Source organism: Phascolarctos cinereus, unplaced genomic scaffold (assembly GCF_003287225.1).
Source record: "Phascolarctos cinereus isolate Bilbo 61053 unplaced genomic scaffold, phaCin_HiC Scaffold_9;HRSCAF=440, whole genome shotgun sequence".
In the NCBI taxonomy this organism is placed as follows: domain Eukaryota; kingdom Metazoa; phylum Chordata; class Mammalia; order Diprotodontia; family Phascolarctidae; genus Phascolarctos; species Phascolarctos cinereus.
This window is the reverse complement of record NW_027556402.1, coordinates 159,725,894-159,870,072: the sequence shown is the minus strand read 5'-3', so window position 1 is coordinate 159,870,072 and position 144,179 is coordinate 159,725,894.

Sequence of the window (144,179 nt, the reverse complement as noted above, 5' to 3'; positions counted from 1 at the left end):
CCTCAGATACCTGGGGTTGGGGGTGCCAAATTCCACTGCTGCTTCAGTTTAATAAGATGACCTTATGGCCTGGGCCACCACTGTTCAGGATTGTGACTACAGTCCCCAGGGTATTCACACCTCCTGCTTCAATAACTTGCCTGTCACCACAGGACTTTAAGGTAGGTAAAAATGGTGAAATGGTATGGGTGATGTCTTTTGACTTGCACATAAATTGGATTTAAGTGAGGGTAGAGTTGTGTGAAGTCATCAATCTCACTCTGTCTTCCAGAGTCATCATAGTCATCTAAGGGTTTTGGGGAAATGCTTCATTTGGAGTGTTCTAAGCATTATTCGGGTGTTGGGAAAGGTTGCATGCATGTGGGATGTAAGCTAAAGATTAAAGCTTAGGCCAGGGTGGAGAGAAAGGGACTTGAGGGAGGCATTCCAAATTAAAAGAAAGACATCAGCAATGGTATAGAAATAGAAAATTGTAAGGAATGACTTGAGTGTGTGAAGAGAGTTTAGAGAACAGAGTTTATATAGGAGAGCAGTGATAAATGCCTTTGAAGAACAGACTGGTGTCAGAATGTAAATATGTAAATACCAAGTTTAAGAATTTGAGCCTTATCTTACATGTAATGTTTTGTTAAAAATCAAAGTATCCAACACATATACCATTTAACTTGTCTTATTACAAGATGAAAAATATGTGGTTAGTCTGGCAAGACCTATTCATGATTAAATTATAAGGACTTTTAGTAGTCATGGCTTCTCCTATATAAATGCTCACTATCTCTCTAATAGTGTTCCAGAATTTTGATGTGATTGGAAGTCATGCTCACTGTCCTTAAAGTTTGTAGATAAAACTTTTCCCTGTTTTGGGAACTGGGACATATTTGACTTCCTTCCATCTTGGGACACCTCCCCTAGACTGATATGATCAAAGCATTGCATTAGAAATGTTCATTTGACCATCTTGTGCAGTGTACACTGCAGCAGCATCTTGGACTACTAGCAGAACCTGAATTAGGGTGGCAGTGGTTAGAAGGAAAGGCATGAATGTGAGAGATATTTAAGATGAAGAATCACAGAACTTGGTAACTTACCAAATAACTAGGAAAATGCTTTACTCCTCTCCTAACCCTCCTTTCTCAACCTCTCAGCATACCTATTCTGGAGTATCACACAGCATGTGCACTCCAAAGATTCTTATTAACTAGCTAACCTCACCCAGCAGATGTCATGAATCTTCATTTTTTAGTTAGCTCTAAAAGTTCAACAGCTTATGTCCCTGATGTGGTCTTAAGGGTGAGGTGTTTTTTTTGGTTTGTTTTTGTTTGTTTGTTTTAAGTAATGGTACAAATTGCAAGTATAAACAGAAACTACTTTCAAATTTTGACAGACTTGGAAATTCAAATGCAGTCCAACATCTTCCAGAGACATGGACAACATTTGCATGGCAAGGACTGTATCTTAGTAAGCAAATAATGCTGACCTGATATGCAGTGCTAACCAAAACAAAAACAAAAGAGGAGAGAGAAAGGAGAGGAAAGGAGAATAAAGGAAAGGAAGGGAGGAGAAAAGGGAGAGGATGTAGTGGGGAGGGGAAGGAAAGTGAAGGGAAGGGAAAGGAGAGGAACAGTGGCCTTCTGGGGATTCATGATTTTAATTCATTAGCAGTTCTAGGCCAGAAATTTGAGATGTTGTAACTTTGGGGCATGAAGGTGATATGAACAGGTCCTCTAGCCATTCCATATCACATGATCCTTTAAAAAAAAAAACCCATCTGTAATATGAGTGTGGAGAGCTCCCAGTGAAGAACTAACTTCCTCAACCAAAAGATCTGCTGACTGCAGTCACTGAGAAGCTAAGTGACTTGCCCAAATTTACTATGTGTCAGAAGCAAGACTTGAACACACCCAAGTCTTGAAATTAGAGGCGAAGTCTCTGTCCTCTGGAACGGGGGTGTCAAACTCATATAAAAATGGATCCTTGAAGGCTAAATGTTGATTCATAAAACCATAAATTAACATTATCTATTTTGTATTGTATTGTTATTTATTTGTATTATATTATACTCATATTTATTATATTGTGTTCTTATTTATTTGTATTCTATTCTATTCTATTGTATTATATGCTTATTTATTTTATTAAGTATTTTCCAATTACATTTTAATCTGATTCACAGGCAGAAATTTGACCCCTCTGCTCCAGAACACACTGCCTCTGGTGTTGAAAACTATATTGCCATTAAAAAAAAACTTAGAAATTTATTGATTGTTTGAGAATTTTCTTTTAGCATGAAAAGTGCTTGATATCTACCACAAATGAACTCTCTAGAAATGCTCATTCCTATAATGAGCTCCCTTAGAAATTAGTTGCTTATTTTTGATTCATGTCAACATTTTCTATTATATTGTATCTGACTACCAAAATAAGGAATATAAACCAATCACAGAATTTCCAAGTTGTATGACACTTAAGTGGCCATTACAGTCGAATCAAAACTGAAAAAGAAGCCCTACTACAACCCACCTGAATAAGTACTTTCCTAGCAATGACTTTAAAGGACTAAGTAATTTTGACTATCATAAATACACAAATTAAAAATAAAGGACACACAAAGAAAGACACTATCTACAGCCAGAGAAAGAATGGATAAATAGAAGTATGTATATAATAATTTTACGTGTGTGTGTGTGTGTGTGTGTGTGTGTAAATAGAAAGACAGATGGATAGATAGACAGACAGACAGACAGATAGATAGATAGATAGATAGATAGATAGATAGATAGATAGATAGATACACCTATCTTTGTCTAATAGTAGCCATCTTTAGGATATGGGGGAGAGAGTGGAAGAAAAAAAAGGGGAAAAAATGCCATCATAACTTTGTTGTATATTTGGAAGGAATAAAAAATTATACATGGTAGATTTGCAGTTTCATATGCAATCATCATTTTTATTGTACTGTGTTACGGAAATGCTTGTTTTGTTCCATAAATTGAAAATAAAATAATTTTTTTAAGAGTACCAGAGAGGGGAAACCTATAACTTCTAATGAATTAACACAGTGGACTCAAATAGCACTTCTAAAAAGTTCTAACTCTCAGGAAGTTTTTGCTCGTGTAAAATATTAGGAAAATAATAATATGCTAATATGATCAGCCAGTGCCAAAAAGTGATCTTTCTGACTCTAAAACTGAGCACAATTATTACAGATATTCAGTGCCTATTCATTCTCTACTTTATTCCTTCCAGTTTTGGATGATTACATCTTGATTCATCTTCCTGCTCTTCTCTAAGCAGTTTTTTTTAAGACCTCAAGAAAGATGATTTCAGAAGTATCTGTAGAATTCATAAACACATTTTCTCAAAGCAATACGTACCAAAGGGAAACCATTTCATCAGATGTTTTGCATATTGCTTTATTCTTAGTCCTAGCTCTTATGCCTAAGGGAGCCAGCAAAGCAAAGGTTAGTTTTCCTCCTGCTCTATGGAAATGATAACTGTGTTCCCTGTTAAGGATGCTTTATCACTGATAATTTTAAAAGGGCCAAATTACCCTCTTAAACTCTGAACTCACTAAACACCCATAGGAAATGAACTGGGATGTAAAGGTGGGTGACTAGCCTTGGGAGTTTTTAATTGAAGTAAAACTCTTCATGCAAATATTTGAGAACGGTTTTTATATTAAGCCTGAAACATCACTATTATTCAAGAGAAATCTCTAAGTCTAATTCCAATTACTGGCATATCTTGTTTTATGCAACACATACATGCCTAAAGATTTAGGTATCTTAAAGCACCTGAAAAAAATGATCTTTCTGGCTATGTCATGTTCAGGAGTCTGCTGGCAAATGTTTAACAACCCAGTCTACAGAGGAAATGTATGCATAGCATACTCTTAAGTAGCTAGGTGGTGCAGTGGCTAGAATGCTGGCCCTGGAGTCAGAAAGACTTGACTTCCCTGCCACAGATAACTGGCTGTGTGACTCTGAGCAAGTCAGTTAACTCTGTTTGTCTCATTTTTACTCATTTGTAAAATGAACTGGAGAAGGAAAGTGCAAACTACTATAGCATATTTGCCAAAAAAAAATCCCAAATAGGGTCACGAAGATTGAAACACAACTTAATAACAATAGCAAACTTCATTATTCACATTTTTCTATCACTTTCTTAAGTTCAGATAAACAACAAAACAGAGTCAGAGTGAGTAAGCATCAATAAACATTTATTAAACACATGCTATATGCCAGACGTGCTAAGCATTTGGGATTACAAAGAAAACCATTAAGACAGGCCCTCCTTGCTCTCAAAGAGCTGACAATCTAATGAAGGAAACAGAGGCAGAGGTGGGGGTTACTGGCTGGGGGCATAATGAAGTACTGCATTCCAAGAAGGAAATGATCTGAGGATATATGTTTTATAGAGTTCATTTTATCTTGAAAAAAAAAATGATGAGTTCCTAGAGATTATGAAATCCAAATCAGCCCAGTGGGGAATAATGAAGTAAGTTTTGTGGGTACCCTCCTCAAACAAAGGGTCCTAGATGTCCACTTTGCTTCCTTTCCAACAAAAAAGAGGGAGAGACCCCAAAGGGCAGAGGGTATAATAAATCAAGCCCTGTTTTGTGGTGTTTGTGTATTTCTGAGATGAGTAAATGCTCACACTGAACATTTAACAATTAATTCCTGAGCCAGTACAAGCTGGCTCCAACATGCCTCTACATGTGAGATCATAAATACTATGAATTACACTATTTGTTATTGTGGTCAAGCCATCATAGGTGCTTCTAACATGCAGATTTGAAAGAAATGGATATAGAAGGAAGCAGCAAATGCAGAGGCTATGAGTTGGACAATCCTAGAGCATGGAGAAATAAATTACAATTAAAGACTAAAGTAAGGAGCAAAGAAGTAAAAAATACTTGCCAGATATGGAAAAGTGCTTCAGAAAGACTCTGTGAATTAGATGGTTCCAGCTTCATTCTTGAAGAGGTGGGAATTCTCTTGATGAAGTCAAGTTTTTCTTTGTCTTGTCCCCTTAGATCACTGATGAGACCTTTATTCTGCCATCAACTCAAGTTTACAATTTAGTCCACATACATAATTAGCTGTATCCAGCATTGGGGCTGGAGTCAGGCCTTAGGAGAGTCCTGGTTTCAAATCCAGCCTCAGACACATACTAGCTGTATGACCATGGGCAGGTCACTTAACCTCTTTTTGCCTCACTTTCTTCAACTGTAAAATGCAGATAGTAATAGTACCTATCTCAATATTTGTAAAAAAACAAAACAAAAAAGAACATGTTTATCCCTTCTTTCTCTTTCCCCTTAAGATTTACTCTGTAGATATATCATACTGCCTATATACTGAGAGCATTTTATCACTACTCAAATCATTCTCCCTCTTTCTTAAAGAGTTTAGTACCTGGCTCACAGTCTTCCCCTCTACTCCAGTCCATGTTCCATCCTTAGTCAAGAGATACCTTCCTGTCCCACTAACTCAGTGCACTTTTCCTGCTGTTCCTAAACCTGAAACAACCGAGATGTGCTCTATGCTATATTCTCCGAGTCAGAGAGTATTATTTTCCTATCCACCTGACATGATTAATTTGGTTGAGGTAGCCATTGTTAGTGAGGTGCCACTAATTCTTCATTTAAAATCAAAGGACCTGAGTTTGAAGTCCCCCAGACCTTGAGCAATTCACTTAACCTCTATAGGCCTCAGTTTTCTAATCTTCAAAATGGGTGGGTAAATCTAGGTCACCTCTAGGGTTTCTCCCAGCTCCATGAGGTTTCATATGCCCCTGATTTTACTATGTTCTAGAAAATAGAGGTCAAGTATGCATGTAGTCAAAAGGATTTCTTTTTCTTTCTTAATACCAGAAATCAATATATTCGGTCTTTTATCTTTTTGTTGATAATTTGTTAAAATTCATGTTTATTCTCCTGCAAATGTTTCCCTTTTCATGGTATTGTGGTTATTTCTTTTCATCTTATAATGTTTTAATCTCTGCTTCTCCATAGGTTTCTATTGTCTACCAGTCACCTCATAAGACACAGCTCACCTTGTACACAGAAATGTTAAAGGAAAGTTGTGTAATATTTATTTCCCCACACTTAAACAGCCATGATATGACATGAATATGTCCCCATGTTTAACTACACTATTCCAGAGGAAACTAAGCTCTCCGGGCACTGTGCTGTTGTGTCTGCCTGGGTTGTATTTCCAGGTGACTCCTTTTCCAGATGAGCAAACATGACAATGGAAAGAAAAGACTACTGAATTTTAATCCCCATTGATTTTTGTCCTATTTTCCTTCTGTTGCTCTTGTTACCTTCTGTCTCTGTTAATAAGTTCCTTTCTCCTTGGCTGAAGACTTCATGATTTCACATTCCTGTTTATCTTTCTGGAGAATTTTCTTTCCTCTTAATTGAGAAGATGTTTTCAAGCTTGCCTTTGGAAGGATGGCAGTCTCTTCTCTTTTGTCTCTGCCTCAGTATGTGAAGGAAAAATGAGATCTTCACATTCTCTGATGTCACATTCAGATTCCAGGGATAGGTTATTACATGTGGTAGGGGATGGGAAGAATTTTAGACTGAAAGTCAGAGCACCTAAGGCAAGTCATGTTTCAACTCTGGGCTTCAGTCTCCTCAACAATAAAATGGAGTGGAAGGGATAAACTAGATGATCTCTAAGGTCTATATTCTGTGGTCCAATTTTATTACACAAATAAGAAAGATATCTATAGTTTTCATGTACCTCAATTATATTTAAGTTTATGGTATAATTTAAACATCTACAAATAAAATACCATTCAACGGGACATTTTCTTTAGACAATTTAAAGAAGGATAATTGTATTTTACTAGAAAGATATTTATATTTATGACTATTTTAATATAATTTTTCATTTTGGCCTCAATTCCATGAAATTATTTAAACTGGAAAGAGGGATGAAAACATTTTCAAAGGTAGCCTTTTGACTTTTGGGAGTTCTTTTTATACAAAATCAAATCCCTGTCCAATTTTTTGCATATAAATGGAAAAATACATTACATTTATTAGTAGAATGGAATTAAAGGGTCTTATAGAAGGAAATATTTTCTCTGTACTGTTCATAATTTCTCTGAAAATGCACCAGGCTGTGACAACATGCCTTATACACTAATATCTGGCATATCTCCTACCCTTTAAAGCTAATCAACCTAAAACTTCACAGTGAAGCCTTTGGGCACACCAAGTACCAACCTATGTTCCAAAGTTAAGTATTTGAAAGAGTATTAGTCCGTTGAATGAAATCAGAACCATAGCTAGAGTGGGGTTAGAAGTGCTATGCCTAAGGGTGCCAAAAGTTTAGAAGATTCAGACAGCACCATGTATTTTACTTGCATATAGAAACAGCTGAGATTAGCACCCAGTTAGCAAGAATATATATATATTTTTAAATAGGAATCTTCCAGATGTCAAAACTTTATCCCCCACTGAGGTCCTCCCTAGTTCACTTCTTCCTTGTTCCCTCCCTTAATGGATACCTTCCATGACTGACCATGCAGTGCCCGGGAGATACTTCAACATGGGGGCTTGTATTCTTGCTACTTCTGAAGTCTCTTCCTCTCTTCCCACAACTAAATTTGACTTAAAAGTACATTAAAGTACTTCTACTGTGACTTGCCCTTTTTCCTTGAGGACTAGAATTGCACATTAAAGCATGAAATCAAGCCTTCTTATTGTACAAATGAAGAAAGTGAAGTACAGAAAGGTTGACTTGTCCAAGGTCACACAGGTAGCAAACAACAGAGCTGGGATTCAAACTCAGGTCCTCGGAATTCCAAATCTTTGGCTCTTTGTGTATATTATATATAGGGAAAAAAGCCTTCAGTTGCCCTAAGGACATCAACTTGAAGGTGTCTTGTGCAAGTCTTGATGACCTTGATTTAATTAGTGTAATAGAACCAATGTGGTATGATGGGAAAAGGGAATCTGGAATCAGAGGAGCTTAATTTAACTCTTAGTTCTATAATTGACTACCTGTGTGAACTTAGACAAGTCATTTAACCTTTATGAACCTTACTTTGCCATATATAAAATAAAGATATTAGAAAAGATGATCTTAAAGGCCCTATGTATTCCTATGAGCCCCAGCATCTCCAGAATAAAATATCCAGTGGAAGCCAATGAGGAGGTAGAGAAGTTATTTCCAACCATAGGTTAGAACAAGTGCTTTAGTCCTGCCCTCCTCCAAACCACAAGCCATTTCCTAATCCAGTCTTCCAGGGTGCTAGATTCCAACTGGGAGGAGCACCAAACAAAGTTTTATATTATTAAGACAGTCTTATTAACCCCTGCTGTTTACTAGTTATTACTTCCATCCTAGAAGTATACTTCAATCAATTAGTCAATAAGCATTTGTTTTTTATGTACCTACTATGTGCCAGGTACTGGGCTAGGCAGTAGACATATAAAGACAGAAGCAAAAGAGTCCCTGTACTCAAGGAGCTTACATTCTAACATATTCTTATGTATCTACTAACTTAGGTGAGTTTTAAGGCAAAAATGGTTAATTCTGAGAGTTATGGAGATAGGTAGGTAATAAGTGCTAAGTTTTTTTGCATTGCAGACTTTTACCCTGAGTCTGGATTCATTTGGGCTTACTTCTTGAACCATCTACTACATAGTAACATGCCTTTCCTGTGAATAAAAAAAAAATTATTTGGGCTCAGTCACAACACAGCTCTTAGAAAGTTAAGCTTTCATTATTTTGCAACATGAGAATAAGAAATCCACAATAAAAAAAAAGGATCATCTTTACTAGCAAGTGAGCCACTTGATAGAATAAGTGGGATAGTAGAACAGGGAAGGCAAAAATAAATCTAGCGTTCTCTAAGCCTGGGTAATCAGGCCAAACTAAAACCACAGCCACTGCCACTTGACAGATGACAGTAGAAATGAAAATGCTTTCAGAAAGGCAAGGTGTCAAGGTTATTACTACAATAATGGACTTACTTAACATGTGCTGAGTGCCCCTACTTTCAAGATCTATTGTTTTCATGTTACTAGAATACCAGTCTCCAGCTGTGTGTATAGCAGCTGTAATTACCTGATTAACGACAGATACTATGGATGTTGATACTATTTATTTCATTCCTTCTGGCATGAAAGTTCACTTTTTTTATGACAAAAAGGATATTTGGAAGAAATGATATACTCTTGTATTGTTTACCTGTTTATTTCTGTAAGCTAAGGTTCTCAATAGATTTTCAACTGGACTAGATACTTTATGGAACTATATAATACCCAGGGCCATTTCTCAGATCTCATTTGCAAGTATACCACTATGACCTATTGTAGGGGATGGGGGTGGGGGATGGGAGACAAAGGACAAAGAATAAGAGGTGGTTTCTAAGTTTCCTAAATAACTGGCCTAGAATACCTTGAGGTATGAATGATGGATTCTATCTTGCAATACTGGGGGAAAGGGATATTAGATATCAAGGGAACAAGGGAGCATAGCCTACATCAGTGAAGAGGGAATCATCTTGTGGACTATCTCAAGTTCCATCAGGAAGATATGCACTGGTGAAGAGTGTGGGGCTATGTGGTGATACACAGGCTTCCTTTCCTAATACAGCTATAGATGGTCTTACACAAAGCTACTAAAACAGTTACACAGGCAGCCCTTTGGTCAGTAAGCTTGGCACACAAAGGGTTGTGGGAAATTGGGAGTAGGGGAGACTTTGCTTCTCTTTCCGACACCCTTGTTCTCTCCTCTCTCCCAATGATCTACTTTGATTCCACAAACATTTATTAAGTATCTCTTATGTACAAAACACTCATTCCCTGGCAGTGAGACAAGTGAAAAATAGACCCTGGCCTAAAGAAGCTTGCATTGTCCTGGAAGATATATACAAGTCAACCAATATGTAAACAGGGGAAAATATTTCCAGTGGATATTCCACTAAGCTGGTATTGACCCACAAGCCTGCTAGCCAGGACACATCAAAATATAGATTTATTAAAGAAAAAGAAAATGTCAACAAACATTCTGGAAATAACTGCAAAGCCTTACAATGAGTATTTTCCATCATCCCCATAGCATAAGTCTTTTTTTTTTTCTGATGAGGCAGTTGGGGTTAAGTGACTTTCCCCAAGTCACACAGCTATTAAGTGTTGAGTTGTCTGAGACCGAATTTGAACTCTGGTCCTCCTGACTTCAGGGTCAGTGCTCTATACACTGTGCCACCTAGCTGCCCCCCCATACTATAACTCTTAAGTGCCAGAATGAAATTGTTTGTTTGTTTGTTTGTTTGTTTGTTTGTTTCCAGAATCATCCATAAGACATTCTCATAGTACTTCATAGCAGTGTGCATGGTCTTTGCTGGCATTAGCTGATTGGTGTATTCTTCTAGCTCCTATCCTCCATTGAGTGTTGATATTCACTGTTCCTCTTGAGTACTCTAGCCATTAATGAGGGAAATGTGATAGGCCCTACATAATAGCCTCTCTCTTAGTCTAGTATGGTTAACAGTTTTTCCCTGTAAGACTCACAGATCAAATAATGTGTTGTAAGATACCAAATTACTCCATACTGCGATTTATCCTCTCATTGTAGTTTCTTGTGCAGTCACAAAGAGATTGATTTAGGAGCAGGGTCTTTGAATAATTCCCTACATAAACTCCAGTGTTTCTCTGTTGCTTTCAGGATCAAAAGTAAGCTCCTCTGGTGTTTAAGACTTTTCATGAACTGGCCCCTTCCTATTTTGGGTCTTCTAATGCTTTGTTTCCTTCTCAGCACCCTTTAATCAAGCCATATTGGCCTATTTGCTGTTCCTTGCAGATGACACTCAATCTCCCATCTCCATGCCTTCTTACTGTCTGTCCGACATGCATAGGATGCTGGTCTTCCTTACTTCTGCCTCTCTGTTTCTCTGGATTCCTTCAAGACTTAGCTTAGATACCACCTTCTACAGGAGGTCATTCCTGGTGGCCTAATACTAGCATCTTTCTCTTTGAGGTTACCTACCATCTATTCTGTACATAGCTTGCATTTACCAAGGCATTTACATATCTTATTAAAATGTGAGCTTCTTCAGGTCAGAGGACTATAACCTTCATGTCTAATGGATGATTCTGGAAGGAAAAAAAAACTTTTTTCATTCTGGCACTTAAGAGTTATTGCTAGAGGGATGATAGAAAATATTCATTGTAAGGCTTTGCAAAACTGTGGCTTTGATAGTGTACTTATTTCCAGAATGTTTGTTGACATTTTCTTTTTCTCTAATAAATGTTGTTGTTTTTCTTTCTATCCATAGAACTTATTACAGAGCATGGGAGATAACAAGTGCTTAATAAACATTTTCTTCTTTAGATCTCATATCACCTATTGGAATTCCTGGCCCTAACCTCTATGAAAGTCAACATCCCTGACCCCATTTATAGACAGAGGTGACTAAACATATCCTAATATCTTTACTGTATCTTAACACTAGTATTAGTGTTAAGATAATCCCCGTTGGATTATCACCATTAGGTGCAATGTATGACAAAGAACCTCAGTTGTCTCCAGCTTTACTCTTCTTAGGCACTTTGATAGGAATAAGAGAATTCTCATATTAGATAAAGCTCTATTCTTAACGGTACCTATTGATGACTTACATTTAATCTTCCCTTGGTTAATCTAATGTTATCCTCCTTAAGATCGGACAATACATCCAGTTAATAGTGGTGGTGGTGGTGGTGGTGGTGGTGGTGCTCATTTATAGAACTCTCAGGTTCTCAAAGCACTTTACAATTAGCATTTCATTGGGTTCTCACAACAATCCTGGGAGGTAGATGAGGAAACTGAGACAAATAAAAAATAGCCCCTGTCCTAAAAGAGCTTATGTTCTGCTAGGGGACAGAAACAAGTAAATCAGTAAGTTCACTTTAACCAAAGTTAAGTTATTTGCCCAGGGTTACACAGATAATAAGTGTCAGAGGTCATATTTGAATTCATGTCTTCCTGAATTCATGTCTAGAACTCAATCCACTGCACCATCTAATTTCTTCTTAATACAACAAAATGCAACACAGTAACTTTTTTTTAATAATTTCTGATTGAGTCATTACAACAAATCAAATGTAGTGAATAATAAATAACGGCTGTACAGTATGTTAATTGGATATGATCTTCCACAAGCAATCAGCGCATCACCTCACTCACGTGGAGGTGACACTGGGTCCTTGAAGGGTTTTTGCCAATGGATCACAAGGTCTTGCAGTCTACCATGAAAACATAGGATCATAGATTTAGTTCTGGAAGAGACCTTATATATCATCAAATAAAACCCTCTCATTTTACAGGCAAGGAAACTGAGGCCCAGGCAAATCAATGACTGGCTCAACATCCTATGCATAGTGATAGAGCTGGGATTCCAAATCAGGATCAGTGAGGTCAAGTTCAATACTCTTTTCACTGTCTCACTCTCAATTCATGCTCAAAGATTTAGATACTCTCCTGGAAACAGACTATTTCTGCGAATCTGTCTAGTTAAGTACAGAGAGGTCAATAGCCTGACAAATAGGTGATGATGATGATTTCTCTGTCCACAGCAATCCATGAAACAAAGGAAAGGAAATGGTTCTAAGCCCAGCATGCTCCTCTTTCACAGAGACAGAGATGGAATAGTAGAAAGGGTACCAAGGTTTACGGGAGGACATGAACAAGATTCATTCAAGTTGAGTTGGTGTGGATGGATTTTGATATTCATCATGGGAGACAGGAACCACATGTATTAAATCCCAATACTACTAAAGTACTGGTGAGATAGCTCCTCCGTGAGGTGCTTCATAACAATTTTCATTTACCCCATTTCTTACACATACCAGAATTTGGCGGAGCTTGGTTCATGCCATTTTTGCAGAAGAAATCCAAGAATGTTGTTTGTAAATGCACTGTTCTGTTTACTAATACTCTTGCCATTTTGTCAGAATGAAAAGTTAATTCTTAACATTTCCTAATATGGCACATACTGTGCGCATGTAGATCACTAGAGATAAACTTAAGCTAGAGATATATACAGTACTGTCATATTTGCATTTCTTCAGTGTTTGGGATTTGATCATCAAACTAAGTTCCTGGATATTTAGTTCACTGTAATAGTGGAAGCTATTAACACTTTTGCTGTTTCGTTTCTTGTTATTTCCTTTTTTTTAATCCAATTAGCCGTAATGAGTTTTACTACAAAAATGTTTAAAAGCCTAAGAATTTAAATAGATACCAATGACTCTACACACACTGTGTTGAGATAAACAGCCAGGTGAGGACACAGCAGCCATTACTGGGCATATTCAATGATGGATTCTAAATCAATAAGAAGTCAACATTTTGGTCATGTGATTAAGATTTTTCACCAATGAATTTCCCTTCATTGGCTGGATATGCATGTTGTGAACAACAGATATGGGCAGTAAAAGTTTTGAATCTGCCTTATACTCAGTAAGTATTTTTGTCTGTGAAATGTCTTGAGCCCCTTCCTACGATATCATAGTCTTGTGAACACAGTCTGAGAAATGCTGCTCTGACCTTTTATATTGCTTCCTTCTGTTCTCATCTGAATGCAATTATCCTGTGTCCCATACCTCATGGTCATGTTCTCTTTTGAATAGCTAAATAATCTGTAATAATAGATTAAGATATTGTAAATGTGCAATTGGCCTGTCAGCCAATTATATACAAAAGAACATTAGACAGTTCTCAAACTTTTTGGTCTCAACACTTCTTAACAGTCTAAAAAATTGTTGAGGATCTTTCAAAGAGCTTTTATTTATGTGATCTATATATATTGATATTTATTGTATTAGAAACTAAAACATTATACTATAATAATGAAAGTAATACTGACTTCACAGACCCCTTAAACAGATTTCAGGGATGCCAAGGATCCTTGACTACACTTTGAAAATGACAACACTAAAGTATGGTTCAGGTGACCTAGATACTATTCCAGACTGACCACTAATGGTTGAGTGCCATTAAGTAAATTACTTCCCTGTTTGGGATTACATTTCCTTATCTAAAAAATCAATGTGTTGGACCACACAATTATTCCCAGCTTTGTGCCATGATTTTAACAAGGGTTTTCTAGAGACAATTATTTAATGCAAAGGAATGTTTCTAATGATGGAGACTGCAGGAATTATATCCAGCAGATGAGGCTGATAAATTTGTTTAGCAAGTTGTTTTATACTACTAAAATTAAACCATCAGGGGCAGCTAGGTGGCGAAGTGGACAGAGCTCCAGCCATGGAGTCAGGAGGACCTGAGTTCAAATCCAAGGCCAGACACATGACACTTACTAGCTGTGCGACCCTGATTGCCTCACTATAAAGCAAAAAAAAAAATTTACACCATCTAAGTAGTCTTCTCCTTTGGAGGGGTAGAAGGGAGGGAGAACTGGGGAAAGGCAAGTGATAGCAGATCTATTCAATAGTCAATAGGACTAACTCTATGCATTTTTTCATGACATGATATGCCTAGAGGACACTCATTTTTCTCATTCCTCTTTTTAGCTTTCTCCCCAAATACACTTTCATTTATAATTATAAATATCTTGGTGTAGTCCATGCAGGTCATGCTCTTTCATGAGCCCTTATTCAACAATTGATCTTAAAGAATGGGAATTCTACCCCTCCGAAGGAGAAGACTGGAGCCTGAGACACAGGACTACAGGCTGAAATTACTCACATAATAGCATACTCTTGAAACCTGATTGTCTCTAGCAGGCTTTTTTCTTTAGGATTCTTGAACCTATTGAAGGATCTTGTGATGACATTAAAGATAGTATTATTAAATAGTTGACATTAATATCATACCTTGATATACATACCATAGCCATGTGAGGGAGGTAACCCAAGTCCCAATTATCATTCCTTTTGCACTGCTCTCATCCCAGGCAGTTGTATTTATATATATAGTTATGTTATAACCTGCTCTGACTGGTAAGGAGGAGAGATCTCTAAACTTAGGGTTCTTTACCTCTGAAGCTTTTTCTGAGCCCAGCCCTCAGAATAGTTAACAGGAGATTAGACCTGGCTCTTTGCCTGGGCCCTGAAAGAACATGGAATAGACAGTTAAAAGCTGAGCAAAGTATTTTCTACTCAGTGATTTTCTTGAAGTAGCCCTTACTCACTGGCTACAATCGCATCCATGCTGCTGGATTTTGCATTGCTTAGTTTCCAGATGTATGTGCAAGGGTTTGTTCCAAGATAGCAGATGAAAGTATTGAAATAGGAAACTTGAAGAATAAGGTCAAAGTAAATGGACAGTCTTTTACTTCCAAAGAATGTATTTAAACCCAGCCTAGGTCAAGAATGTGTGATTTTGGACAGCTGAAACATTCTGTATATAGAGAGATTAATTCTATTTCCTGGTCCCTTCTGTCATATAAATATATATATATATATATGTGTGTGTGTGTGTATACATATATATGTATATATTTATATACACACACACACACACACACACACACACATATATATCTTCCATTAATCAGAAACCAAGGCTAAAAAGTAATGGTTTTGCTTTTATTGGTCATTCCATGCCCAAATTATGTATGCTCTGTTTTAACAAAAACCCAAAAGATGGATCCTGCAGCACTTTAGCGATAAAATCAATCAGAGAGGAGGGTCATTGTTCCTCTAACCTGGTAAGACTTTCACCTTATGAAAGTGGTGGCTGTTTTCTGGATTTAGGACCAGATTCACTACAGAAGATGGAGAGCACACACCCACTTGCAACTTTGTCCAATTTTACATTTTGTCTCCTTAATGCTGGTATCCTTTGATGATCCTTACTACAGGAATTGCTAGAACTGTTGTAGTCTGAGAGCCATCATTTTAACATAAATTTGGTGACTAAAGTCCTTCAGTGATAATTCAAATGATAACCTGGAGGACTCCTTCCTAGAATTTGTGATCTAGGCGTGAAAAGCCAGGTATAGTCTGATAAGTGACCTTTTTTGGGGGAAGGAAACCAGATTTTTAATTTTTTTTTGAGAAAGGACATATAGAACCAATAAAAACTATTCAGGGGAATTCTACCTAATAGCTAATAGTGGAAGCTCTCAGAAATGAAATTCTAAAGACAGAAGCAGTTCCAATTAGTATGAAATGGGTGAGATGTCAACAGACCAATGCAAATGCCCAGGAAACTCATCAAACATCTTAGGTTTTAAAAAGACATATACAAAACATAAAAGTAAGGGCAGGTAATGACAGATAAATGCAAAAGCTTGGACTCTAAACCTCAAAAAATATTTTAAAAGCCAAGAATAGCAATTGATAAATGTTTAAAAATGTTAAAAAGACCTTTTTAGCTTCATTGAAGAAAAGATAAGGATAAAAGAAGAGATAGAACCATTGTGACATATAAGGCAATAATAATGATAAATAGAATGCAGAGCTACTCCAGTCTAATTTTACTTCAGTTTTTAGTGTCAAGGAGAATTAACTAGTACTTGAAAGGACAGAAGTGACTAATGGGAAGTTACAACCCAAAGGAAATAGAAGATATTTAGCTACCACTAATTTGGACTAACAAGGTAGTAAAGAGAATTGACTGATGTGATTGATGAGTCATTATCAGATGCCTTTTAAAAAATAGTCTTGGACAGTAGCAAAAGGACTGATGGATTGAAGAAGAAATGTCCCAATTTTCAAAAAAAATGTAGTAACAACTCCAAAGTAGAATCTAGGGACCTTGACTTCAACTCTTTTCAAAATTTTTGACAGAATTGTTCAAGATAATATCTTTTGAACATCTAAAAAGAGAAGCAGTGGTCACTAAGATTCAGCATAATTTCAACAAAAATAGGTCATAATAGGGGCAACTAGGTGGCGCAGTGAAAGAGCACCGGCCCTGGAGTCAGGAGGACCTGAGTTCAAATCCGGCCTCAGACCAAACATTTGACACTTACTAGCTGTGTGACCCTGGGAAGTCACTTAACCCCAATTGCCCAAAAAATAAATGAATGAATGAATGAATGAATACACAAATAAATAAATAAATAAGTCATGATAGACTGATCTAATACCCTTTGTTAATAGAGTTAATAGACCAAAAGATCAGAGGAATTCTATAGAGATAAATTTCAGGAAAGAATAATCTTTAAAGTTTTCATACTATCATTATGGACAAAACCAAGATAGCCAATGGTGGAGTGGATAGCGTACTGGGCCTGGAATCAGCAAGACCTGAGTTTAAACCTGGCCTCAGATATTTACTAGCTTTGTGATCCTGGGCAAGTCACTTAAACCTCTCTTTGCCTCACTTTCTCCAACTGCAATAGGGGGATAATAATAGCATCTCCCTCCCAGGGATGTTCTGAGGAACAAATGAGATATTTGTAAAAGCACTTAGCACAGTGTCTGCCACACAGTAGGCACCATATAACTGCTTAATCCCCCACCACCCTACTAGATGCTAATCTAATAAGGTAGATTCAGTGCTACTTGATTAACCTGAACAAAATTATAGTTAATAATGTCAGCCCAGAGGTCTCCTTGGAATGCATGAGTAAATTTGTCTTTGGTCCTGTGCTATTCAGCATCTTGATCAGTGAAACCACAAAAGCCTGCTTCTCAGACTTGAAAGATGACAATAAGTGGAAGTGATAGCTAATACATTAAATGATACTCAAGATCCAAAAAGGTTTTGTCAGACTAGAATATTTCAAATCTAATAAAATGAAATTTTATAAATAAATTTAATTTTTGAACTTGGGTTCAAAGACCCCAGGCGGGATGAGAGATATATGTGTGTGTATAGTTAGGGGAATAGGAATGGATGGGTAAATGACAGTTCCTGTGAAAAAGAAACATAAACCTAGAAAGTGAATGTTATCCTAGGCATTTAGAGGCCTAGTATCCTGAACAAGGAGAAGAGTTTTGCTTTACTCCACTCTAGTCTGACCACAGCTGAAGCATTGTATTCACTCTGGATGCCATATTTTTAAAAGGACATTGACAAAGGAGGGCAATCATATTAATGGGCTTCAAGTCTATTCCATGTGAGAAATGGTTGGATGAAGAGTGGATATTTAATCCAAAAAGAGAATACTGAAAAAAATACCCATTTTTCAAGTAGTTGAAAGCCTGTCATTTCAAGGAGGGAGCATCCTGGTTATATTTGACCTCAGAGGGCCGAACTGAGAGTAATGAGTAAAAATTGGAGAGATGTATTTAACCCAAGGTAAAGTCAGTTAAGGGCAGCAAAGTGGCACAGGGGATAGAGTGCTGGGCCTGGAGTCAGGAAGACTCCTCTTCATGAGTTCATTCCGATCTCAGGCACTTAACTTGCTGTGAAACACTAGGCAAGTCACTTAACTGTGTTTGCCTCAGTTCTTCATCTATAAAATGAGTTGGAGAAGGAAATGGCAAACCACTACAGAATCTTTGCCAAGAAAACCCCAAAAGGGATCATGAAGAATCAGACATGATTCAAATGACCAAACATCAACAACAAAGTCAGTCAGTCAACATTTATTGTGTCCACTATGTGCCAGGTACTTACTGGGAAACAAAGAAAAGTGAAAGATAGACCCTCATTTCAAGAAGCTCACAGTCTAATCAGGGATATAACATGCAAACAACTAATGCGCAGACAAGCTATATACAGGATAAATTAGAAATAATCAACAAAGGGAATACATTAGAATTAAGGAGGACTGGGCAAGGTTTCCTGTAGGAAGTGGGTTTTAGCTGGGATTTGAAGAAAGCTAAGGAAGCCAGATGGTAGATATAAGGAAGGAGAGCATTACAGACGTGGTGGACAGCCAGTGAAAATGCCAGGAGTTAGAAGATAAAATGTCTTGTGTAAGAAACAGTAAGGAGTCTGATGTCACTGGGTGGTGGGGGCAGGAGTGTAAGGTGTAAGGAGACTGGAATGGTTAAGAAGTGATAGGTTAAAAAGGACTTTGAATGTCAAACAGAATTTTATATTTGATCCTAATGGAGATAGGGAACCACTGAAGTTTATTGAGTCAGTGGGACAAAGGGGAGTGTGGCACGATCAGACCTAAACTTTAGGAGATCACTTTGATAGCTGACTGGAGGATGGACAGGAGTAGGGAGAGACTTGGGAGAAGGTAAACAACCAACAGCTTATTGAAATAGTCTAGGTGTGGGGTAATGAGGGCCTCCATCAAGGCAGTAGCAGTGTCAAAAGAGAGAAGGGGGTCTATGCAAGAGATGTTATGGAGGTAAAACAGGCAGTCCCTGTCAACAGATTATTGGAAAAGCTTCCTAACATATAGAGTTATCCAAAAATGAAATGAGGTACTAATGAATTCCTTTCAAAAGAAGGAAGGCTGTGTGATCACTTCTTATGGATGCTGCAAAGAAGAGTCTTGGTCAAGTATATTTAGAACTGATGGTCTCTGAGAGATCCTTTTCACTCAGATTCTATGATTGTGAGCTGAGGGTGAAGTCTGGAGCCTTTGACTTGAAGTCCAACATTCTTGCCACTCTTCCAGACCTTCCTCCAACAGATGTAAAAGCAACTGATGATGGGACCCACCATTGGAAACAGTAGCTAGAATGACAATCTGGGAGACTTTATTGCTTGGATGCTTCTAACTCCTCTCTTTATTCCCTTCATGATACACCACCTTTCTATAGGGTGTAACAGTTAGTTGCCGCTGTCTACTAAACATCAATGCAAAGGTGAAGATTTTGAATTTTACTATATTCCTTTGTGAAGGAAAAGAAATAAAAATGCCTTGGTTAGATTGTGTGAGGGCTAGAGACATCTACAGAGACTGAGACTTAAAGACCTGTCCTCCATTCCCAAGAGAGTCAGTTTCAGGAGAGTGGGCAAGGGGGAAGAAGAATTACTTTTATTCATATTCTGTCACCCTAACTAGATTGCAAACTTAATGAGAACAAGTGACAGTGTCTTATATTCATCTTCTCTGGAACTGACAATAATGCCATATACATACGAGGAATCCGAAAATAATGAGTAATTTTTATGGAAAGTCAGTATAAACCTGTAAAATAAACAAAACCTATGTATTGACAAGAAGATTTTTTTCTTTTCATTTTATTTTTTTCTGTTCTCTCAATAACACTGACAGTTATCTGTGATGACACATTTGGATGCATTGCAGAATTTTATATTATTTACAAATCTAAAACATAGAGGATCAGGAAAGTGTACATTTATCTAAGCATTTTATTGATAATGATCAATGTCTCTTTTGAAATAACAAGGCTCAACAGTTTGTGTTCTTAAATTTTGTATGAGAAATGAGCCAGAGCACATTCATTATTAAGAGAGTTTTTCCGATTTATCTCCTTGCTATGTCTTTACTGAAATTCAAAGTGCCTTTCTCCTCTAGAGTTGCATCAATTTTAAGCGCCTAACTTATACTTGTATATGGACTGGCAGGAAGAATATAATAAATAAATAGTTGAAATTGGAAGGTAAAGTAGAATTGGCTGCAGAAATGGAAGAAGATAGTTGAGAAAGGCATACGTCTAATGTGGGAGCTTACAATGGGATGATAACAGTGATAAAGTGATGATAAATCATCACTTTAAAACTTCATGTTTTATAAAGCTTAGATACAAATAACATTCAGAGAGGCTAAATTCCTTACCCAAAATCAGGCACAATCATGTTCTTCAGCTCTAATAGGTTCATAGGTTCAGAAAACTGAAACACAGAAAGATTGTGGTTCCCCAACTTTACAGAAGCAGTTTGTAGCAGAGTATGAATCAAATGCAGGTCAACTAACTCCTAGGCATGTGCTTTTCCTGCTATGCCATGTAACAAATGGTAATATATAATTGAAGTATAAGTATTAGCCTCAGAACAAAGAAAAGTCATGCCTTGTCAGAGACTGAAACAAAGCAAGACAGAATGCGTGGAGGGGTGATGTTTGTGGGTGGCAAATAAGGAAGAAGAGGAAAGCCATAGTTAATGGTCCTTATTTTTCACTCAGGTATGAAGAGAGGCTCCTCCTCTAGCAAGGAAAGGGTAAGATGGCAGGGTACTAAGTTTGATAAGAAAATACAAGATTTCGAATAACCTGGGAATTGATTTGGCCTGCTTTACTCACCCTTAATCCCATCTTTTCCTGTACATCTCCTCTGGTAGTTAATTGCCATAATCAATACCAACCACTCTCTGTTCTTTGATGTCTCTCCATTTCTGATGCCTTTTCTGATGCCTAAAAATATGCCAAAGTTTTCCAATCTTAAAAAAAAAAACTTGAGTCTTTCATCTCCTCAACTTACATCTTTTTCCCCCTTTCACAACTAAACTCCTCTCTACATTTGTTACCTCTGTTTCCTCCATTCCCATTAACCTCTTAACCCAATTTTGGCTTCTACAGAAGATACTGTCTACAAAGTTAACAATAATCTTTTAATTGCTAAATCCAATCACTTTTTCTCTATTCTTATTCTTCAGTGTTGATCATCTCCACCCTGTAGATACACAATCCTCCTTGGGTTTTTATGACACTATTGTCCCCTGGTTCTTGTCCTAACAACCTATGGCTCCTTTTTCATTTTCCTTCCTAGATCCTTATCATGTCTTGCCCCCTGAACCAGTACTATACCATTATGCTCTATCTTGGGCTTTCTTTTTTTCTTCCTCTCTATGATACCTATCCAAATAATCTCATGACCTCTCATGGGTCATTTGTATGCAAAGACTCCCAGGTCTATATTTCCATTTTTCTTCTGAGATCCAGTTCCAAATTTCCAACTGCCTGCTGAATATCTTAAACTAGATAGGCATACCCAAAACAAAACATATAATCTTTCTCCCTTAATCCATCCTTCTCTGAACTGATTTCTTTCAAGGGCACCACCATCCTTCCAGTCACACATATTCATAATTTTGGAAACCATCCTCAACATTTTTGTCTCACTCACTTCCCTTATTCAGTCAGTTACCAAATTTTGTTGATTCTACTTCCATAACATTTTTTGTATTAATTCATCTTCTTTCTACTCAGATCACCACCATCATAGTTCACTACCTTTCACCTACCAATAGCCTCCTAATTGGCTTTCTTGCCTATAATCTTGCCTTTTGCCCCAGACCTGCCAAATCTTCGCAAAGTACAAGTCTGATTATGCCATTCCCCTTCTCTTGGAACTTCACTGATTCCCAGTGGGGCCCCCAAGTGGTACGGTAGATGCTGTGCCCAACTTGGAATCAAGAAGGCTTGAGCTCGAATACTGCCTCTGACGCTGACTTGCTGTGTGACCCTGAGCAAATCCCTTAGGCATGGTTTCCCCACCTGTGTTTCCCAGGATGAAACGAGCAAGAACAAGATTTTTGAAGGCTTATGACCAGTGAATCTGGGGCTAGGGAGGCAAGTGTAAGCTTTTGCAGACTTAAAAGTCAGGAGGTTGACTTATTATGGCCTCAGGGGAGCAAGAACAGAATGATAGATACCTATCATCAGTCTGAGACTCTGACAGAGCTGGAGAGGCAAATTCTGGAGAAGCTGAGCCGGCTAACAGCTTACCACCTACTTCACAGTGTTGTGAGGATCAAATGAATATCTTATGTAAATACTTTGCAACCTTTAAAGTGCTATATCAGTGCTAGCTATTATTATTCCCTATTGCTTCAAGGATAAAATATAAACTCTTATGTTTAGCATTTAAAACTTTTCACAATTTTCATTCAGCCTGTGAGTAGCCAAGGGGTACAAGCCAATCAACATCTCTAAAGAAGGTGTTCCACAGGTAACCTAGCAATTTACACAAGAATAAACTCCTTGATGGAAACCCTGTTCTATTTCTATTTGTATCTCTCCCAACACCTAAAGCAGTAGAGTGGAGGTTCAGTACCTGTTTTCTACAACTTCTATGGTTCAGGTAGAAAGGCTGAAGTCTGGGGTGGGGTTTGGGGGGTTAGGGAGGAGGAAACATTGGAGGCCAAATACAAAAGGTAGTTCTGCTTCCAGGAGCGAGAACAGGATTTTTGAAGGCTTATGACCAATGAATATGGGGCTAGGGAAGTAACTACAAACTTTCTGCAAACTTGAAAGTCAAGTCAAGTCCTACCCATTGTGGGTGGAAGCAAGAACAGAATGATAGATATCTACCTTCAGTCTGGGACTGTTGCAGAGTTGAAGAAGCAGATTCTAGAGAAGCTGAAAAGCTATCATTTTAACCCATATAAAAGTAAATAAGCAGGCTTCAGAGACAAAAACAAGATGGAGAGGCAATATTAGCTACCCAGGGAACTGGAGTCCTTTATGTGTTTGCAAATGGGCGATATACTAACTGTTGTCTTCTGTAAAGCTTCTCCCTTTGATTTTTATGGTAATCACAGTTGTTTCCCTTTAGTGCATAAGCTCATAGGCTTAATATTTTACAGATGAAGCATTGAGGCCCAGAGAAGTTCAGGGGCTTTGTCAAAGTATACAAATAGCTAGTGGCAAATTTGAATCCAGATCCTCTGATTTCAAACCCAGTAGTCTTTTCACTGTACTCCTACCTAAGAGTGCATTTTATGTATCTTTCAGAGAGAGTAGGAAAATTAGAAACAGTCTTGGGCGTCTCCCACAAGCAGACCTGTAATGGCAGGGAAACCAATCTTAGGTGGCAGCAGTGAGACAGCAGAAGGAGGTGCTAGAGTGCTAAGTCCTGAGGTTCACCAAAAAAGAAGAGGGATTTCAAAGCAAAGTGCACAAATGCAATGGAACTTGGGGGGAAAAGTTGAGACCCAGTGTTAACAGAACAAAGAAAGCCCTTTCTTTGTATTCCTTCAAGCAAAGCATGAGGAGGTATCAAAGCACAGGAGGTATCCTGGCAAGCAACTCTCTGTTAAAGCAAAAATAGCCCTAGAATTTATATATCACTGCAAACTCCCAATATGTTTACAATCATTGTGTGATAGTACATCTGTACTTAAATAGCAAGAAAGCCAGAACACACCTCAGTCAAAATGACAGAATTCTAGTCAATAAAAGTTGTTTTGAATACCTCTAAATATATACCTCTCCTTTTTTACTATTCATAGAATTTAACATCATTAGCATTTAGCTCCAAGCTACATATATCTACAGCTGCATTCTTCTTCTGTAAGAACCTACAAAAATAGCCCAGACTATAAAGTAAACATATTGTATTGATCCAAGTATATGCATCGTTTTCCTTGGTCTTTGTCTCTGACTTGTTATCTAACATGGATGTTTTGGAGAGTTTCCTAATCGTTGGGCAATACTAATTTGGATGAGAGGTAGAAGTGGATAAAGGATTGGCTGTCAAAGTCCTAAGTACCTGGGTTCAAGTTTTGCCTCAAAAACATATTAGCTGTGGCAAGTTATGTAACTTCTTGATGGCCTAGGAAAAGTTTTTAAGACTTTATATTACAGAGAAGTTGTCTAGTTGCATTGTTGGAGGGAGTTCCTCTGCACATCATTGAAATGACATATTTCAGTCTCTTATTCTCTGCCTGCTCCAAAAAAAAAAAACTCATTTGGATTAGAAATAAATACCTTTCAAGGTAGCAGGAGGTATGCGCTCATTTCAGCCAAATACCATTGAAAAACTGGTTTTCATCATACAGTTCTGATAATTCCTCAGTCTCCTTTGCTCATTCATCATCCATGTGGTGCCTGCTAGCTATGGGCATAACTCAAAGCCCTGTCTTGGGCCCTCTTATCTTTCCTCTTTGCTTTATTTCACTTAGTGACCTCATCAATATTCACTTCTATACAGATGACTCCCCCAGCTAGATAGCTAGCCTCAGTCATTCTCCTGAGCATCACCATCCCTCCCAGTCATCCAGGTTTGCAATTTTGATTTTATCCTTGACTTCTCACTTTAATTTGCCCTGTCTTCATTGTTGTTGATGATGATGTTCATGTCAATATGGTTGCTTTTATCTCCCCAACGATTCTCACATGTATATCCTTTTCTCTATTTGCATAGTCTCCCCTCACCTCCCAGTTCAAACCCTTCACTTCTTACCTAGACAATACAATAGCCTACTACTTGGTCTCCCAATCACAAGACTCTTACCTCTCCAATCCATTCATCACATAGCCACTAAAGTAATTTTCCTAAAGAAAAAGTCTAATCATGTTATGCCCTACTCCTACTCAAATTCCAGTGGCTCCCTATTATGTCTGGGACCAAATATAAAGCCTCTTTTTTTTTTTTTGCATTTAAATCTCTTCAGAATCTGGACTTCTCATTTCCTTTACAATCTACTTAACTATGCTTCCTAAATTCAATTAGCCAGCCACATTGGCCAGTTTGCTCTTTCTCACACAGATGTTCCATCTCCTGTCTCAGTGATTTTACACTGAATGTACCTCATGCATGGAGTGTACTCCATCCTTACGTCTGCCTCTTGCAATTGCTGGTTTCCTTAAAAGATTCATCTCAAGTACAGCTTTATACACGAAGTATTTCCGAATCACCCTCTCTACTAGTGTACCACCTCTGAAAAGCTACTTTCTATTTATTTACATATATTATGTATAAACTTAAAATGTTTTTGCTGTTCAGCCTTTTTTTCCATTGTGTCCAACTCGTTTTGACCCCATGTGGAGTTTTCTTGGCAAAGATACTGGTGTGGTTTGCCATTTCCTTCTCTAGCTCCTTTTACAGATGAGGAGACTGAGGCAAATATGGTTAAGTGACTTGCCCAGGGTTACACAGCTAGGAAGCGTCTGAGGCCAGATTTGAACTCAAGAAGATGAATCTTCCTGACTCCAGGCCTGGTACTCTATCCTAAATTTTATACTGTTAAATATGTTAAAATGTACATTCCTTGAGGGCAGGGGATGTTTTTACTTTTGTCTTTATATCATTAGTGCTTAGTATAGTATCTGACACATATTAATAAATACTTGTTGATTGTTGATTGATTGATTCCTGTGAGATCATCTTTTTTCATTATTTTTTTCAAAAACAAAATCAACTTTCCATCTCACCAATCCCTTCAAACAAAACCCTTCTCACAAATATGCATAGTAAAACAAAACAATGTTGGCCTTATCTAAAAAATGTCTCATTCTATACCAAGTCCATCACTTCTCTGACAGAAAGTGGGTAGCATACTTCTTCACTGGTTCTTTGGAATCATGGTTGATTACTGTGTTCAGCAGAATTCTAAAATCTTTCAAAAATGTGTGTTTTTACAATTTTGGTTGTTATTGTATAAATTGTTCATCAAATTCTTCTAACTTTACTCTGTATCAATTCGTACTAGCCTTCCCAAGTTTCTCTGAAACCATCTCATCATTTCTTTCATCAAAATAATATTTTATTACATCTATGTACCATAATTTGTTCAATCATTCCAAATTTGATGCTTCTCCTTTTAGTTTCCAGTTCCTTGCTACCACAAAAAGAACTGTTATAAATGTTTTTAGTACATATGGGGTCTTATCCTCTTTCTTTGACAGTAAGATCATCTTTTGAAGGAAATAGATTCTGCTTCTAGTCTGATACCAAAGTGTCCCCAGATACCATCCAGTCTGGCTAGTTGACTGTCACCCCTGCTTGAAATTCTGGCAGGGAGATAATGATGCAAGAGAGTTGTTTTAAAATTCTTTTTACTGATTTTTTCAAAATCCATATATTTATGCCACTTTTTAAAAAGCACAATGCTTTTGTATCACTGGGTAACTTTTATATCCGCAAATGGCCATTTTTAACTGATCATAAAGAGTTGGAAGGGTATCATTTTCATTCTTGAAAGCCTTCTTTGGACTATTTCCTTTGTTTTTATCCCTACCTTTCTTTCCATTTCAGTGGCCACGGGTGAAAGAATCCAGCTTCTCTTTCTTCTGTAGCCTGGTGTCTGAGTAGAGAGAAGCACTCAAAAACACAGGGCATGGTGGAGTTAGCCATTGTTGATCCCTGCTTTATGGGCAGAATTTAGCTGCCTCAGTTTTTTAGTTCTCACAGAATAACAAAATTTAATCATGAGAAGGGACTTATTGATCATCTAGTCCTACCACTCATTGTAGAGTTAAGGACCAGGTAGATTAAGTTATTTAACCAAGGTCACATAGACTTTAGGTGTGACAGTACAGCTAAGATTTGAACCAAGATTTGAATCCAAGTTTAATGCTCTGTCCACTAAAATACATTGCATCTCTTTTTAATATAGTCATTCAGTTGGAAAAATCTAAATCTTCTTTCTTTGCTCATATGACCTAGAGATTTAGATCAGATATTGTGAAATGCCAAATATATATATATATATATATATACACACACACATAAAATTGAGGAATATTCTGGAATCATTTATACTAAAGACATTTTTAAAAGACAAATATGTTCCTGGAATACTTGGAGTAGGGGAGATGGAATAGATATAGCTGTTTGAAATTGTTTCCAGTGCTATGGCTGTGAAGAGGTGTAGGTTTTGGGGTGCTGCTAGGAACCCCCAAGATTGCGATGCCAGGCCCTGCCTGAATGAATTCAACTCAAATCTTCTTCCAGCCAAAGAAAAAGTTTATTAGAGATAAAACATATAGGCCAGGTGATGCCGGTAAGGATGAGCTGGCATGAGAAAAGCTCAGCCTTTGGGGCATGAGAGATTCTTAGCTTATTAGAGATAAATCACACATGCCAGACTCTTAAGGAATCTGAACATTAGTAATGCCTGTGGGGATGAGCAGACATGGGAAAGTCTCAGCCTTTTGGGCATGAGAGATTCTCAGCATCTGAATGGGGGTCAAGGTGGATCTTAAATACACTAAAGTAACTTTGGGGGGCCAGAGGAGGGGGCTGGGAAAAGGGTCCAGGTAAGAATTCCAATTGGAAGGTCTAAGAGATTGAATAAACAATGGCAACAGATAATGAAGGGAACTGGAAGGAAGATGTTTGAAAGGCTTAAGATCAAAAGGTAGGGCTAGGGCTTTCAAAGGGAGATAAGAGAGTCAATAAGGAACCTAAAAGTTTAAGGGTTTTCTGGGTCCTGTAGACAAAGGGGAGCCAGATTCTCTTTGGGGCAAGGAGCGAAGATCTTAGCTTGGGCCCACACCCCATCAGCTCGATGGATAAAGGAAACTTTCATTGGCTTTGAGAAATGATGAAAGATTACATGGATAAGGACTGAAAAAACATTCTCCTGTTGTCTTTGCTTGATCTTGAATTGGTATTAAGTATTTAAGTAGAAGAGGCTTAACTTCTGGCACTGAAACTTACTAAAAAGTGACTGCTCTAAGCACCCTCTTCCTAGGACATAGAATAAGGATATTTAATACATACCCATTTTAATTTTATAAATTAATTTCTACTTATCTCTCTTTATGTTTTGCTTAATAGGTCCTCCATTGATTCTAGCCTACAAAAGGGTATATTTATAGCTTTGAAAGACAAAGATATATAACTTCTTAGGGTAGTTAGGTTAGTGTTATGCTGTTTCTGTACATGTGGAGATCACCCAGATGGCCCTGGAGGAAAAAATGAAGCTGGTGACTTTACACAGTCCCCTCCTCACTAAAATCCAATTCACTTGCATGTTATGGCATCACCTTCCTGACGTCATGATCCTCTTCAAGAAGGAAGGACAAATAACCTCTGTGAGTAGAAAGAGGAGCTGCCCCACTGTGGACCCAACTGGAACTGGCCAGTTGGGCAACACAGCTTTCTTTTCTTCTCTTTTTTCTTTTCTTTCTTTTTTTCTGTCCACATTGGGTATCATGCCCTTACCTGTGGGTGTCCTGCCCAAAGGAATGTAAATTTTGATCTCTGAAACTTTTTTTTTCTAGGCAGTTGGGGTTAAGTGACTTGCCCAAGGTCACACAGCTAGTGAGTATCACATGTCTCCGGCCGAATTTGAACTCGGGTCCTCCTGATTCCAGGACTGGTACTCTACCCAGTGTGCTATCTAGCTGCCCCCAAAACTTTTTTTTTCTTAAGGATCATGCCTTAAACCCAAATCACTCTGCTGTCACTGATTGGCCAAAAAAGGTCTCAGGCCAAACCCCAGTTGGTCATTGTTTGGGCCCAGATTGACTCAGAGTGAATGTAAATAACAATTGTTTCTCTTTGGGCCAGAAACCCTTGAGGGTCTTCCCCTACCAGACTGATTTTTTCTTCTTTTCTTTTTTTTGACCAAAGAGGTCATTCTCTGCTTCTTTTCTTACCTAGCCTTAATCACTGAATGACTCTGAATGACTGGGTGTTGCCTCAGTCAAACTGAGACCTGTTAAAGACCTTAGCTTCAAAAGGCTATGGTTTCCCACTGCATCTAACTCCATCTGCAGTCATACTGATCTATATCTTGCCACTGGACCCAGAAGGCTCCGGAGGAGAAAGTGAGGCTGGTGACTTTGTGCAGCCCTCTCTCACTTAAATCCAGTTCATTTTCATGTCATGGCATCACCTTCTTAATGTCATGGTCCTCTTTGAGAACAAAGGAAAAACATCAACAAACAGCTGCAGACACCAAATGGGAGACACCAGGAATCTGCTTCTGGGGGGTATGGACATTCTGCATTCTGCATTGGCCTACCCCATGGGTGATAGGAGCCTCTTTCCTTTGGCTGTGTAGATGGAATTGCCTGAGTCTTTAAAGCTACTTGACCGAGGCACAGTCCCTCTCTGTTTCCAGTATCTCACAGTATTGTCAGTGCAATGTGTTCTCTTTCAGAGAGCTATCCAGGGGCAAAGATCTCATACACCCACAGCAGGGCTGTCATGCAGTGATCTGGGGTAAAGGAAGCACCCAAGAACCTACTTCCCCTCCCTCTAGGCCAGATAGCCTCAAGAAACAGGCTTTAGGCTTCTTTTATTTGTTTTCAGCTGTAGGTTCAATAAATGAAGTCTCAGACAAGGGGCTTGATCCACACTGGGGGGACCTAGAAATCTTGGATTCCAGACCTGATGTTAGAACTAGCTCAGCAGGGGAACCTTGAGATTGTCCCCACCCACTGGCTAAAGATCCCCCATTTTAGAGGTCCAAGTACCCCAGTTCCATTTAAACAGTTAATACCAGATTAACTTTTACAAAGGAATATTCATTTCAAAGATATATCAAGAACAAACATACAAACATTATCCTCTACATACCTCAGGGTTTAACCTCCCTTCCATCATCTCAGTATCTGGGGAGGGAAGGAGCACCAGATTCACAATTTAGCTCAAAACTGTATAGCATCAGTCCCACCTAGTTCCAAGTAGAAATGCCCTCTGGGCTTGCCTTAAGCATCCTGGCTTCTGAGGGCTTCCCTCTAGGCTTGCTGACTATAATATCCAGGCTGGAATTCTGAGCTCTTAGGTCCCCATGGTTTGAGCTTCCCGGGCCTGGACTCCACTCCCTACACCTAGAACTAAAAAGTACATACTAAGTAAGATCGCAACCCCAAGCTCAACTTCAAGTTCATTTCTCAGGGCCATCTGGTCTAGAAGAAAGGAAAGGAATCCTTCAAATCTGTCTTTCACCCCTTTTTCTTACTGCAGGATACTTCTGTTATAGGTGAGATGCCACATGAAATTGAGAGGTCTATGATTTAAAGATCCAGGAAGTTCCAGTGACACAGATAAAGGAAAGAAGCTGCTCCCTTTCACATCGAAGGTTATCCACCAGTGCCAGCCCTCCATCCTGAAAGCTGGTCCTTGGCATCTCCCACATGGGGGCCCACATCTTAGGTCATGTAGGTAGGTTCCAAAGCCCTATTACATAATTTTATTATGAAGTGAATGAAAAATAATCTCAAGAGAATGAGATTAGGAAAGGACAAAATATGTTCTCAGATTGAAAATAACTCAGCAGATGTTCTGCTAACTCTTATTTGGGAAAGAAAACATTGTTAGAGAAGAAGATGGAAAGGCAAGGATACTTAATTTGAGTCTTGTTTACAATCTTTAATAAAGCATACTTCCTTTGTCTATAAAATGACTGGTTATAAAACAGCATGGCATATCTGACCACATGACAGTGACACTAAATAGGATCATGGACTAGGGATGGTATGGACTGGGGAAGGTACAATGGAATTAGGGAAGATTCCAAAGAGATCAGAACTTTCCAGCCCAGACAACTGAAAGCCAAGAGTGAATCTGATCTGAATACAGTCGTGAAGGATGTGAATAAATTAAGCATGTATTCATTCACCAGATTCCTGAATACAAAAACTAGTACACGCCCCTTAAAGCTTGAGAGTAGTCAATTTAGATCAAATAAAACTTGGCACAGTTTTCATTGTGTGGGGATATTAAATTTCTGAAATTCAGAACAAAAACTTTGGCCCAGAATATAAATAAAAATAGATTCAAAACTGTGCAAACAAATTCATGAATGACATCTATAATAGGTCACTAAACGAAAAAGGGGATATTTGGTTGTTTATGCCTAACCTTTGAGATTGACGTCAGTTTACTCTTTCCCTGCCCCACCCCCCCTCCACCAAAAAAATTGTACCTATTCACTTTTCTCAGAATTATTATGGGTCTGGATTGAATAAACTATTTGACAATGCAATTTTTGTGAACCCCGTTTTTGCCGCATCTAGTCTTATTTTAAATATCAAATACGTCAATTTCTCTCCTCCTCCTCTTCTTCCTCCCTCTCACTTCTTCCCTTCTCTCTCATTTTTCCTCCTTTCAGTCATCCTGTTCTCCCTCTTCCCCCTCCTCCTAAAATGACTGATTTTTTTTAAAGTACACCAAATACTAAAGTTAAAAGATACATTAGGGCATGTGATCAAAGAAAGTAAATCTCATTTTACCGAAGGGAATCTCACTCAGATAGACTTATCTCTAAAAGACATCTCATCTAAGGAATAAAAGGAATTTGACAGCAGTGGTTTAGATTTTCACAGAGACTTGTTTGAATGGATGTATTTTGCAAATTAATAATACATATTTGAAAAGCATATTGAGGTCTATTATAACTATCATAGATAGCAGTTATATTGTTGGTCTGTGAATCAGCTTAAAGAGTGGAACATGTACTAACCCAATTTACTTTCTAAGTAATAGTCATGTATTCATGTCTTAAATTTTGCTTTTTCACATGTTTGTTTCCCAGCAACTAGCTTGTTTGTTTCCCAGCAACAACCTTCTGCATTTCCCACTACAGAAAAGAAAATCATGTATAGATTCTCCTAGTTTACCGTCTCCCCATTTTTGAAGATGTTCTGTGCAAGGCAAGCTACAAAAGGATTCCATTTTGAAATGGCAATTGAAGCCCCAAGCCCAAAGCTATAGACTGAGAGGTATATACCATTGCGTTGTAGGAACTAATCTCAATTCCCTGGTGAGATGAATGAAAATCCCCAAAAGAAAGAGTTTCTGGGTAATTAATAATCAGTTTTTTTAATTATGCTAATCAGACATCAATAAATTAATAGGAAGTGGTTTCTCTGGTAATCAAAGACCCCTAGGGAGACCCTGAACTGCTTTAAATCCCTTCTGAAAGGGAACTCCCCTGACAAGTGAAAATCAAACCTGATGGGTGGACGTTTAATGAGGAAGTGGGCTAAAAGTCTTCAGCTCCTCCTGCTGAGAACTGGGGTTTAATCATGAGGCTCAGAAGCCTCAAGGCATCTGGGAAGGTGATGCCATTTTTATATGGACCTCACTGGCAAGTTTTCTCCTTCATAAACTGGGTTGTCCTATTCTCTAAAGGACAGGATCAGGGACTGAGGGTTCTTCCCTCAGGCAAAGGCTTATCCAGACTAGATTCTGTTTATATTCTAAACAGAAATTAGGTCTCTCAGTTGAGTAGAAGTTAATCTAGTTCACAAGCATGTGCTTTGAAGGTTAGGAGAACCTTTTTTAGTCAGCCATGCCCTTCAGAGGTTATTCACCCTTTCTGGAGTTGGACCTTAACAGAAATAGGAAGAAAAGGATGGATCACAACTTAATAATTAGTTATTATTATAACAGTATAATACTAATTTTTCTCAGTTGGAAATACCTTTTTTTGTCAGTATTTTCCAACTATCACTAAAGGGGCATAAAAACTGCATCCGTAAAAGGAGGACACAGTGAAATTGCTCATCATTTAGGGCAGTGATCCCAATCATCATCATCATCATCATCATATTTCCAGTTATTTGCCAATGAGGCTCACCTAACCCCCAGTATTCAGGGAATCTACAGTGATATGCAGCAGTTTTAAGGCTGATAGTCCAGGGCCTACCTAGAACAGTGTTCACTGCACTTGAAGCTACTGGCTAATATCCATCTTGTGTATTCCTGCCATTAACTGGCATATCATTCCATAACTGGAAGTCTTTCAGTTATTTCCTGTACATTTTAATTAGAACCTGAGCTCTGACTGATTTGTCAAATAGGCTAAAACAACAGCATTGTGTAAATCAAATCTTTATCTTTTTTTGTAGTAGATTATAGATAACACTGGAGAGAATTCTAAAATATAAATTGGGTCTTCTGATGGGTTACCTTTCAGTCTGTCTCAAGAAGTTTAGTTAAATTGAAATCATTCATGCAAGATTAACAAAGAGTTCAACAGATATAATATGTAGTTGGCACAAAAATAGTTCAGGAAATTGTGTAGCATAAATAAGCAAAATACAAAGAGAGTCCCTGAAATAATAACCAGTGGCTGAAATGAAACATGTTTCAAATAAAGATTAAAAATTGAATTAAAAAATCTTATTTTCTTTACATCACTATTCAGTAAATTCTCAGTATCCAGAGATGTATAGCTAAAATGGAGTTAGGCAAATCATATAACCCATCTTCCTAATGTTAACAAGGCTCTGCCGCTTTACTCCAAGCAGATTAAAAATCTACTGTACTTCTAAAGACCTTCAGAGAAAGAAATTACATAATAGGTCATTTTAATTAAAAAAACATTTCATGTTAAACAAAACCTGCCTCCACTCCTGGCTTCTTTTTTTCTGTTAATGGCTCCACCCTCCCAAGATTCTAACCTCAATATCATCTCTGACTCTTCTTTCTCCTTCAGCCAACATATGCAATCAGTTGCCAAGTCTTCTTGATTCAAATTCTTCAATATTTTTCACATCTCTCTCCTGCTACCATTCTAGTTCAAATCCTCATATATAAGTAAATCTAAGTCCTCATATCATAAGTAAAACTTAGACTAATTTTATGCCCTTTTAACTGGTCTTCTTGACTTCTTTCTGTTCCCTCTTTAATCCATCTTTTATATAGCTGCTCCAGTAACCTTCCTAATGAACCATTCTAATTGCATCACTCCTTCACTCAAAAAATTTCTGTAGCTTTCCATTGTCTACCAAATGAAACAGGAACATCTGAATCTGGCATTCAAGACCCTTTCTGATATCCATTTTCCTTTACTTCTCTGTACCATTTAACACAAGTGATCACCCTGTCCTTCTTGATATCTTAATGTGCCCCTGTTTCTAGGATACTCATAGGATTTTAGATTCAGGGTTGATTCTTCATTTTTCTACCTGTCTGACATGCTTTCCCGAACTCCTTTTCTGACTCCTCAAACATCAGTCCTTCAACCCCTCCCCTGCTTTGTTGTTATCTTCTTTTCTTCTCTCTTTACATTGTTTCTGGTGGTCTTTTGAAGCCACCTTTCTAAATATTATCTCCTACAATATTCTACTTTCTAGCAAACTGCATTTCCCTATTCATCCATTTCCTTCCCTCTCCTAACTTTCCACGTCTGCTCACACAGTAACCTTGCCTGGGACTCTCTTCTGCCCCCATCTCCATCTCTAGATGTTGAAGTCACCCCCTCCAATGCCAATAGTCTAAAAAGCCTTCTCTGACTCCCCAAGATGAAAATGATCCTTTTTAAAATTCTCTATGGTACTTTGCCTGGACTTCTTTGCACTTATTTTACCTTCCCTTGTATCATATTCATTTGCATACTTGTCTGCCCAATTTCATTACAAGTTCTTTCAGAGAAGTATCTATCTTTGTATTTTCCTTTAAATGACTTCCCCAGAGACTTTTTTATACTTTGTTTCCCTATCTTCAAATTACTTTTGAAATAAGGAGTATTGTCTTAATTACCAAACAAGTTTTTTTTTGTCATTAATGAGACACAGAATGTTAAAGATTATTGTCTCAATCACTTTGATTTGACAAAAATCAACATTAAGAAATTCTTCCTCTGAGATTAAAACACGTTCTAAAGGATAACAATTACTCCCAATGTTATAACATCTGGTAATGTTTGCCTTGGAGATGCTCTCTGGGGATAGCTTACATTGTGCAAAACAACTGTGATGAAATATTTGAGGATGCCAAAACATTTGGTTAAAATAAAGCTTGTTATTTTACGTAGTCATTGTTTATCAGAAGCCTTCGGACATACAGAACCAATCCAGCACATCTTTGCTAAGCACCTATTATGTGCTTTTGGGGCAGAGGTGAGGAGGAAGTACATTACAGTTATGAGGAAAAGCCTGCTGCAAAAGCGTGGAGTGCTCAGTTGGTAGAATAGCATGGCGTTGAGAGATGGAGTAAATTTTAGGAATAGCAAGGAGACTAGCTTGGCTAAGAATTAGCAGTATGCTTCTTTCTCTTTTATGATGAATCAACTCTTTAAGAGAAACATTTTCATACAGAAAATGTTCTCTTAGAGAGATTACGTTTTTCTAATGAGACAAATTAACCTTAAACTGATATCATGGTTTTCAGCTGCCTGAGAGCTATTCACTTTACCATGCCCTCAAGCAACTGCAAAGATATGTGTGATTCCTGATACATTTATTCACTGTAGTGATCTTAACCACTAGCCTGCAGGACTTAATAAAGCAAAATACTCAAATCAAAGTTTCTGGTGAACCTGATCCTTAAAAAAAAAAAAGATAGGGGGCAGGGTTGGCATTATATCTCAGAGCTTCAGAGCTTTGGAATTGAACTTTAATTTTAATAACAATGCAGTCTTTGGGGCAGATTTCATTACCAATTCTCTGTGTATTGCATAATTAATACTAATTAAATTATTTTTTTCCTTTTTAATCCTAGTTAAAATAATTACACTGTCAATTAATTCACTCCTCCAACTGGCTTTTAGGAGCAAGGAAGCCTCCCTCATGAGCCTCCCTCAGCTGGGTTGCATGTGGCAGACAGTACAGGGGCTGCAATCCAGAAAAGGAGTTCAAAGCAAAGTATTTAATGACATTTTCATCACGGACTTTACTTCTAAAGATCAGTTTGTGCTAAACTTTTCCTTTCATAGTAATTGAAATGAATGCCAATAGCTCAGTGCCTCTCAATTTAGGGGTATGCTAAACTCTTATTTCAAACCCTGGCAGGGCATGCTCCATTGGCCATGCTGTTAGATATCCCAAGCAATTCTGAGGGCTAAAGAGGAAGAAGAATATGGTCAATTCAATTACAGTGCCTGCCACCTTATCTCTCAGAAATGGCAGCTGAATCTGTCCCTTGGAATTCAGCTTAAAACAATAACTTGACATCTTGTCAAAAACAAATGTAGCTAGGTTATTTATGAATATCCTATCCTGGGATGCCATGCTCATGTCAATTTGGCAAATGACTTTGAATCTTGTCAGTAGGGGTATGCACGACTTTAGGGAATAGAATCATTCTCCAAAAAGGCATCTTTACCATGACTTCTCTAAATAACATTTTGTTTTGTTGTTTTGTTTTGTTTTCCATTGACTTCCTTTACAGAATTGCATTGCTATCCCACATTTCAGGATTGGGTTTTGTTTTGTTTTTTGTTGCTTATTTGTTTTTTGCTCCAAGACATAATACAAGTGACATTTTCAAATGTAACCATTGACATCACATAACCCTTCATAATAATAATAATAAAATTACAGTCTTCAACAGAGAACTAAAATAGAAAATATTGTAGGATAAACTTATCTTGGGGCTATATCCTGTAAAAAAGAAATATAGCTTGACTATTGAATGTCCCTTTAATACAATTTTTAGCTATGCAGTGAAACCACATAAGCATTCTCTCTTATACCGCAAGCTTTAGCTATTGGTTCTAAAAGTTTGGCCTGTGATTAGTAAGGTTTGTTCCCTAAAGGCGGAGATGGCATATCCCTTGCTCCCCACTGAAACTTCCACAATATTGCTCTTTTTACATCACTCAAAAGTCTCTTATACCAAATTCACACCCTATGTTATTCCCATTTTACAGATAAGGAAAGTGAGGCAGACTTAAGTGACTTGTTCGGGGACACAGAGCCAGTTAAGTACTGAGGCCAGATTTGAACTCAGTTCTTCCTGACTCCAAGTCTAGAACCTTATCCACTGTACCACCTAGCTGCCTCTGCTGATAAGAATAATGGAGTCAATTATACTTGTAAAGGGCAACCTCACTGAGTTGTTGTAAGGCTTAAATTTGGTTCTAGCATATTTCTTACCCTTGTTCTCTTGAATAGACTACTTGTAGCCTCCTAAATGGTCTTCAAGGCTCTAATCAACCACTTTCCAATCCATTCTCCATATTGCTACAGTCTAACTAACCCTCCTAAAGCACATCTCTGATCAAACCTTTAATAGTCCACTTCTTTCCCCGCCCCCCCCCCCCCCGCCCGTGCTAACTGAATAAAGGATAAACTCCTGATCCTGGAATTTAAGGTGATGTGTCATTTGGTTTCAGTCTAACAGATTTATCCTGCTCTTTTGCTCTAAACGTTCTACAATCCAACCAAACTGGACTACTCACAATGCCCCATTCTAGTTCTGCCCTTATGTCTCTGTGCCTTGGACCACAAGGCAGATGTGTGAGACCTGTGATTACACTGCCCTTATGTCTGGCATAGGGAAGCTAGATGGCTCAGTGGATAGAGCACTAAGCCTGGAGTCAGGAAGACCTGAGTTTAAATTCGGCCTCAGATACTTACTAGCTGGGTGATCCTGGGCAAATCACTTAACCTGTGTTTACCAGAAGCCCCTGGAGAAGGAAATGGCAGGCCACTCCGGTGTCTTTACCAAGAAAACCCCATGAACAATGTAGTCCACAGGATCGCGAAGAGTTGGACACAACTGAATGACTGAAAAACAAATGTCTGGCATGGCTGCTATCCCTATCTCTTTCTGTCAAAATCCTTCAGTTCACTCAATACTCAGTTCAGAGGCCATTTCCTCTATCTCTTCCATGAAACCTTCCCTCACCCACCACCTGATCACCCACAATTCAAAATGATCTCTTGCTCCTCACACTTCCTATATCACTTTACTTGGATTTCTCTTTTACACTCATCAGGCTCTTTTATATCTTTCATGTTTTTTTGTCTGTGGACATGTCCATCCCCCTCATTAAACTCATTGGGAGCAGGGCCTGAATCGTAGCTGTATTTGTGTCCCCAGTGCTTTGCACAGAAGTTGTTTAATAAGTGTTGGTAGAACTGGATTTGTGAAAGTATTTGATATTTAAAGGGGTATGTGTTCAGGGGTTCATTTGATTGCTATCCTTCACAGGTTTTTATTGTCATGATTTGGCAAGGTCTTCTACACAAGGATACTTCAGATTTCTGAAATATATTATTTCCATTAGTGTAGATTTTCACATATTAGTTCTTCTTTAAATGGAGATCTAAAAATATATATTTAATTCATTTCATATACATATCTGCATATGAAAAAATAAAATTTAATTTCTCTAAAAGTATTGTTTCTCATTAAACTTTTCAAAATCACTATAAGTATGATGCTTGCTATATTTACTTCCTTTCTTCTTCTTCTTCTTCTTCTTCTTCTTCCTTATTTTCTTATTTCTTATTCTCCTTCTTCTCTTTCTTCTCTCCTTTTTTCTCTCTGTCTCTCTCTGTCTCTGTCTCTATCTCTATCTCCATCTCCATCTCCATCTCTCCTTCTCTCTCTCTCTCTCTCTCTCTCTCTCTCTCTCTCTCTCTCTCTCTCGACTCCTTTTCTTGCCCAAGCTGGCATTGTAAGCTGCTACTCACAGGCCCATCCCAAAGTAGGTTGGTACTGAAGGTTTTCCAAACAGTTCGCCTTTCTTAGGCAGCCTCATACATAGCTTTTTGCTCCTAAGAATTTACCCTGTTAATGCCAGATGATGTGTGGACACCCAATCAGCTTTAGCCTTACTACAGCTAGGAACTCCTAAACTCAAGGGATCTACTAGCCTCAGCCTCTCCTAGGAGTAGAAATTATAGGCCTGCACCATCATGTCTAGTACTGTTTTATTTCCAGTTAGTTTATATACAAGACTTTTGTTTTATTCTTTCTGCTACCCAGTTAGCTGATCATGAACTTATCCCCTAAATCATTCAACATAGCAGTTTTCGTGGTGATGGAATATTGGTCCATAGTTACTTCTTTACAAGTAAATCTGATTTGTCACTTTTCCTCTAAAGTTTCAAACCCAGAACTATTATGCTATACTATAAAGGTTTTTAGCATCAACTCTATTATTTACAGCCCATTAATCATTCGGTTTATTAAGCTGATTCAGGATTAGCACACTCACTGGAAACCTACCTTATAAGTTTCAAGGCAAGAGGGTGGTGCTATGTTAAGCCAACAAACATTCATTGGAAGGCAACCTATTTTTGGAGGAGAAGTTAAAGAAGTTGATGCTTCACCAAACAAATGGAACAGACACAGATTGTTATCAGTCTGTTCTCAACAAATGGTTAAGTAAAGAGAAAAGCCTGGAAAAGGGAATCTGAAAAGGCTAGTGAGTAATGTCTAAGGTTTTTCTCTAAAGAGAGAGGCTGTGAAAATGAAAGTTATTCATAAAGCACCGGAATTTATTTAAATCCAGTTTCAGAGTTCAAATCTGTCCTCAAACACTTGACACTTACTAGCTGTGTGACCCTGGACAAGTCACTTAATCCTGATTGCCTCACAAATGAATAAATACAATTTTAAAAATCCAGTTTTGAGAAGAAAGGCCAATAGTTCCTTTACTGGTACACTAATAGAAAGTGGCCTTGAGAAAAGAATTACTCAGTCAATGAGGATTTATAAGCACCAATTATATGCTTAGGTCTGTACTATGCTAGGAGCGTTACAGAAGCATAAGACATGGTAAAAGTCTTGAAGGAGTTTACAAGCCAGTTAAGACACAAAATTAACTGACACACATGAAGCAACTAAAGGATGCTAAGAGTTACTTGAAACTTGTATGACCATGGTCAAGACACCTCACTTAGGGAAGCAACCTGGCAGTGAAAAGAACATGGTTTGAGAGTCAGAAGATGTGGGTTCAAATCTTGAATGCCACTTACTCCCTGTGGAGCCTTGAGAAAGTCACCTAATCACTCTAGGCCTCAGTTTTCTCATTCCAGCATTCCTGTAAGCACCAACACTAAATGCTATCCAAATGCCATAAATGGAGCAGGGAAGCTAGGCTGGCTTGAGCAACAAGTTTTCTTGAAGGAGAGATAGAGACTGGCATATGCCAGGCAGGTCAAGACCCTGCCACCAACTAAACCACCACCTCCCTTCAGACCAAGAGGGATACAAACCAAGATCCTGAGAAATAGAATAGTACTCCTCCTCCAATGGCCCTATTGCTAATCTAACTCTCTTTCCATAGCCACCATTGCGGGGGGGCGGGGGGGCAGAGCAGTCCTTAAGAAACATGAGCCCCAAATCCCTGCTACCGCAACCACCAATCACTGACTAACTACCACTCCCTATCAGATAAGTCCAAAAGCCCTAAGAATTGTTGCATATGCCCAGCCACTCAGCCATCCATCAATCCATTAGTCTAGCTTCTATTCCATCTCTTAAAACCATTCAAGAGAGCAAACCTTGTAGGAAAAGGACCTGGTGATTACCCTTCAGTTTGACCCGGAACTACCAAATGGCTCAACATCAGAAAAAGATATATCTTGGTCAATCCAAATGACACTAAAGAAGATTCCCTACCATCTACTTTTCTGCTGTGCCCTGTGAGCCACTAGATCTTTCCATCTGACTTGCAACTGAAACCTCCTATATGTGTTGTCTCCTCCATTACAATGTGAGCTCTTTGAGAGAAGGGTCTGTATTGCTTTCCTGTTTGAATCCCTAATGCTTAGAAAAAGTACTTTGCACACAGTAAGTGCTTAATAAATGCTTTTTATTATTTTTGAATACATGGACAGTGAAGGAGATCAGTCTGATCAAATCAAAGAATTCACATGAAGTTGTAGGTAATAAGTTTGGATAAGTATAGATGGACTATAATTTTTTAGTAACTTAAGTGACACGTTTAAAGATGGGCCAAGCAGTAATAGATTAGAGGAAGAAGGGCTTTAAATCATAGGATCATTGATTTAGAGCTAGAAAAGGCCTAAGATAGCTGGTTCAAAAATCTTTTTATTTTAGTTGAAGAGAATGGAATGTTAAATGACTGATGGAGCCACCATCATTGGGGTTAATACTTACGTTATCCATACATGCACTCTGACCCCATTCCATGAAGAATGCTGAAGACTCTCTTCTAGTTTTTTGTCTTTACATGGGTACCAAGATAACAGTCAAATTATCCATTTGTTGTTACTCTCACCAAATACCTAAGATGTCTTTTCTGATCATAAACTTCTTTCATGGAAACCCTTATACCACTTATTTCTCATAGGTCATCATTAGCAATATGCTGCTGCCTAATTATACTCACCATGTAACTCTCCATTACCCTTCGGATCATTTTCAACTTTGATGCTATATTGTTCTCAAATTCACCACCATATGTCACCAGAAAATCATGGAATCCATGTTCTTAAAAAAATACGGGTTTATATGTGACAAATCTCATCATCTAATGGAATCATCTTCAATTTGTATCCCTTCTTAGAGACTGTCTGTGATAAAAGCAAACACTTTTGGTGAGTATACATCTTTCTCATTTATGCCTCTGCTAGACAATAATCAGAGGCTCATTAAGCAGAATAAAATCTTTGGTTGCTTTTATCAAGCAATTTTTAGTTTCATTAATGTATATATGAGAAACTTCTCATTGGAGGGGAGTCTATAAGTCTTTTTTTTTTTTGCCCTACAGTCAAATGTTTTGGGGGTAGGGAGAGGAAGGTAATGGACAAGCAGAAAACACAGAAGAATGTTGTAATTTTTGTACCTTTCAGTCAACTTTTCATATGACTGTAAAGATGTAGACTATTCAAAATCTTTTGCAGAAGCCCATCCATTCCCTTTCCATTATTCAGCAAGAACATCCTTGATACAGATGTAGAGCATTCTCATAAAATTTTTTAAAGATGAGAAAGCAGGCACCTGGGCTGGTAGCTGTTTCTATTCTCTGGAATATTAAGTTAATAACACAATGACACTGTATGAACTCTCCACTCATAAAACAACAGCCAGAATGAGAGGAGGAGGAGGAAGAAAAGGAAAAGAAAAAAGAAAAGAATAAGAAGGAAGAAGTAAAAGAGGAGAAGGAGATTTAAATATTCAGAGTCATGTTCAGTGAAGTTGCCAATCACATCAAAAGACTGACGGTAAAATGAGCCTCCTTATTAAAGAAGTTGTAGATTGTTAGCATGGAATGTGGGGTATGTTGCCAGACATGGTCAATGTGTTGATTTGTGTTACTGACTGTACTTCTTTGTCATAAGGGAAGGTTCTACTGGGGACAAGGGAAGTTATTGAGAGATCACTACAAAAACATTATTTAAAAAAAACCTTCAATAAAATATCTTATTTTAAATGTCAGGGCAAAAGATAAAAATCACCTGTGTGTTAACCTTTCATTTCAGAAATTATTTTCCATCTTCAATATTCTCATATGATTCCAGTTACATAATACCAAAAGTAAATTCATGCATTTGAATAGGGACTACATATTGTTATGTCAACCAGTGCAGACAAAAGTGCAGTCAGGAATTTCTTTTTTTTTGGTACAGCATACCCTTAGTAAAGAAGCATCCTCCAACAGCTACAGTGAGCTGTTTGGTCCAGCTGCTTCCAGTCTTAAAACAAACAACTGTTGGGACCTGAAACTTCAAGATTCTTCAAGACACTTCGAGACACAACAAGCCTAAAATAAAATGAGTTGAAGGATCACAGGAAACATAGTTCCTAGTGTTTTACCCCGGACAATAAAATAGTTTACACAGGTCAGTTTATCTTTATACTATAAATAATGCTGCAAACTGATACGTAGATCATTTTATGATATTGAGCATGGCCAATATCTCCATGTTAAAGGAAGGTGGAGTGTAAGACCCAGAAAGAATTAATCATAGATGGAGTTTATTGCCATTCCTCCTCTCTATTCACCCCTTTATCTCCTTCCACTACTATTCAGCTCTGGGAAGAGAGGAACAGCCCAACTTTTACAAAGATGTAAGAGAGTAGTCATCAGAGAACTCCGAGAATCAGCCTGCCCCAGAAATGAAGAAAATGCCATGGGACCCCTGTGGCTTGAGGTATTTATGACATAATCTCTCTTAGACATCAGCAGTATTGAAGGCTGCTTCCTCAGTGTGGTTTGAGGGAGTGGAAGAAATCCGATACTTGGTGAAATCAAATGATTTGTCTAAGATCACAAAGCTAATAAATGGCAAAGCCAAAACTCAGATCTGAGTCTTCTGTGTCCTGCAGCTACACATTCAGTATTCTGATGAACTTCAACCTCCTTTAATTCATGACTGAAATTTCTCTAATAATTCATTGTTTAGAAAATGCTGATACCTTTTGACCTTTTGACCCAGAAAATGCTGATACCTTTGCAGAAGTAGGAGAGCTCTGCATATATTTTCAAACATTTTTGATGTTTTGACCAGTTTGTTCAGTTTTCTTCCTCATCCTTTATAGTATTTGTTAGTTGAGGGCTCTCCAGAAGGGTATGGGAATAAATATTTGGAGAAATTTACTTTTTGTAAAAATAAAAGATACTAGTAGAATTATTTTTTAATTCATTGTTTAAGTTAAACATTAATTTCCCTAGGGTCCTCTTACAAAATACTGCAAATAGAAGCAAAACAACAGTAATAATGCAATAGTTTTATGATATAGTCATATGGCTCTTCTCTAACATTGTGGCTATCATTTGCTGAGCAGTATGAGAAAGGGGAAAAGTTGTTGGAGAAAACCAATGAAAACCTAGCAACCACAAAGATTTTGCAAAGGACCTTCCTGAATGCTACAATAATGTAAGCCTCCCCATTAAAGATAATTAAAGGCTAAACAATTCAGACATATCACAGAACCTCAAAATGGGATAATATTGAACTGCCACATAATTGTTTCTATTTTTTAAAGCTAAATACAGAACATTTTAAAAGATACTATTGACAAATAAAATTCAATTCTCCTCAACCTTAGACTTAAAATTATTTTTCTTCTGTCCCTTGAAAAATTAGAAGCTAGTTTGACTGTTTCCAAATGTGCCAAAGGAGAACAAGATCAAGCATAAATAAAGAATAAATGATATCAAGCATAAAGATAGAATTTCCCAAACTGAATACAGCCACATGCATGAGACTTAAACCAAAGCTGCCACCAATAGGTACTTAGTATGATGAAATTAGTATAATGAAGAATAATGTAACACAATCATATAAAGTATGGAAGAAATTAGATTTTTGACCCGTATCTCACACTGGCTACCAAAATGCTTCAAATGGTGTGGGGGGAGGGGAGGGGACACATTTACAGCAAATTTTTCTGATGAAGATCTCATTTTCAAGACACATAAGGAGCTAATTCAAATCTATAAAGGGGAAAAAAACCCAACCATTCCTCAATTAATAAATGGTCTATGGGTATGAATAGAGTTCTCAAAAGAAGAAACCTAAGATGTCTACAGCTGTGTAAAAAAAAAATTACAACTAATTAGAGAAATACAAACTGAAGCAATTCTGAGATGCTACCTTCTATTCATCAGAGTGGCAAAGATGGCAAAAAAGTAAAATAATAAACATTGGAGGGACTAGGGGGAGACAAGCATATTGATGTACTTATGAAACGGGACAACAATTCTGGAAAGCAATTTGGAATCATACACAAAAAGTTAGTAAACGGTGCAAGCCCTTTGATCCATCTGCACCACTGCTAGATCTATACCCAAAAGAGATCAAAGAAAGAGGAAAAGTTCCTTTATATGAAAATATTCATAATAGATCATTTTATGAGAGCAAAAAACTGGAAACTAAAAGTACAGCCAACAATTGAAGAATGGATGAATAAGTAGTGGTATACAAATGTGATGGAGTACTATTGTGCTATAAGAAATGAGGAAATGGATGATTCCAAAAAGACATGGAAAAACATATGAACTGACTCAAAATAAAGTAAGCAAAACCAGAACAATTTATATTATAACATCAAATGAACAATTTGGGGGTTTATTTATAAAGTGATATAGGATGAAATGAACAGAACCTGAACAGTTGATGCAATAGCAACAACACTGTGAAAACAAACTTAGAAATCTGTAAGAACTATGATTGGAACAATGATTATTCATTATTCCAGAGGACCAATGACAAAGTATACTCTCCATTACAAAGATGTCACAGATTAAAAGTGCGAAATATACACACACACAAATTTGTATACAACCATTGAGGGGATTTGTTTTACTTCACTCTGAACATTTGTTTCAAGAAACTGTTTTTCAGAGGAGCGCTGATACAGTGGAGCTTGTAGTGGCTGTGGACAGGAAACCTTCCTCACAGTTCCAGGACAGAAAGGAGTGCTTGTGGTCACAAATAGACCACAGCACAGACCAGGAAAGGAGTAAACACCTCGCCCCTTATCATACCACCTTGAAGAACTGAAAATTTGCGGGTCCCTACAAGTATCTCTGAAAACAGCTATATAAACCACCGAAGCTTGGGACAGTACATTCTCCATGTTGGAAGCAGACTCTTACCTTAACAAAGAGTTTAAAAACTCAAGTAATTGGCCAGGATCATGAGCAAGCAGCACAAAAAGAGTCAGACTGTATTATCTTACTTTGGTGACAAGGAAGATCAAAATATACAACCAGAAGAAGACAACAAAGTCAAAGCTCCTACATCCAAAGCCTCCAAGAAAAATATGAATCAGTCCCAGGCCTTCGAAGAGCTCAAAAGGGATTTTGAGAAGCAAGTAAGGGAAGTAGAGGAAAAACTGGGAAGAGAAATGAGAGTGATGCAAGAAAATCATGAAAAACAAGTCAACAGCTTGCTAAAGGAGACCCAAAAAAATACTGAAGAAAATAACACCTTAAAAAATAGCCTAACCCAAATGGCAAGAGAGAGGTCCAAAAAGCCAATGAAGAGAAGAATGCCCTAAAAAGAAAAATTGGCCAAATGGAAAAGGAAGTCCAAAAGATTACTGAAGAAAATGCTTCCTTAAAAATTAGGATAGAGCAATTGGAGGCTAGTGACTTTATGAGAAATCAAGACACTGTAAAACGAATCCAAAAGAGTGAAAAAATAGAAGAAAATGTGAAATATCTCATTGGAAAAACAACTGACCTGGAAAATAGATCCAGGAGAGAGAATTTAAAAATTATTGGACTATCTGAAAGCCATGATCAAAAAAGAGCCTAGACATCATCTTTCAAGAAATTATCAAGGAAAACTGCCCTGATATAGTAGAACCAGAGGGCAAAATAGAAATTGAAAGAATCCACTGATCTCCTCCTGAAAGAGATCCCCAAAGGAAAACTCCTAGGAATATTGTAGCCAAATTCCAGAGTTCCCAGGTCAAGGAGAAAATATTACAAGCTGCCAGAAAGAAACAATTCAAGTACTGTGGAAACACAATCAGGATAACACAAGATTTAGCAGCTTCTACATTAAAGGACTGCAGGGCATGGAATATAATATTCCAGAGGGCAAAGGAGATAGGATTACAAACCAAGAATCACCTACCCAGCAAAACTGAGTATAATCCTTCAGGGGAAAAATGGTCATTCAGTGAAATAGAGGACTTTCAAGCATTCTTGATGAAAAGACCAGAGCTGAATAAAAAATGTGACTTTCAAATACAAGACTCAAGTGGAACATGAAGAGGTAAACAGGAAAGAGAAATCATAAGAGACTTATTAAGGTTGAACTGTTTACATTCCTCCATTGGAAAGATGATATTTATAACTCATGAGACCTTTGTCAGTGTTAGGGTAGTTGGAGGAAAAAAATTATATGTATGTATGTATAGGTAGAGGTAGGTAGATAGATAGATAGATAGATAGATAGATAGATAGATAGATAGATAGAGGGCACAGGGTGAGTTGAAGATTAAGGGGTCATATCTGGAAAATGAAATTAAGGGATGAGGGAGGATTACATTTGGAGAAGAAGAAAGGGAGAGGTAGAATAGGGTAAATTATCTCACAAAAAAGAAAACAGAAAAGAAAATGCTCTTACAGTGGAAGGGAAATGGGGGAAGGGGAGAGGGAATGAGTGAATCTTATTCTCACAGGATTTGGCTTAAGGAAGGAATAACATACACATTCAATTGGGTAAGGAAATCTGTCTTACCCTACAGGAAAATAGGGGGAGAAGGGCACAAGACAGCAGGGGGATGATAGAGAGGAGGGCAGATCAGGAAACGGGGTAATCAGAAGCAAATACTTCTGAGGAGGGACAAGGTGAAATGAAAAAAATAGAATAAATGGGAGGGCAGGATAGGATTAAGGGAAATAGAGTTAGTTTTTCATAACATGTCTACCATGGAAGTGTTTTGCGTAACTGCACATGTATAACCTATATTGAGTTGCTTGCCTTTTCAATGAGGGTGGGTAGGGAGCAAGGAAGGGAGAAGATTGGAAACCAAAAGTTTTAAAAACATGTGTTTTAAAAAAATGTTTTCACATGCAACTGGGAAATAAGAAATACAGGAAATGGGGTACAGAAGTCTATCCTGCCCTACAGGAAAATAGAAAAGGAAGGGGATAAGAGAACGGGGGCGGGGGGAGAGATAGAAGAGAGGGCTGACTAGCGGAAGGGATATTCAGAGTGCATGCCATCTTGGAATGGGGGAAAGGGCGAGATGGGGTGAAAATTTGGAACTCAAAGTCTTATGAAAACTGAAAATAAATTTAAAAAAAGAAAAAAAGAAAAAAATAAAGTGAGAAAAATAAGATAAAAATTTGTTTTTCTTTTCTTTTTTTTTCAATAGGTTGGGGACATAGGAGGCAGAGAAAATAGATTTCTGTCCATTTAAAAAGAAATAGAGTGGTGGGAAAGGTTACAAATGTGAAATGTTGCATATACTTTCAGATAAGGTAACTGTGCTATTATTAATTGTACTTAACTGTTTTAGTGGGTTAGAAGAGACCTCTCAAGTAGGAGTAATTTGTAAATATGTGTAATATAATAACAAAAAAACTTTGAAAATAAAATAAATCACATAATGTTCGAGCTGATCCTCCCATTTTACAGAAGAAGAAACTAAGGAGAGTAAATTGGCCAAGAATGTAATAGTGTGGAAGCAGGGAAAAAAGTGAAAGATCAGGTTTATCCAACCTGGATTTTTGGATTCTGAACTACCAGAAGTGGTATTATTATTCCTCAGCATGTATGAGCCTCTACATTTTTGTTGGAATTAATTAAGTTAAACATCAACTATGTCAATGCAACTATAAGTGATTCAGACCAAAAAAGTTTTTAAAAGTATGTGCAATGTAAATGTGAGTTTTTAAATCTACATACTACAATGGAAGGAGCACTGGGGTTAGTGTCAATGGACTAGCTCCTACCATTGCTAACTGTATGACCTTGGGCAACTCATTTAACTTCCCTGGCCCTCAGTTTATTCATCTCTAGAAAACAGGATGAGGAGTAGATTTCTAAGGTCCCTTCTAACTACTACAATCCCTTCAACAAGGTTTATCTTTTTGTTATTATTGTCATTCAGTTGTTTCAGCCATGTCTGACCCTTTGTGACTCCATCTGGGGTTTTCTTGGCAAAGATACTGGAGTGGTTTGTCATTTCCTTCTCCAGCTCATTTTACAGATGAGGAAACTGAGGTAAATTTGCCCAGGATCAAACAGTCTGAGGCCAGATTTGAACTCAGGAAGATGAGTCTTCCTGACTCCAGACCTCAGCACTCTATCCACTGCACTACCTAGCTTCCCTCAAGATTTATGTTAAAGACACGTAAATAACATAAAAGTTTCCCATTAACAGGAATGCAAAAGCACTACATTCTATGTTCTACCTCTTCAAGTAACTTTGAAGTAACCATACTACTGATTATTTCTGTTCCTTTCCTCCCAACAAAAGAAACCTGGCTCTTTAATAAATAAACAAATAGCTTTGTATTAAATGCAAGAAAGGGTGATTGATTCCTTAACAGTTAGAGAAAGCAGCCAAGGAAATCCTATGAATTGTACACTACTCTATCCAATCTACTTTTAATTCAAACCCACATCAGAACTGTTACCCACTCCCTCTCCAAAAGTACACAATTATGATCAATTTAGCATATAATTAAATATTTTTTTCTCTAAGTCATTAGATTCAAAACGACCAATAATTACCTCACACTACATAGTCAGCAAATATGTGCAACGATTGAGTCTATTACCAAAATAACATTGAGATCATATCATTAACCCAACTATGCGTCCATGAAAACAACTCAAACTTAACCCAACTATAGGAATAAACAAGTACAGAATTTTTTTTTTTCTGTAGAGCTGAAAGACATCAACATTTTCTTTCTGGTTGAATGTATTTTCATTTTTCAAAAAAGCAAGCTGCTCAAAAAACCTCCAACACAGTAGGAGTGGCTTTTCAAATTCTAAAGCCCCATATTCTCCCTCTTTCTGGTCATTGGCATAAGGTCAACTTTGTGCCCTTGATTTCCTGCTTTTCTCTGCTCTTCTTCAGTAGTGACAGAGGCATCTCAATCTGCAGGCCTTTTAACTGACTTCTGGGATTTTTCTTTTTTTCAAAAGGGAAGGGATGGTAGTTTCGTTTCTCAGATGTTTTCTTACTCTTTTGATGGAAAAGATAGAAGATAGATTTAAGGTGTACAGAAGTAATCAAAACATTTAATACTGTCTTCATTGTGTCCTACCTATATCAACAGATTTATCTAGAGTAGATTAGAAAATACTTATATATGCTTTGTGCAGAGTAACATCTGGGTTGAGTGGCAGAGCTCTAACAAATGGTGTTTTGTCCCAGGGACACATGCTTCCTTCTTAGGAAGATACATACTTTCTTCCTATGATCCTTTTCACCCCTGTGTTCAATATCTTCCACTAGGCCCAAGCCACCAGTGCCCTGAAAATTCCAATGCCCAAGTACCATCAAAATGATGCTCCTCTCTCCCTCCACATACACCCCACCCTCACAGCCTACCAGAGTAAGTAAGACCTAAGCAGTTCCCTCTCCTGGAAATAGTGAATACAGGTCACACACACTCTGCTCCTACCCCTCATGCAGTTTTAAATTGATTTTGACTCCTAGGAAAATATTATTTGTTGATTCAGATCTGCCCAGTGAATTCCTACTCTCACTGATTAAGTGTTTTTAAACCAAAAGGTTTTAACCAAATTTACACAAAATGGAACAGGCATGCATAAAATGATAAGAAAGTTTTCTTTACCACTATTTGCACAGTATATGAGACCTCCATCCACAGACAACTCCAATAAATTTTATCTTCTCATTAATGACAGAGAGGAAATTTTTCAGCTTGATGCTTTAGCACCATTGTAAATATATGTTAATTTTTATGACAACCTGGAGTAGCATTTGATCCTTTAGCTCTTCAATTTAGAGCCTGCTCAGGTAATATTTTTATTAAAGTAGTCATGGAAACACCAAATCACCGAGTTCACTCTAAGCACTTAAAATTACAGTCTAGGTGACTTTCCGTGGGGGCTGTACTAAGGGGTTTGTACCCAGCCAGAATGTCCCCACAGAGAAGAGATCAGGGAATCCAGGAAGCTGACTAACAATTTCAGAAAGGGCCATTATTGTTTGCCACCAGCTGGGCAGCATTTCAAACATAAAGACTAAAAGCTACCTTCCCATATCACATGATGAAACAGATGAGTGTCTTAAAGTTCCTTTAAGAAACTGCTTTTCAAAAACCACTCAACCCTGCTGAGAAACTACTTAGAGAAGGAAGATTGTATAAGAGGTCCTACGTTTGAGATATGCAATGTTTGGTTTGTTGTGTTTGGGGTTTTTTTCCCACTAATTCAATTGTCTGATAAAAATATATTAAGTACTGACCTACTATACAAACACATGCTGGGGAACATGGATGGGTGGAAGGGAATAAGCATTTATGTAGTGCCTACTAAGTGCCAGGCACTGTGCTGAACACATTTTACAAATGTCATCTCATTTGATCTCCACCACACCCCTGAGAAGCAGGTATTCTTACTATCTTCATTTTATAATTGAAGAAACTGAGGACACTTATGTAACTTGCTCAGGATCACACAGCTAGTGTCTGAGGCTGGATTTGAACTCAGATCTTCCTGACTCACTGCACCATGTAGCTGTCTCAGGGTAATAAAATATAGTATAGGCGTGGCTCAAGGCCTTGTTGTTTTTAGTGTTGTTGTAGTTGTCGTTCAGGAATTTTTGGTTGTCTAACACTTTGTGACCCCAGTTGGGGTTTATTTGGCAGAGATACTGAAGTGGTTTGCCATTTCTTCTCTAGCTTATTTTATGGATGAGGAAACTAAGGCAAATAGGGTTAAGTGACTTGCTCAGGGACACACAGCTGGTAAGTATCTGAGGCCAGATTTGAACTCAGGAAGATGAGTCTTCTTGACTCCAGGCCTAGCACTCTGTCCACCTAGCTGCCACTCAAGGCCTTATGGATAGTAACGATGCAAAGGATTCAATATCCATACTTCCCCAAAATGCACAGATTTTGGACCAGCTCTGACACTTAATCAGTATAAGAAACCATAGGGATGTATGGGATGTTCAAAAAGGACTAGCACCTTTGGTTAGAAGGCTTTCTGAGACTTTTTCAGGGTAGTGCACCCACCTTTGGTGTCCACCTCTCACCTAACTCTCACATGTAGCCCCAGAAGCATGAGCAGTGGCCAAACCCTGAAACCATCTTAGCACTATCATTTCAAGTTGCAAAGAAGCAGTGACCACATCTCTCCCCAGATCATATCACCTTGGAAGCACCACGAACTTCCAAACCCTCCAGAACTGGCTCAAAAATAGCAGTGCTAAAAAGCCTGAAACTTGGGACTGTGTCCCTCTGAACCTCCATCCCAGGAACAGGGTTTGACCTTAACATAAAGTTCAAAGTCAAGAAATATACTGGGGAAATGAGCAAACAACAAAAAGGAACTTGACCATAAAAAGCTGCTATGATGACAAGGAAGATCAAGACAAAAACTCAGAAGACTACAGTGTCAAAATAGCTACAAGCAAAGCCTTAAAGGGAAAAAAAAAGTGAATTGTACACAAGTCCAACAAGAATTCTTAGAAAAGCTAAATAAAAACAAATGAACAAAAAAAAGATTTACAAAATCAAATAAGAGTGATAGAAGGGAAAAAAGGGGGAAAGAAAGTAGAGCAATGCAAGAAAATCATGAAAAGATAATTAACAACTTGGTAAAAAGAGGCCCAAAAATGCTGAAGAAAATAATATCTTAAAAAACAGAATTGGCCAAATGGAAAAACAAGTACAAAGCTTCACTGATGAAAATAACTCCTTAAAGAGAGGAACTGGCCATCTGGAAAAAATGGTACAAAAGTTCACTGAAGAAAATCACGACTTAAAAATTAGAATTGGGCAAGTGGAAGCTAATGACTGTATGAGACATTAAGAAGTAATAAAACAAAGTCTAAAGAATGAAAAAACTTAAATAAAATGTGAAATATCTCAAAGGAAAAAGAACTGACCTGGAAAATTGATTGAGGAGAGAGAATTTAAAAATTATTTTAAAAAAAAATTTTTTAATTATTGAACTACCTAAAAGCCATGATTAAAAAAAAGAGCCTAGATGTTATATTTTAAGAAATTATCAAGGAAAACTACTCTGATATCCTAAAACCAGAGGGTAAAATAGAAATTGAAAGACTCCACCAATAACCTTCTGAAAGATATTCCAAAATGAAAACTCCCAGAAATATTATAGCCAAATTCCTGAACTCTCAGGTCAAAGAGAAAACACTACAAGCATCCAGACAGAAACAATTCAAATACCATGAGCCACACTCAGGATAACACAAGATTTAACAGCTACAACATTAAATGATCTGAGGATTTGAAATATGATATTCCAGAAAGCAAAGGAGCCAGGATTATAACAAGAATAACCTACATAGCAAAACTGAGTATAATCATTCAAAGAAAAAGTAGATATCTAATGAAATAGAGGACTTTTAAGCATTCCTGATAAAAGACCAGAGATGAATAGAAAATCTGACTATCAGAAACAAGACTTTTTAGTTCATTCTTTTTAGAATAAAAAGGTGAACATGAAAGAAAAATCATAAGACACTCAATAAGATGAAACTGTTTACATTCCTATATAGGATGATGACTTATAACTCATAAAAACTATTATTATTAGGACAATTAAATGGACTCTACATAGAGGGCATAGGTATGAGTTGATTATTTTGAGATGATCTCAAAAAGATGGATAGGTAAGAAAGAGGGTAAAGAACTGGTAGAAAGTGGAAGAGAGAGGGAAATCGGGAAAATTATCTCACATAAAAGAAGTATTCAAGAAAGAACTTTTACAGTGGACAGGGAAATGGGTGGGGGAAGAATGGGCAATGCTTGAACCTCACTCTCATTTTACTTGGCTCAAATAGGGAAAATATATCTATCTGTCTATGTATATATACATATATACTATCCGTGCGTGCGCACACATACACACACACACACACCACACACACACACACACATACACACACTCAGTTGGGTATAGAAATCTATCTTCCCAAAACGGAAGTAGGAGGGGAAGGGTATAACAGAAAGGAGAGGTGATTAAAAAGCAGGGCAAATTAAAGGAGCCACTGGTCAGAAGCAAAACAGCTTTTTGAGGAAGAACTGGGTAAAAAGAGAATCATAAAACAGAAGAAATTAGCAATCATATACATGAATAGAATGAGCTCACCCATAAAACAGAAGCAGATAGCAGAACGGATCAGAAACCAGAATCTGACAATATGTTGTTTACAAGAAACACATCTGAAACAGAGACACACAGAATTAAAATAAGGGGCTGGAGCGAAATTTATTTGCTTCAGCTGAAGTAAAAAAAATGACAGGGGTAGCAATCATGATCTCAAACAAAGCAAAAGCAAAAATTGACCTAATTAAAATCACCTCTTGCTAAAAGACACCATAGACAATGAAGTAGTATCAGTACTAAACATATATGTCCCAAATGGCTAAGCATCCAAATTCTTAAAGGAAAAGTTAAATGAGTTAACAAGAGGAAATAGTAAACTATACTAATGGGAGACTTCAACTTTTCCCTCTCACAGCTAAATAAATCTAACCATAAAATAAGTAAGAAAGAAATTAAGGAGATAAATAGATTTTTAGAAAAGTTATCTATACTAGACCTCTAGAAAAAATTGAATAGGAATAGAAAGAAGTATGCCTTTTTCCCAGCTGTACAAAAATTGCCCACATATTAGGGCACAAAAACCTCACAAACAAATATAAAAAAATTAATATACTCTTTTCAGATCACAATGCAATACAAATTACATTCAGTAAAGGGTAATGGAAACAGATCAAAAATTAATTAGAAACTAAATAATCAACTCCTAAAGGATGAGTGTCAAAGAATAAATCATAGAAACAATCAATAATCTCATTAAAGATAATGAATGACAGGAGACAACATATCAAAAATTGCAAGATTCAGCAGGGGACATTTTATATATCTAAACATGCATGTCAACAAAAGAGAGAAAGATCAGAACAATTAATTTGGCACACAGCTAAAAAACTAGAGAAAAATAAAATTAGAAATGCTCACTTTGCTTCCAGGAAAATGACTGAGACTATCCCTACCTTATCCTTTCCCAAAGCATTCAGTCAATCAAGAAGCGTTTATTATGCACTTACTTTGTGACAGGTACATCAGTCACACACACACACACACACACACACACACACACACACACACACACACAAACAACACCACAGGATCCAAAACAGTGCTGCCTAAACAATTATTCCTTTCTTGATGAAAGGCTTACTGGCCTTGTTCCCTTGAAGACTATTATTGCTTTGACACTAGAGTAATTATGGGTTAATTAGGGCTGGATTAATTAGGGATTAATTTACAATTACCATACTTCAGAAGTTAAAGATGTAAAGATAAATCACTTACCTCAAGGACATGAAATGTGGATCAACCAATCAGCAAGCATTTATTGAGTCCCTACTGTTTACTAGGCACCATGCTAGGGAAGATGTTAAGCTAACATTCAAGGTGATGAATTAGACGTTGCACAGAAGAGATAACATTCCCTTTCCATGAGAAGATGGGGAGTCTCTTGAAGGTGGGGATCCTGTCTTCTGCTTCTTTGGATCTACATCTTGCCAGATAGTTCTGGAGTTGAGAGTGAGGCTGGTGACTTTGCACAGTCACTTAAATCCAATTCACTTTCAAGTCATGGCATCATCTTCCTGATGTCATGGTTCTCTTCGAAAACGAATGACAAACAATAACAACAACAATAATAGGGCCAATACATAGGTGCTCAATAAATAGTTTTTGATTGATTGGATTTTTTAAAAATCTCTTTAGCCATTTGTTTCATCTTCCTGCAAGTGTAGTAAGACTCCCATAATATAAGGGTAATTTTTTTCTGCTCTAATTTTAAATTGTACAAGTTATGGGATGCTATAACAGTTTCTTTGGAAATAATTTTTAAGGGAGAAAGAAGCACATAAAATAACAATTGAACTTAGTTTCTGTACAGCTCTTTATATTTTGCCCAAAATACCTTGCAAACACTGTATTGCAAGCAGATTTATAAAGCTACTGGTACAAATGCATATCAAAATAGTGTCAAAGGAAAATGCAAATTTGGATGCCTGAGGCAAAAATTGTCCCAGTATTCAGAAAGTCTACATAGAAATTTTAGGGAATTAGCAGATGCTAGATTGGGTATATTAACATATAACACATCTGTCTGTAGAGCACAAAGGCCAAAAATAATACCTGCAAGGAAAGAAGTGTAGAAATGCTGCTTTTCCAAGGAATTGTTTTGGACAATTGAATTTCCTATTTTCCTTTAGCTAAAATCCAAAAGACTAGGGTCCTATTCCTGGCTCTACCATTGACTAATCCTGTGACTTGAGATTAGCCACTTTACCACTCTGAGTCTCATTTATTGATCTGAAAAACAATGTTAAAGTTGATGACCAATAATGTATTTTCCAGATCCTACATCTAAAGATTCTACCCTTCCTCTGTGGAAGTTATTTAAAGCCCCACACCATCTGGTTCTAACCTACCTTTCCAGATTTATTTTGTGATTCTCCTCCAAATATTCTATATTCCAACCAAAACAGACTATTAGCCTTCTCCTAACTACAGCTCTCCTCACGGCACATGGGCTGTTCCCCATGTTTGAAATATACTTTCTCCTCACCTCTACTAACTAGCATCCTTACCTTTCCTCTAGGCTTAACTCAGTCATCACTTCCTATTGGTTCAGTGGCTAGAGCAGTCAAGATGGATCTGAGTTCCAATTTCATCTCAAACACTTACTTGCTACATAATACTTCTGTCTGTCTCAGTTTCTACAACAGTAAAATGGGGATAATAATAGCAAGTACCTCGCAGAATTGTGAGGATCAAGTGAAATATTTTCAAAGTGCTTAGCACAGTGCCTGGAACATTATAAAGTGCTTTAATAAATGCTTATTTCCTTCCTTTTCTCCTTCCTTCTGTTATACTACCAGTAAAATGCAAACCTCCTTTTTTTTTTTTTGGTTGGGCAATGGTGGTTAAGTGACTTGCCCAGGGTCACACAGCTAGTAAGTGTTATGTGTCTGAGGCCAGATTTGAACGCAGGTCCTCCTGAATCCAGGACTGGTACTCTATCCACTGCTCCAACTAGCTGCCCCTAATGCAAACTCCTTGAGAGCAGAAATTAATTTTATTTTTGCCTTTATACCTCTGAGGCCTTGCAAAGTGTCTTGTACATAGCATTTTGTTTAACTTTTTTATTTTTATTAATATATTTTGTTTTACATCACCTTCATTTTAAAATATATCCTTTCCCCCTTTGTTAACCAGTGAGCAACTCTTTATAACAGAGAACAAAAAGGAGGAATTTTAGCAGGTAAGCAAAGCTAACCAAAATATCAACGTATAGCAGAGTATGTGATGTTCCACATTCATATTCCCCACCTCCTCACAGAAGGAAGGGTGGTCCATTGTCTCATTTCTTATCAGGTCCTTGATAAGCATTCCTTGAAATAAGCTGCCCCTTACCTCTTCCTTTCCAATTGCCCTTTTATCTAGTTTCTCTTTCTTTTTCCAATGTCCCTTCCCTCTTTTCTCCCCATCCCTCCCTTCTCCCAAAGTCTGAGCTGGAAGTGGCAGAAGAAAAAGGGATTAGCCAGGATGAAGTAGAGAAAAATTATTGAAACCCTAAAAAGAATCCTACACCTACCCAGCATCATCTGGCTGCTAAGTCTCTAAAAACACAAAAAGGAATTGAAAGAGCCACAAAAAGCTATATGCACTATACTATATTTCTTTATATGTGTATGTTCAATCTTTTATTTTTCTAAGTATCCAAAGGTAGTCTAGGATCATAGGATTTAGAGCGAGAAGAGACCTCAGAGTTAATCTAGACCTACCCCACTATTTTTTAAAATTTTTAATTAATTTATTTTGAATTATCAACAATAACTTCCATAAGCTTTTGAGTTTTAAATTTTTCTCCCTCTCCCTCCCCACCTGCCTCCCCCAAGACAGTACGCAATCTAATATAGGCTATACATATATATTCCTATTAAACATAATTCCACATAAATGATGTTGTAGGTAAGAATTAGAACCAATAGGAGGAACCACCAGAAAAAGGAAACAAAGCACAACAGAAGAAAAAAAAATAGCAAATGGTATGCTTTGATCTGCATTCAAACTCCATAGTTTTTTCTTCTTTGTGGATAGCACTTTCCATCATGAGGCCTTTGGAGATGTCTTAGATCCTTGTATTGCTGAGGAGGGTTAAGTCTATCAATATTAATCATCACACAACATGTCTGTTACTGTGTATAATGTTCTCCTAGTTCTGCTCATTTCACTCAGTATCATACCACACAACTCTTTCCAGGTTTTTCTGAAGTCAGCCTGTTCATCATTTCTTATAACACAATAGTATTCCATTACATTCATATACCACAACTTGTTCAGCCATTCCCCAATTGATGGGTATCCTCTCAATTTCCAACTCTTTGCCACCACAAAAAGAGCTGCTATAAATATTTTTGTACATGTGGGTCCTTTTCCCATTTGTATGATCTCTCTGGGATATAGCACTAGAAGTGCTAGTGCTGGGTCAAAGGGTATGCACGTTTTTATAGCCCTCTGGGCATAGTTCCAAATTGCTCTCCAAAATGGTTGGATCATTTCACAACTCCACCAACAATGCATTAGTGTCCCAATTTTCCCACATCTTCTCCAACATTTATCATTTTCCTCATGTTAGCCAATCTGATAGGTGTGATCCCACTATTTTATAAAAGAAAAAACAAGCACAGATTGGGCAAATTACTTGCACAAATTCACACAGGTAATAAACAACAGAGCTGTTGATTAGAATCCAGGTATTCTTGCTACAAATCAAGCACTCAAGTCACTATAATCAATAATAATAACTAACATTTTATATAGCACTCTAACATTTCCAAGGCACTTCACTTATATTATCTCATTTGATTTGATTCTTACAACAACCCACTGAGGGTGGTGATCTCATTATCCCCATTTTTCAGATGAGAAACCAGGTTAAGAGGGTAAGTAAACAGGCCAATGTCACACAGATAGTGTCAAAGGCAAAATTTGTTCCCAGGTCCTCCGACTCCAGAGTTAGTCTCTCCATTGTAGCACACTCCCTGAGACGGGCCTCTCAGGATGGGCAGGCACAAAAGTGCCAACACCTTGCACGAGACAAGAAATCACAGAGTGTTGAGGGAACATCAGGGTTTGTGGAAAGAAATAGTGGAATATCGGGCTTCGGGGGAAGGAGAGAAGTCATACTTCCAAGGCAATAACTGCTGTAGCCACCCCCTTTACCCCTTCCTGGTAATCAACTAATGGCTGGGTCAGTATTAAAGAAATAGGTACTGTGATTCTCCACCCTCACTGAGGCAATGAGGTAACCCCTGTAGGCAGGACTGACTTTTCCCTTCCCTTGTTTCTTAAATAAAACTATTTTATTTAAATAAACTTCTATTTATTGTTTACACATTGAAGTCTAAACTCTATTCCCTCACTGTCAAAATCACAGGTCATTGTATCTCCTCCTTATCTTTCCCATAAGCTTTGCTTATCTCCTGCTCCACAAGTTTCAAGGAAGCAAAGGGGTCATCTTTTTTCCCTTCAGATAGCCACTGTAAAAAGGCAAGAAAATGTGTAGCCTCATAAAGAGAAATCTGGGGATACTAGGAAGAGTGAGTGGATTTTGGTGAGGCTGTGTTACGGTTGTGGCTGTTATGGTAGTTTTTTTTGTTTGTTTTTTGTTTTTAGGCAATTGGGGTTAAGTGACTTGCCCAGGGTCACACAGCTAGTATGTGTCAAGTGTTTGGTCTGAGGCCAGATTTGAAGTCAGGTCCTCTTGACTTCAGAGCCGGTGCTGTATCCACTGCACCACCTAGATACCTATGGTAGTTTTAATGAAGAAAACAGTAAAGGTTGAATACAAGGCATCTGGAAAGTATATGTATTAAATTAGGGCAAAATACCACTTTAAGGGAAACTGGATGTCTCCCTTGTATTTCAAAGTTGTATTTGTTGATTTTCAGTCATTTTCATTTGTGTCTGATTCTCTGTGACCCTATTTGGGGTTTTACTGTCAGAAATCCTGCCATTTCTCCAGCTCATTTTACAGATGAGGAAACTGAGGCAAACAGGGTCAAGTGAGTTGCCCAGGTGACACAGCTAGTGTCTGAGGCCAGATTTGAGCTCGTGAAGATAAGTCTTCCTGACTCCAGGCCTAGCACTCTATCGACAATGCCAGCAACTGCCCTTCAAAAATGTATACAGTTTCATGAAAGAAAACAGTGATAATTTAATTCAATGACAGAACTTTAATAGCAAAGGAGGCACAAAACAGGAAGCGGTAGGCAAAACACTGATGTTTTCTACTGTTATTTTTAATGCCCGTATTCTGATGATGTGTGTGGCTGTGAGAAATCCAATCATCTTTTCTTAATTCTTATCATTCTTGATTTCTCTGTAGCCTCTTCCTGTGTACTCTTTCCTCTCTACATTTTCATGCCATCGTTCTGTGTGGTTTTCTTCCTAGCTGTCTCCCTACTCCTTTACCTCCTATGTGTAGTCTTCATCCAATGTCCTGCCCTTTGTTTACAGGTATACCTCAGTGCTCTGTCCTAGACCTCTTCTCTCTCCATGGTTTCATTCCAGGCTCCACTCTCTGAACTTCTTTCACTATAATAATCCAGTAGCTTTTTCATCCTGGAAGATGCTTTTGCTTACAGTTATGCAGTAGCCGTCTTATCTTGGAGCCATCTTCAACTGATGTTTCACTTTCTCTCACCGCTCATATCCAATAAGTTGCCAAATCTTGGAGACGCCATCTCTTCATCATGTTTAATCTGTCCCTTCCTTGATATTCACAGAGTAAGCATATGAACTGTTTAACTGACTGAGAACACTAGATATCAACAATCTAAGCCATTATCAAAAATTAACTGATGAAAGTTACAGAAAACAGACAGGATTTGAAATATAAGCAATGCCATTTTGTAGTAAAATACACCAATGATGCCTTGAGTGTATAGATATTAATGAAGACCTGTCTTAACTAATGCCTACATTTGTTTCATGTACTATGAAATGCAGGTGGGACAACATGGTAAAGTGGAACAAGAACTAGATTTGGAGCCAAAAGACTTCTGTTCAAATCCTGCCTCTCCTACTGCCCACGTCCCTGGGAGATTGGAGAAAGGACTCTGTAGCTAAAGTCAGAGGACCTTGGTATGTCCCCCAGCTTTGCTACATACTTCCTGTATGACATGGGGAAAACAATTTATTATCTCTGGGTCTCAGTTTCCTGAATGAAGATTTTAGGATATATCACTTTGAAGGTCCTATATAATTCTAAATCACATTAAACCTATTCAAGGCTAGGGAAATGAAGCCATGCTTAAAGGACTCAATTCCAAATATGAGGAAGAGATCTCTGATGTTTTATAATTCCACAAAAAAGTTACAAGGGAAGGAAAGGATTTATTCCCAACTAATAATTAGGATAGGCTTTGAGAGAATTCTTGTCACATTAACAGTTCTAAAAATGAGCCGACAGTATAACTGAGTTTTTTACAAAGCATGGAATATTGTTTTCCTCTTTAATTTACAATGTGCTTCCCATAAGTCTCTGGATCATCTTGAATTTATATGAAAATCCCAGTTGTCCCAATAATTATTTTCAAATACCACAGATTCCACTCATATTTGCATACCTAGGTTTTCTCCTAATTTAATGACATGTAACAAAAACGGAAATACATCATATAGAGAAAAGACAATCAAAAGTCCAAAGAAGTCATATGGTTTATTTGCTTAAGTACTTTAGTAATTTATTCTCTTTTTAACAATGTGTTCATTAATATCAAAATAGTTTTAACAAATAGATTATTGTGTTCTAAAAAACATTTAAGCATATGTGGAAATTGACATTTAGCTTAGTCTTTGAATGTAATCCCACACCTTCTTAATGAAGGTCAACTTAGCCAATTAATATCTCTAAGAAAGTAAAAATTTCTTTTTTTCTTAATATTGAAGCATTTTTGCATCCTTGGCATAAATTCAAATAGATCCCAGTGAGTTTTCCAATATATCATTTTAATTTTTGCTAAGATTTTATTTAAAATTTTTGTATCGATTTTTTTTTAGTGATGTTGGTCTATAAATCTCTTATTTTGCATTATCCTTCCTTAGTTTAGGTATTAGGACTGAATTTGTCTCATAAAAGGAACCTGGCAGGATGTTTTCTTTTCTTTTTTTAAAATAATTTGTATCACATACACATGTGTATATACATGTATATATGTGTGTGTGTGTGTGTGTGTATATATATATACAATATATATATACATATATATATGTATGTATTTCTTGTTCCTTAAATATTCAATAGAACTCACCTATAAAACTATGTATTGAGATGTTTTTGGCTTTGATTTTGTTTTTACTTTGCTCCTTTACAGATACTTCAATTTCATTTTCTAAGACTTGATTAAAATATGTTCTTGATTATTTTCATGTTCTGTTAATTTGAGCATTTAATGTATCCAATAGGTAATTATCCAGGGTTTTTTTTTAATTCTTAGCATTGCTGGCATTTAATTATATATAGTAGATTGGGATATTTATTTCTTCTTGTGTGATTTTACTGTATTTTGTTTTCTTTTGAAATTTTGATTTTCAAAAAGATCAGTTTAGCTAAACTTTTATTGATTTCTTAGTATTTTCAAGGAAATGGTGTCAAGCTTTATTTATCAATTCTATAATCTTTTTTTCATTTTTTCCATTTGTCTTTTAATTTTCAAGATTTGCTCTGTTGTAATTTTTTATTTGTTGATCTTCTAATTTTTAAATTGTATAGTCAATTCATTAATCTTCTTCCTGATCTGTTCATGTATTCTTTCAGAGAGATAGTTTTCCTCTGAGCACTGCTTTTGTTGCATCCTACTAATTTTATGTCTCATTATTGTTCTATGATTTGCTTTTATACCTACTCATCTGTGTTGTCACTAAGTCTCCATTTAGCTCTATAGCTTTTGCTTGTATTTTCTACTTACTTTTTTTTTTTTGCTATATTTGCAGTTTTCTGCAGGATGGCAGTTTCCTGCCTTTTTAAAAAATATTAATAATTTTCTGTGCCCTAGGATATGATTTATTTTTATAAAGATACCACGTTTGCATTCAGAAGACTTGGGATACCCAAGTCTTTCAGCTTCAAATTCTCCAAAGTATATTTAGTTCTATATTTTTCTTTCTGTTATATTTATTTAGCTCAGAGAGAGGGACAGTAAAATCTTCTATAATTATTGTTTTATGACCTATGACTTTTTGAAATTCAATTATACTTTGGTCTTTATGAATTTATGTGCTATGCCATCTGGAACAAATATGTTTAGCATTTATATTGGATCATTGCCTGTGGCTCCATTAAGCATAATATACTTTTGTACTTTCTCTTGATCTAATTTTCATTTTTGGCTTGTTTGATAGCATGATTCCAATTTCTCCTTTTCTGGATTCATCTATACATAATAAATTTTCTCTTTGTCCCATTTTTTCTATGTGTCTTTGTTTTTCAAATGTGTAGCCTTTAAATAGCAGATTTTAGGGATTTTCCAGTACATCACACTTTGTTGAATTGCTTGGTGAGAGAAAGACAGAGACAGACAGTGAGACAGGGACAGAGGCTATATATATTAAACACTTATTTTGTGCCAGATACTGTGCTAAGATCCAGCGATACAAATCCATCAAATAAGACAGTCCTCAAGGAGTGTCATGGTACTTACATTTTGAAGGAAGAAAACAACCATAAAAGGGGACCTGGTTCCTGATAAGATATGGCAAAGGCCCCCCTATCAGATTTGAGAGACCCAAGGATAAAATCCAAGTTTCCAAAAGGATGGAGAAAGAAGAAGCACAAGGCCATGGTTAGTAGATGATGCTTTCCTCCATTTACTTCTTTTGTATTAATTTTTATCTTCTTCCTCTTTTAATTCAATATGTTGTCCTTCCAGATTAATTTTGGTTACACTTCTTAAATGATGATCTGTTCTACAGTTCTTCTCCCTCCCTGTGCCTATATGCCTATCCAATGCCAAGTTCATTGAATTTATTTAAATTATTCATTTTTATGTATTTATCTCTCTCCTCTTCTTTTATCCCTTCTCTTTTCCCCTATCTTCCTTCCAACTTATTATTTTAAATGATTTTATTTTGTTGTGTTTTTTTCTAATAAGTTTTTCTTTGCTTTGTCTTCATTATTTTCCCCCATCCAATCTATTCTAAATTTATTTTCAGATTCATGAGCTGCACTTAATTCTTCCTGCTTTATTCCATTTTCCTCAGAGGAGCAAAGCTTCTGAAATGTCAGGTTTGAGCTCCCTCAAATTTAAATATTTCAAGGATACATGATTGTGTCAGTATGGGTTCTTTCTCTGCTGACATAGATTGCAAACCTTCATTGTAATAGGCAATTTTGTTAGTTCCTTAAAAAATTCAACAAATGGTGGACAACAGTCTGGGAATGTTTGGAGGTTGGTGGGAAGGATCCAATGGGTAAGGAAAGGTAGAAAGTAATAGAGAAAGGAGATCATTAAAGGAGAAAGTTCATGGAGGACACAGGAATGAATGGGATCAATGGTGAAGCAGAGGGATTGCCATTTTCTTTTTTTTTTTTAATTTATGGAATAAAACAAGCAATCCCATAACATAGTACAATAAAAAGATGATTGTACATGGAACTGCAAATCTACTATGCACAATTTGCTATTCCTTTCAAATATACAGGGATTGCCATTTTCAAGAAGTACTTATCACTATGGAGGCAGAGGAGGCTGTTTACTTGAAATTAGGAGTTTTAAGGAAAAGGAACTCATCGCAGATGGCTTCAATTTTTTTTATTCAAAATTACTCTCCTTTCTTCTTTGCTGAGCCCAACTTTGCAGGCATCTATACAGTTACACAGATTTATTGTACTACTCTTGGTTTCCTCTTTCTTTGCAAGGGAAAAGGAACTTGGCATTGCTAAAGGGGCTTTTGGTGACCTCCGCCTCCCAGTAACCTACACCTGTTTCTGGGGCACTGAGGATATATATCTGACTTGCCCCATCCCAACAACCCCATCTCACACAAACATACCCCATTATAGACCTACAGAGTCTGTCTAACCCATAACACCAGTAAAGGTCAAATTCCTGGTTTGTTCCTGTATGCACCATAACATTCCCATGTACCATGGGAACCACATTAAAATGTAATTGGGAAATATTTAAAATAAATAAAAATACAATGAATCACAGATAATAACACATCTAAAAGTAAGTCAATGTGCAGCCTGCAGGTACACTTATGTAAGGATTAGTGGCCTACATTTCTATCTGAGTTTGACACCACTGCTCCGCATCATTCAATTCAACAAACATAATTCAACAACCCAACTCCCTTGCTGTTCTTTCATCCTGACTCATGTGTGATCCAGGAATTCTAATTGGATGACGAACTCCTTTCTCTCCTACTAGTATTTCATCTCCCCTGGCTCATACAGATTCGGGCTACATCCAGGAAATCCTTGCCTTTCTACACTAATCAGTGGATTGTGAGGAAAGACTGAGGAAATAATTAGGACTTTGTATTATATGCAGAGAGGCATAATCAGTGGCTTAACAAAGACTTCATTAATGGGACAAACAAAGAACAAGAAGGATGCCTGAAGAGATCCACTACTTAACAAGCACATGAAATTCATAAATTGAATTGAATGCTTTTGTTTCTTTCAAAATATTACATTGGTATTTCATTCTGTTCACTTTGACATTCAGATAATCCTACTGGCCTTAGGCAATTTTTTTTTCAATATATAACACTATTAGCTCCTAGGGTTTGGCTCTCACTTTATTTGAATAATTCTTCAAAATGGTCCCAATGCTAGCATGACCATCAGTGCAGAAAAATCAAAAGCAATAAGGCTACTATGTTTCATTCTAGATTCACTGTTTTCCCACTCCTCATGAGAGTGTGTGTGTATGTATGTGGGTATATGAAGGATAAGCAGACTAATAAAGTCTTGACTATTTAATTTCTATGACATGTATGCATAATTGATTATGAATTAACTGTATCAAAGCAAATGCCATTTTTATACTTTGTAACATTTCAGGTGAGTCTAGATTCAGTCACTTTTAATTGCATCGGGAACTCACTGAACTTGGATATCTGTCAAGTCTCTACGAGAAAATTTTTGAAGAAAAGTGAATGAAGTGAATCTTTTAATACCAGCTAGTGACCTGGAAACTAATGTCATTATTCTATTGCTAATCACTAAGTTAGAAAGTAAGGAGGTATCATATGCAGTTTTAGGGCTCTTCTAGTAGTGCTAAAAAAAAAAAGCGGGTTTGTTTTCAGGTTATTTGAATAGCAGAATAACCTAAAGTTAAAGGTGAAAGGAAAATGGGAAAAAATGTGTGTTTGGGGATGGGGGAAGAAAGGTTAAGTTCTAATTTCATTAAACAGTATGAAGAAAAGACAAATATATAGCACATATCTAGCCCCCTGCACTGCCTCTCATTTTCTCTAGTCTTTTCTGGTCCATCCCTAACTTTTCTACTAGATTTCCTAATGTCCTGCCCCTCACTAACTCCAAAATCCCAAGCAGGAAGCATCAGCAGTTTGAGGGATTTCTGAAGCTAGTGTAAGAAAGAGACTTTGGATAGGAAGGAGTTGATATAAATGTATATGCAAACATTACACATTTCTTATGGTTAGAAATTCTGAAGATTATTACATGCCACAACAGTCATCCATATCTTTGGCCACTACTGGGAGTGTCATTACTAAGGCCCACTGAAAAGATGTGCTCAATCCGGCAGGATTCAGACAGACAAATCAAAGTCCCGTCAAAATCACAGAACTAAAGGAGGGTATGACCTGGGTAAGATGGAAAGTCTCACTTCAGCTTCTTTTAAAGGGAGGGAGTCATTTGTAACCTGGAAACTCTCAGGTAACTCTTAAGATGAGTCCCTTTTTCCATCCCTTTAACACTACACATAGATGATTAGTACACCTAAAAGTGCCATAGTATGCTTTTTATTGCATTAAAAGCATCCTCTCTCCATGTGTGTTTGTGCACACCTGTATACTTGAGTTTATAAGCAGCATGGCATAGTTGATAGAGTACTGGGGCAGAGTCAGGAAGACTTGGGTTTAAGTGTCCCCTTTGACATGTACTGGTTGTGTGATTCAGGGTAAGTTTCTAAGATTATAAACTGTAGAGCAAGTGCCTATCTGCATTGGTGGAGGGGGATTCCTCACTAAGAGTTCCTTATACTAATGAAATTTGTTCTTTGCATGCATATGGAAGGCAACCAGGACTAGACCCCAAACCTTTGTCCCCATTTTTCCTTCACACTGGAGACATACAGAGGAGAGCACAGAAAGAGAAACACACAGAGGATATGACAAAGAGATGCATATACTGAGAACAGCCCAGACAGACATACACAAAGTCCTACACAGACAGACAGACAGATGGAGAGATGAGAGAGAGAGAGAGAGAGAGAGGAGAGAGAGAGAGAGAGAGAGGAGACAGAGAGAGAGACAGAGAGAGAGACAGACAGACAGACAGACAGAGAGAAAGGACAGACATTGGGACAGACACAAAAATGTTGTTGTTCATATAATACTTAATAAAAACAAAAAGTACTGATGATTTTGTTTTGTTTTTTGGAAAGGCAATTGGGGTTAGGTGACTTGCTCAGGATTATACAGCTAGTAAGTGTCAAATGTCTGAAGCCAATTTTGAACTCAGGTCCTCTTTACTCCAGGGCTGGTGCTGTATCCACTGCACCACCTAGCTGCCCCAATATTGATTTTTTTGAAAGCCCAAAGCCACAAAGAGTATATGTTCCTAAATTACTTTTAGAGAGTATTTAAGACAAAATTGTCATTCTGATTCATTATTTATTGCCGCTTTTGAGAGCAAAAATGATGGTACTGGCCCTGCCCCATGAGTTTCCTAACATAGTGAGCCCTCGTTCTATCATTCTTTTTTTATATTTTCTGTTATGGGTTCCTCTTTCAAAGGCATCAAGCACCAAGGTCAGAATTTGGATGTAGAGACAATTCAATAAATGGTATCAATAAATAATGTGGAAGCTCACTCAAACCAAGTGATCCTTCTTAATGAATTTACCCACCTACAATATTTTTTGTTTCTTATCTTTAAGTTTCCTTTCCTTGTGAGACATCAAATCATTAGCTGTTAGTATGCAGAAGTTTCCCAAGGAAGAAGTGAATACTGCCTCCTTAAATCACTTGAGCAGCCAAGAGGCAAATCGGGAAGACCTAAGTTCAAATCTAGCCTCAGACACTTACTAGCTGTGCAAGTCACTTAACTCTGTTTGCCTCCATTTCCTCACTTATAAAATGAGCTAGAGAAGGAAATGGCAAAGCACTCCAGTATCTTTGCCAAGAAAACTCCAAATGAGGTCATGAAGAGTGAAACACAAGTGAAACAACTGAACCGAAACACATAGTCTCCTCATCCTGAGGAACTTATAGGCACTTTTAGAAGGAGAATACTGTACAAGGAAGTAAGAGGATATGTTCATGGTAAATCAATTTAGATTTTAAAGCAATATGTCAAGAGATGCTCCATGAAGCCTTCTCTCATCTCTTGAGAAGGGGAGAAGGAAATTATCTTTTCTCCTTCATCCTTACATAGTACCATTTGTACTTCTCTTATGAACTGTGTATTTCCATCTTCTTTGTAGTTATTTATAGGTAGATAGGTGATGTCTTCCTTGGATTATAAGCTTCAAGAGAGCAGAGACTGTAATTTATTTATATCCCTGTACGTCCTCCAAATGCCTAGTATATTTTATACATTGCATATTATATGTTCTCTGTGTATATGTACAAACATTAGGCACTTAAAATATTTGTACAACCTAATTGGACATATTATGTTTATTTGGGAAAATTTAAAATGTGTTGTAACATCACATACACTAAGGGTAGTTTATCTATAAAACGGGTAATCATCTCATTGAAATGGCAAGGGTAAATACTACCCCAGTAATCTAAAGGACTCAAGTTGTTATGGAGGAAACTGTTGCTTGACCAAAATCCTATAACTTTGTCCCATATATACTAGTTCACACTACTAAAAGGCTTATTGATAAGCCCTTATTTAACCTGGGATTAAGAAAAACCATTCATATATGGTCCAGAAAACACCTAGTCTAAAATTAATACTGAAAGACAAAACGGATCACTCTTGTTTTGGAAGAATAAGAATGGGAGCCCCCTTGGGGGAAAGGAGTTTGGTATATCATGGACCACTCCTGTCCTTTGTTTTAATGGAAGGATTCCACCATGAAAGTCTTTTACAGGAGAAGATCTTAGCAATGAGTTTGGATATTTTAAGAGGGTTGGGAAAAGTCAACAACAGCAAAATGCGGACCACAAGAATCCCTTTATCAGTGGCAGGTTCAACTTGAATTGAGTATGAGCTTGCTGGTCAACTGTTCCACAATGTATAAATGCCAGGGGTCATGGACAACTGATTCTCCAGTAAGAGATTCATTGTTTAGGGAAGATACAACTATTCATCTGAAGTTGTTTATCCTTTTTCTAGTGGATACCAATGCTCAGTGGCTACATTTGGCTACCACACGTAGACCCAGTTCTAGCAAAGAATTTCCCTGAAATTATGATGTTTTAAACTGAATTAAATAAAAAGGGTCTCTTCTCATAAGAATAAAAATTCTACCACTTTGAAGATCTAGGAGTACATACATTCATCAAATAGATATACAGAGAGGGTGAAAGGAAACTAATTAGGTAGGGACCCCTGGAGCTATTTGCAATATATTTAACCATTTCTTCTCACATTGCAAATGACAAAGAATCATCTAAAAACCTGGTAGTACTCATGTAGCTTTTCAGTAGGACCTCAAGTTTTATATACATAAAAACACAGTATAAAATTCCACCTAGATACATCAAGCCCTGCCATTTGGTTGGAATGGTATTAATTTATTTTAGGAAAGAGCAGCAGCAAGAGGAAGATCACAATTTTCTGAGAAAGATTTTTGTAATCACATTTAAAATTTAAAATGTTAATTCTTATCTTGCTGCAATATCTGTCTGCCCTAAAGCATGTTTAATGAAAATAAGCAATGATGGCTGTCACATCTTAAGTAAGTTAAATTTTATTTTATGTCAAAATCACTATGAAATGATCTTTAATTATAAAACTGGGAAGCTGAGTATTGCAAAATGTGTACAGTAAGAGTGAACCTGTGACTCTTACCACTAGAGACGTATTGAAAATTATCTACATCTGGTAAATGGAGATAAAATGAAGGATTTTCACTATTTTTCATAAGTTTGATCTGAAGCATTTTTAAATTTGCCATTAAAATTGTAAATTGTAAAATTATATTTTACAATATAATAGAAATTCCTGATTTCCTGAGATACAAAAATATGGGAAATAATCCAACAAAACTTACTAAACAAATTTAATCACACTCTAAAAAATCATGTGGAGTTGTAGAAAGAACCTTATATTTGGAGTCATAGATCCAAATCATAACTGTCACTTATTAGCTATATGATCACGAGGAAGTCACTTAAAGTCTTTTGGACTCAGTTTTCCCTTTTGTAAGTGGGGAAGGTTGAACTAGATGATTTTTATGGTTTCTGCCTTCTCTAAATTCTATGGTTCTACTAAATACCTACCTCATAGAAGTACATAAACTGAATTAAGGACTGGGGAGTGGCATTGAAAATGTAATCAGATAGTTTTTATACCTTGAGGATACTGAAATCTGGGAGACTGAAAACTAAAAAGAGAAAATAAAAGAAGTCTATGTATGTTTATTAAAACTAGGTACCACACAGAGAAACTACAATATAAGATGGCAATAAAGATGCTGAGCAATGTATGAGACAAAAATCTAAAAAAGGAACCAACACTAAAATCAGTGGCCTCAGATATCTATATATATGCATTAAGTGTGGCTAGCAAAGAAGGTGAAGGAGAGAGCCTGATAGGCAGTGAATTCAACCGCATAGATATCACTAAGGCTTGGTGGGATTGAATCATGATTAGAACATGGCACTGGCAGATTATACCTTATTCCAAAGGAACAGAATAAATAAAAGGGAAAGGAATAACATTACATATAAGAATAGATACACTTGTAAGTGTAACCCCTAGATGCCACTACAGCATACAGCTATCTGTACCCTCCTCACTTTTGTCCCTCCAAATCAGAAAGGGGAAGGGTCAAAAATCTCTGATTTGCCTTTTTCTGCCTCCTGGGCCAGCTCTAGTTCCCTCCTCTCAGGGTCTGTGTGTATGTGTGTTTTTCAGTATGTGTCTCTCTTAGAAGAGAGGGGAAAGAGAAACTAGATTCAGAGGCCTATCAATCTCTTTCTCCCTACCTGCTGATGACAACAGATAGACGTGAAAGAGAAGCTAGTGGTCTGAGGGGCAGACAGAAAGCCCCAGGTTCTGTCTTAGTTCTGCCCTTGGGAGTTTAGCTATAGAACATACAATTTAAATATATAAAATATGCCTCCAGGTGGTCTCCCTGACCAACAAGTCAGTGGTGGGGCCCTAGCTTATATAGTCTTTACTGTAGAAAACCCTCTTCAAAGCTGTCTCCCATTAGTTCATTCAGAGAGCACTTACAGCATAAGAAAACAGTGGAGAATGAACATTTTATCTAAATTAATCAAGCTTAACCAAAAATGTGTGTGTGTGTGTGTGTGTGTGTGTGTGTGTGTGTGTGTGTGTGCGCGCGTGTACTCAATTGGTAATAGGAATCCAGGATATATGAGGTGTTCAGGGAGGACTAGCACCTCTGCTCTGAGGGCTTGCTGAGCCCTATTCAGGGCTGCTCATCTACCTTTGGTGTCCACCTACTACCCACTTGTGGTTCCAAGAAGCCTTAAGAAGTGCAGCAGCCACACCCCAGTAAAACTGTCTAAACAAACAGGTTAAACCAGGTTCAGGGTAACTGACAGCCTCGAACCCATTGGTGAGTTAAGAGGATGCCTTCCCCAAGCATGTGAAGCCTATTCCTTAGTGGAATGGCAGGATGAGATCAATTTGTTCCAAGGGCCATGAAAGTGGCTGAAGCCACTGTGGAGCACTTAGAGTTTCACGAGACATCAAAGACACTGAGATCATCTACTATATCCTGGGCCATTGTCAGTCATCCTGACTTTTATCTTGCCACTGGATTTCAATGGCTCTGGAAAAGAGTGAGGGTTGGTGACTTTGTGTAACTCTGACTCACTTAAATCCAATTCACATACAAGTCAAGACATCACCCCATGATGTCTTTGGTCCTCTTTGGGAAAAAAAAAAGGCAAACAATAATAGAAATCTATCTTAACCAACAGGGAAGGAGATAAGAGAAAGCAGGGTAAGAAAAAGGGAAGGTATATAAAAAAAGGCAGATAGAAGGAAAATAGATTTTAGAGGAGTGAAGAGACAGAGAGAGAGAGAGAAGGTTAAACAGAAGAAAATAAGATGAAGGGAAATGCACAGTTAGTAATCATAACTGTTAATGTGAATGGGATGGATTCACCCATAAAATGTAAGGGGATAGCAGAATGAATTAGAATCCAGAATCCAACAATATGTTCTTTACAATAAACACACTTGAAGAAGAGACACATACAGAGTTCAAAATGGGCCGATGCAGAATCTATTATGCTTCCACTGAAGTTAAAAAAAAAAGCGGGAGTAGCAATAGTATCAGACAAAAGAAAAGCAAAAATAGGCCTAATTAAAAAGGATTAGCAGAGAAACTACATTTTGGTAAAAGGCACCATAGAAAATGAAAAAATATCAATATTAAACATATACAACAAGTGGTATAGCATCCAAATTCTTAAAGGAAAAGATAAATGAACTATAGGAGGAAACAGACAATAAAACTATAATAGTGGTGTACCTCAACTTCCCCCTCCTAGAGCTAAATAGATTTAACCATAAAATAAATAAGAAGTCAAGGAGATGAACAGAGTCTTAGAAAAATTAGGTATGATAAAATTCTGGAGGAAATTGAATGGGAATAGAAAGGAATATTCCTTTTTCTCAGCTGTACATGGCACCTTCACAAAAACTGACCACATACTAGGACATAAAAACCTTACAATCAAATGCTGAAAAGCAGAAATATTAAATACACCCTTTTCAGACTATCATGAAATATAAATTACATTTAATAAAGGGTTATGGAAGCATACAGTAAAAGTTCATTGGAAACTAACTAATCTAACCCCAAAGAATGAATGAGTCAAAGAATAAGTCATAGAAACAATAAGTAATTTTGTTAAAGAGAATGACAACAGTGAGATAACATACCAAAATTTCTGGGATGCAGCTAAAGCAGTACTTGGAATAAATTTTATATCTCTAAATGAATACCTCAATAAAAGAGAGAAAGAGTATATCAGTGAATTGGGTGTGCAACTAAAAGAAAAACTAGAAAAATAACAAATTAAAAATACCCAACTAAACACCAAAATGGAAATCCTGAAAATCAAAGGAGAGACTAATGAAACTGACTGTTAAAAAAATGAACTGATAAATAAAATTAGGAGCTGGTTCTTTGAAAAAGCAATCAAATAAACCATTGGCTAATTTGATTTTGAAAAAAGAAAGAAGAAAACCAAGTTACTAGTATCAAAAATGAAAATAGCAAGTTACCATCAATGACGACGAAATTAAAGAAACTATTAGGAGTTATTTTGCCCAGTTATATGCCAGTAAAACTGACAATCTAAGTGAAATGGATGAATATTTATAAAAACATAAACTGCCCAGATTAACAGAAGAGGAAAAAGAATACTTAATAACTCTATCTTAGAAAAATAAATTAACAAGTCATCAATGAACTTCCTAAGAAAAAATCCCCAGGCAAGATGGATTTACAAGTCAATTCCACCAAATATTTAAGGAACAATTAATTATAATACTGTATAAACTATTTGAAAAAATAGGTAAAAAATAGCTATACCAAATTCATTTTATGACACAAGTGGTTTTGATAGCTAAAACAGAAAGATACAAAACAGAGAAAGAAAACTACAGACCAATTTCCCTAATGAATATTGATTCAAAAATTTTAAACAAAATACTATCAAGAAGTTGGCAGCACTATAACACAAAGATCATACATACACTATGACCAGGTGGGATTTACACCAGGAATGCAGGGCTGGTTCAATATTAGGAAAACTATTAGCATAATTGACCCTATCAATAACTTAAATAACAAAAACCCTACGATTGTATCAATTATGATCAATTATATCTAAGTATGATTATACCAATAGATGCAGATGATGAAATACAACATCCATTCTTACTTTAAAAAAAAAACACTAGAAATCCTAGGAATTAATGGAACCTTTCTTAAAATGATAAGTAGAATCTATCTAAAACTGACAACAAGCATTATCTGTAACTTATATGAAAAGTGAAGCAAGCAGAACCAGGAGAACATTAAACACAGTAACAGCAATATTTTAAGGATGATCAACTATCAAAGACTTTGCTGTTCTGATCAAGACAATGATCCAAGGCTATTCCAAAGGATTCATGATGAAAAATGCTATCCATTCCTGGAGAGAGAACTGAAGAATTCTAAATGCAGATTGAAACACACTTTTTAAAAACTTTTAAATTTTAATTGTTTTATTTTCTTTGTGGTTTTTTTGTAACATGGCTAATATGGAAATATGTTTTGCATGACTTCACATGCATAATCAATATCATATTGCTTACATTCTCAAAAAGGGTGAAGGTATGGAAGGGAGACAGAGACTCTGGAACTCAAAACATTTTTAAATGACTGGTTAAACTTTTTTACATGTAATTGGGAAATATTTAAGGAAATAATTTAAAATAACTTTTTTTTTACATGACATTCCTTTGCTATCAGTCAGGTCTTTTAAAAATCTAAAATCTGACATCTTCTTCTTGAGGCCCTCTTTCCCACACTAATGTCCTCTCCTTTGACCTCCCCTTTTTTTCAACAAAGTACTTGACAAAGCACCAGTCTCTTACCACTTATCTGAAGTAAAAAGTATCCTGAATTGTTTTCAACCTGGATTCTGCCTTTAGTAGAGCACAGCAATCACCCTCTTCTGAAAGCTCTTTCAAAAGCTGTTTCTTTTTCAAGAAAAGCAGTAAAATTTCATTACCACTGGGTGTCATGGAGTTTATTGCCTTTAATATTTTGTGTTAGACACATAACAGGATTGCTTGCTTGAGATCTTACTCTATATAAAGATATTTACAATATATCAGTAGTCTGTGAGATTAAATCACCTTGGCAACATGGCCAGAGTTTGAAATGGTAACTTACTACTATTAAAGCATCTCTCTCTCTCTCTCTCTCTCTCTCTCTCTCTCTCTCTCTCTCTCTCTCTCTCTCTCTCTCTGATTTTAACCAGTTTCACATTTAGACCTCTTAAAAATCAAGCCTAAAGTCTTGCCCTTTTGACCCATGACACAAAGACAACATTTTATTGTGAAGTACTATGTGAAACACAGGAAATACTCTTGCCTAAGTTTCTTCCTCCTAGTTGGGAACAGAAATATCCAAATGAGACCCAAATCTTAAATTTTACCGTTATTTTTAGTGCTAAATTTAAGAAGCTTTGCACATATCATGGACATGAGATATGCCTCTGTTCAAAATATATTTTAGGAAAAAAAGAGCCATCTGTCCATCTTTACATTTTGCCACCCTCACTTCTATTTCTCTTTCTATCATGGATACTTATGTTAAAATTTAAAGCTGTTGCTTGGCCAAGTTTTAATGTTAAGCCCTTCTTTTAAAAAAAGATCTAGATTCTTGGTCATTAAAATACCTCTTGTGGGCTATGCATTTCCTTATAGGTTATCATAGACGCTTTGGGTGGAGTAGTGGGTAAAATAAGCATTTTGGCAAATAGTGTAGGTGCCTTGAATATGACTGAGTTTCACAGTAAGAAGCTGTCCAAACTGAAGTGGAGAGGGCAATGGATTGGCACAACCATTCTGGAAAGCAATTTGGAATTAGGCAAATAAAATGACTAAGGATATTGACAAAAAGAAAGTCCCTCCAAAATCAAAATATTTAGAGCAGAACTTTTTGCAATAGCAAAGAATTGGCAATAATGTAGATGCCCATCAACTGGGGATTAGCAAAACAAATTGTACTAAATAAATATAATGGAATACAGTTATCCCTTCCATATTGTGGGGATTAGGGGCAACTTCATGATCTGGAAAATCTGCATATAATTTTTTGGCCCTCCCTTCATACCAGAGAAGAAGTCTGAATTTTTTCTTCTTCTTTTGTGGGGTGTTTACAGCACTTTATTGTAAAATTTGGTTTGATATTACACAACACTGTACATATATTTTATACATTTCTGAGTTTCTAAACTTTTTCTGTGTAGACTGCTGGCCTTTGTGTGTTGTCTACAGCTTCTGCAAAACTCCAAAAAAATTCCCATTTAATTTCTTAGACCGACCCATGATATATTGAAACTGCAAGGGAGAAAGTCAGATGTGGAAGGGATAACTGCATTATTTGTGTCTGGCAGGTAGGTGGCGCAGTCAATAGAGCACCACACCTGGAGTCAGGAAGACCTGATTTCAAATACAGCTTCTGACGCTTATTAGAGGTGTGACCCTGGGCAAGTCACTTAACCCTGTTCACCTCAGTTTCCTCATCTGTAAAATGAGCTGAAAAAGGATATGGCAAACCATTCCAGTATCTTTGTCAAGAAAATCCCAAAAGAGGTTACAAACATGCCTGAAAAACAACTAAACAAAAATAATAATGAAATTATTGTTCTCTAAGAAAAACAGGATGATTTCAGAGAATCATGGAAAAACTTTCACAACCTGATGCAAAATGAAGTAAGAAGAAGCAGGAAAAGGGAAGGGGGAAAGGCAACAAACATTTATTAAGTTCCTACTAGGTGTCAGGTACTGTACTAAGTACTTTTTACAAATATTACCTCATTTGGTCATCAACAACCCTAGGAGGCAGGTTCTATCATAATTCCCATTTTACAGATGTGGAAACCAAGGCCAACAGAGGTTTAGTGACCTGTCAGAGGCTTAATTTGAACTCATCTTCCTGATTCCAGACCTAGAACTCTATCCAGTGTTCCATCTAGTATCCCATGTATTCAATGACTACAACAATATAAATGGAAAGCACAACCAAATAATAATTGAAAATAAAGTTATAAAATTACGAAGAACAAGCTTGGCCCCAAAGAAGAGAAGAAAGGTATTCCCACTCCTTTGCAGAGGCAGACCATGCACAGATGTGGAATATTATACATAATGACAGATTTTTCCAATATGGTGAATGGTTTTGCTGAAATTTTTTTCTCTTCAATTTTTTTTTCTGTTTTTTAAATATTCTTTGTTACAACTGAAGTCTCTCTGAGAAAGTAAAGAGGAGAGAGATGGTGGATGGGGAATCCAGGCACTATAAAAACAAAAGAAAATCAGTGAAAGTCTTTTTAAAAAAAGATCAACTTAGTCATTGATAAAGAAATTATGAGAGAAGAGTGGTGAAAAATTCAGGGAAAGATCACATCAATTATCCTGGGCAACTCTATTTATCTATCTATCTGTCTGTCTATCTATCTGTCTATCTGTCTATCTATCTATCTATCTATCTATCTATCTATCTATCTAGTTTTTGTTGATATAAGTGTTGAGAGACTCATGCTTTGTCAAGCACTTTGTTGAAAAAAAGGAAAGATCAAAATAAGGACATTAGTGCGGGAAAGAGGTCCTCAAGAAGAGGATGTCAAGTGTGTGTGTTTGTGTCTTTGAGTATGTGTGTGTGCATTTCAAAATACAAAATAACCTTTACAAACTACAGTTCCACAATTTTGCTCAAGCTTTTAGTAAAAGATACATTGAGTCTTCTGGGTTAAATGAGGGCCAGTATGTGATTTCATATTGTTTGTTTTGGCCTAGATTTGTTTGCCACTATTTCTGATTAACAGCTCTTCCACAACTTAGAGTCTTAAAGGATACAGAAAGATTGAAAATTGCCCATTGCCCTAGTCAGGGTCCATTTCTGGTGAATCCTCAGAGACTAAGGGTTGAAATAAAGAATTCATTTAATAAAACACAGTTATTTATATGCTCTCTGGTAAAAGCAGTTCTCAAGGCAGTTAAAAGCCATCCAGAGGAAAATAAAAGCAAGCAAAAGCTAGCCGCAAAGATTTTAAAAGCATTGATCAAAGAAGTTCTCTGAGGTCTTGAGAACTCCCTGTGTGAGTCTTAGAGTTGACTCAAATGGGCCCACAGCTAGGTATCAGATCAGTTCACCCAAATTGAGTCAAAATATATTCCATAACTTTTCTCACAATAGTACCAGTTAGTATTGTGGGAATGCAAGAGGTCAACTCTAACATACTTCTAGTTCTAAAAATACTATGAATACTTAAAAAAGGAAAAACACATATGTTCAGATAGATGGATGGATAAATAGGAACCCATTCAGGAAACGGAATTATGTATTAATTCTATTTAAATTCTGAAATCTAAATTCATTGCATTAAATTCTTGATTTCCACCAAGGAATCTGGCTTGTCCACACTGATAAAAAATTATAGCATATTGATTTAAACAGGTTGTAATAAGAGAAAGTTCATTATTTAAAAATATTCAATACTCTATATTTTATTTAGAACATTATATTCCTTTCCTGGTCACAATGATCAGACTAACAAATCCTAGTATCCTAGTTAAGTTGGTGGCCTTTCTTGACTATGATACAAGATGCTCACAAGGAACTGGCCTAGGGGCAGCTAGGTGGTACAGTGGATAGAGCTCCAGCTTTGGAGTCAAGAGGATCCGCATGCAAATCTGACCTCAGACACTTGACATTTATTAGCTGTGTGCCCCTGGGTAAGTCACTTAACCCTGATTGCCTCACCAAAAAGCAAAAAAAAAAAAAAAAAAGAGAGAGAGAGAACTGGAGCTGCCTTTTCTCCTTTTGGTTACTTGGACTTTGTTTTTCAAATGTTTGAGGGTTTAGAATTATGCAAAATATAAAGATTACAGACTCTGAAATCATTTGTCAAAAATGCTTGTAGAGACAAGAAAGGCAAATTGCTGGCAGTCAGACACCATGGCAAGTATATGCTAAGTTCACTACATACACTGTGTAGCAAATGGGATTAAAAACTTTTTGAGTTTATAACCCAAATGGTCAGTCAACTATAAAGTCTAATATCTAAAAGAACAGTAAAATCTGAGTTAGGAAATGCAATTAGATGGGGAAAAGTATGCCAGGGCAGAGTATACAACAAATAGTTGACAACATATTTAATTGATCTTAATTATGGAAAAAATAAAACCTGCCATACTTCAATGAGCTATTAGAAACAGTAATTCAATTTGAATGTGATAAAGTAATCTGGGAAAACTTGGTTAAACCCAGTTCCAGGAAATCTTCTATCGTATGGACCACATAATTGAAACAAAAAACCACCATGGATTGCACAGATTCAAAAGCAAGAACCTATCCAAACCTTGTGGTTTGTCCTTCTTTCTCAAAGAGGACCACGACATCTGGAAGATGATGCCATGACTTTCAAGTAAATTGGATTTAAGTGAGGGAGGGCTGTGCAAGGTCACCAGCCTCACTTTCTCCTCCAGGGTCCAGTGGCCAGATATAGATCAAGACAAATGGAAACGGTCCAGCATCCAAACCTTGATGATAGATGAAAGAGTATACAGGCAAGGATGAAAGGACCAGAGATCCAGATCTTCTGGTGCAAGATCAACATAAATAATACAGTATAAATAGCACATTATAAACAATTAGCATATTTATGTACATGTATATATGCACATACATACGTGTATGTGCATATGTGTGTATACACATATAGACACAACTGTAGCTTGAAATGATATTGGCATTGTACGTACTGGAAAAAGAAACACAGATTTTCATGAGAAAGAATATGAATTCCAAAGAGTCAGCTTCAGGAAATGGAGATATGGCCAAGGAAGGAAGTTATCCCAAAGCCCAAAGACAGTAAAAATTACATCATACTCAACTAAGTCCCAATGAATCAATACAAGAACATTACTGTCAAGGTACTATCAGAAAAGCAGAACTAGTATTTGATATAAATGTGGCTATAAATGTCATGTGAACCCAAAAGGAGAATTACAATCTTATTTTAAAAAATTGATACCAAAAGAGTATTTGTTAGAAAATCAGAATGGCATAATGTCCACATTTATTTTCAGAATTTTAAATCAAATGACAAAGATTTGGCAGGGGGAGGAGGAACTTTGGAATACAGAGGATCTTGACAAAACTTGAAGGAAAAAAATGCTCAAATGTAAGCTATCCCAAATGGAGAAATTACAAAGTGACATGAAACAAATTCCTAACATAACCAGAAATCTACTTGATACAAAATAAGAAATTGATACTTTAAAGTAGCAATCAATGAAAATAAAGGAAACTCACCTTCTTTCCAAGTGAGCCATGATAACAATTTTTTAAAAAACACAATGTTGCTTTGAGAAACCCAAAAACTGCGCTTAGAACTGAAGAAGACTCCAGTTCAGATGATGAAAATGTTAAGATTGCATCATCAGAAAATCTAATAACTCAACAAATGTACACCATTCACAGAGGAATAAAGATCCAGATGATGAGGAAGGATTAAACAACCCCATTTTACTATAACATCCCCATTGAAGGGAGGCAACAGAACCCATCCATAAGGGAGAGTGATAGCCAGCTAGAACCACCCAGGAGCTCAGAACTACTACTACATAGTACTAATAGTCAAATATCCAGAAATATAAAGAGTCCTAGTAAGAGTGTCAGAACTATTAAGCCTGTGGTTCGAGTTGCATCATTATTTACCACTAGGCAAAACAGGAGACATTGCCAATATAGCCAAATAATTCTCTAACGACATGCATATGTGCATATGCACACACACACATATACACATACATACAGGCATGCATGCATGTATACATACACAATCAAGTAAGAGAGGTGGAGGAAAAACTGGGAAAGAAATGAGAGTGATCCAAGAAAATCATGAAAAAAAAATTCACTAAGAGAAAAACTCATTAAAAAGCAGAATTAGTCAAATGGAAAAGGAAGTACAAAAGCTCACTAAAGAAAATAATTCCTTAAAAATTAGAATTGGGCAAGTGGAAGCTAATGACTGCATGAGATGTAAAGAAATAATCAAAATCATAAGTATGAAAAAATAGGAAAAAATGTGAAGTATCTCATTGGAAAATCAACTGACCTGAAAAATAGATCACTGAGAGATAATTTGAGAATTACTGGACCACCTGAAAGGTGTAAAAGAAAAAAAAAACCTAAACATTATATTTCAAGTAATTATCAATGAAAACTGCCCTGATATCCTAGAATCAGAAGGTAAAACAGACAGTGAAAGAAACTACTAATCACCTCCTGAAAGAGATCCCAAAATGAAAACTCCCTGGAATATTATAGCTAAGTTCTAGAGCTCCCACATCAAGGAGAAAATATTGCAAGCAGCCAGAAAGAAAAAATTCAAATATCATGGAGTCACAGACAGAATAATACAGGATTTAGCAGCTTCTACATTAAAGTACTGAAGGGCTTGAGATACACCATTCTAAAGGGCAAAGGAGCTAGGTTTACAACCAAGAATCACCTATCCAGTGAAACTGAGTATAATCCTTTGGGGGAGGAAATGACCATTTAATGAAAAAGAGGACTTTTAAGCACTCTTGATGAAAAGACCAGAGCTGAATAGAAAATTTGACTTTCAAATACAAGTTTCAAAAGAAGCATATGGGGCAGCTAGGTGGCGCAGTAGATAGAGCATCAATTCTGGAGTCAGGAAGACCTGAGTTCAAATCTGGCCTCAGACACTTGACCACTTGATACTTACTAGCTGTGTGACTCTAGGCAAATCACTTAACCCCAACTGCCTCACCAAAAAAAAAAAGCGTATATTGAATCTTAAGGGATTCAGTAAGGTTGAACTTTTACATTTATGCATGGGAAGATAATACTTGTAAATCCTAAGAACTTTATCATTATTAGGGCCATTAAAATGAGTACACATAGACAGAGTGCAGAGATGTGAGTTGACAATGATGGAATGATGTCCGAAGAGGACTCACTGGCAGAAGGGGGAAAGGAGGGGTAGAATAAAGTAAATTATCTCACATAAAAGAAGTGTGAAAGAACTTTTACAGTGAAAAAGAAGATGGGGGAGAGAGGTGGTAGGCAACACTTAAACCTTAATGTCATCTGAATCATTCTCGAAGAAAGTACAATATACACACTCAATTGGGCAAAAAAAAAAATATATACCTTTCTCTACAGGGAAGTAGGAGGGGAGGGTGATTTTTTTTAAAAAAGTGGAGGGAGAGGATGATGAAAGGGAGGGCAGATGGGGGAAGTGGTGGTCAGAAGCAAAATCCTTTTGGGAAGAGAAAGAGTAAAAGGAAAGAGAGGTAAAAATAAACAGGGGGGGAAATTGGATAGAGGGAAATACATAGTAATCACAACTGTGAATGTGAATGGGATGAACTCACCTATAAAATAGAAGTAGACAGCAGAGTACAATAAAAATCAGAATCTTATAACATGTTGTTTACAAGAAACACACTTGAAGCAAAGACACACACAAAGTAAAGGTAAGGGGCTGGAGCAGAATCTATTATGCTTCACCTGAAATTAAAAAAAAAAAGCAGGGGTAGCAATCATGATCTCAGACAAAGCAAAAGCAAAAGTAGATCTAATTAAAAGGGAAACTATATTTTTGCTGAATGGTGCTACAGAAAGTGAAATAATAGAAATACTAAATATATATGCACCTAACGGCATAATATCCAAATTCTTAAAGGAAAAAGTAAATGAATTAGAGGAGGAAATAGAGAATTAAATTGGTTGTTGTCCTTTGTTCTCAAAGAGGACCAAAATGACATCACTTTGCTAGAGTCAAGTTAGTGTGTCCAACTGTGGCTGATCAGACCAATAAGAACTCAGAATGTCCTACCACAGGTCAGGCACAAATAGTCCATGTGAACATTTGGGGTGGATTCTCTAAATTTGCGCATCTTACATTTCTTTTGAGCTATTTCAATCCTGCTTTGCTCATAGAACACAGCACTTTCTGTGATGTGGGCGTGCCATGCTGAGCAGTCTTGTGCCAGTGTCTCCCATGTCATACAATCAATTCCAGAGTTCTTAGGAGAGACCTGGAGAGTGCCCTTGTATCACTTCTTCTGACCACCATGTAAACCTTAACTTTCCTCACTCAGAACTAGATAATTCTAACCAAAAAAATAAATAAGAATGAAGTTGAAGAGATGAATAGAATTGTAGAAAAGTTAGATATGATAGACCTCTGGAGAAAACTAAATGGGAGTAGAAAGAAATGTACCTTTTTCTCATGGCACCTACACAAAAATTGACCATGTGTTAAAACATAAAAACCTCACAACTAATGCTGAAAAGCGAAATATTAAATGCATCCTTTTCAGATCAAAATGCAATAAAATTACATTCAATTAAGGGCCATGCAAACATAGATCGAAAATAAATTGGAAAGTAAATCATCTAATTCTAAAGAATGAGTGGACCAAAGAAATTGAAGGAATTAGAATAGGCCATAAGGAAAAAAAAACTATCACTTGTTTAAGGTGATATGATGGTATACTTTGAGAACCCTAGAGAATCAACTAAAAACTAGTTGAAATAACGAACAACTTTAACAAAGTCGCAAGATATAAAATAAACCTACATAAATCATCAGCATTTCTAAATATTACTAACAAAGTCCAGCAGCAAAAGATAGAAAGAGCAATTCATTTCAAAAAACTGCAGACAATATAAAAACATTTAGGAGTCTACCCACCAAGACAAATCCAGAAGCTACATGAACACAATTACAAAACACTTTTCACGCAAATAAAGCCAGACCTAAACAACTGGAAAAATATTAATTGTTCATGGGTAGGCCAAGCCAATATAATAAAAATGACAATTCAGCCCAAATTACTTTACTTATTCAGTGCTATACCAATCAAACTAACAAAAAAAAAATTTATAGAACTAGAAAAAAATAAGCAAAATTTATCTGGAAAAACAAAAGGTCAAGAATTTAAGAGAACTAATGAAAAAAAAATGTGAAGGAAGATGTCCTAGCTAGACCAGATCTCAAACTGTATTACATAGCAATAATCATCAAAACAAGCTAGTACTGCTAAAAAATAAAGTGGTAGATCAGTGCAGTAGGTTAGGTACACAATAAATAGTAAATTACCATAGTAATCTAGTGTTTGATAAACACAAAGATCCAAGATTTTGAGACAAGAACTCACTATTTGACAAAAATTGCTGGGAAAACTAGAAAGCAGTTTGGCAGGAACTAGGTATAGACCAACATCTAACACCATCTACCAAGATAAGGTCAAAATGGGAACATGATTTGGACATAAAGGGTGATACCATAAGCAAATTAGGGGATCATGAAATAGTTTATGTGCCAGATCTATGGATAAGAGAAGAATTTATGACCAAAGAAGAGACAGAGAGCAATAAAGGATTAATATGTATAATTTTGATTACATTTAATTAAAAAGGTTTTGCATAAACAAAACCAAATGTGGCCAAGATTGGAAGGAAAGCAGAAAACTTGGAGGGGGGAATTTTACAGCAAGTTTCTTTGATAAAGGAGTCATTTCTCAAATATATAGAGAATGAAGTTGAACTAATAAAAATACAATTCATTCCCCAATTGATAAATGGTCAAAGGTTCTGACCAGGCAGTTTTCAGAAGAAGAAATCAAAGCTATCTATAGTTATATGAAAAAATGCTCTGAATCACTATTGATTAGAGAAATGTAAATTAAAACAACTCTGATGTACCACCTCACACCTATCAAATTGGCCAATATGACAGAAAAATTAAATGGCAAATTTTGGAGGGTATGTTGGAAAATTGGAATACTAATACACTGCTGGTTGAGTTGTGAATTGATCTAATCATTTGGAGACCAGTTTGGAACTATGTCCAACAGTTTATAAAACTATGTATACCCCATGACACAGCAATGCCACTACCGGGTCTGTATCCCAAAGAGATTTTTAAAAAGGAAAAGGACCTATGTATACAAAATATTTAGGGCAGCTTCTTTTCTGTGGTGTCAAAGAATTGGAAATTGGCGAATGCCCATAAGTTGAGGAATGGCTGAACAAGTTGTGGTATATGTCTGTAAGGAAATACTATTGTACTATATGAAGTAATGAGCAAGATGCTTTCAGAAAAACTTGGAAAGGCTCACATGAACTACTGCAAAGTGAAATGAGCAGAATCAAGAAAATACTGTACACATTACACAGTGTGAGCTCTCCATAAATTAGTCCTCCCCCCTCCCCCACCTGTAATTTGCAAAGCTATTATTAATATTATTCTACTTACTGGGCTCTGAGGGATTTTCCCTTCTCAAACTTTAGGTAACAGCAAAGAGTAAAGCATAGCCACCTACTCTGGGAATGCCTGCTTGCCAGAATGAGTGCAGGTGGAATGAAAGAGAGAGAGAGAGAGAGAGAGAGAGAGAGAGAGAGAGAGAGAGAGAGAGAGAGAGAGAGAGAGAGAGAGAGAGAAGAGTTGTGGGTGGATTTTCTGCTTGTACTATATTACTATTTGAGGAAGCAATTATATAGAGCATTTACCAATTGTGACACAAAACAGATCTGCTGATACATGCATGTCACTTCCAAAAAGAAAGATGTTACTGAAAGCCAGTGGCACCTAAACTGTAACTGGGAAATTCTTCCAGTTGTGCACAGCCATTGGCCTTGGTATTCCTCTGAGAGTTTGGCAAATTGATCCATAAATGATTTTTTTAGTTAGCTCCTTAAGGTAGATGATAACAGATCAAATGATGAGGAGGAGCTACTCAACTCATTTTGCTTCTTTCTTCTTTGGCAAGTAGATTGATTTTTAGAATGGAAAGGCAGAAAAAAAAATGGAGAGTATGGAATTGAAATCAAAGATAGTCAGGGAAATAGTAAAAGAGCACCTGTCCGTCCTCATTAATCACAAGTCACCAGCTAAATTCCAGAATACTAAAGAAACATTGCGAAGTCTTTGACCTGTAGGCTATCTGCAGCTGATGAATTCTTACCAGGTTAACACAGGAACCATAAGACATCCCCGTGGAGCGGTTCTCCATACTGAGCTGATTTTATTCCAGTTCAATAGTTTGGTTGCTTCATAGAACATTAAAGAAAAAAGAGACTTTGGAAATCATTCTATTCAATGCATTCAGTTTATACATAAGGGAACGTGTGCCCAGAGAGGTTAAGTAATGCCCAGGGATGCATTGCTCACTGTTAGATGACCTGAAAGAAGAATCCAAGGTGTATTTCCTCTTTCCTTACACAGAGTAGTAGCAAATGTCATAGAATTTCAGAGGTATGAGAGACCTCAGAGATAATCATATCTAATCCCCTCATTTTATAGATGAGCAATCCAAGGCTTAGAGACTTGCCCAAGGTCACACAGCTTGTTGATGGCAGATACAGAACTATAGCACAGTCTTTTGTTCATAATGTACTGTTCTTTCTGCTTTATTATTCTCTCTCTCTCTCTCTCTTCCTCTAATTCTTTCTCTCTTAAAAATAAATACAAACTTTGCTTCTGTTCATTGCTTTTTTAAAAGAAAATAAGAATATGGTTTGGAATTCAGTAGCTGGATGTGATTTCTAGGTTTGGGATTCCTGCCATGAAGGGATGTTTAGGCTCTCTGTTCTATCACTTAAGGAACGTCTCCAAGTAGGAATCAAGAAGTTACAGTAACTTTAGAGCTGAACAGATATGGTCGTGGTAGAAGATTGGAAGGTGGCCATGGGAGTAGGAAGTAAACTCCGTGTCAATTTGCTTTGTGCTTTGTGCTATTAAATGATCAACCCCATTTCACCATTTCTAGCAGCAGATGAATGATGCTGCTGTAAAACATAAGCCTTTAAGGGATCCAGAGATCCTTGAGAATGAAATAGACTATGAAATGAGCTAATGCTATCAGGGTGAAAAATGTTGAAAATTAAAGGTTTATTGAGCTGCTGTGTGAGGCACAGAATCACCAACGGGTGATTTTAAACAGCCTTAGCTTGACAGCCCTATAATATACTGAGAACTCTCTTGAGCATCTCAGTTCAAGGAAGATATCATAAATTCAGTTGATAAAAACTTAAGACAGACCTAAAAAAGAAGACCTTTAACAATCATCAATCAATCACTGAGTGGATGCCCAGCACCCGCAAATAGAGCTAAGAAGTTTAGAGGATAGAAAACAATCAGGAAATCATCATTCCCCTTCTCTAGGAGTTTACCCTCTGGATGGAAAGACGATTGCCTTTTAGAAACAATTGGAGATTAAAATAAAGAAATTACTAAAATGGAATAGAAGAGACTAGAGTCTTTTAAGACTTCAGAGAAGGGAAAATGTCATACTAGACTGGAACAGTCAGGAAGTATTTCCTGACGTAAGTGTGTCTTAGGTTTGGCCTTGGAGGAAGTATAGAATTGAGATTAGTGCAGAGAAGCCAGGCAGGAGCAAAATCTGTGAGCACAAGAATAAGCGTAGCTCACAATCAAATGATATAATATTTGTAGAAAGCACCTAACGCAAAGTAGGTGCTATATTATGCTTGCTCCCTTCCCCTTGAGGAGAGGAGAGAGGAGGACAGGTGGGTGTTCTGTTTAAAGGAAGGTACATTTTGGTGGCCAAAAACTACCTAGTTACCTTGGGGTTTACTGGCTAGATTTCTTTCTCAAAGACCAAGTCTTAAACCCAATTCACTCTGGATTTCATGGATTGGACAACAATAGGTCCTGCCCAAGCACCACTTAATGGTTATTTTTTGGGCCCTCCTGACTCAGAGAGAATGTAAATAATGTTTCTCTTTTGGCCAGCAACCCTGAGGGTCTTCCCATTCCAGTTTGATTTTTTTTTTTTAATTAAAGAGGCCATCCCTTCACTCACTCCTTAAAGAGGCCTATTCAGGGGCATCCAGGTAGGGTAGTGGATAGAGCACCAGCCCTGAAGTCAGGAGGACCTGAGTTTAAATGCGGTCTCAGACAAACACTTGACACTTACTAGCTGTGTGACCCTGGGCAAGTCACTTAACCCCATTGCCTAAAATAACAACAAAAAAAAAAGAGGCCTTTTAACTGAATGGGCATTGCCTCACTCAAAGTAAGAACTTGAAAAGACTTAGCTTAAAAGGGCTAAGGTCTCCCATTGCACCCTGGACCATCTCCAGTCATCCTGACTGATATCTGGCCACTGAACCTAGATGGCTTTGCAAAGAGAAAGTGAGGCTGGTGACTTTGCAGAGCCCTCCCTCACTCAAACCAAAGTCCATTGTCGTCATCACCCTGAGGTATAGTCCCCTTTGGGAATGAAGGACAAACCACACACAACCACAATCCCTTTGAGGGCAGGGACTATCTGGCCTTTATACTGGTATCCCCATAGCTTAGTGCAGTCCTTGGCAAATAGTTTGCAGCTTGCTATATGTTTATAATTTGTTCATTTTCTCCCTACAGCCAGCAGCTACTTCAGACTCCAGATCTTTCCCTTTCTCTTTCTTTTCCCCTATTTCAAGTTTACATAGTATGGTTCCTAATTCATCAGACCATTTTCTGACAACTGGCTAATCTGATCAATTAATTATGCTAACATGCTGATGGGGTGCTAAATAATGATTGTATTATTTGCGTTTTAACAAAGACCTTCTGGAAACAGTGCCTAAACCAGAAACTAATGGTGGGAAGCCAGTGGAGAGCAATATTTTGGAGCCCTCCAACAACCCTCAAACAATAGTTTCTGTATTAGACAGTGGTTGTGAGTGGAATACAGTTTGGCTGAACATAAAGAAACTAATGAAAACCATCTAGATTTGTAAAGAAACAAGCAATTTAAAGAATGGAAAACTAAAAGAAATAAGACACAAAGGTAAATAAAGGAGATGGAATACAGCACTATTTTCTGGGGAAATGCTAAAAGGAGAATGAAATTACAACACATATTTCTATGGAAAGTAATGGATTCCCACAACTAGAGTTATTCTAACACAAAATTCCCTAGTTCAAAAGATCTACTCACAACCCTCTTAGCACATGGAGAGAAATGCACTAATTGATAAGTATTCCCATTTCTTTATTAAGCAACATTATAACTGTCATCAAACAGCACTGTATAAATACCTCTCCTGCCCCATGCACAGGCAACACGTTTCAGGAAATATAAAATAATGCAAAGATAAATGGAGTTGGAGCCTTCCTAAAAGCCAGTGCCGGTGAAGAAACATAAACATTTTCAATGGTGCGATATCCCCAGCACAAAGTGATAAACAGTTTCCCTAATCTGCTGCTTCCACGTGCTCAGAGTGGGATCATAAGATTTAGAATTAGAAGAATATTATTTAATCCAGTCACTTCATTTCTGAGATAAGGAAATGGGCCCAGAGAACTGAGTGATTTACCCAAGGACACACTGATAGGAAGTAGCAGAGACAGGTTTGGAAGCCAGCTCCTTTGACTCCAAATGCAGTGCTCTGTCACTGCTGGACCCAGATGGCTCTGGAGGAGAAAGTGAGGCTGGTGACTTTGCACAGCCCTCCCACACTTAAATCCAATTCATTTGTAAGTTATGGCATCACCTTCCTGATGTCATAGTCCTCTCTGGGAACACAGGACAAACCACACAAAGTGCTCTGTCCATTTCTCCCTATAGTATGAGCCACCCACTCCTCCTTAGAAGGCACACCTTCTTCGTAAGGTTAACTGGTTCTCTAGATTGGATTGGATTAGTTATGAGATGCATATATGTGTGTGTGTATATGTAGGTATACATATACACACACACATATATGTATGTTTGTTTATATGTATATGCATATAAATAGAGATAGAAATCTATTTGTTTATGAAGACATTTTAGGTATAGTTTATTAATGTAAATAATATTCCTCCTCACTGTTTCATTGGACTAGGTACTCTGTAGTCCCTGAAACCCCTGGAAAGTTAAGTGTAAAATAAGAATAAGTTATGGAATTGGGGAGGGGGTAGGAAAACTCTCACCATACCTCCCTTCTAAATTTCCTATTCCAACTGGTCTGTTGACCCTACTTGAACAGAAAATCACGGAAGGTAAGTCAGTAGTTCCAATGCTTTTGAAATGATGAGCAATGAAGTATTTATTAAGTATCAGCTACATGCCAGGCATTGTGCTCAGTGTGGAGACTCAAATACAAAAGCCATGCAGTCTCTGCATTCTAAAAGCTTACTTCATAAAGGAGGAAACAACACATATAAGCTAGTATAGCAGAAGGGTGTTACATTATGGGAAACCACAAGGTAGGAGGTAGGGGTGTGGGACTCAAAGGGCAGCACTGAAATGGCCAAGCACCTAAAGAACCGGCCTGATGTTGACAGGTAGACAAAGAGAGGTTTCATGAATCAGATGTGCCCATCTTCGGGGCAGGAGTTCCAAAGCTTTTCTAAGGTTTGGTCTTTGGAGAGTAGGAAAAGGAAAGGGTGGGGAAAGGAGAACTATTCCACTCTCATGGTGAGGTGAATGGTATTTTACTTACTTCCTCCCTACACCTAACCTTTCTGTTGCACTATTCCAATCTCCAAACTCTGAATCCCAGAAATGCGACCCTACTGAAGGACCAAAGGGTGGAAGGAATGGGATTTCAGCTCAAAAAAAAAGAGTCCTTACAATTAGAGCTCTCTGAAAATGAGATGGGCTGCCTCATTAGGTAGGGTTTCCCGACACTGCTAGAGACATTGCCTATCTATTTGTTAAGGATGCAGTATGAAAGGTCCCCTCCAAATCTGAGATTCTATTATTTCTTTTCCATGCTTAGCTAGTCCCTTTATCAACTAACATTTAATAAAAGCTTACTACTCACTACTTCATTTCCACCCACACAAAACTCCTTGCTGTTCTTTTCAAATGGTTTTACAGTTCTGACTGTGTGTTTTCACACCTGCTGCTTACACATCTACATGTGTCCTTGGCTTTGTCATGCAGTCTCCCTCCTCTTCCTTGACAGGCCTATTAATAAATTACACCTCCTCCACAGAACCATCTTTCTTCCATGGTTCGCCACACCTCATGTCACCAAACCAACTTTTCTGCTTATTCACTGTTCACTCCAAGCTATGGCTACACATTTCAGTAATTTGTACGGTGCTCTTGTACTTCCATACCCCTTAGCATGGTTATTTATGCCAAGGCCAGCTGTTTTAGATAAAAAACTCCTTTTAAGAAGCACCCAACTAACACCACAGGAGTACTACCTTCATAGCACAGTGACCTATGGTGTTATAGTATCTTCTCAGTTCCAATCAATTAATCGACAAGTTTTATTAAGTGCCTACTGTGCTAGGTGCTAAAGATACAAAGATAAAAGCAAAATAGTCCCTGCCCTCAAGGAGCTTACATTCTAGTGAGAGAGACAAAATGTAAATAAGTATATAAAAAAACCTATACAAGGCAATTTAAAGGTTATTTTCAGGAAAAGGCACCAACAACATGTGACAGGAGAACAAGAAAAGAGGATTTAACCAGATGCATGAAAGAGAACAGTATATAGTGTGAAGAGGTACATTCAAGTCAGGTTGTAAAGGGTTATAAATGCTAAACACAGCGGTTGATTGTTGTCCTTCATTCTCGAAGAGGACCAAAACGACACCACTACTTTGGAGTCCAATTATAGTGTGTCCTACTGTGGCTGTTCAGACCAGTATGAGCTCAGAATGTTCTAACACAGGTCAGGTACTGATAGTCCATGTGAATATTTGGGCTGGATTCTCTGAATTTGTGCATCTCATGTTTCTTTTGAGCTACTTCAATTCTGCTTTGCTCATAGAGCACAGTGCCTTCTTTGGCGCAGGTACTCCATGCTGGGAGGTGCTTTGCCAGTGTGTACCATGTCACACAATCAGTTCCCACACTAAACACATAGTGTTATATAGTAAGCACATAAAAATGCCTACTGAGCCGACCAAACAGAGGAGTTCAGATGAAAACTCTTCTGTGATTGAGTAGCAGGTTCTTAAGGACTACTGGGGCCAACAATTTTATCCAATATGGTCATAAGACTCTGATTTAGTTAGGGTGGTCCTAAAACAGGGGTGGGGAACCTGTGGCCTCGAGGCCACATGCGACCCTCTATGTCCTCAAGTGTGGCCCTTTGACTGAATTCAAACTTCACAGAACAAATCACCTTAATAAAAGGATTTGCTTTAATAAAAAGATTTGTTCTCTGAAGTTTGGATTCAGTCAGTGGGGTGTACTTGAGGACCTAGAGGGCCACATGTGGCCTCAAAGCCGCAGGTTCCTTACCCATGCATATCAAAAGGCTGACAGTTCTAGAAACTTTGTATGATGTAAGTAGAATATTTTTAGATTCAGAAGTGGCCTTAGAGATCATCTAATCCAAACTTTTCATTTTACAGATGAAGAAACAAAGGTCCCAAGAGATGGGGTGATATTCAAGAGTTGAGTAGCTAATTGGTGGCAGAGCTGGAATTAGAATCCAGGGTTCCTACTTCCCAGTTCATTGTTCTTTCTGTTAGCTATAAATGTGTTACTGATATGTGTGAATCAAGCTGGTTTTTTTAATCAAGTCAAATTTTGTATTAACTAAGCATATTGGATATTTAGGTGAATCTTGAAGTGAATTCTTTGGAAGCGAAGAATTCTTTCATAAAGCAAATCATCATTCCCTAATAAAAAAATATCTATTATGAGGAATTCCAATCTGGATTTTTATGTAAGAACTTTGCTTAATATAGATCTATACTTATAGGTAAGTTGTACTGACAAGGACTTACCATGACTTTTCTCCTTTTATTAAGACATTTTTCTTTTAAAAAAAATGGATGCCATCTCTCTGTGTGTAATATAAATCCATTGCCCTTATGTCCTTTTTGAAGTACTTAAAAATACGGTACCTCAGATAGCAATTCTATTACCTCCTAAAGGGTAAGTCATTTCCAAAAGGTCAAAGCACCAAGCAGGTATTGGAACAGGGAGCTCCAAAGCTGGAACCCACCATGAAAATCAGCCAGCCTTTCAGTGTTCTGAGTATACTAATTCAATATCTTTTGTAGATAGGACAGGAAATGTTCACTTCTCTTGTTTTCCTGTGTTAGCCTCCCTCTCTCAGTAATACCCCCTACACTTAATGAAGTGTTGAAATCTATCAGCTCATTCTTGTCTGCAATAGGACAGAGGTACACTTCACGTAGGAAAAAATCTTAATGAAAAGTGACAACCAGCCTCCTCATGGTGATTCAATTTTAGTCCATCCGAGAATCTGCTAATAAATTTGTCTCCTGCTTGATTTCCATCTCCTTTAGCTTTCTGTTGATTCAAAATTAATCAAGCACATCATTCTCCCCCCATAAGTAAACTCAGAATCAATCCAAATCTAGCTCCATGGCAAGCCTGGCCTGGAAGATACTCGACATTATTTCGCTTCTCCAGGCTCCTGGAAAAGGACAGTAGCATGTCCTAGGAACAAATGCCAAAAATAGTCAGCCCTCAAGCCCACTGTGCACCTCAGCCTGGAACTCACCTCTGTAGGACAGGACTGGGATAGTCAGATCCACCCCTGTAGTTCAACGCCATACAGACATTCAACTTAACAAATATCCATGAAGCATCCACTGTGTACCTATGGGGCACTGTGTTCGGCACTGGGGAAGACACTAAGTTTTGACAAGCTGTGATCCCTGTCTTCATGGAGTTTATTGTCTAGTTGGGATTACAGCACACACACAAATAACTACAGGACAAAATACAGGTTTTATCTCATTATCTCATATACATATGTATATACATACATATGTATATACATGTGTATATATCACTTTATGATTATATACGTATCATAGCATTCCTACATACAAATGGACATATATGTACATATACAAATATACTGTTTGTATTCTATACATACACTCATCAGCGATTGGCCTAAGAGTAAGAACTCATTAAATGCTTGCTGGCTGACATTACTGTACATTATAACCACCACAGTTGCTACAGGTCTTATATAAAATGTTGATTCACCCTATTTCACTTCCATTGAAAAGTTGTTACTGTAGAAGATCAAATTATATCAAATTAGAGAGGAAGAAATCTTAAAGTTCAGTCGAGTCTAATTCCATCATTTTATGTAGAGACAAAGACATTAAGCTCCAGAGTCAGGCATGGTGACCTCTCAGCTTTTGCAGCAGAACTAAGAACAGAACCCAATTCTTATAACTTCCATTCTGTTTTATTTAACTAAGCCATGCTATCATGTTGTCCCTGTCATACTGCAAGAAATTAAAGGTTTTCTAAAGATGAAAAGGTTGTCCATTTCAGCTTTTAGGTAGAGTATTCAGGAACTGGAAAACCTGAAGGTGGGAAGTGAGGTTAAGCTGAGAATCCATTCTATGGTTTATCAGGCTATTATGCAATAGGGCTCAGAACACCCTTGAATCCAACGGGGCATCACTTTTTTCTTCCACCTGAGAACAGGAAGACTGTTTTCCCCAATATTTCACATAAACACATATACATATATATGTGTGTGTGTGTGTGTTTGTGTGTGTCTATGTGCATGTGTGTTTTGTATGTCTCTGTGTGTAGTACATATTCACCAAGGAACCCATGTGTCATTAGAACTTAAACATGTTGGGGAGGGAGGGTAAGAGAAAGAAAGAGTTCCTCTAAATTAACTTGGAGTCCTAGAGAGGAGAAATTGAAGCTGGGTAAAGGTTTCCTTTCCATTAGGTTTTACATTCCTTGAGACCAGGTTCTTTGCCATATCCAATTTGTACATTTAGTGCCTTTCACCTAAGTAACCACTTAATAAAATAGTGAACAAAAAAATGTTCAGTCTGACAAAAGACTTTATGGAGAAGGTAGGACTTGAAATGAATTTTTAATGACAGATAGCATCTAGCTAGGCAAAAAAGGTGGGGGAAGAAAAATACCAATAGTGGGAGATAGCATGAGTTAAAACATAGAGTCAAGGTTGTCTGGGAACAGTCCCCTAGATTTTGGTCCTTTATTGCCCACATCTATATGCCTTGTCTATATACCTAAACTATGAACTTCTCAAAGACAAGGACTGTATTTATGGGTGCATTCTGTCTGGAATACTTGGCATAACCCTATGACATTAGTAGATATTTAATAGATGTTTGTTGAATTGATTAAGTCCTTAGGACAAAAAAAAATCAGCAAAATTAATTACCCCTAAGTGTAGTCACTTGCCAATGGGTACTGTCAGCAGTACTGACTTTTGCAAAGAAAAAAAAAAGAAAATGGAAAAAGGAGAGGGAAAGAGAAAAGAATGGAAGAGAAAAAAAAAGATGCATATATGATGAGCTGTTGTACAACACCAATAGTGTTTCAGGGGCCTTTTTAATGCCCCACAGGCTGTTACCCTTTCCCTGGAAGACCATTACTTGTATAGCATGCCTAACATAATAATAACGTTATTATTATCTCATAAGCACATTTATAAGGAGCTTCATGGTTTGGAAAGTATTTTGCACATGTTAACACATTTTATCTTCATAACAACCCTGTGAAATAGGCACTATTTTATCCCCATCTTGCAGATGAGGAAACTGAGGCACTTAAGGTTTTAGTAAATTGCCCAGGGTCACAGAGCTAGTGCCTGAGGAAGGATTCAAACTCAACTTTTCCTTACTTCCCTTCATCCACTGTGTCAGCTTCCTGCCTTATGATGAGCATACAGTAGGCACTTTATCAATTTCAGGATTAAGTTATAACAAATTTTCGCATGTAATACAGTTTTTAATTTCATACAACTTTATCCTGGACATCATAGAAGCAACAGAGATTAGAATAAGGTTCATCCATAGTCAACACCATGTGTGCTCCAAAGTCATCAGATAAGAGTGATCTCCATCTGTCCCTGGGGAAAGTGAGACATTTTGCATATCAAAGTAAAGAACTGCTCTTCATGGGGAAAAGAGCCACTGGAACTTTTTTTTTTTAATCAGCCTTATTTGTGTTGCTGGCCATCTTAACTTGTGGCAAGAAAGATTATTTATGGAATGCCACCTGGAGAGTCAGCATGCTGCTAGAGAAGAAGAGAAAGATTTTTTAAAAAGCAAATAAATGGATGATTAGCTCAAGAAACTTACCCTCTAGCTAGAGATATGTGACACTTATGGACCTACTCTACCTTCTTATCCCACTCTTTCCTTCCACCAACAAGCCCTTGCACATGTTCACAGTTGGCCTACACTGGTTTCTTGATATTACCACAACTCTTTCCCAAATTCCTCCTTATTCCTAGCTTGACCTGAAGCAGAAGACAAAAGCTGTTAGGATCTAGAGATAATGGAGGAAAAGTAGGGTCACCACCACTCCAGAAAAACAAGGCACCTCCATAGCTATCAGTGAATCACTCAGAGTTTAATGCAGCTACCTGGACTGCACTGTCAGCTTCTTTTTTGCTAAAATACAGCCTCAGATTTGGTCTTTGACTTCATCTTAGTCCCTCTAGCTAGAAGGCAGATTTTGTTAGACTGCTCCCATTGTAGCATATTGGGATTTGCTTTAAAGACCCTGGACTGTTTCTGTCCCTTTATTTTGATAGACTGTTCCCTTGGTTAAAAAATAAAAATTATATTTTCTTCTGACTGAAGACACTCTCATTGACCTCCCAGGTATTGGTCTTGCCAACCAAACTTTAAGTTGTAAAGCACTATCTCATCCCAGCTTTTCTCCCAAGGCTATGGTAGGACTCAGTCCTTTGCCTACCAATGTGCAATCACAATAAAGAAATGATTAGGCAACCGATCCGTGTAGCCAGAAGGCATCAGCTATTGCCAATACCAGATGCTCTCCCCTTTGAGGCTAACTGTAGTCAGCCTATTTGGGTAGACAGTTTTGCCCAAGCATCTGGGCTGGCATTTCTCAACAGACACTCAACCTGCAGAGTAAACCTGTAGTCTTGCTTCTCTATCTGACTAGACTATGGGACATTTCAAACTCAATTCCTACATGTAACAAAAATCAACATATGCAAAATGGAATTTATCTTTCCCCCAAACCCTCCTCTTTTAAGAGTTTACCTATAGGTTGTTGTCCTTTATTCTTGAAGAGGACCACTATGTTAGAGTCAAGTTCCAGTGTATCCGACTGTGGCTGATCAGACCAATATGAGCTCAGAATGCTGTACCACAGGTCAGGCACCAATAGCCCATGTGAACTTTTGGGGTAGATTCTCGAAATTTGCACACCTTCTATTTCATTTGAACTACCTCAATTCTGCACCGTCTTTGATGAGGGCACCCAAGGCTGGGCAGTCCTGGGACAGTGTCTTCCATGTCTCACAATCAGTTCCAAAGTTCTTCAGAGAGACTTGAGAGTCTCTTTGCATTGTTTATCCTGACTACTATGTGAGTGCTTGCCTTGTGTGAGTTCTCCATAAAATAGTCTTTTATGCAAGCATACATTTGGCATTCTGCAGTAGAGTTTGAATGCTTGGCAGTTTAGTTCAAGAAAGGACCTAAGTGTCTGGTACCTTATGCTGTCAGGTGATCTTCAGAATCTTCCTAAGATAATTCAAATGGAATCAATTCGGTTTCTTGGAATGGTGCTGGTCTACTGTCCAGGTTTCACAGACATACAATAATGAAGTCAGCGCAACAGCTCTGTAGACCTTCAGTTTGGTAGGCAAACTTCTCTCTCCCACACTTTCCTTTGGAGCCTCCCAAACACGGAGCTAGCTGCATCAACCTCATTATCAATATGTATATCCCTGGAAAGTATATTGTCAATGTAAGTGAACTTGCCTACAGTACTCAAAACTTCTCCATTTGCCATAACCCACAGTTCCATGTATAGATGGTATAGTGCTGGCTGGTAGTGTACCTGTGTTTTCTTGGCATTAATTGTTAAGCCAAAATTAGCACAAGGGGCACAGAATCAATCCATATTTTGTTGCATCTCAACTTCAGAAGCCACATTGAGTATACAATCATCTGCAAACAAAAAATCAAACACCAACTCTCCCACCACTTTAGTCTTGGCTTGCAGCCTTTTCAAGTTTACCTATTACTATTAAAAATACCACCATCCTCCCAGTCACTCAGGCTCACAACCTAAGTGTCATTTTCTAGTCCTAGTTCTTTCTCACCCCACCCCCATATCTAACCTATTTCCCAGTCCTATTAATTGTATTTTCACATCTTTATACATTCCCTGCTCTCCTCTAACACTTCCCCCACTTTGCTGCACACCTCATCGACACACTACTAGACTATTACAATAGCTTTCTAGTTGATCACCCCACCTCAAGTAGCTTCCCATTCCCAATCACCCTCTACTCAGCTATCAAAGTGATCTTTCTAAAGTATGGGTTTAATTGTTTTTGGCTTTTTTGGTGTCTCCAACACTTAGAATAGTGCCTGATGCATAGTATGCAATTCATAGATGCTTGTTGACTGACTCACCCTGAGGGACAGCAAGAATAGGACCTGATAGAAAGGACTTCTGTGTAGTAAACTGGGACAATTCTAGCAAGCCTGATTATATGGGTAATGTTCCCTCTGTGTCTAGACTTGCGGTCCCTAGTGTTGGACAAGTCCCAGGGGAGAGTCTTTGCAGTGGAATCTACTACAGTTTCTTACAGATCTCAAGACACAACATCTGTCAAAAGTCTGAGCAGTAACAACAATGTCATAAGGTCAGCAGCAGCCTCCTCTTTCCCTTTCAGGCATGCCAAAGGTTGTAGAACCATGTCAATCAAAGTTCATAAAATGTATCTCTTTACTATTCTTTGCCACTGTTGCCTGAAAATGTCACACTACCCTTCTCTAGGTCGGTAAACATTTATTAAGCCCTTACTATGCAATAACACTGTGCTAAGTACTAAAAAACAGAAAGGCAAAAATAGTCCCTGCCCTCCAGGGACTTACCTACCCATGGGTAATACTCTGTAATAACCAGTTACTATTCGATGTGTACAGTTTAGATGGACAATAATCTCATGAGGAAGTCACTAGCAGTTGAGGGAAGCAGGCGAATGAGGTTTTCAGGGGGAAAAAAACCTGCAAAAGGAGGGATTTGAGCTGACATCTTGGAGACAATTATGGAAGCTAGGAGGCAGAGGTAAGGAGGAAAATGATTCCATGTATGAGACAGGAAAAAAGTTTTGAAGGCATATATTTTTGGTCAATCCTAATTCTTTATGAATATTTACAGGGAACCCTGGCTAGCACTTCTTAGCTTCTCCTCTCTGTGTTTGTATGACCTCCTGTTTCTGCTAGATTTTGTCCTTGGAGCTAATCATCTTTTCCTCTACATTTGATATTTCGTTTCTCTCCAGTAGATTCAATATGGCTAAGTTCTAACTATTTTGACCCACGAGGGAAGCTTTTCATCAAACCTTAGGTTTGGGCAGAAAAACTTAACTCTCTTCTCAGCAATATCCTAGTCACATTTATCTCAATCTACTAGCCATGGCCTGGAAAAGACCTTGCCCTTTGCTACCTGGATGCAAGGATAAGAAAGACTCTTCTTTTTTCTCCCTTAGATTTCTTTTTGTAAGCTTGAGGTTTTCAAAAGCTAGACGTTATTCCCCTGCTACCTCTCTATATTCCTGGTGTCTCAAGCCTCCAACCTGCTGGAGGCACCATCTCTTTTGCTCTTGACCCATCCTATCCTGATCGGCTTGAAGAGCAGGCTGTAAGCCAATGGCTACAATTTCCAGTGTCCTTATTTATACCTCACTTAACTAGCCTATGGATTTACCCTGGTTTCTAGGATCCTTCCTCTCTGGTGCCAGCTGTCATTACCCTGCTTCCTCTATACTGCTAATAGTCTGGGGTCTTTCCTACAGGCTGAATATATCTTCCTTTTCAAAGCCTCATTTCTTCTGTTCCTATTCCATATACTGGTTCTTATGTCATAAGGTCCTAGGATTTGGAACTGAACAGATCCTAAGATATCTTTTGGTACAGTCCCTTCATTTTACAGAAAACAAGACCTTAAGCAGGGAAATGATTTGTCCAAGGTCACATAGGTAGTAAGCTCAGTACCAAAATTTTTACCCAAGATCCACTGACTCTGAATCCAGGGGTCTCTACACCCAATCTGTCTCCCTTTGTTCTCACTTCTTCAGAAGGGTAATGAATGATAGATAACAGATCCTGAGCCCAGTCAACAATGAACAGTTCTCCTGTTGCTCTACTCCCTGCCACCTTCTCTAAACCTCCAGTCACTGAATCATATAACTCAGTCCCTCTCTTAGGAGTTGCTTACCCTGTGGTTTCCAAAATCTGAAATAATAATAATATTACATGCACCTAGCATTTATAGTGTTTTAAAATTTTCAAAGTACTTTATAAATATTATCTCATTTGATCTCCACAAAAAGCCTAAGAGATAGATGTTATTATTATCCTCATTTTATATACAAAGAAACTAAGGCAGATAGAGGTTAAATGACTTACCCAGGCACACACAACTAATAAGTGTCTGCTTCCAGATTTGAACTCAGGTCTTCCTGGGAATTTTGCTTTAGTATATTAGGAAAAAAGTACCAGATCTGGAATCAAAAAATGTAGATTGGGTCCTTGATTCTGGCACTTACTAGCTATGTGATCAGCAAATTACTTCCCTGAGCCCCCCTTTCCTAATCTATAAAATAGACAATATTTTTGCTATCCACCTCCTAGGATCAATAGATAAGAGAATATATTTAGGGCATAGTGTAAAAGTATGTGGCCTCTACACTGACATTTATAGCAATATAGAGAAAAGACAGAGAAGCAGAAAAGAGAAGTAGAAAAAGTCCATGAAGAATTTGACAAGATCCTCCAAACCAAGTCAATGTATGTTGATGTATGGTTTCTTGATATTACCACATCTTACTCTTTGTCCATGTCCTTCAATAAATGTTCCATAAAGGACACTTTCCTCTAATGTTTTTAAGTCCACATGCATGTGGAATGATAGTAAGTGCTTCATGAATTGCATGCTGGTTGAAATTGTGGGTAATAGTGCAGCACCAAGATTGTCTGTTATACCTTACTCTTAGTACACTGCCCCACCTCCTTTTGTCATCATACATGATGACTTTTATCTACTTCTTGTAAGCAAAGCACCATTGGTAATATGTACTGCAGCCTACTTATAACAAACACGCATCTCTCTCTCTCTCTCTGTATACATACATATACATATATATATACATGTATATATGTATATATATATGTCTCTGTCTGTCTGTCTCTCTGTGTTGTCTCTCTGTCTCTCCCTGTCTCTCTCTCTTCATTGCCTTTTGATTCAACTTCAATAAAATCCATGATTCATAGTCATAAAATACTCATTACATCACTATGAGAATGTTGCTGTTAATAAAATTAATAAAGCCAATGCATACCTTACCATTGCTATGTATAGCCAATATAAGTTTAGCCAATCTCTTTTGAATGCCCATACATCTTATTGAGAAGGTCATGCAGTGTTCTGGGACTTGATATAAGGGGTGTAACATCATCTGCAAGCAAGAATACAGTGACTGGCACATAGTAAGGGCCTAATAAATGCTTCTTGATTTACTAACAATCTCTAGGAAGCCCTTCCTCATAGCACCATACTGTTTCAAAAAACAATGAAATAATTTTAATGTAAATATTCCTGAAAGGGTGACACATAAGTTACCACAAATTTACTGTGAATTAGTTTATGAAGGAATCTATGAAAATGCGTTGAATTGCTCTTAGTATTAGGCTCAATGCTAAGTGATAGGAATATAAAATTTTTAAAAGAGACATTCCATGCCCCCAAGAAGTTTATAATCTAATAAGGGAGGATGATACATATAGGGGTGACTAGGGAGAGGAGTTTTGTTCTGGAGAGGTGAGGGGGAGCATAAATAGATAGATGATGAGATGGAATTGTATGGCTGGATCTGATGTGAAGATGAAGCACTGTCTGGTGTATACAGCAAGCCAGTAGATATAATGGGCTACTTGAACTAGTTTATTAAAGACTGGCATTGCCTATAACTTTGCAAGGTCTGGAAGGAATGAGATGGAGGTGGGGGGAAGTATAGAGACAGTTAAGTATAGCTGGGTGGGGGAAAGGAATATTAGATTCAGAGCATGGATGACTACCCTAATTGAACATTGTACAACCATAGGAGAGGATAAGGCTGCTAGCTTCATGGGTGAGAGGGTCAAAGGAAGAAGTGCAGACAGGGAAAATGAGGAGGTGCTGTAGACAAATTTAGCATACAGATGGCTCTGCCTATTGATTTTGACTACTTTTCTTTTAAGAGCCAAATTCTGTCCTGGAAAAAGTACAATCTATTTGCCAAAGATAGATATAATTCACTGAATAATGTTATAGAATGATGCATTTTGTCAAAGGCTGAATCTGCAATCTAAAGACATGCCAAGCACAACTGATTTTGATGGGTGTTTGCCTGAAGGGAGAATTGCAGCAAAATCTTGCCTTTGGCAAGAAGATGTTCACTCCTAATGGAGCCAGTTGGTCAGATATTTCAGGTGCTTAGAACGGAAAGCGTAAGAATGGGGGGGGGGGTTGGAAATCTCAGGTTTTATGTCAAAAAAGCCCTTTAACATAGAACATCCTTGATTTAGTAACATCTTTGTTGTTTTTTAATTTTCAATTGTTTATTATGGCTACAAATTTATCACTGATATGGAAATATTTCTCTTGGAAAAGATGTTTCACAAACTTGCTCGTGTAAGAAAATTTAGATGACTTCTTTTCTTAAGCTGAGAAATTGAGTTAGATTTTAATTGCTTTTTTTTAATAAGTTAAAAACATGTAATAAATAGCAAAGAAAATGGCACTACTTGAGATCTTTTCGTTTTATGGAAGTTGGTATCCAGATATCTTGGTATTTGATACATCAGGAATAGGAGATTTTTTTTTCAAAACAAAGGATGTGACAGGGGAAATTTGGCTAAGAATCTAGGCTTCAAAAAATTAAGTGTATTAAATATTTGTTTAAAATAGATTTGCCTACATTAACTTTTCCATTTTCACATGTTTCATAAAAACTGACAATGAAATGTCCATTGCCATGTAAGGGAAGTAACTTCTTATATTTTAAATATTGAAAATTTCTAGAAAACATATCCTTAAGCTCAGGAGTCTTCAACCAGTAGTTCAGACGCTCTCCACTGGGGAACTCAAAGCCTTACCTGGTATTTCTCCAGGCTAGGTGCTGTTGGCACAATCCCTCTCCAATATACTCTCTATACTTAGCCAAGACTTCTTACATGAAGGGAGGGTGACTTCCACCTCTCCTGTATTCAGAGGCCCAGAGACTCCTTTGTCAGCATAATCTCACATACTCTTTCCTGTGATCTCAAGGCTTCAGGGAAATGAAAAGGTGTTGATATGATCACGGAGAATTCAAAGGGTAGTGATGCTGTTCCCACACATAGTCCCTGGGAAGTGCTAATGAATGAACAAGGCAGGAAGGAAAAAGGGTAGTGAAGATAAGAAATGAAGCAGGTCCCTACTCTACACTGAAGTTTTTCTCAGATGGCAAGGTGGCACAGTGGAAATAGCAGAGAATTGAGAGCCAGACCTTGGGTTCACATCCTGACTCTGCAACTTAGCTGTGTGACATAAGGGAAAGTCACCTGACATCACTAAGCTACATTTCCTCAACTGCAAAATGAAAAGGTGGAGCTGTATGACCTCTAAGGTTCCTTCCAGCTAGCTCTAAGTCTGTGTTCCTAAATTAAGCAGTTGGGGGTCTGCCTGCCCACAAAGAATCTGATAGTGAAGCTGGATCATTACTGATTTCCTGACTGCTTTCTCATTTCTCTTAAAAGGGTAAAGGCACAAAAATTGCCCATGCAGCCCTCCTGGTGTCAAGATGTCCAGGAAAGTAGAGCTCTCTGCTGGACATATGTTTTGCAATTACAAAGAAGGGACCTATCTGTCCTATTTGCTTTGCAGCCCTAAATTTAAACCTACACCGAGGCAAAAGGCCAAAGAGCAAATGAGAGAAAGCCTGCTGCTGTGAAAATGCATAGTCATGTCTTATGGAATAATAATTCAAGTCCAGTCTCTTAAAATCATTGTTCACATTTGATGACAATAGGCTTCTTGCCTTTCTGCTACTTATGTGTCTCTTGGGTTTCTGTAACAAACAAGGGCAGAGAAAGTCTTCAACTTGACAGCCCTCATTGCTACTACCCTGGGCAAACTCAGCTTTCTTGCACACATCTACAGGAACACAGACATTCAGAAAATAATAATGTTGCACCACTGGACCCATACATAGACCCTTCCTGCCCTAGATCACATGGTCTTTTAACCAGCCCTTTCTGTCTCTTTTTCTACCAGTAGGTGAAATATATCAGATTTTCCTACTTCAGGAATTGGGCCAGCCAAAGAAGAATGACAGTATCTGTCACTCAGTGGCTCTCATGAGCCCCCAGGGATTAAGCTCCAAAGTAGAATTCTGATGACTCTGAAGGCCTGATGCTGCTAATAATTCCTGATGTTGCTAATAATTGTGCTCTTCCAATCTTGTATGTAGGTGAACAGTTGGCAACATTGAGCAAAAGAAGCTATCAACACCTGTGCAGTGATACAATTAAGCATGCGAGGTAATCCCCAGAAAATAGTCCAATTAGAGCTCTGTGATGGGTACAAAGTGAAAAGGCATAGCCAAAATAGTAGTAACAGAAAAAATTATCTCTCATTACAATAACCAGGCAGCTCCTTTGCCAATAGGTGTGCAGTTCTGATCTATAATAGGAAATAATATTTATAATTTAAGATAATAATGTTCTTCACTCTGGGTTCTTAAAAGCTATGCCTGAGAAATGTCAGATCTAGAAGGTCTTATTAAATTAGGCTGCAAATATATATGCCCTATGCTGGACCGTTGGCTGCTTTCTAAAGACAAGCCTCACTAATTCCTGAGAGACTCATTTCTAGTCTAGATGAATGTTTCCATCTAGGCAAGTGTCAAAGATCCTTTATTAAGGTGTTGTGACCTGTATCAGTGGTGAGTACCCATGCTGATGAAATTATAGATTCTCAAAGTATAAATTTGGTGCTTGCCTATATATTACTATCTGATTTACTTTTTACAAAAAGTATTCATGATATGTAGGCAAGAGACTTTGGGTCTATAATATAAAATAAGGAGTCTTTAAAATCCATAATGCTTCAAACTCTGTCTTTTCTTAATCTTGAATCACATTATTTCTAAATAGATGACTCTAAATCCAGCTGCCTCCTGGACATCTCCACCTAAATGTCCAATAGATCTGAAACTCGACATATCCAATATAGAACTGATTACCTCCACCCTCTGCTGGAGAGGTCAGACTCTCTGCTCTCCCTGCCCCCCTAAAAAAGCACATCCCTCTTCCCAACTTCCTTATATGTCAAAGAAAAGCACCATCCTTCCTGTCACCTAAGTTTACAACCTTGAAGTAATCCTCAACTTTACTCTTGCATATATGACACTTCCCCCATATCTGACATGGGATTCTATTTATTCTGACTCTGAAAATAGCTCTCATGTCTATCCCCTTCTCTTCATCCAATCACTATGTTAGTTCAGGCACTGTTCTTCTCTAACCAGAATTATTTCAATAGTGTCTTCATTGGTGTCCCTGCCTCAAAGTTCTCTTTTTAATCCATTCTCTGCACTGCCATATTCTTGTTCTTAAAGCACAAGTCAGATCATGTTACAAGTATGCTCAAGACATTTCAGTGGCTTCCTCTCATCCTTAGGATAAAATAGCAATTCCTCTGTTTGGTATTTCAAGCCCTTTACAACATAGCTCTAATCTATCTGTCTAGAAAAATTTCACATTACTCCTTCTCATGCTCTACATTCTAGCTGGCATAGCCTATTTCATGTTCCAATATGTGACATTCTATCTTCCACCTCTACACTTCTATATAGATTATGTCCCATTCAATGAATGCACTCCATTCTCCATCTCACTCCTTGTAATAATTAATTGCTCCTTTCTAGGCTCATAACAATGCTGCCTACCTCTACCAGTATACTTTTTATGACTCCATCTTCCTTTTCAAGTGACTCCACTTTGCTCCTTGAGGTCAAGGATTATTTCCTATTTTGTTCTATATGCAGAACCTAGAACAAAAACTTGGTCCATAGGAGGTGCTTAATAAATGCATGTTGAATTAGATTGTATTTTTCATGACCCTCTCTGGGCCCCACTTTTACATTGATGGCACTGAACATCAACACACACACACACACACACACATACATACATTAACTTAGTTTGGAGGATCTTGTTAAATTCTTAATGGACTTTTTCTACTTCTCCGTCTTTTCTCTATTTTGCTATAAATGTCAGTGTAGAGGCCACAATTAATTTATTGCTATTCAATCAATAAATAAGTATTTATTAAGCACCTACTATGTGCCAGGCACTGTGCTAGGTGGTGGGATGAATAAAATAATGCTTACTCCAAAGGAGTTTACATTCTAGAAGAGGAAACAATAAATACACATATAAGTATATATAGTACAAATATAAATACAAAGGAAGCCAAAACAAAATAGTTTGAGAGGAAGAGCATTAGCTGTTGTGGGGATAAGGAAATGTTTCATGTTGAAGATAGCGCTGGAGCTGCATCTTAAAAGAAGAGAGAGATCCTGTGAAGCAGCAGTAAGGTCAGGGAACGCTCTAGGCATGTGGCATGCCAGTACAGAAGCATAGAAATGAGAGGTAGAGTGTCTTATGTGAGGAAGGGAGAAAAGGTCAGTTTGACCGCATCACAGAGTCTAGGAGGGAGAGTGATGTCCATTCAAAAGATAGGTTGAGGCCACCTTGTGCAGGATTGTAAAAGCTTAACAGATGAGTTTATTTTTTATTTATCCTAGTGGCAACAGAGAGCTAGTGGAGTTGATTGCATTTAAGGTCAGATATATGCTTAAGGAAAATCATTTTGGACTGGGGTGGTAAGAGACTAGAAAGGAAAATGATTAGGAGACTACTGCAATGATCTAGGTAAAAAAGCATGAGGGCCCGAATTAAGCGGTAGCTATTTATATGGAGTTGGGAGTCAGATATCATGAAATTAGAAATATGATTTGGCAATTTGTTGAATGTGTGGAGTGAGGGGGAGTATGGAATACAAGTTATGAATCTAAGAGACTACAAGGATGGTAGTACCATAAGTAGAAAAAGGGGAAGTTTAGGAGAGAGACTCTTTGGGAAAAAATAATTGGCTCAGTTTTGAACATGTTGAATTTAAGGTGTCTCTGGGACATCCTAGTTTGAAATGTCTAATAGAAAATTGATGATTCAGTACTGAAACTCAGGAGAGTCACTGGAGCTGGCCATATAAAATCTGCAAATCATCTACACAGAGATGATAATTAAACCATGAGAGCTGAGCAGATTACCAAGTAAGACTGTGTAGATGGAGAATAGAAGAGGGCCTAAGGCAGAACCTGGAGCAACATCCATAGTTAGGTAACATGAGATATTTTTTATTTCCTTTATTTTCTACCTTGTTTTTGTTTCACTGTTGTCTTTCTGTTTTTACATTATTATTGCAGCCTTCTGTGTCTCTCTGCATTTAGCTTTGAGGTAGAAGGTTAAGTCTAAAGGGAAAACATGTTTGCTCCCTTCTCTTGCCATCACCTTTGGAAAGTGGCCATTGTTAGCTAACCATACCTTTTCTCTTCCCACCAAACAGTTCCTACTTTCTAGTCCTTCATTCCACCCCTACAGAAAATTTTCCCTGCACATGTGTGGAGGGAAGAGAAGGAGTAAGACCAGTATCCTGACAACCCTACCTTGTCCCAGATGGCAAAAAAAAAATGTTATTTGAGTTTATTTTAGCCCAAGGGGCAAAAGTAAAGCTGAGAATCTAGGTTACTTCTGCTTTTTGGGGGGAGGTTATCCAAAATAAATAGACCAAAATCATAACATTCTCTCTTACTTTGACTCAGTCCCAAGTCAACAAACAGACTGGTATACTGGGAGACCAAGGTTCAAACTCTTGTCTTTTCTGACTCTCTATATATTGATATTCAAGTATTGTTCATCCTTACTACAACCCCTCCATTCACAAATAAAGCAATCCACTGATCAACAGCAGTTTAAAAAAAATCTGCATTTCTAGTTGGTAATTTTCTTGAAGTATCCATATCTCACCAGCCACAATTGCATCCATGATGCTTGATTTTTCATAGCATAGTTTCCAGAAGAAATTAAAACTACTTAAATAGAAATTAGAAAATGACTATATAGTACAGAATAAGTTCTAGATTCAGCTTCTGTCCCACCCAGCAGAAAAGATGGCGAAATTTCAAAAAGCAGACCAATCTCATAGCCTAATACTTACTGTCCCAAACAGAAAGTCAACAACCATCAGCCCATTCTTGCAAGTGAAAGCAAATGCTTGGAGCTACAGCAGCAACTCTATAGACTGCTGCACTTCCAGTGATGGGCTTACCCAGTCTCTAGTCTTCTGCCCTCAACTTTCTCTGGTATCACAAACTTCCGAAATTTAGACAAGAAAAGAATCATTATATATAGTATTATTTAATAAGCAGTCATTGAATTGAACGCTATACACTTTCAATTCCCTTTTGTTTTCAAGGGGAAATAGACTGAATTCATGCACTAGAATAGAATTCCAAATTGTTGAGACTCCCCTTTGAGAGCTTATTCTCTTAAATTAATAGATGCCACTAATTCATGTATTCCCCTAAAGGTCTAATGAAATGAAGCTCTTTTTAAATTCCTGCATGAAAGTGACCATGGCCAGAATAAAAAATTTAAATGAACCACCTTTTTTACAGTTTTTTACAGTTTCCTTGCCCGTCAATTGATAGGTCCATGACTGAAGGGCCAAGATATGCAATTAATCCTGCTCCACAAGGAATGCTGCAGTTGTTAGACATGTTTTCTTGATCTAGTCCATGACTGAACTCATTACTTAGAAGTGAAAGACACTGTGTCTTTACTTGACCCTAAATCCACAAGTTCCTTAGGAAATTATTTCAAAGCTTTCAGCTGAAGGCTCGGAACAAACCATTGCACATTCAGTTGGAAACTATGCTATGGAAAATCAAGCAGCATGGATGCAATTGTGGCTGGTGAGCCATGGTTACTTCAAGAAAATTGCCGAGAAAAAAATACTTTGTTCAGCTTGTAACTGCCTATTCCATGTCATAAAGAGCCAAGCCTAATCTCCCTGTAACCATGTTGAGGGCAGGACACAGAAGGAACTCCAATGGCAAAGACCGGAAGGTTAGAGAGTGCTTCTCCTTACAGATCATAACAGTTCACAGCTAGGAACCAGGGTAATGCAAAAGGAATAATAAGCAGGACCTGGGCTACTTACTTCCTAGGGCTGTTGTGAGAAAAACACTGAACATGGGAGTATGATGAGTGTTAGTTCTTACAATTGCTGTCATTATTATACAATCTTTCACAAGCTTGAGACAACCAAAGGGATAAACCTGCTAGAGATAATCATCTTTCAAGAGTATGCTATTATGTGAGGAAGCACAGCTTATAACCCTCCATGTTAGGCTCCAGTTTCAGACTTCCACCACCAGGGTGAAAATCCCTTCTCTCCAGGAACCATAGCTGAAGGAAGATGGAGAACAAGAACTGGAAGCTAATGGAAGAACACATGAATCTCTATAGTGAGTAAGTCAAACCATTTCTAACTTTAATTAAAAGGCTATGTGGGAAAGGAGGATGGGGCAGGGAGAGACAACATGGTATAGCAGGTAGAGTTCTTGACTTGGAGTAAAAAAAAAAAATTGGGTGCAGATACTTCCTCTGACATTTACTAGCTGTGTGACTGAGCAATTGCTTAACTATTATGCATCCAAGGCAATCCCTTAAGATTTCTCAACTGAATTACAGATTAGCTTCAATCTGCAGTTCTGTAAGGAGTTGCCATACTGGGATTTCCTTGTACTATGGAAATCATATTTCCTTTGCATATTCATATGAGATGTGGGAAAGTGAGGATACCTATGTAAAAATTAGTCTGTAGCTCACCACAACATAAAAGTTCTTCATGGACCAATGAACTATGACCTATCTTAGGAGTTGATGGCTACTGGGATAGTGTGATTTCAGGAGTGCAAAAGATGTGGCTAATCAAAAATACTAAAGATATAGACTTAGTGGTAGAAGAGAGTTTAGGGGTCATGTAGTCCAAGCTTCTCATTTTAGAGATAAGGAAGCTAAGGCCCAGAAAGACTAAGCTATTTGCTCAAGGTCACACAGATAGGAAGTTGCAAAGCTGCTAGGTGATCTCAGGACCCATGAGAGGAAATCTGACATATTTTCCACTGCACTGATTCTCTCATCTACCTGCCATGTTGCCAGAAATTCCTACCTATGTCCTACCAGACATTCCTTTGGATTAAGGCAAAAAACCCCTGTTAAAAATCACCAGCTCCAAATTATAGAGCTGGAAAGAAATTTAGAGATCATCTGGTCCAACAACATCATTTTATAAATGAGAAAACTGAAGCCCAGAGAGATGAAATAATTTATTCAAGGTCACATAGAAATAGAATTCAGGTCACCTGACTCATAATCCAGGGCTCTTTTGATTGCATAGGATCAGTTCATACATCGATTACACTTTCAAAATAAAATACATGCTAATCCATTATCCCATTCACGTGACTTAATTCAGCAAATTATCTAGATTTACAGCTAAAACATGAACTTGGGGTAATAGGTCATGAAATATGCACATTCAGATTAAAACAGGGCAGAATGGGAAAGCCTTGGAAATTTAGCATTTCTCAGATGGTGCTCCAGAGAACCAATAATTTTAGGAATCAATCCAAGGAGTTCTGTGAAGAAAAACAGTGTAGTGACAGAGTAATAAAAATAACAAGTCCTTCTCCGTTATTACCTATGTCAGTCATGAATGATGTACAGTATCAGCCAACACAGAGAACCACTAGAGACTAATCCAAATCAATCAAATGTTGGCTTCTTCTTAATCTAGAAGAAATCATTGGATGTGGCCAATGAGGTATGATGCCAAATTAGCTGATTGTCTGATTCAGCAGTGTGCATAAAATCATTGGTATACATTTAAATTTCCAGGGATCTTTGTACTATAAATAATTTTGTACCAATGTTCATTACAGATAATTGAGCAAGATCAGAAGTAAGAGGAAACAAGAAAGCAAAAAGTATGAATAACTTTGACACTGACAAGCATCCTGCCATCCAGCCAACCTAGTTTAATTATTTACCTCTAAAACAAAAGGAACATAAATATGACAGTAACTACCTCCAACTCTTGAACTGATTTCTACTTATTCTGACATATGCTCTGCGTTATTTTTAATAAATATTTCATATATCCTTGGTTTTGACAAAAATACAGAGGCACTTACAACAAGACATTCTCAGAATACCTTCTGTTTACTCTGTACATGTTTGTATGTATCTAGTTATGTAAATGTTATGTCCCCCTCCCCTTTAGAATATAAACTTTTTTAGGACAAAGGCTGGAATTTTTTTTGTATTTTTCATATCCTTAGCATTAAGTGCAGTGGCTAGCAGATAATAATCTCAATAAATTATTTTTTAAAATTTATTTATTTTTAGTTTTCAACATTCACTTCCTTAAGATTTGGAGTTCCAAATTTTCTCCCCATATCTTTCCTCCCCCCACCCCAGGACAGCATGCAATTTGATATAGGTTCTATATATACATTCATATTGAACCCATTTTCACATTAGTCATGTTGTAAAGAAGAATTAGAACCAATGGGAGAAACCACAAGAAAGAAGAAACAAGCAAAAAAAGAGGAAAAGAGAGAAAGAACAAATAATATGCTTTGATTCTCATTCAGACTCCGTAGGGTTTTTTTTTTCTAGATGTGGACAGCATTTTTCATCATGAGCCCTTTGGAGATGTCTTGGATCTTTGCATTGATAAGAAGAGATGAGTCTATCAAAGTTAGTCATCTCACATTGTGGCTATTACTATGTACAATGTTCTCCTGGTTCTGCTCACTTTACTGAGTACCAGTTCATGTACGTCTTTCCCAGTAGTATTCCATTACATTCATATACCACAACTTGTTCAGCCGTTCCCCAACTGATGGGCATCCCCTCAATTTCTAATTCCTTGCCACCACAAAAGAGCTGCTATAAATATTTTTGTAGGCTTAATTAATGTGGGTTTAATAAATCCTTGTTAAGGATTTCTGGCTACAATGGCTGCCTGAATGGTAGCAGACAACCCAGCTCTAATATACCTACCCCAGCAAAACACTTATATTCATACCAGAGAAAATAATGATCAAGAATTCCAACAATGGTAGGTAATTTCTTCTGAGAACTTTGTTGTTCAATTGTTTCACTCACATCCAACTTTTTTGACTCCACTTGGAATTTTCTTGGCAAAGATATTGCAGTGATTTGCCATTTCCTTCTCCAGCTCATTTTATAGATGAGGATGCTGAGGTAAACAGGGTTAAGTGACTTGTCCAGGGTCATAGCTAGTAACTGTCTGAGGCCAGATTTGAACTCAGGAAGATGAGTCTTCCTTACTCCAGTCCCAGCATTCTATCCATTGTGCCACCTAGCTGCTCCAACTGAGAACTACACAAAAGCAATGAGTCACCAAAAAAAAAGGCAATGCCAGTACAGAGTAGTCTCTCAGAGTTATCAGAAAATAACCAGAGACACTTAAGACTGAAAGGATTTATGTCCAAAGGCAGAAAGAGAAATCCCTTAGAAAGTCCCAAAGTGGTCATGTAGCCAAAGGGGTAGGGACCTTGGAAACACCAGGGAAGCAGCAGTAGCAGTGGCCAGTGACCAGCATGGTGCCTCAGCACTCAGAGGAGGACATCTCTGGCCCAGGGGATCTGAGGTCCATAATACTCTGTCATGAGATGGCAAAGAGGGTCTCAATTACCCCCTCTCAGATCTAGGCAAACCTAATCATAAAATAAGTAAGAAAGAAATTAAGGAAATAATGGAATTTTAGAAAAAATAGATATGATATTTCTCTGGGGGGAAAATTAATGAGAGTAGAAAGGTGTAAACCTTTTACTCAGCTGTATATGGCACCTGGGGTTTTCAGGGAGAATAGGATCTCTGGGCTTGCTGAGTCCTTTTCAGGGATACATATTTACCTTTGATGTTCATCTATCACCCACTTCTCACCTGTGGCCCCAAGAAGCTATAGCATGTGCAGTGGCCACACTCCAGTAAAACTGTCTTTGCAGAGAGGCTCAACCAGGATGAGGGTAACCAACAGGCCTCAAACCCGTTAGTGAGTTAGGTGGATGTCTGTCCCAAACATGTAAAGACTTCCCACTAGGCAGAATGGGCAGATGAAAACAATTTGTTCCAATGGTCACAAAGGCAGCTTAAGCAGGCACTATGGAGTGCTTTGATTTGGTCAGACATTGAAGACACCATGGTCATCCACTGCAACCTAAGCTATTGCCAGTCATCTTGACTTTTGTCTTGCCACTGGACTTCGATGACTCTGGATGAGAGAGTAAGGCTGGTGACTTTATGCAACTCTGCCTCATTTAAATCCAAGCCATGTGTGAGTCAAGATATCACCCCATGATGTCATTAGTCCTCTTCAAAAAGAAAGGACAAGCAACAAGAACACCTTCACAAGGACTGACAATATATCAGGACATAAAAACCTCATGAACAAATGTACAAAAGCAGAAATATTAAATGCACCCTTTTTGGACCATACTGCAACATAAATTATATTTGGTAAAGGGCCTTGGAAGCAAGATTAAAAATTATTTGGAAGCTGAATTACCTAATCCTAAAGAATGAGTAGATCAAAGAATACACCATAAAAAAAATCAATAATTTTATTAAAGATAATGACAACAATAAGATGACATACCAAAATTTGTGGGATGCAGCCAAAGCAGTACTTAGGGGAAAATTTATATCTCTAAGTATATATATCAATAAAAGAGAGAAAGAGCAGATTAATGAATTGGGAATGCAACTAAAAAAAATAGAACAAATTTTAAATTTCTAATTAAACACAAAAATAGAAATTCTGAAATCAAAGGAGGGATTAATAAAATTGAAAGTAAAAAAATTGAATTAATAAAACTATGAGCTGGTTTCATGAAAACAAAATAATAAAATAGGTAAAACACTGATTAATTTAATTTTTAAAAAAGAAAAACTAATTACCGGGCTCAAAAATTAAAAGAGTAAAAATACAACCAATGAAGATGAAATTAAAGCAATTATTAGAAGCTGCTTTGCCCATGTATATGCCAATAAATATAAAAACCTAAATGAAATGGATGAATATTTACAGAAATATAAATCGCCCAGATTAATAGAGCAGGAAAGAAAATACTGAAATAACCCTATTTGGAAAAAGAAATTGAACAAGCCATAAATGAGCTCCCTAAGAAAAAATCCCCAGGACCAAGTGGATTTATAAGCGAATTCTATCAAAAATTTTAAAAAAAAAACAATTAATTACAGTACTATGCAAACTCTGAAAAAAATAGCTAAAGAAAGAGTACTGCCAAATTCTTTCTATGACACAAATATGTTGCTGATATCTAAACCAGGGAGAGCAAAAACAGAGAAAGAAAAGTATAGACCAATTTCACTAAAGAATATCGATGTAAAAAATAAATTTAAAAAAAAAACAGTAGCAAAGAGTTTACAGCAATATATCACAAACATACACTATGTCCAGGTAAGATTTAAATCAGGAATGCAGGACTGGTTCCATATTAGCAAAGCTATAAATATAATTGACAATATCAATAATAAAACAACAAAAATCTTATGACTATATGAACACATACAGAAAAAGCTCTTGACAAAATAAAATGCCCATTCCTTCTAGAAAAGGTAGGAATAAATGGCACTTTTCTTAAAATGACAAGTAGTATCTATCTAAAACCAAAAGTAAGCATTATCTATAATGGAGATAAACTAGAAGACTTTTCAAAAAGATCAAGGACGAAACAAGGATGTCCATTATCACCTTTATTATTCAATAGCATACTAGAAAGGCTAGCTAGAAAAAGAAATTGAAGGAATAACAGGCAACAAGGAAACACTTTTTGCAGATATAATAATATACTTAGAGAACCCTAGAGAGTCAACTAAAAAACTAGTTGAAATAATTAGCAGCTTTAACAAAGTTGAAAGTTATAAAATAAACCCATATAAATTAGCAGCATTTCTACATATTACCAACAAAATCCAGCAGCAAGAAATAAAAAGAGAAATTCCATTTTTTAAAAAATTGCAGACAACATAAAACATTTAAGAATCTACTTGCCAACACACATGCAGGAATATGAACACAATTACGAGACACTCTTCACAAAAGTAAAGACAGATCTAAACAAGTGGAGAAATATAATTATTCATGAATAGGTCAAGCCAATATCACAAAATGACAACACTGTCTAAATTAATTTATTTATTCAGTGCCATACCAATCAAATGCAAAAGAATTATTTTATAGAACTAGAAAAAATAATTAAAAAATAAATCTGTAGGAACAAAAGGTGAAAAATATCAGTGGAATCCAAAAAAAAAGTTAAGAAAGCAGTCTAGCTATACCAGATTTCAAACTAAACTACAAAACCATAATCATCAAAACAACCTGGTACTAGGTAAGAAATAGAGTTGATCAGTGGACTAGATTAGGTACACAATATGTGGAAGTAAATGACCACAAGTAACCTAGAGTTTGATGAAGCAAGAACCCAACTATTGAGGCAAAAAAATCACAGCTCAACAAAAACTGCTAAGAAAATTGGAAAGCAGTCTGGCAAAAATTAGGCATAGAGAGCATCTCATACTGCATACCAAGATAAGGTGGAAATAGGTACATCATTTAAACATAAAGAGTAATATCATGAGCAAATTAGGGGAAGACAGAAAATTACTTGTCAGATCTATGGATAAGAAAAGAGTTCATGACCAAACAACAGTGAGAAAGGATTATGAGAGGTAAAACTGAATAATTTTGATTATATTTAATTGATTTGATTAATTTGATTATATTTAATTAAATTGCACAAAGCCTAATGCAGCCAAAATTAGAAAGAAAGTAGGAAACTGGGAGAAAATTATGGCATTTCTCTAATAAGGTATTATTTGTCAAATATATAGAGACAAGTTTTTTTAAAAAGCTATTCCCTAATGACATGAACAAGCAGTATTAAGAAGAAATCAAATCTATCAATAGTGATATGAAAAATGTTCTAAATCATTAATAATTAGAGAAATGCATATTATACAACTCTGAGATGCCACCTCACACCCATCAGAGTGGCTATCATGACAGAAAAAATATCACAAATGTTGAAGGGTTGTGGGAAAAAATAGTTACAGTAATGCATTGTGGGTAAAGCTATGAACTGGTTCAATTACTCTGCAGAACAATTTGGAACTATGACCAAAAGGCTATAAAAAATGTGCATATCCTTTGACCCAGAAATACTACTACTAGGTCTGTAACATGAAAAAAAAATCAAAGAAAATAGAAAAAAATACAAAAACATTTACAAAAGTCATTTTGTAGTGGCAAAGAAATTAGAAACTGAAGGGATGCCCATCAACTGGAGAACGGCTGAACAAGTTATGGTATATAATTGTAATAGAATACTACTATGCTGCAAGAAATGATAAAGGAGATAATTTCAGAAAAATTTCAGAAGACTTATATGAACTGATTCAAAGAGAAGTGAAAGAAGTAGGAGAATGGTGTGCACAGTAACAGCAATATTGTAACAATAATCACTGTGAGACTTAGCTACTTGGATCAATACAATAATTTGGGGCAGTTCGAAAAGACTCGTGACAAAAATTCCACACACTTTCAAAGAAAGAAATAACGAACTCTGAGTGCAGATGGAAGCATATTTTTTCTTTATTTTTCTTGGGTTTTTTTTTTACAACATGGCTAATGTTGAAATATTTTACATGACTTCATATATATATAATGGGTATTGTATTTCTTGTCTTCTTAATGGGTGGAGGAGGAATGCAGGAAAGTGGAGAATTTGGAACTGAATATAAAAATTTAAAATTATAAAAACCAAAAAAGTATAAGCTATATGATGATATAAAGAAACAACCCCCTCTTCCTAAAAATATGTAAAAGAAAATTTAAGCATCAATAGAATACTTGAAAATAATGATTTTTTTTAGAGTTAGGACATTATATTTTAAGAAATCATATGTGAAAACTGCCCAGAGCTATTAGAATCAAAGGGAAAGGTGAATATAGGTGGCAGAATGGATACAGCACTGGGTGTGGAGTCAGGAAGACCTGAGCTCAAATCTGACCTCAGACACTTACTAGCTGTGTGACCCTGGGTAAGTCACCCTATTTGCCTCAGTTTCCTCATCTGTAAAATGAGCAGGAGAAGTTCCAGTATCTTTATCAAGAAAACCTCACAGGGGTCACAAAAAGTCAGACATGACTGAAACACTGAACAACAATAATGACAATGATCTTTTCCTGAAAGGTACTACAAGAGGAAAAGTCCCAGGAGTGTCACAGTCAAAATCAAGAACTCACATCAAAGAAAAAATATTGCAAACATTCAGAATGAAGCAGTTCAAGTACCAATGAAGAATAGTCAGGATCACATAAGACCTAACAATGTCTACTATAAATAAGAGGAGGTCATAGATGAGCTTACAAGTACAATTATGAAAATAATGTGTAGAATTTATACACACACATATGTACGCATATTTTAAAAGCAATTGGTATAAAATGGAGATTAGCAGTTTGGGGTTGAATCCACTTTTTGTATTTTGCTGTGTATATAAAATAATTATTTTATTTTAAGTGTTTAAGCTATATAGGAGAACTATTTTTGATTGCATTTCTTTAAAACAATGTTTGTTGATAGACATTTAAAAGCAAAGCTCTTGAATTTCTTAAACAAAAAAGTGATGAAGTAAAACTCCCAGTTTACATAAATTGTGAAGCACTTTAGAAACTTCAAAAAGCATCGTTTCCAATTATTCACCACCTATTTTCTATTTTAGATTTTTGTATTAGTGTGATATTCAGAATAAAATTGATGTAAAAATATAAATTTCTTTAAGAATCTTTATGTTATTTAGTGCCACCAGCAGAAAGATTTTTAAAAAATACTACTTCAAGGGTTTATGCTGAAATTTTCTTTCAGCAAAATACTTTTACTATTGTAAAAATTTTGGAACCACTGAAGAAGAGCACTGAAGCCAGAAACATAACTAGAAAAGTAACTGGGACTTCTACCCAGGATACCAAAATTCAGAGGGCACTGACAACACAGGCGCTCACTTAGCAAATGGAAACGACTGAATTTAGTGCCCAATTAGTGAGAACAATTAGTTAAAATGAGAAGCTATCATACGGCTAACTTCCTCCCTGGCTCCACCTATTGCAGCCTCCCCAGCAGTGGTGAATACTTGACATCGTTGGATCTTTGTTTCTCTTCTACATAGCGGAGTTCCAAGGTTTGCCCTTTTCCATGAAGCCTTATTCCACCCCTCTGTCCATCCCTTTACTCTAGGCATTAGAACTGCTAAATATAGTTCTGTTCTGAGCACAATCAGGGAGGGTAGGGCCATTTTGAAGCCCTTTGTTGGCAGCCACCAGGTAGTGAAGGAGTGGCAGGAGGGCACGAAACCTCTGGCAAAAGAACATTTTGCTAAAAGAGAGGCACAAAAGACAAAGTCTGCTTATTTCACAATTTTTCCTAGGGCTGGCCCTGGCCATCCACGTAAAAGATGTTGATAGTGTTTTACATTGCTAGGTTAAGTGACTTGAAAAACTAAGAAAATAAAACTATGATTAATGATCTTATATTTTTGACAGGACAGCCCTATTTATTAGGGTATAATAAATGGGTTTTAATAGATAAAGCTGGCAACAAGTTATTTTGATCTAGACAAAGTCAATTACAATCTTGTTCCTTTAAAAAGTAAGAAAATTAAGACCAAAGTAATTTTTTAATGAGCTACGCTTTTTTAATAACTGTGAAAAATGACCTAAGATGACATGTTTGCCTGAAGAAGGGGGGCAGCTTAATATAGAGCCTGCCAACCTGGAAGTCCCTCTGAGAATAAATGCACTTTCCTCTAATCAACACCTATTACCTGGGATATTCCTGTGGAGCTCAGGGATGGGCTCAGATTTTCCTTCTTTCTTTAATAGATGAGAGGGACATCTACCAAGACAAAGAAGGCAGAAAAATAATGGCTACAGCTCTTGGCCAGGATTCATTTCAAGGCATGATCTAGAAGAAATGCCTGAACCAGGCTAGAAAGGGTGAGAATAGTGGAAAGTGCATTGGTTCTGGATGCAGAAGAATGAATTTGCTGGCCATACCAACTCTCCAAGATCATATACTATGATGCAGAAGGATTGTGATATGAATTATTGGAGGAAATGCCTCAGGGACAAAATTACAAATCCCTGAAGTCTTACTAAAGGCTAATAGTAATTCAAAGTAGCATTAACTTAGAAAGGACCTGAAAGATCACTTATCATATATCCTATACTTTATACATGAGGAAAATGACTCCTGGGGAGACCAAATGACTTCTCTAACGTCATGCAGAACATAAGTGGGAGAGCCAGGATTCAATTCTAAGACCTCTCCCTCAAAAGCCAATGTTCTAAAGCTACACTGACCCCAGCCTAGCACCATCATGTCTTACTTTGTAGCAGTAACAAAAATGTTATTTTTATGTGTCGATCTCGATATATCAAGTTAAAATCTCGACATCAAATCAAGATTTTCATTCTGTTGTTGGAATGTAGTGGTTAGTTAACCTAATGTCAATGTTCATGACTGTATGGAAATCCTTCGCCAAGTTTCTGCAGTAGGGATTGTGTGTGAGTGTGCTATGTTGTGCCATCTACATAATTTATGTGTATCCACATATGTCTGTTTGAATGTGGCTCACATGAAAGCAAAAACAGAGAGCTCTAGAATCTTCCCTTCTACCCTCTTCCAAGAAAGACTTTGATTCCTGCCAGGGGCTTGAGGTCAAAGACTTGCCACCCAGCTGTCCTAAAAGATACAAAGTATTAACTACAATTACACCTAGCTGGTCCTTAAACTACTGTTATTCTAGCTAAGGTAACTTTTAGGTTCAAGCTTCAAGCCAGATTGCTATCATCCCTTAAGAGGGAAGGGGGTGCCCCAAGATGAAGAGCCAAGGTTTGGTCCCCTTCCTACCAAATTTCAGTTATACAATAGCAGATAGTAAATAAACCAATTCATCCAAACAGGTGGCAAAGAAAAATTGGGGGAAAAACGAATACATGAGAATATATACCAGACAATATAAAGAGTGAATGAACTCTTCCAATGGGGCCAGATAACTCAGCTCAACCAAGAGAGAAAAATCCCAGATCTCACCCAATAAGAAATTCTCTGAAGTATTTAGTTTCATGAGCTGGTAAGAGGAATATGATGGAAGTGCAGGCTTCCCATGTCAGCTTACTTCCTGATTCTTTCTCTCTCCAGGGACTTGAAGAGTCTTCTCTCTCTCAAAGCCAGGAAACCAGTATCTTAAGCTTTCACCAACTCCACCCATCACATAGACATAGAGCTGTGAATAATCAATCTCCACCTACCAATGAGCATAGCCCCATACTATTGGCCCTTTGGGCCAAGTGTTATACCATAGAACAGAATTGAACTGAAGATTGCAAGAGAGAGTGCAGGACCTAAAATCAGGAAGCCCTAAGTTTGAATTCTGCCCTAGACACTTAGCGTCATAGATTTAGAACTGTAAGTAACCTCACAGGCAATAAATGTATGACTTTGAGTAAGTCACTTTACCTCTCTTAGACTCAGTTTCCTATAGCATCAACCTTACAGGGTTGTTGTGAAGATCAAATGAGATAATGTATGGCATGTACTTAACCTTAAAGCACCAAATAAATGTTAGCTATTATTATATGGGGATGGGAATGTAGGTCTATGTGTATATGTATTAGAGTCGATGAAACATTTTAATTAATAAGTGTTTAAATTGTTAATAAACATTTGAAAATGGGAATTCTGTATATGTCGGTGACTTACCCCAATCTCCTTTTCCTTTGGCATTGCATATTTAACCGCATTATTTAATTTAAGACACTACTAATTTGACAGCTGAGTAGTATAAATCCAGAAGAGGTCCCCCAGTTATATCCTGGGACTGGCTAACAGAAAAAGAGTTTGGTCCCTGTGTACAGGAAGCCTGAGTTACCAGGCTTGAGCTACCTATGTTACTGCAATAACAACAAGGAGGGATTTTTCTAATAATGCTAAAAGTAAAAGGAAAACATCTGTCTACCTAGTACCTGTTAGCTTATAACAACCATCCCTGGTCTGTGGCAGTGGCAAAAATCAGAGTCAAAGCTCAGCTGGTGCTATTCTGATAACCATTTGTCTGATTTTAAATCCATAGCTTCATAGTAACTTACTCTACATTTCAGAGCATGTAATATATAGAGTTATAGTGCCTTCTGCATCAATTCATAGGAATGCCATGGGGTCCACACCGGCAGTTAAAGCCCTTTACAATCTGGCTCCATTCTGCCTTTCCAGAGTTGTTACAGATTATTCTTCTTCCCACACTACTATATTGCATTAAAACTGACTTTCTTGCTATTCCTCATATATAATACTCCATTTCCTACTCTTCTGTGTTTCCATAGGTTATCTCCAGGGCCTGGAATTTATCCCCTTCTAATATCTGTCCTATAAAAAGCTGTGTGTTTCCTTTTAAAATCATCTCAAGTGACATCTCCAACAGGAAGCCTTTTCTGATCCTCCAAGTAACTACTGGTGCCCACCTACCCCCAAATTACTTTGCAAATATATTTTATTTATCTATGTAAATATTGCTTCCTTGCACTAAAATGTAACCTACTAGAGGAGGGCATTTTTTTTTCACTTTGTATCCCGAGCATTAACAGCAGCCAGGTGTCCCTAAACTCTTTCTTTAAAGATATTTTAAACTTTCCTTCATGGTTCTTGTTGACTATTAGTTTCATGCCCCATACCTTAGATGGAGTTGACCTCTCACAATGGTATACCACAGTGACCAGTGAATAAGTGAATGAATGAATTATTGCTCCCAGTAGCACCAAGAGAAGGCATGGCCTACACTCACCCAAACAACCATGGACACTTTCCCCCACTACAATGAAGATAAAAGGTAAAACCCAAGACTGAACACTGCATTCTGCACCACTGTCTTGTTTTTACTTCTTTCAATAATGGCCATTCTCTCTATCCACCAAACTTCTACCCACCAGTAGCTTTCCAACTACCCAACACTCCTACCTACCTTAGCAGTTCCATACATAAGCAAAAAAATCAAAAGTCTGTGCTACACTGCACCTGTTGTGTCTTCTACCTCCCAGCCTCACAACATACCATTTTCTATATAAAGTCAATATGGGAATCGATAGTTGCAAAGGTGGTGGCAGCTCTTACCACAATGCTTAGTCCCTACCACAAACTCAGTTTCTCTGTTCCTGTACTTTGCTCCCATCTTGAGCCCTTAAATATGGGACAGAGAACATTTTAAGATATTCTCCTTTAAGCACTTGGCACAAAACTCTTAACTATCAAGTCCTTTGCCCTCAACCATGGCATATGGTTTATTCTCTTCCTTCTCATTTCTCCCTAATAACCTGATTTCACCTCCCCCCATAATACAAATAGCTCAAGATTACAGCCACAATGACCACATTCCTGGGTGTCACTTTTCCTTTTTAGTGTTTGGTGGACATCAAGAAATATTCATTCAATGGCTCTTAGTACCTAATATTTCAGGAACAAATCAGAAGGACATTTTATACTGAAATATAAGACACCAACTGAAGAGTACTTCCAAATATATAATCAACATTAGTCTGCTATTTTTGTCTTAGGAAAGGTATCTCAAAAAATATCAAACACAATTTTAGGAATTTGGCAATCAGTTCAGTTCTGTTGAAATTCTTTATATATTCTGATTCTAGTTATTATTCAAATAACTTGTCAAAGGCTTTGTGTGATATCAAATTTAATATTAATAATAATCTTCTAGGGAGCATAGAAGTCAAAGTAAATAAGTTGATACATCATAGAAAGCCTAGGAATGAATCATCCAGGCAACTTTGACTTGACCTTTCATTAAGCACAGGAAATGGTTTCCTTAAATTATCCCCCATTCCTTTTCTGAAATAAAACCAGTGGTGTAAGAGAAATTCCCTCATCTGATTTTGTTATTTCTATATTCCCAGTCACAAGGAAAACAGAGGCTAAGATAAAGGAATATAATTTTGGCATATGTAACACTACTGAAAAATTTAGTGGAATTATTCTTCCTATATATGGTATGGATGTGTGACTAATTAAAATTGTTGACCAAGACTAGAAGACTCCTCACTGACCTTTCTATGATTCAAAATTTCCTTGCCAACGTATAAAACTTACAGAAGTTTAGAAATGATCTAGCAACAATATACTATAAATTTCAAAGTAAGTCAACAATTTTGATTTTCATTACTGAACATTATCTCATGGAAAAAATGTACAGAAACATGCTAGGAAAAACTTGTTAGATAAATTATTTCCTGGTAGTAAACTAGACATTCCTAGGATGGCAGGGAACCCTTTCACAGCAAAGCACTTAATATTGAAAGAGAGAAAGATGATATATTTGCTCAAGAACCTATGGCTTCCTATTTCCAGTGGAATGTAAGCTCCTTTATGGCAGGGATTGCTGGATTTAACTGAATTGCTTACCATATCAAATCCAAATTTTTCTACCTGATTTTTTAGATTCTCCATAACCTAGATCTATCTTATTTATTCAATTCAGTTCAACACTGTTTATGCTTCTTCCTCCTATTCAACACTATTTTTCCCACTCTCAGTATGCACCAGCTGCTCTAATCAGACTGATCTTATTACACATAGTATATCATGATTACTCCTCTCTTCTTCTTTTTCTTAAGCTAATTTCCACACCTAGAATCCCTCTTCTCAATTCATCTATCCAAATTCTACCTACCCTTCAAGGCCCAGTCAGGTCCCACCTTCTCAGCAGAACCTATTCTGATGACTCATCTCTCTCTTCTTCAAACCACTGCAAGCAGCCCACACTAACCTTTCTCTTCTCCAAACTATTGCAGTCAGTACCACACAGCTGAGATTTCAATTGTTCTTTGATTGTTTCATGTGTGTAAGTTATGTCTCTCTAATTAGATTGTAAGTGTTAGCCCTATAGTTCTAGAAGTATTCAGCACCATGGCTAGGGATTAGACCTCTTCCAGTTGATTGGTTTAAGTCTGAGAGAGGAGGGGACCCATTGCAGCTGGGCTGCATTTCCACTGCCCTTGAAATAGCATATTGGGGTGGCATTATGAGGGGGTGTTTTCAGGTGGAAAAAAAATGAAACTAGTGCTAGTACATTTAATTAGGCTGGCCAAGCCTTGTGCCTTAAGGCAGTTCGGATTGCTTGTTAAACAAGAATAAGACCCAGGTGAGTCTCCAGGGAATTAAGATATTGCTGCATTGTCTGAGTTTCCTGAGCAGATGCTTTCCTGAAATGGCCCTGCTACCTGCTAGTCTGCTAATTGTAAGGAAGGCAACTGGGTTAAAGTGTGTGTGTGTGTGTGTGTGTGTGTGTGTGTGTGTGCATGTGTGTGTGAGACAAACAGACAGAGCCACCTGCTTATTTCTCAGATGTCTGGTGTCTTGAGGCTATACTTGATGCTATCTCTATGTGTCCAGGGGTCAGTTTTCTGGTTTGACAAGGCATTTTACAGATTCATCTACATTTATGACATGGTGCAGGTTCTGAGACTCTGCCTCATCATTATAAGGATGTCTTCAAGATCCTACACGTAATAGTAATGAGGGACTGTGTCAGACCTGCATGAAATACCTACTGTGGTGCAGAGAACACAGTAAGTACTCTTAAATGCTTACTAACTGATTAGTCAGTAGTTAATTGTCCTTTATAGATAGGACAATTTAATATTTTCCCCTAAAGACGAGATTCACTACCAGGCTTTGACCCTAAGGATCTTGCTGTCGACGGGCTTCATCTTTTATCTTGAGGTCCAGGAGAAAATTAATGACACATTTCCCAGGCATAGAAAGAAGAAAGGCCCCTCATATCTTTCCAGCTGTCTTCTTCCTAGAATCCAATTTATTAAGGGAAATGGGGTGGCATCCTGCACATGAAGAGCTATTAATGTATACACTGCATATGAAGGGGGAGGGTGTGTTTTCCATTTGAGATAAAAGCAAAATAGAGTTGGCTCCAAAACCAACCTGACTTCCATGTAACCATTTGAGCCAGAACTGCTGCCCATTTGCTCTTTCCCATCCAGACAATCCATGCCTCCTTTAAGGGTATTGACACTATCTGTGTAACCCTTGACAAGTAACATAACCACCCTAGGCCTCAGTTTCCTTATCTCTAAAATGAGATGCTGAACAAAATGGCCTTGGTCCTCCAAAGATCCAGTGATTCTGTGAATAATGATAAGTGCAGCTGAGCCACCATTAACTCTTACCTGGATTACCATAATAGTCTTACAACTAGACACTACCTTCAGTCTCAGTCCTCCAATCCGTCCTTCTCAAAGTTTCATAAGACAGTTATCTAATTATGTCACTCCCTTGCTAAAAATTCTTCACTGCTTCCCTATTGACTACAGGGAAAATATAAATTCCTTAGACCTACATTTAAGACTGTCAACAATTTACTTCTATCAACTTTATTTCACACTAAACCTCTTCTTGCTACCCATCTTCATCTAATTAAAATATTTCTGTTCCTTCAGGGCCCAGCTTGGGTGCCATAAATGAAAGTGATCTCTCCCTGCTAAAATCCATCCTTTGCCTTTATCATATCCTAGTTTCTATTACATTTCTTTGTGTGTATGGCATGTACCCTGTTTAATTGTAATTGCCTTGTGGGCACCTAGTACAGTATCCTGGAAATGATAGCTTTTTTTGGGTAAAGTGCCAAACAAGCTTAGACCTTGAAGGAACAGAAATATTTTAACAAATAAGGATAGAGTGCATTCCAGGCATGGACACATTTGTGGAAGAAAAACAATTAAAATAAGTGGGAATTCAAATTTGTGATACTGAATGCAGCTATAGGAAAATCCTTAACTATGGCCACAAAATAAAATATTGTTGTTTAGTCATGTCCAACTCTCCATGACCCCAATGTGGGGTTTTCTTAGATAGACTGGATTTTTTTGCCATTTCCTTCTCCAGTTTATTTCACAGATAAGGAACTGAGACAAACAGGGTTAAGTGACTTACCCGAGGTCACACAGTGTCTGAGGCTGGATTTGAACTCATGAAGATGAGTCTTCCTGATTCCAAGCCTAGTACTCTGTCCACTTCAGCACCTCAATGCCCCAAATTAAGGTTGGCTGCCTGCTCTCCAGATCTTTAAGTATGTACTTACCATGTTGAATAGAAATCTTAGAATTAATGGGCATCAGCCATTCACCAGGAAAATTCACTCTAAAAGGGCCTACCAGGTATAATTTGATAGTGTATTTGTCATTCTGGAAAATCACGATGACCCACATAAATCAGGCAGGAGCATGCACAAATGATTATGTTGTTTCTTTTACTATAAGCAAGATTGATAAAAGATAAAAGTAAGATTAAATAAAAATGAATTTTAAAATTTAGCAGCACAGTTTTGAAGCACACTATTGAAGAGGTCATAGAAAATGTCTACCTTTAAGTCAAATGTTCTTCCATTCCTAAGTCACAGAACACAATGCACTTACATTTTATGGTAGGTAGTAAGTGGCCTTACTTGTACAAGAATACAATTCCTTTGACTCCAAATCAAGTGTTCTTTGCACTATACTAATAACAAAACAAAGTCCAAACTTTTGATCATGGCATTCAAGTCCCTTCTGAAATTTGACTCCAGCCTCTCTCTCACTATTCCCCTACACCAGCCAGGCAGTTAATTAAGCATTTATTAAGTACCTACTATGTTCTGAGAATAGTGCTAAGTGCTAGCAATATAAAGAAAGGCAAAAAAGAGTCTCTGCTCTCAAGGAACTCTCAATGTGGGAGACAACATGTAAACAACTGTGTACAAATAAGCCATATGAGAAGGAAGGCAAGAAGAAAGCAAGCATTTATTTAGCACCTACTATGTGTCAGGCACTGTGAACTTTATAAATATTATCACATTTGATCCTCACAACAACCCTGTAAGAAAGGTGCTGTTATTATCTACGTGTTGCAGTTGAAGAAACTGAGGTTAAGGTTAAGTGGCTTGTCCAGGGTCATATAACTAGTAAGTGTCTGGGACCAAATTTGAACTCATCTCTTCCTGACTCCAGACCTAGTATTTTATCCACTGTACCACCTAGCTGCTTCTCCATATAGCATAAATTAGAAGTAATCAGCAGAGGGAAGGGACTAGAATTAAGGGGGATCAGGAAAGGCTTCCTGTAGAAGGTGTGATTTTAAGCTGGGGTTGGAAAGAAGCCAGAGAAGAGAAGAGGTAGAGATGAGGAAAGAGAGCATTCCAAGCATGGGAGACAGCTAGTGAAAATGCCCAGAGTGAAGGGATAGAACGTCTTGTTCAAGAAATGGCAAGGAGGGCAGTGTTATTGGATTGGCAGAGTATGTTTCCTGGGGTGAAGAGTATAAGATATAAAATGACTGAAAGGTGGGGGGAGGTCGGGGTGGGGGTGGGGAAGGACAGGTTATAAAGAGCTTTGAATACCATAAGATTTTACATTTGACCTGGAGGTGATAAGGAGCCTCTGGAGTTTATTAAGTAGGGAATGGCATAGTCAGATCTGTGCTTAATCTTAATAGCTGAGTGAAGGACTGATTGGAGTAAGGAAACACTTCTGACTAGGAGTCCAATCATCTGGCTACTACAGTAGTCTATGCGAGAGGTGGTCCTCTCCTCAAAACAAAATAAGCTGCAAACTATTCTCTGAAATGCTCCGTGAACATTCCTACCAATCTGTCTTTGCTTATACTGTTGCAAAACCCAGAATGCTCTCTTCCTCCTCTCCATATATTTAGGACCTATCTTTCCTTCATGGCCCACCTCAGCCCCTACCCCCTCTATGAATTCCTCAAACACCATCCATTTCATTCCAATTCCTGTAGACACTATCTATATGATTCACTTAACAACAACTATATATTACTTTGTGCTTTAAGTTATATTTTCATGTATATTACCTGTCTCCCCAAATAGGTCATAAAATTCTTAGGGGAATGGAGCCACAGTATATCTCTCTGTGCTCTAGGTACCAACTATATTGTTCTGCACTTGGTAAATGCTCTGTAAATGTCTGCTGATAATAGTGATGAGTGCACTATGAATTTCTGCAACATTCCATCTCCTATCTTTTGGTCTTTGTACTGACACTACTCCATGCTTCAAATGGGCATTCTTCACCTTTATCTCTTAAAATTACTAATTTTTTCAAAGTTCAGTTCAAACTCAGCCTCTCAAATGAGGATTTTCCTGATCTCCCTGCTGCTAGCACTTCATCCCTACCAAAAAAAATTGCCTTTTATTTATTTTGTGTATATTTCATGTATCCCTTTTGTGAGCATATTTTATCCCCTTATAAAATATAAGCACTTTGAAGGGAGGGACTTGGTATCTTTATATCCCCAGCATTTCACCCAGTGACTGGCACATTACTTAATACATATTGATTGACTGACTGATTATGGTAAGAAAGATGGCTTAGGAAATTGAATTAAATCACTATTTTAGAATGGAGACAGAAAGAACAAAGGCTATTTCTTAATTGAGTGACTGTGATGTAAGGGGCAGGCAGAGTAGTACCTTGGAAATCACAAGTCCTGTGTTTGAGTCCTAGCTCTAACTTCTGTTTCACCATGAGCAATAGAGAAAAAAAATTTGATCGTCAATTTCCTCATCTTTAAAATGGGGCTAACAATACTTAACAATAAACCAAGTTGCTGCAAGGAAAGCATTTTATAAAGCCACAGGTGCTAGAAAAAGGTGATCTACTGTGTGCTAAACACAGTATACTGGTTGCTGTGGGCATCATGAGCCAGAAAGGACCTCCAAGGACATCTAACCAAGGTTAAATCTAACACAGAGAGACAAAAATGCAGAGAAACAGTGAAAGAAAAACAGAGAAGCAAGATACAGAGAGAAACAGCAAGCTCTAGGACTTGCCAGCTGAGTTAGAAAAATATTCACAAACTTGAAAAACAACTTTGTAAGAGTAAACAAATGCTAGATCAATAAATTATACATGCCATAGGAAATCAGAGTATTATGATCTTTTTTTTTTTTTTTGGTGAGGCAATTGGGGTTAAGTGACTTGCCCAGGGTCACACAGCTAGTAAGTGTCAAGTGTCTCAGGCCAGATTTGAACTCAGGTCTTCCTGACTCCAAGGCCAGAGTTCTATCCACTGTACTACCTAGCTTCCCCTAAGTATTATGATCTTGAACTATGCCAAAGAGCTGTTACCATGAACCATAACAGACACGTAACTCACCAAGTCTTCGCTATAGCATCTCTGGGTATAAGGAAAGACCAAGTTACAAGAGAAAAGTGAAGTCACTGTGAACTGGAATTGTCAGGGAAGACTTCACGGTGGCTATGGGACCTGAGAGATGAGAGAGTAAGGTGGCTTTCTTTTCTTAGCTGTAAAACCAAAACATTTCCCCCAAAGTTACTTCAATTTAAAAAAAAAGTTACAGGAAAAGACTATAATAATAGCTGTGAGAGTTGTTTCTGCAACTTTATCCACATTTGAAATGCAATAATTCCAGCCCTCATTGTGGATTACCCTGATTGTTCTAGCAGCACGTCTTTTCTCAACTCTTGCTCATAAACCACTTAACAAGCTTTTGTAAAATGAAGTGTCAACAGCTTTCTTTCTTTCTTATGTACTTATTAAGCACTGCCACTATTTGTCTGGTGAGACAAAGGAATAAGGCCACCTGCTAATACCATTTGGCAGCAGACAGAGAGTAGCTTGCCAGCTCATTCTTCTTCTGATCTCATATATGGTACCGCAAATTCTTTTCTATTGCCAGGGCTGTTAATGAGTTTTCAAGTGATTTTACAGTTGATGACTGTGACTTTGTCTCCTTTCTTTGAGCTTCATAGAACCAGAAGCTTGTTATTTAAAAGATAGCATTTTACATTTCTGTCTTTCTATGATGAGCTCCGCAGTCTACTAGAAATATGGGGAAAGGGTTTTACTTAATAATTGTTGAACACCTGAAGAGCATACTAGGTGCTATGTAGACCACATAAGCCCTGCCTGCTGAAAACCTGGATTTGGGGGCACAGAATGGTACCCACAACATACACAGAGAGCTTTTAAACCAGTGGTTCCTAGATGGGAAGGTTTGGGTATTGTTTCCATTTTTTTCTTTTCAATTTTGGACCTTTCATAATTATTGGACAGTCATGCACTCTCTTGTTATCCTACCTATGTCAAGAAAAATGACCCCAGGATGCCAGGTGAAGTCCCTGTGAACCATAGATGAAGTTTTTACAGAATGGGCAGGGATGAGTTATCTGTACCTCTAAAGGAACTACTTCACTGAGAGCAGATATATGTATTTGAATGGTTGTTGTTCTTGTTGTTTTACTTATTTAATTGTTAGAACTGAAATAATCATTTGGGAAAGGACATACTCAATTTGAATGTAATTGTTATTGAATGTAATTGAAATCACTGAAGAATCTTAATGATTTGAATTTTATTTTGGCCAAAAATATATTCTAGTGCTGGCCATTATAGAGAAACTTTGGAATTAGCAGTGACTAATCTTCAGTAACCAAGAGCTATACAGACATGCAGTGGAGTAGAGGGAAATACTAGGAAGGAGGCAGTCAGGGAAGGAAGGCAGGGAAGGCAGGAAGGCAGGAAAGATAAAAGGGAAGGGAGAAGGGAAAGGGAGGAAGGGAAAAGAAGAAAAGAGGAAAGGGAAGGAAGGAAAGGGAAGAGAAAGAAGATTATAACACAATCTGTTTGAAGGAACACAAAACCTAACAGTCATAATAATGAAAGTGAATGGCCTAATATATCATCATCCTGTAACTGATCCAATAATCCCTTTTCAACTTGGATATGAAAGACCGGCTCAGGGTTATGTGATTTACTTCTACTGACAACACACTCACACTCACTCTGCTGTACTTTACTATATCAGATTCCTTTCAACTCATAGACCACCTTGACTACCTTTATCCCCTTTATAGGAATTACCATGGATTCTGGTGTGGTTAGCCACACCAGAGCTATATTTTATATTGAACTCATGAGTTGGGGGGGCCCAAGCCAAGATGGCAGAGTGAAAGCAGTGACTTGCTTGAGCTCTCCCCCAAACCCCTCCAAATACTCATAAAAAATGGCTCTAAACAAATTCTGAAGCAGCAGAACCCACAAAAAGACAGAGTGAAACAAATTTCCAGCCTAAGATAACCTGGATGATTGATCAGAAAGGTGTATCGTGCCAGGCTGGGAGCGCAGCGCAACGCGGCGTGGGCACACAGGCTGCAGCAAACCTGGAGCAGGCCTCAGAGGACTGAATCACAGGCAGCTGTGGAGGTTTCCAGACTCCTCAATCCATGAATGTCAAAGACAACTTAGAAGATCAGTGGGAAAAGTCTGTTTCTGTCGGTGCTGAGAAAGGAAGGTGGGGTCTCAGATCCATTCCCCAAGAGCGTGGCACTGGGGGGGCAGCTGCTTCCCGAGCTTCTGGCCCACAGACTGAGGGGGAATCCAGTGGCTGATCAGAGAGGGATCACAGGGATCTCTTTGCCAGTGCAGAGGCACGAATCTCTTGCTTTGCCTGTGTTTGGATCTGGGTCACAGTTCTGGGTGGCAGTGCTAGGGTGAGGAGGAGTGCTGGTGTGGTGGAGCTTGTAGTGGCTGTGGAAAGGAACCCCTCCTCACAGTTACAGGACAGAAAGGAATACTTGTGGTCACAGGCCAGGAAAGGAGTAAACACCTTGCCCCTTATCATACCACCTTGTGAGAACTGAAAATTTACAGGTCCCTACAAGTATCTCTGAAAACAGCTGTACAAACCCCTGAAGCTTGGGACAGTACACTCTCCACACTGGAAGCAGACTTTACCCTAACAAAGATTTTAAAACTCAAGTAATTGGCCAGGATCATGAGCAAGCAGCACAAAAAGAGTCAGACTATATTATCTTACTTTGGTGACAAAGAAGATCAAAATATACAACCAGAAGAAGACAACAAAGTCAAAGCTCCTACATCCAAAGCCTCCAAGAAAAATATGAATCAGTCCCAGGCCTTGGAAGAGCTCAAAAGGGATTTTGAGAAGCAAGTAAGGGAAGTAGAGGAAAAACTGGGAAGAGAAATGAGAGTGATGCAAGAAAATCATGAAAAACAAGTCAACAGCTTGCTAAAGGAGACCCAAAAAAATACTGAAGAAAATAACACCTTAAAAAATAGCCTAACCCAAATGGCAAAAGAGGTCCAAAAAGCCAATGAGGAGAAAAATGCCCTAAAAAGAAAAATTGGCCAAATGGAAAAGGAAGTCCAAAAGACTACTGAAGAAAATACTTCCTTAAAAATTAGAATAGAGCAATTGGAAGCTAGTGACTTTATGAGAAATCAAGACACTGTAAAACAAATCCAAAAGAATGAAAAATTAGAAAACAATGTGAAATATCTCATTGGAAAAAACTGACCTGGAAAATAGATCCAGGAGAGAGAATTTAAAAATTATTGGACTATCTGAAAGCCATGATCAAAAAAAGAGCCTAGACATCATCTTTCAAGAAATTATCAAGGAAAACTGCCCTGATATATTAGAACCAGAGGGCAAAATAGAAATTGAAAGAATCCACCAATCTCTTCCTGAAAGAGATCCCCAAAGGAAAACTCCTAGGAATATTGTAGCCAAATTCCAGAGTTCCCAGGTCAAGGAGAAAATATTACAAGCTGCCAGAAGGAAACAATTCAAGTACTGTGGAAACACAATCAGGATAACACAAGATTTAGCAGCTTCTACATTAAAGGACTGCAGGGCATGGAATATAATATTCCAGAGGGCAAAGGAGATAGGATTACAACCAAGAATCACCTACCCAGCAAAACTGAGTATAATCCTTCAGGGGAAAAATGGTCATTCAGTGAAATAGAGGACTTTCAAGCATTCTTGATGAAAAGACCAGAGCTGAATAGAAAATTTGACTTTCAAATACAGGACTCAAGTGGAACATGAAGAGGTAAACAGGAAAGAGAAATCATAAGAGACTTATTAAGATTGAACTGTTTACATTCCTGCATGGAAAGATGATATTTATAACTCATGAGACCTTTGTCAGTATTAGGGTAGTTGGAGGAAAAAAATTATATGTATGTATAGATAGATAGATAGATAGATAGATAGATAGATAGATAGATAGATAGATAGATAGATAGAAGGCACAGGGTGAGTTGAAGATTAAGGGGTCATATCTGGAGAATAAAATTAAGGGATGAGGGAGGATTATACTCGGAGAAGAAGAAAGGGAGAGGTAGAATGGGGTAAATTATCTCACAAAAAAAAACAGAAAAGAAAAGTCTCTTACAGTGGAGGGGAAGCAGGGGAAGGTGAGAGGGAATGAGTAAATCTTATTCTCATAGGATTTGGCTTAAGGAGGGAATAACATACACATTCAATTGGGTATGGAAATTTGTCTTACCCTACAAGAAAATAGGGGGAGAAGGGGACAAGAGAGCAGGGCGATGATAGAGAGGAGGGCAGATTGGAAAAGGGTGTAATCAGAAGTAAATGCTTCTGAGGAGGAACAGTGTCAAAAGAAAGAATAGAATAAATGGGAGGGCAGAACAGGATTAAGGGAAATAGAGTTAGTTTTTCACAACATGTCTACTATGGAAGTGTTTTGCATAACTGCACATGTACAACCTATATTGAGTTGCTTGCCTTTTCAATGAGGGTGGGTGGGGAGGGAGGAAGAGAGAAAATTTGAAACCTAAAGTTTTAAAAACACATGTTTAAAAAAAAAGTTTTCACATGCTATCGGGAAATAAGAAATACAGGAAATGGAGTACAGAAGTCTATCCTGCCCTACAGGAAAATAGAAGGGGAAGGGGATAAGACAAAGGGGAAGAGGAAGAAAAGAGGACAGACTAGGGGAAGGGATATTCAGAATGCATGCCATCTTGGGGTGGGGTGAGGGTGAGACGGGGTGAAAATTTGGAATTCAAAAACTTGTAGAAATGAATGTTGAAAACTACAAATAAATAAATTTATATTAAAAAAATATATTGAACTCATAATTCATACCTCTGACAGGTAACATCCAACTTGACATTTATTTGAATATAGATCAAAGGTTGTTTATTTTCGTCGTAAAAGAGTAATTTTTGATAGATTTGTGTATACTGAGTCAGAAATTTCTACAATAATTCTTGTACAGTCAATCCTCAACTTTTGTGGGGGCAACAATCCTAGAAAATGGCACAAAAAATAAATAAATGTGAATGTTGATATATTGAACCTAAGGAAGATAAAGGGTTAGGTTCCTATGACTACCAGAAACTATAATCTTTCACTAGGGATTGCTAAAAAAACATTTTTCTGTATGCAATTATTTATATCAAAAAATTAATTCTGATATGTATTTTTAACACAGTAAGCATGAAATAACCCATAAAATACTAAACACAAAATTAAACTGATAACATGCAAAACATTTTTCTTGCTAGTACTCCCTAGAATTCTGTGACCTGATAACATCACAATTTTAAAAAACTGATTTCGGACAATATTCACTTTTCGTAATACATGAAATCTATAGTATTATAAATACTGAACAGCAAATAAAATTCTTAAAACCAAAACTTTTTTTTAATTTGAATCTTACTGTCCACTGTGTCAGATGGTGGTGTAAGGCTGTTGTACTGTGTACTATACCGCTGGAAAACTCTTTCCACCTTGGCTGTCCTCTGAAAATCAAGGGAGAGGTTGCTGTGATTTTAGTTACTGTTGGAAGACACTGAGACTGATGAGGTATCAACATGACTTCCAACACTCTGTCCTTCATGGCTGGTGGATGGCATTGGAGATCATGAAGGATGTACAGCTTAAAATAATCTATCAGCAATGCCTGCTTCATACACCATTTGAGATCCTTAAGCGTCTCGGAGTATGGGAGCGTAGCAGAGGTGAGTTTGATGTTTAACGTCAAGGCTGCAATCAATGAAGGGATTGGCAACTTTTATGTCTCCACTCAGATGGTCAATTATGCCAAGCCACCCTTCAGGCTTAGAAATTGTGAATGGCACAATCTTGGGATCTTGTCCATCGTCATCACCTTTGCTGTCCCGAAGACCTTCCTGAGTCATTGCATCCAACTCCTCATTCGTCAGCTCCTCCGGCTGCTCCTGCAGGATGTCAGAGACATCTTCCTCTCCCATATCCTCAGGCCTTTCACCTCCAATGGTATGAGCTAGATACAAGATTATTTCAACATTCTGCCTCACTGCTTCATCAACACCTTTAAAGACTTCAAAATCCCAAATACAAGCAAGCCACACTTTTTTCCAAGAGTTGTTCAAGGTAGCCCGTGAAACATTTCCCCAGGTTACATTGACGTAATCAATGACTAAACACAGTTACAGATATTCACAAATCCATCATGGTGGTTTCCTAGTTCACTTCCAAGTAATTGCAGGCATGGTAGTAGTTTTCCCTAGTATAATGGAACTTGAAGGCTTTTATGATTGCCTAATCTATAGGCTAGATCAAAGATGTAGTGCTGCATAACATAAAACAGCTTCATTTTGTGGGCATTTTCCAGCTGCTCACAAATATGAACTGCCACATTGCTGAGCATTAAAAGAACCTTGAGTACAAGGTTCTTTCCCCGCAAATATCAATTTACCTCTGAAATGAAGCAGTTGTTGAAACAGTCCCAGAAGATCTCTGCAGTCATCCATGCTTTCTATTCCAGCACCAATTCTGCAGCATTCTGGCCTTATTCTTTCCTTTCAATACCCTGGGATTTGGGGCTGGTAGACTGTCAGTGGCTCAAACTTGAAGTTGCTGCTGGCGCTGAAGCTCTACAGGGGCTTTGGCAATGGCTTTTGTTATGTATGTGCACTTTGCTGTTTCATAAACAGACCAGTCTCGTCAGCATTAAACACTTGTCCTGGTAGGTAACCTTTTTTTCTCAGTGTTCAACATGTTTAGAAACTTGGCAGCAGCGGCAGCGGCAGCAGCAGCAGAACCAGCAAGTTTCACATTTTTTAAACCATACCATAACTTAATACAATAAACTCAGCCTTGGCTGGCTTCAAAAGGCTTGGTATTTTCTTGGTCCTTTGTTACGTGCTTACAAATCTGTTGGGATTTCAAGCAGATGGTTGCCATATTGACCACAGTATTTCATTCTTCTACCATCGCAGTTAGCCACAAACTTAGCCACTTTTCCATTTTTTTCAATTCCTTCATCACGCACTTGCGAGGTTACTTTAGCACTTTCTGGAGTGGACTTAGGAACACTTTTACAAATACTCTCCTCGTTTTTGTGGATGTCATGAATCATCAATTTGTTAACACCAAATTTGTGACTAATAGTTCTGGCGCAAAGTTTATCTGACACCTTTATTTTCTCACTAAGCCACATCACTGACTTTGCTCACTTGGGGTTAAAGACCAAAAGACTTGTGCTGCACTTTGTGGGCATAATTGCATGTGGGCATGAATTTTAAACACAAACAATGAAAATATGTAATGAATGCAGGAGGAGATCTTTACAATGGTAGGGTGAACAAGAACAGGGAAGTGCTTAGTAGGATAGCAACTGCTCCACAGACTTGCACACATCATGCCTCTCATTTTTTTTTCTCTACAAGCGTAGCTATTCTGTGCATGGTTGCCAGTGCACAAGGGAAAATGAGGTTACTACTAAAATCAGGTGACTGCTTGAAGTTGAAAAAGTTAAACATGCGAATGTTGAGGACCTACTATACTTGCTAAAGACCATTAAATCTCTCTCTCAAGTTTCCTTTCATACCACCACTACATGTAATAAGTAACTTGAGATCCAATAATGATACCATTGACTAATCACTCAGCATTTATCAAGCATCGACTGCGTGTGAGACCTTATGCTAGACACATGTGCTAGATGAAATAAATAGTCCCTCTCTCAAGGGGTTTACATTCTAAAAATAAATCTTTCAAATGGTTCCTTAAGTCCACTGTCTCACTCTTTTTTGTGACCCTTCAAAGGATTCATTAAGTATTATGGAGGTGAATAATGAACATATTTTCCTGCTATACATTCTACATTGCATTGATGTAGCCAACCTTTATTAGTTCTAAGGCCACTGAGACCTACTCCTCAGAGACTGTTAAAGCATATGTCTCAAGTTTTACTCATTCAATGACTCAAATATAATGGTCACTTGAGACTTATTGTTAAGCACAGCTAAACATTCTCTTTCCTGGGTGTTTATAAATCACTTCAGTGCAATTTCCTATAAGCCCTAGAGAAAATGGTCCAAGGATTCACTGACTGGGGTAGTTACTGCCTCTAGTTCCTTCCTATTCCTGATACTTGTCCATCAGACTGTGGTTTTTGGCATGTGCAGGGTTATTTTCTTTGTACAGGGCACTCAGAACAAGAGTGTTTATCGCATATATGTTAACAATAGATGGGAGAAAATAAGAACTGGGGCTTTGATTTCATTGGTTTGGAACTCAAAGGTGAAGAAATTCCTCTACAACTGCATCTTCTTTGTACCTTATAGTCTTAAAAGAGTTCCAAGAGCAGAGATGTCAAATTCTGTGGGAAATGGCAGCAAGGCAAAACTCCCCAATGCAGGAAAAAAAACAGATTAAAATGTAATTAAAAAGTCTTTAACTAAACAAATAAAAAGACAATACAATATAACATTATTTTGTAGTTTGCCAAATCAATTTATGGCCCTCCTTTCTGTGATTTTGACACCACTGGTCTACAGCGGGCTTCTTAAACTTTTTCCACTCACCACTCCTTTTTGCTTTTTGGAAGCATTGTTGGCATTACATGGCCTGAGGACATGCTCAGTGCAAAGTGCACAAACATTGTGTTCAGAACCAAGGCTGCAGTGAAGCTGCATGATGCAACACAGGCAAGCACTGCCAGAAACACCCTGAATTCATTACGCATTTGATTTTTAATTAATTTTTGGTTGTTGCATTTTCAGAAACCTTTTACTGTTGCCAATTTTTTTGAGACCCCACAGTTTAAGAAGCACTGTTCTAGAAAACTAAGAGGCTACGACCCAGTTGTTATTTTTCAGAGGTAGGACTTGAAACCAAGACTTCCTAGCTTGGAGGCCATTTTTCCATCCACCATGCTACATTGCCTCTACTGACAACAGAAAACTAACAAATCCCTCCCATAAGCTCTGTGGTACAGATGCTATGGTTGAACAACTTCTTTTAGCTTGAGCCTCCCTAATTCTAGGAAAAATGGGAAATCCAATACCTTCCTAAAATGCAGCCTCCAAGGCTTGGACTTGTTCTGTCAGTTAACTCCTTTGGTTAACTTTAGACTATTCTGGCAGTTCTCTTTAACAGCTTTATTTTCTTTTTCCCTGATCAATTTATACTACTCATGAGAGGTGACTGAAGAACTCAATCACGGAACCTATAACACCTACCCTAGATTCAAGACTTTACATCAGTATACATTCAAATCACAACTTAAGAGATCCCACTGATGTTTCTTTTATCAGATCAAGCATAGAACACACTAGTTCAAGGGAAAATGCATTTAATTAAATAGCATAGGAAAACAAATGATATTAAAATTTTCATCCATACACACAGGGGCACAACCCTACTGCAAATTACCACATCGGTGGTGGGAGAGGGCACATGAATGGGTAACAGATGTAGAATGGCATATGGGGTAACAGATGTAGAATGGCATATGTATAGCAAATACATATGGCCAGAAAATATGTGTAGGTAAGAAAATTCATCCTTAAAGGAAGATGAGTCTCTCTGGCTCTAACGCTTCTGCTTACTTTCTTATACAGCCTTCAATGTCATCAGGTTGGAGACTGCTTTCTGTGGCAAGTCTCTACTGTTTTTGCTGAGCTGCCATCTTCTGGTGTCTCAAGGGAACTGCTCTCTGTAAGGTCAGCTGAATTGTTTCCTGGCCTTTTTCCATGTCCAGGATACATTTCTCTGCTCTTTTAGTTTTCAGGCCAAGAGGCTATTTCAGCCCTTTTGTTATTCAAACCAATGCCATAAGTACCTGGCCAGCAAAAGGGGCCCATGGATTTGTAGACTCAGATTTAGAATTGAAAGGGGCCTTAGAGATCCTCAAATTCTACCCCCTCATTTTACAGATGAGGATATTTAAGCCAAGAAAGAAGTAAAGTCATCCTCCCAAGGTCATAAAGCTAGTAAGTGTCAAAGCCAAGATTTATATATAGACCCTCTAATTCCAAGTCCATCATTCTTTCTACTTGACTATGCTGTGGTATAGTATAGGGGAAATCATGCCGAATCTATAATCAGATGCCCTGAGTTTAAATCCCAGATCTGTCACTTGGGCAAATCCCACATTCCTGTGGTCAGCCTCCTGGACACAATTTAAGTGCCAAGATCTTACACTAGCCAGGCCTCAGTCTTTACCCCAAGGCTTTCCTATGCACCCTGTACCAGTCCCAGATCATGGCACCCACTTGGACTTACCTCAGAACTTTCTTTCACGTACCAGAGGCTATCCATGACCACAGCCACCCCTAACCTTTTACTTCTTTTACCTTGCAAAATCACCTACTGCCTCTTGATTGGACATTTCCAGGGCCACACCTCCACATACTCCTGACTCCTCTCAGGCCTACCAGGTTCTCATACAATACAAGAGTAGCACTTGTCACAAGGTTGGCCTTTGAGAAAAGACCTTAAACAGCTTGATTACTGGACTCTCTCAACTCACCTCTCTACCAAGACAGACAGTCTACCTGAACTCAAGGTTAGCATGTTCCCACCCCTTCACACTTTCTGTCTTCCAGAGATTCTGAAAACGCAGGCTGCCAAGGTACAAACCCTATTCCCCATAGCCAACTGCCTACTTCCTAAATAGGAAATTATCAGATTGTTCTACTTTTCAGATAGCTGTAGTAATAAAACTTCATGATCTAAGGTTTACCAGAGCAACTGAAGAAGCCTAATATGGTTCATGCCCTTTACTATGTCTTTAATAACCTATATTTACAATACATTCCCTAATTACTGTATCTAGCTGGAATCATTTTCATCCTCATCTTGGGTTGCAGTTAAGAACTTGATTAGAAAATTCTCAACACTCTCCAAACCCCACAGGTGATCATCCAATGCCCTCAAATATTCATGCAACATAACAGATGGGTTTTCTATTTTTAATGTACATAATACATCAAATGTAGACCCTCTGAGGTGCTCTAGCAGTCATTTTTTGCTTTCCTATCTGACACCTGCTACTTGGGTTGCATCTCAGTAGGTGCTTAATAACTGTTTGTTTCATAAAATATTTGTTAAATTAACTTGGATAGCCAAGGTCTGATTTTTTTCCTCTCCTTCTAGGGCATCAGTATTTGCTGAGAATAACAACAGCTTTCTAACAGAGATGAGCTCAGGGCTTATCATATTATTTGTCTCAGAGTCTGGTCAAAGATTGTGTCCATAAGTCTGATGACACAACTAGGTTAAGAGCCAGGGTGGAGGAATGAATTGAGAGATAATTACAGAGCTAGGAAGACCTGGGTTCACATCCCACCTCTGACACATACTGGCTCTATAACCTGGGAAAAGTCACCTGAACCTTCAGTGCCATAGGCAACCCTCTGCTAATACAACCTGCGTGAATAGATGAAGTTTCCTCTTCTGGAAGATCCCTATGCCCATGAATTTTCCATGTATTCTATAGAAAATCTAGAAGGTTCTACCACCTCAGAAAATTTACAAAGAATACCCTTTGCAGTCCTACCTCTTACACATTTTAGTAATCTACACCTCCTCCAGAAACTACAAAGCAGTCTTCAAGTTCTTTTCAATGCTCAACTGTTCTTTGCTAACTTTCTACCCTAAATGTATCACAATATACTAGAACCTTGGATCTTCAGCCTTCCTTTATGAATACAAAGGGAACTACTCCAGTTCAGTACAAAGATATAAGCTGTATTCTTCAATGGACAATCACAAACAAATTACCACAAGTCTTAGGTCAAAATGACAAAAATGGCCTCCAAGAATTTTTGAAGGAGAAGAAGGAGAAGGAGCAGAAGAAGGAGAAGAAGAAATAAGAAGAAGAAGAAGAAGAAGAAGAAGAAGAAGAAGAAGAAGAAGAAGAAGAAGAAGAAAAAGAAGAAGAAGAAGAAGAAAAAGAAGAAAGAAAGAAAGAAAGAAAGAAAGAAAGAAAGAAAGAAAGAAAGAAAGAAAGAAAGAAAGAAAGAAAGAAAGAAAGAAAGAAAATGTGGGCAGCTAGGAGCACAGAGGATAGAGCACCAACCCTGGAGTCAGGAGGATCTGAGTTCAAATCCAGCCTAAGACATTTGACACTTACTAGCTGTGGGATCCTGGGCAAGTCACTTAACCCCATTATCTAGCAAAAAAAAGAAGAAGAAAAAGAAGAGTATGGATAGAAAAACCAGACAAAGTCAAGAAGACTTAGGGTGATGAACTCTGATACATACTGGCTGTGTGACTATTAGCAAATCATTTAATTTCTCGTCAACTCTCAAAGAATATACATTGAAGAACAAATGCAGATCTGTTTTGGTAGAGGAAGTTTCCTCACCAGGAGTTTCCTATACCAAGGAAATCACAGATGCCAGGTGAAAAATCAGATATTATTATTGTTCAGTGGTTGCAGAAAAGTTGCAAACAAATTGAATATTTTAAATGTAAAAAGCATGCTTCCTATTTAAAGGAATCCTATGGTGAATCCTTTGGTAAGGAAATACTCCCTAATTGATCTTTTATGTAAAATCAAATTTTCAGATTTAGTATGAAGTACACCCGTAACATGCTTCCTTTCTACCCAGGGAGCCCTATAGTGGGCCACAGGGCCTAGCAAGGGCTCTCTAATGAGCATTTGTAACTAAGTTTTACTTTTAATATCTGAGCTTTATGCCCATACCTACAGAGCTCATATAAGAGATGTCTTCTTGGCTGATCTGCTCTGACCCATGTGTTTTGGGAAGATAGAGAAAGCATCACATATGGCAAGCTAGCTTAATGCCACACCTTTCTTCCATTTTGTTACCAGTTGAGCCCTAAGGTTGCTATAGAAGCTGGAGCAGAGGAGAAAAGCATTGAAATCACCCCCTCGGCTCCCAAAGTTTCTGTCAAGTCAGTCAATAAATATTTATTCAGCACCAGCTATGTGCCAGGCACCATGCTACGCACTGAGAATACAAAAAGAGGCAAAGACCGTCTCTGCCGTAGAGGAGCTCACTATCTAATGAGCAAGGCAACATGCGAACAGCTATGTACAAACAAGCTGTTACATGCAGGATAAATAGTAACAAAATCATGCAAGGATTCATCAATATGTACTGCTGCCGATTGTATTTCTCAACATGCAGAAACTTCGAAAAACTGATTTATTATATGTTTAGCACATAAATCCATTATATACAAAAACCAGTGGGCCACAAGCATCAGTTTCAACAACCTTATGTAGACTTTAAACCTTAATTATATCAACAGGATCAATACAATGGAATTTTATAGAGGGCAGTAGGGGAAGGTAAAAATTTACACTTCAAAGAACAAATAGCAGAAGGGGTAGATCAATAGTAGGTAAAATAATAAGTTGGCCAGTAAACAGCAGGGATATAACCGGAATTTGGAGACTAACCATTAACAGTAGAGCTATGCCTAGTTACTTGACACACTCATCTTAAGTAAAAGGAAATTCTTTTCACTAACCATCTGAGGTCTCAGCTAAATTGAGCAGGTTCCTACTAGTTACATGACCTGTTATCTTAAGGAAATAGCAAATACAGAAAAATTTTCTTAGGACAATAGGAATTAATCAACAGAGGAAAGGCACTAAAATTAAGATGGATTATGAAAGGCTTCTGGAGGTGAGATTATACCACTTCTTTATGATCAGGAATTATACATGGTATATTTGATGAGAAAGATAATACTACTTACAACTGCCCCTATGCTGAGTTCCAGTCTGAGTGGCTAAAGCTTGCATTGCTAAGATGCTCAAAGTAGCTGGTTGACCTTTAGAAGTCAATTCCCTTGTCTCTCTACCTAAACCATGAGATGCCTTGGTATAATTAACAGCCAACTATAATCTTCTCTAACTCCTCTCCCTAAAAAAAAACCTGGGAGCGGTTTATGATGCCATGAAGTAAAAGTGTTGGGTTACATACCAGAGGACCTAGGTCCATTCAAATCTGGACTTTTACTACCTGTATTACCCTGGACACTTCTGTAACTTTTCAGACCCTCAATGTCTTAATCTGAAAAAATAAAAGAGGTGGCATTAGTAGATCAGAGTTGTCAAACTACAGCTCAAAGGCCAGCCAACTGCTTTTGTACAGCCCACAAGCTAAGAATACTGGATTTTTTTTTATATTTGAAAATAAATTTATTGTATTTAAAAATGTAAAAAACCATTCATGGCCTACCAGCCATACAAAGCAGGCAACAGACCAGACTTGGCCCTTGGGCTAAAATTTGCTCACCCCTGGATTTGATGAAATTTAAGATTTTTTCCCTAATTTTCCTATGTTTCTCTGATAATGAATTTCTACAGCCAGGATGTCAGCAGCAGTTTTATCTTAAGGCAAATTCAGGAGAAATGAGGTCCCAGGGTGCTAGACAATGCAGTCTATTGGCACCTTTAGCCTACATGGGACCCTCCCCAAAACTTCTTTATTTTTGAACACTCAGAATTAGCTAAGTGTCAAAAGTGGGAAAGGGGAAGACTTCAAATGTGCCTGTTTTCTCACAGTCCTTCCAACATTTATCATCTTCCCTTTTTAATCATCTTTGCCTCTCTCATGGGTGTGATGTAGACTCTTAGAATTGTTTAATTTGCATTTTTCTAATAAGTAGTAGTTTGGAGCTTTTTTATATGGCTATAGATAACTTGGTGTCTTTCCCATGGGAATAACCTGTTCATATCCTTAGACCATTTATCAACTGATAAATGAGGAATGGCTCTATTTCTTATAAAT